At 43.3% G+C, this 144,179-nt stretch overlaps 1 protein-coding gene, 1 non-coding gene and 2 pseudogenes across 2 annotated transcripts; 2 read left to right on the top strand and 2 right to left on the bottom strand.

Annotated features, from left to right (window-relative positions):
- Positions 1–46,069: 46,069 nt before the first annotated feature.
- On the bottom strand, positions 46,070–46,603 carry LOC125111712 (60S ribosomal protein L12-like; annotated as a pseudogene).
- A 2,583-nt stretch (positions 46,604–49,186) lies between these two features.
- LOC125138028 (uncharacterized) lies at positions 49,187–114,134 on the top strand (annotated as a pseudogene).
- Positions 92,142–92,221, top strand: LOC125114389 (small nucleolar RNA SNORD55/SNORD39). Its single transcript, XR_007131779.1, has one exon. It is a non-coding gene; the product is annotated as a small nucleolar RNA SNORD55/SNORD39 (small nucleolar RNA).
- A 27,675-nt stretch (positions 114,135–141,809) lies between the features above and the next one.
- CARTPT (CART prepropeptide) lies at positions 141,810–143,890 on the bottom strand. The gene is made up of 3 exons (XM_047753778.1): positions 143,719–143,890; positions 143,231–143,314; positions 141,810–142,347 (listed from the first exon to the last, which is right to left on the bottom strand). The coding sequence occupies exons 1-3, from the start codon at positions 143,875–143,877 to the stop codon at positions 142,240–142,242; spliced, it is 351 nt and encodes a 116-aa protein (XP_047609734.1). The 5' UTR covers positions 143,878–143,890; the 3' UTR covers positions 141,810–142,239.
- Between the last annotated feature and the right edge of the window lie 289 nt (positions 143,891–144,179).

The following is a 144,179-nucleotide window of genomic DNA, read 5'->3' on the forward strand; positions in this document are numbered from 1 at the left end:
ATGTGAAATAAGTCAGACAGAGAAAGACAAATACCATATGATACCACTGATATATACAAAACAAAATGAAACAGACTCAAAGATACAGAAAACAAAGGGATGGTTGCCAGAAGGGAGCAAGTGGCAAAACAGGTGAAGGAAGCTAAGAGTACAAACCTCTAGCTGTATATAAATAAGTCACAGAGATGTAACATACAGCATAAGGAATATGGTCAATAATATTGCAATAACTTTGTATGGGGACGGTTGGGTACTAAACTTATTGTGGTGATCATTTCAAAATGGGTACAAATGTGAAATCATTATGTTGTACACCTGAAACTAATATAATATTGTTTGTCAACCTATACTTCAACTTAAAAAGTTTTTTTGTTTTTTTTCTCTTTTTGCTATTTCTTTGGGCTGTTCACGAGTCATATGGAGGTTCCCAGGCTAGGGGTCGATTTGGAGCTGTAGCCCCCGGCCTACGCCAGAGCCACAGCAACGCAGGATCTGAGCCACATCTGCAACCTACACCACAGCTCACGGCAACGCCGGATCGTTAACCCACTGACCAAGGGCAGGGACCAAACCTGCAACCTCATGGTTCCTAGTCGGATTCATTAACCACTGCACCACGATGGGAACTCCAACTTAAAAAGTTTTTAAGTCAAAATTTTGAAGCTAGAAGATTATAATAGAGAAAAAAGATTCCATTTACATTAGCAGGAATTGTAATACCAAGAAAGATAAATCTCTTAGGAATAAATTCCGTAATAAATGTACAAAACACATAATTTCAAAAATTTATTTAAAAATTCCAGAGGACACAGCAGAACATTTAAACAAACAGGAAAGTAAACCATACTTTTGGACAAGGTAACTTAATGCCATTTTCCTTTCTTGTATCAGGATTATGCTGATCTTCCTAATTTGATTTTTAAATTCAGCATAATCTCATTAAACCTGTAAATAGTTTTTGTTTCAGTAGACAAAGGAGTTATACAGTTCCTATGGGAGAATAAGCAAACAAGATTTGCAAAGGAAGCTTTGATAAAGAAATCAAAGAAGGGGGGCTACCAGGTACAAAAATATTCTCCAAAGCTCAGTAATTAAAACAACAAAGTAGTAGCTTGTGAATATGTGAACCAAAAGAATATAAAGAAAAGTCAAAAAAAAAAAAGAAAAAAGAAAAGAGAAAGAAATAAAAGTCCAGAAACGGAGTTCCTGCGTGGTGCAGTGGAAATGACTCCGACTAGGAACCATGAGGATGCGGGTTCCATCCCTGACCTCTCTCAGTGGGTTAAGGATCCGGATTGCTGTGAGCTGTGGTGTAGGTCGCAGACACAGCTCGGATCTGGCGTTGCTGTGGCTGTGGTGTAGGCTGGCAGCTACAGCTCCAATTAGACCCCTAGCCTGGGAACCTCCATATGCCACAGGTGTAGCCCTAAAAAGACAAAAAAAAAAAGTCCAGAAAAGAACACAAATATCAAATCAATGGGGAAAACTGAACTATTGAATAATGGTGGAGCAACTAGGTAGCCATGTGGTAAATATTAATGTCATACTCATATATCTCTCTATGTTCCATGATACAGTCCAAACAGATCAAATCTTTAAAAATAAAAAATAAATCAATAAAGGTAGTAAATGAGTAGCTGGAATAATTTTTCACAATCTCAGAGTGTGGAGGGCTTTTTTAACTATGACCCCAGATCCAAAAACCATGACAATAAAATCAATACATTCAAAGAATATAAAAATAATTTTTTTAAGTCTTGGTCTAACAAAAGTAAACCCCATCATTAAAAAAAAAAGACAAACTGGGAAACATAATTACAACTCATCACAGACATAGAAAAGCTTCTTAGTATATAAAAAGCTTCAGAGATTGATAAGAAAAAAAGGCTAATAACCCATTAGAAAAATGGACAAATATATAAACAGACCATTCAAAGAACATGCAAATTATTCCAAAATATATTTTTAAATACTCAATTTTACTCATGGTAAGAAACATGCAAATTAAAACTTCCCAAGCTATCATTTTTCACCATAAATTGGCCAAAATCCAAAATTTGATAGCAGGTTCTGTTGCCAAGGCTGTGGGAAACAGCCACTGTCATAAGTTGCTGGTGGGAGTATAAATTTGCACGACCCAGATGGAGGGCAATTTAGCAATAGCTATCAAAATTCCAAATGCATGTGCTCTTGGATCCAGTAGCTCCACTCTGGGGAGTTTATCCTACAGATATCTTTGCATTTCTACCAAATGGCATACATATACCTTATTAATTGCAGCCCTACAGTCAACAGGGAAAGACTGGAGAGAATCTGGATATTTATCAGTGCAGAACTAGTTGAACAAATTCAATAACGTACTCAGTAATTTCTTTTTAAAATGAAGAAATTTCGATATATTGATACAGAAAACTCGCTCAGACACAGTAAGTGAAAAAAACAAGGTACTGAATGATATGTATAGCATGCTAACGTTTATATTACAAAGGAGGAAAAGGATATAGCTGTTTTATTTATACTGATTTTCAGAAATCTCCGAAGGGTAAATAAAAGACTAAAAACCATGGTTATGGAGTTTCCATTTTGGCTCTTTGGGTTAAGGACACAACATGAAGTACATGAGGATGCAGGTTTGATTCCTGGCCTCACTCAGTGGGTTAAGGATCCAGTGTTGGGAAAGCCGCCACATTATGTCAGATGTGGCTGAGATCCTGTGTTGCTGTGGCGGTGGCATAGGCCTCAGCTGCAGCTCAGGTTCAACCCCTAGCCTGGGAACTTCCATATTAAAAAGAAAAAATAAAACAAAAAACATGGTTACCTGGTCATGGGGGCATGGAAATTGACCAGTGTGGAATGTAAATGACCAGTGTGGGAAGGAGATTTTGTTAGTTTGTTTGGCCAAGCCCTGTGGCAAAAGGAAATTCCTGGGCCAGGGATCTAACCCACACCACAGCAGTGATCTGAGCCTCTATAGTGATAATGCTGGATCCTTAACCTGCTGTACCACAAGGGAACTCCAAAGAAGGAGGGTTTTCATGGAAGCCTTTTTATATTTTTTGATGTTTTCACCATGTGAGTGTACTACTTTAAAAAAAATTTTTTTTAATAATTTAAGGCAAGGAATAATCCTAACAATACTGTCATATACATTTAACTCCACACACAGCCTAAATGCACTAACTCTGATAAGTTACAGCTGTAATTCTACCAAGGCCCCCTGTGCCATTACTAGATCCATCAGTTAGGAGGTTTTTGAGTATAAGTGTTGGAAAAGGCTTAAACAATAAGACAATTTATTATCTCAAATAGCAAAACAAATAACAAAGACAGATGGTCCCAGGGCTGGAATTGTCTCTGCAATTGCCGGCATCAGCTAGAGACTTGACCATGAGCAGCCAAAATAGAAAATGTCTATGACCTCCTGTGCATTGCCCAGAAGTCCCCAGTAGACTTCCTCTGGTCCGATTGGCCAATAATGTGTAATATGTACATACTCAAGCTGCAAGAGAGACTGGGACATAATAGCAATAATAATAACAAAAATCACTCACATTTCTGGAGTACTCCTTATATGCCAGCTACTCTCATGATCACTTTATATGCATTTACTCTTCAAAGCCACCTGGTAGGGTGGTAGTATTATTATACCTATTTTACAGATGAGGAAACCGAAGCACAGAAACATTAAATCAGGTCACAGTGAGTAGTGAGTGGTGGAGCTGAGATGCACACTTTGGCAATCTGACTCCAAAGTCATTGATCCCAACTACCATGTATGTTATCTGAGAATAAATCTTCACCATCAATAGCAAGAGGTTGATTCCACCAGCAAGCAAGAATGGAGAAGAGTGGCTGCTGGATATACAACCGGCAGTGTTTCTCCCTAAGAACACACTGCCCAAATTGCAGCCCTTGCCAGGCACATGCTAAGCCCTCAGTGACAGACAATGGCCATTTTGTTAACATCTCCCATGTTCTCTGGAGCTGTGTCTCCAGTTTCTGGGCAGGGGAAAAGCCTGGGATCTTCCTGGAAGGAACCGTAGCAGCATCAGCAGCTCCTTGTACAGAAATCTGCAAACCAGGAGGCACCATGCTTCCCAGGGGACATTGACCGGAATGAGTGCCAGGGAGAAGACACACTTCCTCTCAAGGGCAGGATGGCAAAAGGAGCTGGGGACCCTCATGGGAGACTCTGGGGTGATCTTAGGGGCAGCCACACACCCTGAGATCACCTGCAGCCCAAATTGCCACGTTGCTTTCTCCCCAAGAAGAAGTGGTGCTGCTCTGCCAACCCAGCACCTCACCTGCACCAGCAGAGAAGAGCCCTGGGGATCAAATGGTGTTTGGGGTTTGTGAGAAGACCAGCCATGCCTGAGCCTCACGGATAAGTCCCCCAGCCATTCTGCTCTGTTCTGCTCTGATCATCATGGGGCATCTTCCCATCTGCCACTGGGGAGCCCCCACTGCTAAATACGTCCAAAGCATTTAAGGCGAAGAGCTCATTTTTCAAATAAAAGCTTCCATCCTCTAGGACTTTACAGCAACTAACTCTGCCCCCGTGTGCTAAAAATATTGATTTTTTTCCCCCTGTCATTAATCCAGTAGTTTTTTCATATATTTGTCTTTTCACAGAGTCAGAAATGCAAGTGAGTCAGTTTCCTCACCTCCCAGGCATATCGCCCGGGGAAGGGGGTGGATGTATTCTTAGCCTGAGAGCACTTTGCTGTACCTTATGTAAACCCTCCGGGAGCTGGATGTCTCTAGACTCAGATAAAAAGGAGCCTGGGGTGAGCAGAGGAGACAAGAGAATGAAGCCTCTGAGCAAGGAACCCATCTTCCTCCCGAAGCACTTGCCCCCTGCAGATCTGAACAGAGCCGCAGGCCTGTGGGGAGGCCGCCTTCTCTGGGGAGCAGTAAGCAGAGGAGGAATCCTGCTCTGGGTCTCCTCTGTAAGAGGTGTCAGAACAGTCCACAGAGCCAGCCTGTATCTGCCTGTCGGCCCGAGAGCTGGTGGCTATGCCAAGGAGGGACAACGGGGTCTGGCCACCGGGGCACCCAGGACCCCCAAGCAGAAGTTGTCAGAATGATAAGAATAAGATGCAGTGTGTCTCACGGACCATCATGACCAAGTATCCTCAGGCTGCTGCAAGGCCACAGTCATGTTCACATAGGCACCAGCCATCGTGTATTGATTTGCGCTTTCTAGAGCCAACAAAGCCACAGTCAGGTATCTCTTTAAAGCTGTGCTGTCTGTTTGAAATATCGGTCTTTGAAGGTGAAATGCAAAAAGGCCAAAGATCTAAGAGACATGTTCAAATTCTCAAAAGCCTCTGTCAGGCTTATAACAGCTGCTTTCAGAACTCTTTGGCTCTGGTGTAGCTACGACCTTGGCCAAGTCATGTCACCATTCTGTTCCATAGCTCCATCTTTTTTTTTTTTTTGTCTTTTTGCCTTTTCTAGGACCGCTCCGGTGCCATATGGAGGTTCCCAGGCTAGGGGTCGAATTGGAGCTGTAAGCCACCAGCCTATGCCAGAGCCACAGCAAACCAGGATCCGAGCCACGTCTGCGACCCACACCACAGCTCACGGCAATGCTGGATCCTTAACCCACTGAGAAAGGCCAGGGATCAAACCCACCTCATGGTTCCTAGTTGGATTCGTTAACCACTGCGCCATGATGGGAACTCCCAGCTCCATCTTGAGGGAAGAGGTTCATTCTAATCCCCACGAGTCTTTCCAGCCCAAAGGTTCTGAGCTTTACAAAAGGACCTTACTTTCCTTCAGAGGGTAAAAGCACCTGCGTTCCACCTCTGCATTGGCTTCAGGCCCCTTCACGTCTCTATTCAGCCCTGTCTAGTGTCTGGTGGAAAAGCTGGGGAGACCCCCCTGGCAAAGGTTGCAACAGTTTCTTGTCTTGCTCAGCTAAGACAATCAATGAATTATTTATAGAGGGTGGCTGGCCAACTAATGTCCTCTGCCAGATTTTCATGCCCTAATCCCTGGAACCTGTGAATATATTAATTATAAAAAGGACTTTGAAAGTAAAATGAAGGTTATTAATCAATGACCTTAAAAGAGAGGGATTATCCTGGACGATCCAGGTAAATTCAATCGCATTGTACACGCCTTAACTTAAAAGCAGAGACTTTTCTCTGGCTGGATGTTGAACTGATGCCACAAAAGGAAAAAAAATCGAGAGATTCAAAGCATGAGAGGTGAGCCGCATGGAAAACATGAGATGGAAAATGGGCAGGCAGCCTTTGAAAGCAAAAGACCAGCCCTTCCACTGGCCGCCACCAAGGAAATTTCAGCCTAAGAACCACAAGGAACTGAATTCCGCCAACCACTTGAATGAGCATGACGGCAGATTCCTCCCCAGAAAGGAATCCAGCCCTGCCAACACCTGCAAGAATCCAAGCAGAGAACCTGCTAAGCCATTGTGTACCCAGATTTGTGACTAGAGAACTGTGAGAAAATAAATGGGTGTTGTTTTAAGGCACCACGCTTATGGTAACCTGTTATAGCTGCAACAGAAAGCAAATGCATAAGCTGTCCCTGACTGTCGGGAGCCATAAGGCTGCTCCAGTAAAGAAGCCACAGTCAGCACCTGCGTGAGGCTTGTCTGGTTAGCAGAGCTACAGACAGGCTGAAGAAAGAAGAAGGATTGCAGAGCAATTCCTTGAAAAACATCAGTTTCCTGGAAGAGAAAAATGATACCCCCTAAAAAGCATGCTGATTTACTTCTTTGTGTTTGTTCTTCTCTTTCCATCTTTGACTCATAGTTTCCTTATAACTAGGGATTTGCCCTGGGTACGTAAACACCAGGACCAAAACAGAGTGAAGTCACTTAAACAGTATAATGGAATAATCCTTTGTTTTGGAGTAATAATTTATGGCACCTATTTTGTAAAAGTATACAAGGGAAACTTTTATGATTTCAGTCCCTTCACATTGGGAAGAAGTTCGGGGCTGGTATAAGTGTTATATATGGCCTACAAATTGCCATTCCCTACAACAGATATATTTTCTATTAAATAACAGTGTCACCTGTAATTTTTATCATCCCTTGTGGGGGCACTTGGCAATTCTTAGGAATAATACTTCTCCCTATTGGAATTGGTGGTTTAAGCCAGGACAATAGGTTATATGCTTAGCTTGCTGGCACCAAATAAACCGCAGCCCCAACAATATCATGAGCTTAAGGCTCTCATGCATTTCTGTTAACCACGTAGGCCTCTGGCTAAAGAATGGTAGGTACCATAGTCTATCACTTATTAAGCGTTGCTCTTAATATAGAATGGAATAGCTGATTAACTGTTACTGACCTTTTAAGAAAAATATAGTGTGAAAATTTTGAGTTTGTAATCTTAAAGAACAATCTCTCCTTTTTCATCTTGGGTAGAAGGTACAAAAGGGGGCTTTAAATCAAATGTTAATGTCAAATCTTACATAAGACTTGTTTGTAAAATGGTATAAAAACTGATGCTCTTCGCTTAATAAACTGGGTCACCTGCAGCATGTAGCTGAGGAGTTGGCTCCAATTCTTTCTGCGCCGTTTGTAGCCCCTCCTCTCCTTCGTCACTCCCTGGTTGCTGGGGCTGGACCCCGGCATCTGACAACTGCATCATCTTAACCTGGAAAGCTGGTCTCTCAGGACACCTCCTTCTGCATCTGGAGGCAGGATGGCAAAGCCTGACCCAGGCCACCGAGCTCTGTCTTGCTTCTAGGAACGGACATATCTTGAAAGAATGAAAGAAGGGAGAAGGAAGAGATGGAAGAAGGGAAGGAGGCAGAGAAGGAAAGAACTGGTCCTGATATTGTTATTACGATAACTCCTGGAGGCATCAAAGTCCCAACAAACATTCTCTTCATAATTAAGAAATTGAGAAGCTGGCTGCAGGGACCATATGGAAGAGGCGGGGCCCAGGTGCCCTGGGGATGCTTTGGAATCCAGCAACTTAAATATCTGCAGAGAACATCTTGGGAGTAGCTCTTTGGCTGTGAAAATGCAAATGACCCAGGCTGGCTGCCAAGGGTCACCTGGGAGGCCCAGCTGACACAGGAGTCAGGGTTGAGCTCCATTCTCCACTCTCCCTCCCACAGCGCCAATGTGGTGGAACACTCTGAGCAAGTCGTACCAAACCCCCAAGGGATGCTCAACCAGGGAGGCAGGGCGCCCCCCCACCCCCCGCCCCCCGGCAGCTCTGGGGCTGGCCCCCCACCTCTGGGAAGGAGCATGAGGAAGTGAGCTCTGTCTCCGTGGCTCTCTCCTCACTCATCTCACTTTCAGTTTCCAAAGTAACAACTGAAAATTAACCCTGCCCTGTCCAGGTCTCCTTCCTCCCATATCTTCTCAAATTTATCAAATTTATGTAGTGAGATTATACCATTAATTCTTCTTCTTTTTTTTTTTTTTTTGGTCTTTTTAGGGCCACACCAAAGGCATATGGAGGTCCCAGGCTAGGGGTCAAATCGGAGCTGTACCTGCTGGCCTACGCCACAGCCACAGCAATGCCAGATTGGAGCCACATCTGCGACCTACACCACAGCTCAAGGCAACACCAGATCCCTAACCTACTTAATGAGGCCAGGGACTGAACCCCTGCGTCCTCATAGATGCTAGTCAGATTCGTTTTGGCTAAGTCACGACGGGAACTCCATGTACCATTAATATCTATTCCTCATAAACAAGAACAGAATAAAAGAACAAAATTTAAGAGGTCATTCAAGGAGTTCCCATTGTGGCTCAGTGGTAATGAACCTAACTAGTAACCATGAGGACACAGATTCGATCCCTGGCCTCACTCAGTGAGTTAAGGATCCGGCACTGCCATGAGCTGTGGTATAGGTCACAGATGCAACTTGGATCCTGTGTTGCCACGGCTGTGGCGTAGGCTGGCAGCTGCAACTCCAATTTGACCCTAGCCTGGGAACTTCCATATACTGCAGGTGCAGCTCTAAAAAGCAAAAAAAAAAAAAAAAAGAGGTCATTCAAAGTCATCTTTCTCTAGCTCTGGAAAGTCACCCCATGCCTACACAAACCATCCACCTCCACTCACACTCAGCCTGTACCTCAGCCCGTACCTCTGACTCCCCCGCTAGCAAATCCAGGCTAGGGAAGCAGGCTTTAGGAAGCAGACAGCTGGTGGGGCAGAGGAAGGGTGCCCACAGATTATCTACCTTGGGGAAAAAACATTTTGAGATCATTAATAGCATTTAGTCCCTGGGAGAGTTCAAGGGTTCTCCCTATGTGGTAAAATAGTTATAATGACTAAATTCATTCTTCAAACAACCTTAACATCCAGTGGCGATGCATGCTCCATTTTAAAGGGCAAAAGGATTGGGAATAAAAATCCATGACCTAGGTCAACATTGCCGGGACTTCCAGTGGCTGATTCGTTCATGAGCTTCACTCAGAGAAAAGAGAAATGTGCTAAGGACTGGGGAGCAGGAGGAGAAGCCCTTCCCTGGACGTTCCCCTGGGCAGATAAATAGTATTTCATCCAAAAAAAATAAAAATAGTATTCCATCCATTTATCTTTCCAACCACGCTCATCACCCCATATGTGTGTTCGTGCACTTGCTGGTATGCATACACACACACAGACACACACACACACACACACACACACACACACACACACTCATATTGGCCCCTAGCTTTATTCCTCCATGCCCAAAGCTCATCTCAGCACCAACTCCAGCCTACTTGGGAATCACATATAAAATGCAACCTAGTCTGAAGGGTGCTACTTCCCACACAGGAGTCCGCTCAGAAAAGGAGAATGTTTCCAATGTCAGAGACAGGAGCACTGGACTGGAAGCAGAGGTAGGAACACAGGCAGACAGCAGGAAACCAAAATGGGTCCTGCCAGCTAGTTGCATCTCCAGGAAGGAAATCCTCAGCTCCCATGTACCTTGAAGACCCACAAAGCCCTCCCTGACCCCACAAAGCTGCTGCCACCCAGCCCCACTGAAGCCAGGGACCCAAACTTCTAATGTGATTTTACTCATGAGACTCGAGGGGAAAATTTGTCTCAGCATTTGGAAAAGGAAGTCCCCTGATTTGATCGTTGTTCTTTCTCCAATACCATCTGTGGATGGCTATTATTCCACTGAAATTCAAGCTGTGACAGTACCCCTTTCTTTTTTTCTCCTGTTTCCAATCCTCAGGATACATACCAATAATTCTTCAAAAAAAGGCTTTCAGCATTTGAGTCCCTGCCCTCATTAAAACAACACAGAGCCATTATCAAGTGCGAGGCACTATTCAAAGCACTTTACATAAATTCATTTAATCCTCACAACAGGCCTAAGACACCTATTATCGCCGTCTTTCAGTCGAGGACACCCAGGCAAGGGAAATGAAGCGGATTGCCCACAGTCACAGTGTTAGTAATAGCAAGTCCAGGATTCAAATCCAGAGAGCAAGCTCCAGAGTCCACAGCCTTACATCTTAATTAACTACTGTGCTTTCAAGATACCCAAACACCGCATCTAAGGGCCCGCCCAGACCCCGGGAAGAAGGTGAAGAAACAGCACAGACCAAGAGCACATCGTCTGTAAGAGGAAAGCAATGTTTTCTGGCAAACATGTTCCCACATTCATTCATTCCTTCTCTCACTCTCTCTCACGTGTACGCACACACGCACATGCACGCATGCATTCCTGCCATTCCTGGATCCAGTACCACCATGCAAGGACATTTAACCTTGACTCAGAGTTATTGAGGCTGCCTGGACACAGACACAGGCACAGATTCCTTTCTTTACCTAATTACCTTCTGCTCCTGTGATGGTTAATTTTACATGTCAACTTAGCTGTGCTACGGTGCCCGGACATCTGGTCAAATGTTACCGCTGTGTGTATCATTAACAGAGGCCCTGAGAGCACTGCGAGGCCATACTTTCCTTTCAAATCAGAACTTGCTTCAAATGCAGAAAGAAGACAATGGCATGCTAAGAAGATGTAGTGCAAAAATGATAGCAAATAAGGGGGAGAAAAGATAAGCTAATCAGGAGTTCCTGTCTTGGCACAGCGGAAACGAATCCAAGTAGGAACCATGAGGTTGAGGGTTCAATTCCTGGCCTTGAGCAGTGCGTTAATGATCCTGTATTGCGGTAAGCTGTGGTCTAGGTGCAGAGCCAGCACGGATCTGGCGTCGCTGTGGCTACAGCTCCTGATTGGACCCCTAGCCTAGGAACCACCATATGCTGTGGGTGTGGCCCTAAAAAGACACACACACACACACACACACACACACACAAAGATAAGCTAATCAATCCATCTTTCCTTTTCCTTTTGGATTGTCCTTACTCACCAGGAAGCCAAAGATAGAGAGTGTTGGTAGAATGCACACATATCAGGAAGTCAAATGAACATAGTTCATAGTTTTGTGTAGCATTTCCTTTATTCTGGTAAGACTACAATGCATATGCATATATGAGCTATGAAATGCAATTTGTGTGATTTCAGTGACTCTGCATCTGAGTTAAATTCTCTTATATTTGCATTTAAAACTAGGATTGCACCATATAAAGATGAACTGTGAAATTCACACTAACAATTTAAATTTTTAATTTTTCTTCACTTAGAATGACATTAACTAGCAAAAAAAAAAAAAAACCACTGTGACAAGACCTGGGAGAAACCGTAAAGGAAAAAAGTTTTATATTTCAGTATTCACCTTTAACCACACTTTTTTCCTGTTTCTTCAACAAAGGACCCCTGTTTTTATTTTGTACTAGGACCCTCAAATTGTGTAGCTGGCCTTGAGAAATGAAGTCTATTCTGCTATGATGTAATAACTGTAATAATCATAATTTTCTAAAAAATCACACATAGGGAGTTCCTGTCATGGCACAGCAGAAACGAATCTGACTAGGATCCATGAGGTTGTGGGTTCGATCTCTGGCCTCGCTCAATGGGTTAAGGATCCAGCATTGCCGTGAACTATGGTGTAGGTCACAGACACGGCTTGGATCTGGCATTGTTGTGGCTGTGGTGTAGGCGGCAGCTATAGCTCTGATTAGACCCCTAGCCAGGGAACTTCCATATGCCACAGGTGCGGCCTTCAAAAAGACAAAAATAAATAAATAAATACATAAAAATCACACATAATCAAAAATGCATTATCAAAATATTGTTTCAGAGCCCTTTCCATTATGTGAGGACACAGCTGGAGGGCACTATCTATGAGGGGAAGCGAGGTCTCACAAGAGGGCAGCCCTGCTGGCACCTTGACCTTGGACTTCCCAGCCTCCTGATATGTAAGCATTAAATTTCTGTTGTTTACTTAAAAAAAAAAATTAGTTGCTTCATTGAAAATAAGAGGTTATAGAAGAGAGAATTTCAAACTCATCAAAGACATTTTCCTGTGAAATTTTTACTAACAGAGGAAGGTTTTTATAACCACAAGTATATGGCTACAATATCTAAACAAAACCTAGCGAATCCAGCACTGGATATGTCTACCTTTTGCTTAAAAACAAGGGCTTTTTTTTTCTATTGCCACGAGCATTTAACAGCAGTAAGAGCGTCTTTCCTCTTCTCATCAGCATTTTCATCTATTGTCATGTTAGGAAAAAAGCAAGTTCAAACAAAGCAAGTATGTCTCCTCCACGGCTTGTTTCCTTTCTCTGTGGATGCTTCTTTCTTGTTGCTATTCATTCCTTCTCATGAGAACTTTCTCATCTGTCTCTGTAATGCAAACCACACTCCCAAAATAGCATACAACTTATATCCAATTCTTAACATGGCATACTCAGAAAAAAATGCCTGTAATTATGATGCTTCAAAATCTTGACAGATTGGAAAGTAAGAAGACATCAAAAACTGAGAACCTAGAAATCAAGGTGCTATCTGGAAAACTCCAGTCCAAAAACTCAAAGAAAACTGGTTCCTTCATGTTACATCTGGAACGTGGTCTAGCAAATCAAGTCAATCCCTTTCATATTACAGCTGTGGCACTTGAAGCCTGGGCATTAAACGACTCCTGTAAGATCTTGAACTTGGTGGCTGAGCTATGATACATATACAAATATCTCGATTCCTGATTGAGTTCCCCATTATCCTCCCCCAATAAAACAGTTTGCAGAAAGAATCCTTGCATTAACCTCACCAGAAGAAGCGCCCAAAGCACTGAGAGGAAAACTCTGGAATCTCTTTCTAAGTTGATTTACTTTGAAGTGAAGCAGACCTTTCTATTGGAAGAGATTAAAAGTTTTAAAACTGCCCTAAACAAAGCACTCAGTCTTCAGTCAGCACTTTGACAAGGTAAGATAAACTTCATTTGGAGTTTCTTAAAATGAATAAATTGTATCAGGATGAGCAGGTGCCTTTCTTTTACGTCTTCCTGGTGCCTCAAGTTCAGTTGATAAGGCAGCCATGAACCCCAACACAGAGACATATATTCAACCCTTTGAATGGAAGATTGCCATTTTCTGTGAGTCAAATCAATAATGATCATTGGCAGTCTGGCTGGCATGGGTCAAACACCATCCAAGCTCCTGACAGATGAAGGAGAAGACCTCTGTCTTGGTGTTCATGACCAAGAGGAGAAAACAGGAACACAAACAGCTACACAGGATATAATGGGGTGAGCACCACACCTTCTCCATAAGCTAGGTGCTCTAAGACCACAGATGAAGAAGGCTTGATTCTGGGGCCTTTCTTTTGAGGGCTCCAGGAAGATTTGAAGGATATTTGTACTTTACAGGTATGCAATGATGAGGGGGAAAATAGTTTATAAGTTATCTTTTTAACATAAATATTCCTTATGGTCCTTGGAGGTATGACAATACATAGAAACTTCATTTAAAATGGAATTGGGGAGTTCCCGTTGTGGCGCAGTGGTTAACGAATCCAACTAGGAACCATGAGGTTGCGGGTTGGGTCCCTGCCCTTGCTCAGTGGGTTAACAATCCAGCGTTGCCGTGAGCTGTGGTGTAGGTTGCAGACGCGGCTCGGATCCCGCGTTGCTGTGGCTCTGGCGTAGGCCGGTGGCTACAGCTCCGATTCAACCCCTAGCCTGGGAACCTCCATGTGCCGCGGGAGCAGCCCAAGAAATAGCAACAACAACAACAACAACAACAAAAATGGAATTGGGAGACCAGAAGGGGCAGCTCTCATACCCTACCACTTGACATCAATTGCAGACCCAACGGGAAGAGTTTTAGCTTTATCTCCAACAAAAAGAAGGTTATTATTTTACTACCCAGCATGCAGAAGGAAGAATTTCTCCTTGCTCAGCAACAGCCCAACCAATGGAAGACTGTCACAACTCAGACAATGAAATGCTGCTACACTTCAAACTTCTAGATTACCGCAATAGACTCTGTTTGTTTGTTTGTTTATTTATTTATTTATCTTTATTTTTGCCTTTTTCTAGGGCCACTTCCCACGGCATATGGAGGTTCCCAGGCTAGGGGTCTAACCGGAGCTATAGCCGCTGGCCTATGCCAGAGCCACAGCAATTTGGGATCCGAGCCATATTTGCAACCTACACCACAGCTCACGGCAATGCCAGATCCCTAACCCACTGAGTAAGGCTGGGGATTGAACCTGAAACCTCATGGCTCCTAGTCGGATTCATTACCCACTGCACCACGACAGGGAACTCTGACTCTTTGTTTATAACAGTCCCTCCCAAATCCCCAATCGCCTCTGTGAAAGAATGTTCCCCTCCTTTGTTCTCTGGTCTTGCCTGTGGTTTGGCCAAGAGTTGCATGTCCCAAATAAATCTATTTTGCTGGTAAATCACTGGCTGTTTCATTGTTTTATATCAACAAAGGAATAATAGTTTGTTATTTATTTAGTTTATTTACTTAGTCTCCAGACAACTCAGCATCAATGAATATGTCAGAGACGAGATGTAGGACCTGAGGAAAAAGAAGGAAAGAATAGCAGAAAAGGGGAAAGGGAAGTTTATCCAGTTCTGATAAAGTACACTGATACTGTTTCTCTCACCAAGCCTCTCTCTTGACCAAATTTTAGTCAAGATCCCCTGAGTCCTCTTCTCAGCTAAGCTATGATCTTGGCCCCCATCTTTGCTAGTCTTGCACAGCCTCACCCTAGCAAGGACTCTGTTAAGTCAGTTTAACAGGAATCTCCTTACTCTTTTTTTTTTTTTTTTTCCTTTTTACAGCTACACCTATAGCATGTGGAAGTTCCTGGGCTAGGGCTGAATTAGAACTGCAGCTGGAGCCTACACCACAGCCATGGCAACACCAGATCCAAGCTGCATCTGCGAACTATGCCATAGCTTGCAGCAACACCTTAACCCTCTGATCCAAGCCAGGGATCAAACCTGCATCCTCATAGACACAACACTGGGTCCTTAACTCACTGAGCCACAACAGGAACTCCAGAATCCCCTTACTCTTGATGTTTCCTATTAGTAATTATTTATCCACTGCCCCCCACTCTGATTTTTGGCAATAAATTTCTAGCAGTCTTTATTATATTTGGAGGTGAGACCAATCTCTTTCATTTGTTGCAATAATCTTGAAACCTACTACAATAGTCCTGAATAAAGCCTTCCTTAGCCTTTGGATTAGTGTTAGAATAACTTTTTCTTTTCTTTCTTTCTTTCTTTCTTTTTTTTTTTTTTTTTTTGGCTGCAGCATGCAGAAGTTCCCAGGCCAGGAATCATATCAGAGCCACACCTATAAACAGGGCCACAGCAGTGACAATGCCAGATCCTTAACCTGCTGAGCCACCAGAAAACTCCCAGAATCATTTTTTCTTTAATGTTACTTTCACAACCAGCAACTCCTGGGTATTTTTATCTTTTACCAAAATTTAGAGCAGGAATTTTTTTCAACCGGAGTAACAAAACACACTATCTTGATCAGTCATGAAGTGAGAATCAAATAAAAAAAAAAAATAGACTCCCAAGAAAATATTAGCTCCTAATGTGATTTCCTAAATAGCCCTTGTCATCAACTGTGTGCCCTGCCTCCAATGCAAGACCTGTATGTCTTACATAAGACCCCTTTAGGGCTTCAGAAGTACTCTTTGGGTATGAACTGACCAACCTGGCTCTAGTTTGGGAACCTAAGGGCACTTCACTCATGGACCCTAGGACAGGATGTCCCTCTGGTTCCATCTCTCTCTCTGTCTGTACTCTGCCTTGACCTTCCCATGTGGCCCCTTGAGGCATGCCATGTACTTCCTCCGGACTTGTGAGTAATAAACTCAGTTTCTCCATGATCTGTTGTTGAATTGCAGCTCACCATCTGGCACTCTGTGCTCCACTTAACAAATGTTAATTTAACCAAGTCATAACAGCTACATATGACAAGCCTACAGATAACACCATAACTCAACAGTGAAAAGCTGAAATCTTTTCCTCTAGGATCAGAAACAAGACAAGAATGTTCTTCTCACTATTTCTATTCAACATAGTCTGGAGCACCTAGCCAGAGCAATTAGGCAATAAAAATAAATGAATAAATAGAAGGCATCCAAATCCAAAAGGAAGAAGTAAAATTGGCTGTTTGCAGATGCCATCATATTATATGTAGAAAACCTTAAAGAATATACCAAAAAAAACCCATTAGAACTAATAAATGAATTCAGCAAAATTTCAGGATACAAAATCAACATATGAAAATCGGTTGTATTTCTCTATGCTAAGAGTCAATTGTCAGAAAGAGAAACTAAGAAAACAATCACATTTACAATAGGATCAAAAAGAATAAAATACTTAGGGATAAATTAAATCAAGTAGGGTAGAGATCTGTACACTGAAAAATATAAAACACTGATGAGAGCTATTGAAAAGACAGAAATAAATGGAAAGAAATTTAATGTTCAGGAATTGAAAGAACCAATATTGCTAAAATGTCTATACAACCCAGAGTGATCTACAGAGTCAATGCAATCCCTATCTAAATTCCAATGTCATTTTTCAAGGAAATAGAAAAAGATCCTAAAATATGTGTGGCACTACAAAAGACCCTCAAGAGCCAAGCAATACTGAGAAAGAACAAAGCTAGGGGTATCACACTTCCAACTTACAACTACATTACAAAGCTATAGTATTCAAAACAGTTTGGTATTGACATAAAAATAAACACATAGGTCAATGGAACAGAATAGAGAGCCCAGAAATAACCCTACACATATGTCAGTCAGTTTTTGATAGAAGAGTCAAGAATATACAATGGAGTAAAGGATAGTTTCTTCAATAAATGGAAGTTTCTTCAATATTCAGGAAGCGGAATATCCACATGCAAAATAATGAAACTGGGCCTCTGTCTTATACCATACACAAAAATCAACTCATATGGATTAAAGATTTGGAGTAAGACCTGAACTCATAAAACTTCCAGAAGAACACATAGGGGTAAGTTTATTGACATCAGACTTGACAGTGACTTTTTGGACTGGACACCAAAACAAACGCAACAAATTCAAAAAAAAGTGAAAAAAAAAAAGTTTGACTGCATCAACTTAAAAACCTTCTGCAGAGCAAAGGAAACCATCAGCAAGATGAAAAGGCAACCTTTAGAATGGGAGAAAATATTTGCAAACCACATATCTGATAAGAAGTTAATGTCCAAAAACCTGGCATACCTCATTTTACTGTGCTTCATTTTATTACACTTCAATTTATTATTAGTCACAGATTATTCCTTTTTTTTACGAATTGAAGTTGTGTGGCAACCTTGTTATCAGATGACAGCATTTTTTAGCAATGAATTATGTTCTAATTAAGGTATGAACATTATCATTTTAGACACAATGCTACTGTACAGTTAATAGACTATAGCCTAGTGTAATAACTTTTACATGCACTGAGAAACCAAAAATTTCTTGTGACTCTCTTTATTGTAACACATGCTTTATCACAGTGGTCTGGAACTGAATCTGAAATATCTCCAAAGCATGCCTGTATACAAAGAACTCATACAACTTAATAGCAAAAAAACAAATAATCCAATTTTTAAATGGTCAAAGAACCTGAATAAACATTTTTCCAAACAAGACAGATGAAAGGCCAACAGGTACATAAAATGGTGACAGATATCACTAAGCATCTCGGAAGTGCACATCAAAAACACCCTGAGATATCACCTCATACCTGTTAGGACATCTATTATCAGAAAGACAAGAGATAACCAATGTTGATGAGGATATGGAGAAAAGGGAACACTTGAGCACTCTTGGTGGGAATACAGAAAGCTGTAGAGTCTTAATGGAAAGCTGTAGAGTCTTAATTTCCTCAGGAAATTAAAAATAGAATTACCACACAATCCAGCACTTCTGGGTACATAGCCAAAGAAAATGAAACTATTACCTCAAAGAGATATCTGCATTGCCATGTTCATTGCAGCATTATTCACAATAGCCAAAGTATGAAGACAATCCATGTATTCATAGGCAGGGGAACAGATATGGAGAACGTAATGTATAAATACACAATGGAATATTACTCAGCCTCAAAAAAGAAAGAGATCATGCCATTTGCGATAACATGGATGAAACTGGAGGACAGTACGCCAAGTGAAATAAGCTAGACAGAGAAACACAAATACTGCATGGTATCACTTATATGTAGAATCTAAAGGGAAAAAGTTGAACTCATAGAAACAGAGAGTAGAATGGTGGTCAACAGGGGCTGGGGCAGTAGGGGGGTGGGGGTGGGGGGACGTGTAATAGAAGAAGGCTGGTAAAAGAGTACAGATTTTCAGTTATCAGATGAATAAGGTCTGAGGATCTAATGGATAACATGGTGACTATAGTTGAAAATACTGGATTGTATAATTGAAACTTGTTAAGAGAGTAGAACTCAAGTGTTCTCACCCAAGGGAAAAAGAAGATAAATATCTAAGGTGATTATTATGTTAACTCAATGGTGGGAATCCTTTCTCAATGTATTCATATGTCGAATCATCACAGGGTACAACTGTATCTGTTCATTATACCTCAATAAAGTTGGGAGGAAAAAGAGAAAATAAAAGTATTGACTGGAAGGAAATAACAGATTCAAAAATTCTAAGTAACATATCCAAAGTCCTGAAGTTGACAGATGGAGACAGAGCTGGGATGAGAACACAAGTGTGTCTCAATCCGAACCCAAAACACTGGGTAGCCCCTACCACAAGGCAGAGGCCTTAAGCCCTAGAGTATAAGAAATAGGACATGTGAAAAGAACAGAGAGACACAGATAATAAGACCTCGCAAAATTGCTGGGAGAACTAGATGAGGAATTGGTAAAAGGCACTGGAGGGATGCTGCAGGTATATGTCAACAACCCTCCCTCCCAGTTCTCCCCAGCAAGAGTCCAGCCTGACAACTTTATGGGAATTTGCTTAAACTGCTGCCCTTCTGTATCTTCAGATACAGAAAGTATCTGTAAACACTTAAGACACAGAATTTCAGGCACCCGGTCAGTTGAAGATACCTTGGGACTCAGGGCTTGGTTCATAGCAAGAAGCCATATTTGACTCTTCCTACTCAAAAATGCAGCCAAACTCAGCATTATCATCCTCCTTGACTCTCTCCTCCAGGTTTCGCTGAGGGAAGGAATTCTTTGCCCTTGCATCCAGGAAACCATGGGAGACTAGCACTGGTTTCAGGGTTAACTAATGCCTCTTAATAAGTCCCTCCCTGGGGGAGGTCTGGGCCTACATCTGCTCTGAGATCTGCTTCGGCAAGCCTGCTCTGGGAGTGTCATTTAAAATCTGTCCATCTCTGAAGACAGCATCTAGTCCCATGACAGCCAAGCCTGGGGAAGCAGGATGTCACAGATAGAAGTGTCCTTTTTAACGACACATGCAGAGCAGGAGGAGCTTGCCAGGGAAGAGGCCGTGGAAGGGAGCAGTGAATACCGCAGCAGCCTGGAGAGCTCAGGCTGGGAGACCAGCTTGGGCGGAGGAACACCCTCTGAGCGATGTTTGAAGGGAGCTACAGATAACAGCCTAATTGTGTTGACGCAGACCTTGTTGCCCAGTGGTTTATTCTAGAATTTGTTCAAACTTTTGTTATAAAAGGAATGTCATTTTGCATTCAGGAAGCGCTATCGATTCTGGCTAATCTGGTCCATAAGGGGCCATTTACACAGACAGTCATGTTGCTATGGTAACGTTCCTGTTCTATTTATAGTAACAAGTTCAAGGTATGGGATGTGAGAGGCAGAGCACCGCAATGCTGTGATTTTTGAGCTGTGTTCTGCCAAGGGGTGGTTTAGGCAAAGACGCCGAAAGCTGTGACATCGGGTGGGAGTTCCGGCTCCCACCTCCCTTACACCCAGAGCAGCCTCGCTTTGATCTCTCTCACATGTTAGGATGGTACAGCCTGAAAAATGGGGAAAGAACACCAGAGAACTGTTGGAGAGAGCACTGGATCAGGACTTAGAAGACTAGGACCTTGTCCCCCTGTACCCCAAACAGGCAGAGCCTGACACCCAGGAGCTTCCTGGCCTAATCGCCCTCCCTGTTGCCATCATGCTTTTAGCCACAACATCCACCCATCTCTGAGGACCCTTCCCCTTCGGGGTTGATCACAAAGGTGTTCCCAGGCCTCACTCTTGCCTTCCCCTCCCTCCTGTACCCACCCCGACTCCCCAGAGGCAGCAGGACCTCTTTCATGCCATATTCTCCTCCTTCTTGCGGTGGCCTTCACCTCTTCCTTCCCCGGGGGATGAAATGGCCAAGAGGATGCAGAGAGAGAAACCACAAAGGGAAAAACCCAAACTATTATCCCTGCTACACATTCAGGCCCGAGGGTAGCAGGTGCAGGTCAGGGTCTAGGCACAAAGGGCTATGGGCACCACCACAGCTCTCCTCTCAGCCTCAGCTGCTGAGGATGTCATCCTCCAGCCCCACGCCTCCTCCTCCTCCTGCTCTTCACTGTCAAGGACACCCTAGTCACCTGCATAAACAGTCAAAAGGAAGCAAGTTCTGTAATAGCTCACGATTCTGCAGTGTCAAGAGTCTCCTTCACAAACACAGGTGGCAGGGTCTGTTCAAAAACAAGACCGTGCAAGGTGTTGGGCTGTGCACATGCGTCCTCCCATGGAGGGGAGGATAAAGGATGGGTCTGGGCACAAACCAGACCCAGAGGCAAGCCAAGCATGGCAGCTCCCGAGTGCCCAGAAGAGAGGTTAAGGATGGTGCATAGGGGGAGTTCCCATTGTGGTTCAGCAGTAATGAGCTCAACTAGTATCCATAAGGATGCAGGTTCAATCCCTGGACTCACTCAGTGGGTTAAGGATTCGGTGTCAGCATGAGTTGTGGTGTAGGTCGCAGACTCGGCTCAGATCCTGATTGCTGTGGCTGTGGCATAAGCCAGCAGCTGCAGCTCTGATTTGACCCTTAGGCTGGGAAATTCCATATGCCATGAATTTAGCCCTAAAAAGCCAAAAAAAAAAAAAAAAGGAATGGTGCGTAGGCCTCTGCCTAGGCCTGCATGAGAGCAACATGGTAAGGGACCCTGACTTGGGTTCACCAATTTCTATGGTGTAAATATGGTCAATTTCAAGCTACCACAGAACCCCTCTTATGACTACTAGGTTATGCTCCACAAATATCATGGAAGGAGATTCAGCCAAAAGCTAAACATGATCATTTCTTTGGTACAAGAGTCTATCTCCACCTCAGCAGAGCTAACACAATTGTCCTTGAAGAATAGATGATGACAAATCTTACCAATGCTAATGACAAGCTGTCGTAACCAGCTCTGCATTTTCCATGAACCTGAAACAGCTTCCCTAAAGGCCCCAGGTCCTCTGGCAGAGTGAGAAATCTAAAAGTCTATTCACTGCAAACAGCATTTGCTGAGTACCTATTATGAGCAAGGCACTTTTGTGGCTGCTTTATGCCAAATCATGTGAGAAAGACGTTAGGCTCTGCTGCCAGGGGATGTATCATGTAATATATTGGAGGAGGTAGGGGCTGATGACACCTGCATGTAAAAAAACTTTAATGGCAGGTGAAATATTTTCATTATGATAAAAGTTTGGAAAGTACATGAGAAATTGCCAAAACCCAAGAGACAAACAAGATGTCCTCATGTGGATAAACAAACCATATGTCTGTAAAGTGAAATATTAATCAGCAAAAAGAATTGAACTATCAAACCATCAAAAATACATGGGAGAAACGTGCATTGCTAAGTACACTAAAACAATCTAAAAAGGTCTCAAACTGTATGATTCCACCTATATGACGTTCTGGACAATGCGAAGTTGTAGAGTCAATAAAAAGATCAGTGGTTGCCAAGGAGTTCCCATTGTGGCACAGCGATAACAAACCCAACTAGTATCCATGAGGTTGCAGGTTCAATCCCTGGCCTCGCTCAGTGGGTTAAGGATCCGGCATTGCCATGAGCTATGGTATAGGTCATAGACATGTTGCTGTGGCTGTGGTGTAGGCTGGCAGCTACAGCTTCAACTTGACCTCTAGCCTGGGAACTTCCATGTGCCTTGGGTTCAGCCCTGAAAAAAAAAAAAAAAAAAAGTCAGTGGTTGCCAGGGTTTCAGAGGAAAGGGGATGATGAGGTGAAGCTCAGAGAATTTCTAGAGCTGTTAAATTATCCTGTGTGATACTGTAGCAGTGCAAACATGACATTATACACTTGCCAAAGCCCATCACCAAGAGTGAAACCTTATGTAAGCTATGGACTTTAGTTAGTAATAATGTATCAATATGTATTCATTAATTGAAACAAATGTAGGACAATAAGGCAAGATGCTAGCAACAGGAGAAACAGAAAATAGCAAGTGTTGGTTAGGATGTGGAGAAATTGGAGCACTGTGCAACCCTGAGAGGAGTGCAAAATTGTGCAGTCACTGCGGAAAACAGTACGGAGGTTCCTCAAAATATTCAACATAGAATTACCATGTGATCCAGCAATCTTAATTCTGGGTGTACGCCTTAACTGAAAATAGAGACTTGAACAGATATTTATACATCCATATTCACTGCAGCATTGTTCACAACAGCAAAAAGGTGGAAACAATCTAAAGATCCAAAATATTGTATCTACATATAATAGAATATTATTCAGCCTTTAAAAGGAATGATATTCTGGGGGTTCCCGACATGGCTCAGTGGTAACAAACCTGACTAGTATGAGGATGTGGGTTAAATGCCTGGCCAGTGGGTTAAAGGATCTGGCCTTGTGATGAGCTGTGGTGTAGGTCACAGAGTGGTTCAGATCCTGAATTGTTGTGGCTGTGGTGTAGGCCGGTAGCTGTAGCTCTGTTTTGACCCCTAGCCAGGGAACTTCCATATGCTGCAGGTGCGGCCCTAAAAAGCAAAAAAAAAGGACTGATATTCTGACACATGCTACCAAATGTATGAAACCTGAAGATATAATTCATTATGCTAAGTGAAATAAGCCAGCTACAGAAGAACAAATATTGTTTGATTCCACTTATATGAGTGACCTACAATAGGCAAAGTCAGAGACAAAGTAGAACAGAGGTCACCAGGAAATAAGAGAAGGGAGAATGGGAAGTTACTGTTTAATGGGAACAGAATTTCAGTTTGAGGAGATGAAAAAGCTCTGAAGACGAAAGGTGGTGATGGTTGGGCAACAATGTGAAAGCACTTAAATGCCACAGAAATCTATACTTAATGATAATTAAAATGGTAAATTCTATGTTATATATATTTTATCACAATAAATATTGATAATGGAAACTGTGCATTTGTGGGAGGTTAGTATATGGGAACTCTACACTCTTTACTTAATTTTCCATAAACTGTTCTAAAAAGTAATTAAATTTTAAGTGCATCAGGGCACACTTTAATGTAGTGTTGTATGTCAATTGTGTCTCAATTTTTTTTTAAGTACATGAGAGATCAAAGCAAGGAGAGATCCCATCCAGTCAAGGGTACAGACCAGAAAAAACTTCATGGAGGGGGTAGTTTTTGAGAAAAGTCTTAAAAGATGCTAGGATTTCAACAATGAAAGTTGGTGAGAGGGAAGCCACTACAAAGAGAAAAAACAACATCAGCAAATGTAGAGCAAAAATTAAAAGACAGATGAATGAGATGGATGACCAGTTTAACTGCAATCTATAGGGACTCAAGTGAACAATGATAAAAATATTTAAAATGTTGGAGTTCCCGTCATGGCTCAGTGGTTAATGAATCCGACTAGGAACCATGACGCTGCGGATTCGATTCCTGGCCTTGCTCAGTGGGTTAAGGATCCAGTGTTGCCGTGAGCTGTGGTGTAGGTCACCGATGCGGCTCGGATCCTGAGTTGCTGTGGCTCTGGTGTAGGCCAGTGGCTACCGCTCCAATTGGAGCCCTAGCCTGGGAACCTCCATATGCCACGGGAGCGGCCCAAGAAGTGGCAAAAAGAAAAAAAAAATTAAAATGCAAGTACATTCATTTACAAAGCAGTAATTGTTTAAAAAATGTGCTATGCACCAAGCACAGGTACAGGTGATAAGGATGGAACCCTGAACATCCTTGTCTGTATGGAGTTCCTATTCTACTAGGCTGTACCATAGAGGGTTTTAATGTCAGGTCAGGTGTTTGTACTTAATTCATCCCGTCAGTGGGGGACCATAGACAGTTTTTGAACAGAAAAACTAATACACATTCTTTTCTGTTTAGTTTCCATGGTGATTTAAGAGCAGTGGAGTTAGAGGTTATTATTTCACCATAATATAACCTCATGAAGTGGACTGGCCCCCAAAGATGATGACCTTTTCCAAGAAAAATCTTATTCTGTCTCTTTGTTAAGCATAGCATGAAAGTCCAAAATCTTTATACATGGGATTCTCAGCTGTTGGTGAGGGCCAAGGTATTTCCTCTATCCTCAGAATTCTGAGGGGGAATCTCAGACTGAATTAAAACCATGCATGCCTTTAGAGATTCTGAGGCATCTCTCTAGAAGGGCAAGACACTCATACACACAAACTCTACCAATAAGGTTCAATCAGAAAAACAGGAAACACTAAAAGTACTTCAAGGAAGGGATTTAATTCAGGGAGCTGGAGGCTCACGAAATTGTTGGCAAGCCTAAAGGAGCAAAGTCCGGGAAAGATGTCATTACTTCCAAGAAGTCTGGAATTACAGGAGTTTCAGAAAACTACCACCGATGACCTTAGCTTCCTGCAACACCAAAGGAGACAATTTGCAGAAAGACACCCATGAGTTATTTAAAAAATCTCACATCTGCCCTCTACCAAAGTCTATATTTTACCTGCTGCTACTACAGAAGTGATAAAAATTTTACTGCACAGATTTTATTGCACAGACTATAAACCAAAACTCTGATACCCAGGATTCTGAAGAATATAGTTCTCAGGGTTCCAGACTCTGCAATGTAGGAAAACATATAGATGGAACTAGGATGGACTTTGGGTTTCCAAAAAATACCCCCCTGTTGTGAACTGACCTATATCCTCCAAAAAAAATATGTTCAGGCCCCTGTGAGGGTGATTTTATTTGGAAATGGGGGTTGCAGATATAATCACATTTAAATGAGGTCAGACTGAAATAGGGTGGGTCGTAACCCAATGATTGATGTCTTCGTAAGAAGAAAACTCAGACACAGAGATGGGGAGAAGGAAGATGGAGACTGAGACTGGAGCAATGCATCTGCACACCAAGGAACGTCAAGGACTCCAGCAACCACCAGACGAGTCAAGGAAGGAACCACCCCCAAAGGGAGCATGGCTCCTAGCAGCTTGGTTTCAGACTTCTGGCCTCCAGAACTAGGAGACAATACATTTCTGCTCTTTTAAACCATAGTTCTAGGAAACTAATATACTACCTTCTCCCCCAACACACAAACATACACACATTATATACAGCACAGTGCCTGGTGAGCTGCTGTTACAAACAGGAGTGCATTTAGGAGCAGAGATTGGGAAATGAACAACTACTTTTGTGATGGGCTTCCCCTTCACTGAGAGGACAGGTATCACTGAAGGCAGCAGGAAGATAATAACCATACCCCAAAGCCATAGCCCAAACTGGAGAGAAGCACCTAAAAGATGATTCTGGTTTCACCAGATATGAAAAGCTGGTTACTTCTTTTTCCTTAATCTTTGCTCAAGGGAGCTATATATATCTCTGGCAGAAATCGGCACACATAGTATTTTTCATTGATTTACTTGGTGTGCTGCTATATGGATTGTAAAGCAGCTAGAAAATCCATTTCTAAAATAGAAGGGCTGTCTTCTAAATGGGTATCTAGTTACCAAGTTCATGATGTTCTTGGACCAAAGTGGTTTTAGGAAGGGAAGAAGAGCCTGCCTCTATTTTTCGATCTTTTCCTCAAGCCATAGAATCATGAGTTGTTTTGGCCCACTCCTCGGGCAACTCCTACCCAGGACATTTCAGCATATTATTTGCTTCAAGATTCAACCTTTTCTTAGATAAGTTACCCAGAATTAAATAGCAAAATCCTGGGAGTGGGCAGGTTGGCAGAAGAACGAGAGAAGGCCTATTTGGCTGTATCACGTGGGTGGAGGTAGGAAAGATGATGCCACAAACCTACAAATACTGTGAGGTTTTTTGTTTGTTTCTTTGTTTGTTTTTGTCTTTTTAGGGCCATGCCCACAGCACATGGAAGTTCCCAGGATAGGAGTCAAATCCAAGCAGCAGCTGCCGGCCTACACCATAGCCGCAGCAATGCCACATCTCAGTCCTATCTGTGACCTACACCACAGCTCATGGTAATGCTGGATCCTTAACCCATGGAGCAAGGCCAAGGATCAACCTGTGACCTCCTGGATACTAGTCTAGTTCATTACCACTGAGCCACAGTGGGAACTCCTACAAATACTCTGGTGATATGTTTTTTTTTTTTCCTTTTTAGAGCCATACCTGCAGCATATGGAAGTTCCTGGACTAGGGGTCCAATCGGAGCTACAGCTACTGGCTTACACCACAGCTGAAGCAATGCCAGATCCAAGCCATGTCTGCAACCTACACCACAGGCCACTGTAACGCTGGATCCTAGACTCACTGAGCAAGGCCAGGGATCAAACCTGCACCCCCATGGACCCTAGTCGGATTTGTTAGCCACTGAGCTGCGAGGGGAACTCCAATACTGTGAGATTTTGAAACTGTAGTTCTTTTTTTTTTTTTTTTTTTTTTAGGTTTGCGAAATCTCATTTTATTGGAATGGAGTAAAGTAGGAAGAAAACAGTGATTTTTCTTCCTAAGGAGAGGGAATCTCTCTTTTTTTTTTAATGATTTTAATTTTTCCATTATAGCTGGTTTACAGTGCTCTGTCAATTTTCTACTGTACAGCAAAGCGACCCAGTCACACATACATATATACATTCTTTTTCTCACATTATCCTCCATCATGCTCCATCACAAGTGACTAGACATAGTTCCCAGTGCTATACAGCAGGATCTCATGGTTTATCCATTCCAAAGGTAATAGTTTGCATGTATTAATCCCAGATCCCCAGACCACCCCACTCCCTCCACCTAAACCGTAGTTCTTAAGAATCTCATTTTCCTGAACTAGTATCAAAGAGACTATTTCTCTACCTTTCCCTGGGCAGTATTTCTCCAAAAGCAAAAACCTCAGAAATTACAAAACACAGATAAGTAGTAAATACAGTCCTATGTCTTGGGAAGTCTGGACTAAGCATCCATTTTCATTTGGCTATTAGAGAAGGTAACAAAGAAAGAGAATTGAACTTTGTATGTGTAGCCTAGTCTGAAAGCACACTTGCCTAGTGGCAGGAAACTGAAGCTATGGACCCCTGGGGGAACTTCGCAGCTGACCCTGATACGGGTTGGATAATACTGGTAGCTTCTTCTTTGTCTCTAACAACAGAGAAGTTTCTGCATTTGCTAGGACCACCTCCGAAGCCTCAAGGTTAGTCATGTTCAGAGATGTTTTATGGGCAGAAAATCTTACTGCCTTTTCCAATTACATGAAGCTTCATGTCAAAGCACTGTCAGAGGTGGGGCTTTTAGTGGCAGAATTTTCCACTAAAACCTGGCAAGGCCAAGCACATGCTTGGTTTTGCCATGCTGACCTGTTTCTGGAGGGTTAGCAGGAAAGAGCAGTCCAGCAAGGAGCTCTATGACACTGACGTTTTCCACCCTAGGCCACATGCTCAGATGCTGTAACTCCAGGGCCCATCTTTGCAAGACATTTATCCAGGTTTAAGTCTTGAGTCTCCTCTTTGACTCCCACCCACGAAAATGTAGAGGCAATAACCAGGCGATGACTGCCTATTTGCAGGGTTTGCCCAAAGGTGATTTCTTTTCCTTCATCAGAATTCGTTATCATCAAGATGTAGGTTATCTCATTATGAACCATGACAGTGACCAGCCCTTCTCATTTATCAACTTATGGCTCATCCGAAAATGTCAAGTGAGCTAATGTGATTAGGTAGCTGTGTGCATGTGTCTCCTATCTCAGTCTCCTTCTGGAAAATCTAGGAAACAAACCTTGCTAAATATTAATCAAAACTAAATATTCATCAAAGAGTCTACACAAGACTGTAGAATCATAGTGCTCAAAGAAATCTGAAGATGTTAGTCAATTCATTCTTTCTGTCTTTAGATAGAAGTGCAAGGAAGCCATTTAAAATTATAGCCAGGAGTTCCCCTTGCGACACAATGGTTAATGCATCTGACTAGGAACCATGAGGCTGTGGGGTTCGATCCCTGGCCTTGCTCAGTGGGTTAAGGATCCGGCATTGCCGTGAGCTGTGGTGTAGGTTACAGATGAGGCTCGGATCCCGTGTTGCTGTGGCTCTGGCGTAGGCCGGTGGCTACAGCTCCGATTAGGCCCCTGGCCTGGGAACTCCATATGCCACAGGAAGCAGCCCTAGAAAAAAAGGCAAAAAGACAAAATAAATAAATAAATAAATAAATAAAAATAATAAAATTGTAGCCATATCTAATCCATACTGGAAACTAAGGAGAATGCACTTTATATTTCAAGGAAAGGAGCCTCATACTGTATGAGTACATTATATGCGTTATAACTACTCTAAGAGGTATTATTACTCCCAGTTCATAGAAGTATAACTAAAGGTTGCGAGAGATTAAATAACTCATCCAAGTTAGTGGCAAAGGTGAGAGTTAAACGCAGGCATCATTACTGTCCCAGATGGTCCTTGGCATTTGAAAAATTGTGTTCTGACTGTTGTGGTCATTCTTTTTACACAAATCCATGGGGGAGGGGGGAAAAAAAAGAAAAAAAAAAAACTTTTTTCTCTTCCCCCTTAGGTTTAGTGCCCACTGCCTTGCAAATTCAAAGCAAGGTTAAGGGGATAAAGGTTGATTATGACATGCGCATAGGGAGGGCCTCCTAGAAAAAGTGAAGATCCAAAAAACAGGTAGGCCTGAGAGGTGATATACCTTTTTAATAGAGTGATATATTGTGTGGATACAAGACAAAGGAAAAACAGGTTTGAGCTAGAGTAGCAAACTAGGAAAGGGCCTAGGAAATACATGGGAGAAACGGGAAGAGAAAAGTTATTTCCACGAGGTTTGTTTGCTGACCCATCTCAATGCCGGCTTTCTGTCTTCTCCTGGTTATAAAACTCCTCCGGGAGAAGGGATTTACAGCAGTCCTCATTTCTCAGGAATTTCTACTTTTAGTCCGATAAGGGAAGATCTGAGGTTTCTTTCTGCATCTGTTGATTCTCATTTGCCTCCAGCTCAGAATCATCAGGCCAAAATGGCATATTTGGGGGAGGAATATTCTGATCCCCTTCAAATCCATGCCATCTTTCTTCGAATACAATTTAGCAAATATTTTGAGTAGCCACAAGATGCACATTCTTTTTCACATTTTTTTAAATCAACTGAATTCTACAAACTACTCATGTATCTTTGGTGTTTCTCAAGCCCTCCTACAAAGAAGTTCTTCACAAAGTTTAATTTTCATGCCTCCCATTGCAATGCAAGCCCACTCATCCTTACTTTATCTTGAGAGAAAGCAGAACAGATGCTGCGTTTTTTTTTACATGGTTAAATACTCTCGCGTCTGTGTGTGTGTGTGTGTGTGTGTGTGTGTGTGTGTGTGTGTGTGTGAGACATATTTCTAACTGTACAGAGGAATGATCTTACTACCAGTAACTAAGATAGGACCTGCACTTTGGCAGCTAATCTCCAGCTTCTTTACATCTTCAGATTGTTTCATTTGCGTTATGAACTGCCACGGCCAAAGTGGAAGATTTAATATGACATTTATACCACCACCCTAATAATCCTCTTCTGAGATTCATAAAGTGCCAGCAATTCTCTTGACTTAAGTATAAACAGTTTCTACTCCTCCGAGGTCTGCAACCATGGCCCAAACTGATCAAAGTGAAAAAAATTTAATGCATCGCCCAAGCTTTGAGTAATGAAGACCTGAAGGAACCTTAGAGAAACCACCTGTCTCTGAAAATATATCCCAGGAATCAAGAGAATTAACTTTGTCAGAAGCAGCAGCAAACTTGGCTTTGGGGTCAGATGCGTTATTTTAGAACCGGATGCGTTTCCGAGCTTTCTTATTTCAAAGTTAGAGGCATTTAGAAGGGGGAAACATTGTCTTTAATGACTGACTTTTTTAATTGTTTAAATTGCTTAATTACTTATTTCTGTAGACGCCTCTGGAAGGCTAGTTGAATAAATACTGACTCCTAGAAGCTCTGCACCATTTGTAGTAGCTCCTCCCTAACTCCCATTACCAGTTCCAGTTCTGCTATAAAGTGTTAGCATGTCATGGAATGCTTCCCAGACTAAGGACACATTCATTTCAAACACCCAAATGTAAGTCAGGGTGGGATTTTTTAGGTATCAGGGCACAAAAGTGGACCCTTCAGAACACAAAGAAATAGAACACAGCTATTCTCCAAGCCAAGAGACCAGCACTGTAGGCCAATATTTAACTTCAGGGAACAAGACGAGCTAAACTGTGTTCAGACAGGTTTTAACTTTTTCACTCCCATCGCAGTCAGGACTATGACCATTGTATACTGTGATACTGAAATAGGAGGGAAGAGAACACGGCACAACCTTTTTTAAAAAATGACATAGCCATTGAGAGGCATTCCTGTTATGGCTAAGTGGTTAACGCATCCGACTAGGAACCATGAGGTTGCAGGTTCAATCCCTGGCCTTGCTCAGTGGGTTAAGGATCTGGTGTTGCCATGAGCTGTGGTGTAGGTTACAGATGTGGCTCGGATCCCACGTTGCTGTGGCTCTGGTGTAGGCTGGCAGCTACAGCTCCGATTAGAACCCTAGCCTGGGAACCTCCATACGCCGTGGGAGCAGCCCTAGAAAAGGCAAAAAGACAAAAAATGACATAGCCATTGAGGACACGACAAAGACTGGTTAGAACCAATTAAGGCCAAGATGGCAGAAGCTTCAACTTCCAGTGGACCTTAAGCCTTATTATGCACTCATTGTAGTAATTAGCATGCTAAATGACATTCCCACAGGTGCTGTGACAGTTCCAAGGCTAACCATAAAAGGCCAAAAAGTAGCCAGTGTCCCAATTCCTGGAAATCTCCACCTCTTAGAATAATCCTCCTACTCACTAGCCTATGAAATTACACAGCCCATCAAAACAAACTACCCCATATTTCAGGGCCACTCTCTCACCTTTTGAGATGGACTACATTTTAGCTATGGAATGTGTATCTTCCAGGCCACTCTCACTTTCTGAGATATCCTGCACTATATCTCTATCAATAAATCTACTTCTTACCTATCACTTTGTCTCTTGCTGAATTCCTTCTGCACTGAGATATAAGAACCAGAACGTCAGTTAATTCTTGAGACCAGATATGTGATTTTGACTAAAAGACAGTGGTTTCAAGTCCCAATCTGGATTTTGGCTGAGTTAGAATCCCAGTGCCTGGGTTCAAGCCCCACTCTTTGAGTCTTGGCTTTGTTTGAGCCCCAGCCCATGGGTTCAAGTCCGAATATGAGATGTGTGGTTTCAGTATTATTCTCAAACTGAGTAAACCTCAACATTACCTGAAGAAAGGCTGAGGCATATCAAATTGTTAAACAATGAGTTTGTGTGTGTGTGTGTGTGTGTGTGTCTGTGTCTGTGTGTGTCTGTGTGTGTCTGTGTGTCTGTGTGTTTGGGAATCATTGGTCAGTGGTGCCCTAGATCCAGAAGTTCCTAAACAGAATTGAGACCTGGGCCAAGGGAGGGGCATGAAGGCCAGTAAGTTTGTCTCAAGGAGTCAGAAAGAACTAGGAAAGAAAGAGAATGAGTGATCTGGGTAGATACAGGAAGATGAGGCTGAAAGGGAAAGATACAAAGCCAACCTTACCCTAGGTCTCAGCTCAGCTTAGGAACTGCTCAGCCTAGGAGCAGACTTGGTGATTAGGGGACAAATCCACCCACAAGGATTTATGGCTAGCAGTGCAGTGTGGTGGGGGAGAAAACACACCTTGCAGTCATGCAGCCTGGCTGTGAGCCCAGCTCTGCTACCTGCAAGCTGTAGGACTTCAGACAAGTTACATAACCTCTCTAGGTCTCAATTTTCTCATTTCTAGAATGGAGATAATATAGTAGCTACCTCATACCATGCACAAAAATTAACTCCAAATGGCTTGGAAACTTAAACATGAGACATGACACCATAAAACTCCTAGAAGAGAACATAGACAAAACATTCTCTGACATAAACCATAAAAGTGTTTCTTAGGTCAGTCTCCAACGGCAACAGAAATAAAACAAAAGTAAGTATATGGAACCTAATCAAACTTACAAGCTTTTGCACAGCAAAAGGAATCATTAAAAAAAAAAAAAAAAAAGACAACCTATGGAATGGGAGAAAATAGTTGCAAATAATGCAAATATCAAGGACTTAATCTCCAAAATATACAAACTCAAACAACTCAACAACAAAAAACAAACAACCCAATCAAAAAATGGGCAGACCTAAATAGGCATTTCTACAAAGAAGACATATACATGGCCAATAGGCACATGAAAAAGTGCTCAACATCACCAATTATTAGAGAAATGAAAATCAAAACTCCAGTAGGTAACACCTCACACCAGTCAGAATGGTCATCATTAATAAGTCTACAAATAACAAATGCTGAGAGGGTGTGGAGAAAGGGGAACAATCCCACATTGTTGGTGGGAATGTAAGTTGGTAAAACTATGGTGGAAAACAGTATGGAGGTTCCTTAGAAAACTAAATATGGAACTACCATATGATCCAGCAAGCCTACTCCTGGGCATATATCTGGAAAAAACTATGACTCAAAAAGATATATGCACCTGTATGTTCAGTACAGTAGCCAAGACATGGAAACAACCTAAATGTCCATCAACAGATGAATGAATTAAGAAGATGTGGCATATGATACTATACATAGAAAATCCTAAAAGCGCTACCAGAAAACTGTTAGAGCTCATCAATGGAATTGGCAAAATTGCAGGATACAAAATTAATACACAGAAATCTATTACATGTCTATGTACTAACAAAGATCAGAAAAAGAAATTAGGAAAACAATCCCATTTACCACAGCATCAAGAAGAATAAAATACATAGCAAAAAACCACCTAAAGAGACAAAAGACCTGTGCTCTGAAAACTATAAGATGCTGATAAAAAAAAAAATCAACGATGACACAAATGGATAGAAAGATATACCATGCTCTTGGATTAGAATAATCAATATTGTCAAAATGACTATACTATCCAAGGCAATCTACAAACGCAATCCCTATTAAATTACCAATGGTATTTTTCACAGAACTAGAACAAAAAAAACTTTTTAATTTGTATGGAAACACAAAAGACCCTGAATGGACAAAGCAATCCTGAGAAAGAAAAATGGAGCTGGAGGAATCAGGCCCCCTGACTTCAGGTTATACTACAAAGCTACAGTCATCAAAACAGTATGGTACTGGCACCAAAACAGAAGTATAAATCAACAGAACAGAATAGAAATAACCTCAGAAATAAACCCACACATCTATGGTCAACTAATCTATGACAGGGAGGCAAGAATATACAATGGAGAAAAGACAATCTTCAATCTTCAGTAACTGGTGCTGGTATAACTGGACAGCTACATGCAAAAGCATAAAATTAGAACACTAACACCATGCACAAAAAATAAACTCAAAATGGATTAAAACCTAAATGTAAGACCAGATACTATAAAACTCTTAGAGGAAAACATAGGCAGAACACTCTCTAACATAAATCACAGCAATATCTTCTCAGATCCACCTCCTAAAGTAATGGCAATAAAAACAAAAATAAACAAATGGGACCTAATTAAACTTAAAAATTTTTGCACAGCAAAGGAAACTGTAAACAAAATGAAAAGACAACCCACAGAATGGGAGAAAATATTTGCAAAAGAAGCAACTGACAGAGGATTAATCTCCAAAATATACAAACACCTCCTACAGCTCAATATCAAAAAAACAAACAACACAATTTTAAAAAATGGGCAGAAGACCTAAGTAGACATTTCTCCTAAGAAGACATACAGATGGCCAAAAAAAAAAGACACATGAAAAGATGCTAAATGTCACTATTATTAGAGAAATGCAAATCAAAACTACTAGCAGGTTTGTAGTAGTTTACACCAGCCAGAATGGTCATCATCAAAATGTCCACAAACATTTACACCAACCAGAATGGTCATCATCAAAATGTCTATAAACAATAAATGTTGGAGAGAGTGTGGAGAAAAAGAAACACTTTTACAATGTTGCTGAGGATGTAAATTGGTGCAACCACTATGGAAAACAGTACGGAGTTTCCACAAAAAAAACTAAAAATAGAACTACCCTGTGATCCAGTAATCCCACTCCTGGGCATCTATCAAAGAAACCACAATTCGAGGAGATACACATACCCCAATGCTCATTGCAGCACTATGTACTGCCAAGATGTGGAAGCAACCTAAACACGCACTGACAAATGAATGGATTAAGATGTGGTGCATATATACAATGGAATATTAACCATAAAAAAGAATGAAATAAATCCATTTGCAGCAACATGAATGGACCTAGAGATTATCATGCTAAGTGAATTTAGACAGTGAAAAACAAGCATAATATGATATCACTTACATGTGTAATCTAAAAAAAAAGATACAAATGAACTTTTTTGCAGAACAGAAACAGACTCACAGACTTTGAAAAACATGGTTACCAAAGGTGACAGATGGGGTTTGGGGGATGAACTGTAGGTTTGGGATTGGCATATGCATGCTGAGGTATATGGAATCATTAGCCAGTGGGGACCTGCTCTATAGTACAGAAAAGTCTGCCCAATATTCTGTGATAATCTATGTGATAAAAGAATCTGAAAGAGAATAGATGTGTGTATATGAATAACTAAATCACTTTGTTTTACAGAAGAAATTATCATAACATTGTAAATCTTCAATAAAAGTTTAAAAAATGAAAAAAAAAGATGTGGGACATATATACAATGGAATACTACTCATGCATAAAAAAGAAAATAATACCATTTGCAGCAACATGGATGCAACTAGAGATTCTCATACTAAACGATATAAGTCAGAAAGAGAAAGACAAATACTACATGATATCACTTATATGTGGAATCTAAAATATGACACAAATGAACCTGTCTGCAAAACAGAAACAGACTCACAGACATAGAAAACAGACTTGTGATTGACGAGGGGGTGGGGGGTGTGTGGGATGGACTGGAAGTATGGGGTTAGTAGATGCAAACTATTATATTTAGAATGGGTAAGCAATGAGGTCCTACTGTACAGCAGAGGGAACTATATCCAGTCTCTTGAGATAGACCATGATGGAAAATAATATAAGAAAGGGAATGTATATATATGTGACTGGGTCACTTTGCTGTACAGCAGAAATTGGCACAACATTGTAGATCAACTATAATTAAGAATATATATATATATAAATATATATATATAATATATATGGTACTTAGGAACCCCACAGGATGCTGCTCAGTTTCACTTTCAACATTCCCATGAGGTAGCTTCTTTATATCTATATATCTACAGAAAGATATATATATATATATATATAAAGAATATAAATAATGTATATATATATAAAGATATATATTTTATATACAAATGTATAAAGATATATAAAGAATATATATATATATGTAAAAAGAAGCCACCACAAGGGAATGTTGAAAGTGAAACCAAGCAGGACCCTGTGGGGCTCCTAGGTACAAATTCTGTGTACCCCATTTCTTCTGTGTAGGAAACAGGCTTCATCCAGCCTCCATGACCTTCCCTGAATTTCAAAGAGTAGGTTCAAATGGTTGCTAATCAGGGAAGGGAAGAAATACAGACATAGGGAGGATAAATCAAGAAACAAGAGTAGAGCCTTGGGGCAGGGTCCTGGTTCCTCTTTAAGAAATATATATAATAACATCTTCGAGCTCTTCTGCAGAACCAAGGCCCTGGGTGGGGGATGGAAACTTTAGGCTAAGCACCAGATTCCTGGAGCACCACTCTGCTACTTGACCACCAAGCAATCATAAGAAAGCCACACACCCTTCAGTCCTCACTCCAAGTTTTGCCTATAAAAACATTTTCCCCAAAACCATCAGGGAGTTTGGAGATTTTGAGCACAAGCCATCCATTCTCCTTGCTGGACCCTACAATAAACTTTTCTTTGCTCCCAACTGAGACATTTCAGTTTATTTGGCTTCACTGTGCATCGGACACATGAACTTTGTTCAATAACAAATGGATTAAAAGAGTTTTAAGTGCTTAGCACAGTACACAGAAGCTACTGTTATTTCTCCCTATTGTGACCAAGACACCCAGCTATTGATATTAAGGCTGTATCTGTGTGTATATAAACTACATTTAAAGACTAACAGGGCTGGATGGGATTAAGATGGCAGAATAGAAGGACTGAGCTCAACTTCTCTCCTAAAAACAACAAAATTTACAACCAAATGCTGAGCAAGCTTCAACCAAATGGACTGGAAACTTTCAAAAAGATATCCTACTCCAGAAGACAAAGAGGAGGCCACATCAAGAGGTAGGAAGGACGATTACACAATATAAGCAACCCCATACCTCCCAGGTGGGAAGCCCCACAGACTGGAAAGTAACTGGTTCAGAGAGACTCACCTATAGGAGTGAGAGATCTGAACCCCACATCAAAATCCCATGTGTGGGGATCTGGCACTGGGAGAAGAAGCCCCCAGAGCATCTGGCATTGAAGGCTAGTGGAGCTTGTGCACAGGAGCTCCACAGGACTGGGGGAAACAGAGACCCCATTTTTAAAAGGTGCACACAGACTTTCATGTGCACTGGGTCCCAGGGCAAAGCTAAGTCTCCATAGGAATCTGGGTCAAATCTGACTGCAGTTCTTGGAGAACCTCCTGGGAAAACAGGGGTGAATGTGGCTTGTTGTGGGGGAAGGACATTGGAAGCAAAGCTCTTGGGAATATTCAGCAGAGTGCCTTTCTCTGGAGGTGGCCATTTGGGGAAAATCTGGCCCTGCCCATCAGTGCTGAGAAGCCCCAGGCCAAACAACAATCCAGGCGGGATCACAGCACCACCCCTCAATAAACAGGCTGCCTAAAGACACCCCAGGCACACAGCTGCCTCTAATCTCATCCAGAGACAAAGCCCACCCACCAGAAGGACAGGAATCAGCTCTACCTACCAGTGGATAGGCACCAGTCCCTCCCATCAGGAAGCCTACAGCTAGCCCCTGTACCAACCTCAGCCACAAGGGGGGCACACACCAGAAATAAGAGAGGCTACAACTCTATCATCTGTAAAAAGGTCACCACACCAAAAACGTATAAAAATGAAAAGACAGAGAACTATAACTCAGATGAGGGAGAAAGAAAAAAACACAGAAAGTCAGCTAAGTGATCAGGAGATTCTCAGCCTCCAGGAAAAAGACTTTAGACTGTTGATGCTGAAGATGATGCAAGACATTGGAAACAAACTGGAGGCAAAGATGGATAATGTACAGGAAATATTGAGCAAAGAAAGACAAGATTTCAAACTTAGGCAAGCAGAGATGCAAAATACAATAACTGAAACAAAAAATTTGTTAGAAGAAGCCAACAGCAGAATACAGGAGGCAGAAGAACAAATAAGTGAGATGGAGGACAGATTAGTAGAAATTACAGATGCAGAACAGAAAACAGAAAAAAAATTGAAAACAAATGAAGAGAGTCTCAGAGAACTCTGGGACAAAGTTAAACCCACCAACATCCATATTATAGGGGTGCCAGAAAGAGAAGACAGAGAGAAGGGGACAGAAAAAATATTCCAAGAGATAATAGCCAAAAACTTCCCTAATGTGGGAAAGGAACCACTCACTCAAATCCAGGAAGCACAAGGAGTACCATATAAAATAAACCTAAGGAGGAACACCTCAAGGCACATATTAATCAAACTGACCAAAATTAAAGACAAAGAGAAAATCTTGAAAGCAGCAAGGGAAAAGAAACAAAGAACATACAAGGGAACCCCAATAAGGTTGTTGGCAGATTTTTCAGCAGAAAATCTGCAGCCCAGAAAGGAGTGACATGATATACTTAACGTGATGAAAGGAAAAAACCTCCAACCAAGACTACTTTACCCAGCAAGGCTCTCATTCAAATTTGAAGGAGAAATCAAAAGCTTCACAGATAAGCAAAAGCTAAGAGAATTCAGCAACACTAAACCAGCATTACAACAAATACTAAAGGAAATTCTCTAGGCAGAAAACAAAAGGCAGCAACAGGAAACAAAAATACCACAAATGACAAGGCTCACCAGGAAAGGTATATATAAAGATACGAAATCATCCATGCACAATTATGCCACCAAAATCAGAAAGCATGAGAAGAGGAGGATACAAATGCAGGACCCTGGAGATGCACTTGCAATTAAGAGACCAATAGCTTAAAATAACCTTATATATATATATATAGACTCTTATATCAAAACTTCAGAATAACTGCACACCAAAAATCTGCAATCGATACACACACAAATAAGAAAAATCAATTCAAATACAACATTAAAGATAGTCATCAAACCACAAGAGGAGAGAACAAGAGAAGGGAAGAAAAAAGAGCAACAAAAACAAATCCAATAAATAATAAATGGCAATAAGAACATACATATCAATAATTACCTTAATAAATGGCAATAAGAACATACATATCAATAATTACCTTAAATGTTAATGGACTAAACACCCCAACCAAAAGACACAGACTGGCTGAATGGATACAAAAACAAGACCCATATATATGCTGTCTTCAAGAGACCCACTTCACTTCTAGGGACACATACAAATTGAAGGTGGGAGGATGGACGAAAACATTCCATGTGAACGGGAATCAAAAGAAAGCTGGAGTAGCAATACTCATATCAGACAAAATAGACTTTAAAATCGAGAATATTTTAAGGGACAAGGAAGGACATTACATAATGATCAAAGGATCAATCCAAGAAGAAGATATAACAATGTTAAATATCTACACACCCAACATAGGTTCACCACAATATATAGGGCAACTGCTAACAACCTTAAAAGGACAAATCAACAATAACACAATAATAGTGGGGGACTTTAACACCCCACTTACAGCAACGGACAGATCAACCAGACAGAAAATCAATAAGGACACACAGGCCCTGAATGACACATTAAACCATATGGACCTAATAGATATTTATAGGACATTCCACCCAAAAGCAACAGAATACACAATCTTCTCAAGTGCACATGGAACATTCTCTAAGATGGATCACATCCTGGCCTACAAATCCAACCTCAGTAACTTTAAGAAAATTGAAATCATATCAAGCATCTTTTCCAAACACAATGCTATATGACTGGAAATCAACAACAAGAAAAAATCTGCAAAAAAACACAAACATGTGGAGACTAAGCAACATGCTACTAAACAACCAATGGATCCCTGAATAAATCAAAGAAGAAATTTAAAAATACCTAGAAGCAAATGACAACAAAGATATGACACTCCAAAACCTATGGGATGCAGCAAAAGCCGCTCTAAGAGGAAAGCTTGTAGCAATACAAGCCCACCTCAGGAAACAAGAAAAAGCTCAAATAAACAAGTTAACTTTACATCTAAAGTAGCTCGAGAGAGAAGACCAGATAAGACCTAAAGTTAGTAGAAGGAAAGAAATCATAAAAGTCAGAGCAGAAATCAATGAAATAGAAACAGAGAAAACCATAGAAAAGATCAAGGAAACGAAAAGCTGGTTCTTTGAAAAGATCAACAAAATTGATAAACCCTTAGCCAGACTTATCAAGAAAAAAAGAGAGAGGACTCAAATCAATAAAATTAGAAATGAAAAAGGAGAAGTAACAACGGACATCACAGAAATACAAAGGATCATAAGAGACTACTATATGCAACTATATGCCAATAAAAGAGAAAACCTAGAAGAAATGGACAAATTCTTAGAAATGTACAATCTTCCAAGACTAAACCAAGATGAAATAGAAAAGATGAATGGACCAAAATCACAAGAACTGAAATTGAAACTGACTAAAAAATTTCCAACAAACAAAAGTCCAGGACCAGATGGCCTCACAGGCGAATTCTATCAAACATGTATTGAAAAGATAACACCTATCCTGCTGAAACTATTCCAAAAGATGGCAGAGGAAGGGATACTCCCAAACTCATTCTATGAGGCCACCATCACCCTGATACCAAAACCAGACAAAGATCCACAAAAAAAGAAAACTACAGGCCAATTTCACTGATGAACATTGATGCAAAAATCTTCAACAAAATCCTAGCAAACCACATCCAACAATACATTAAAAGGATTGTACATCATGATCAAGTGGGATTTATCCCAGGGATGCAAGGGTTCTTCAATATCTGCAAAGCCATCAGTGTGATACACCACATTAACAACCTGAAGAATAAAAACCACATGGTCCTCTCAATAGACGCAGAAAAAGCCTTTAACAAAATCCGACACCCATTTCCGATAAAAACCTTTCAGAAAGTGGGCATCCAGGGAACCTACCTCAACATAATAAAGGCCGTATATAACAAACCCACAGCAAACATCATCTCAGTGGTGAAAGGCTGAAAGAATTCCCACTGAGATCAGGAACAAGACAAGGATGTCCGCTCACACCACTACCCTTCTAGCCACAGCAATCAGAGAAGTAAAAGAAATAAAAGGAATCCAAATTGGAAAGGAAGAAGTAAAACCATCACTATTTGCAGATGACATGATACTATACCTAGAGAATCCTAAAGAAACTACCAGAAAACTGTTAGAGCTCATCCGTGAATTTGGCAAAGTCTCAGGATACAAAATTAATACACAGAAATTGACAGCATTTCTATACACTAACAATGAAAGAACAGAAAGAGAAATTAGGGAAGCAATCCCGTTTACCATCTCATCCAAAAGAATAAAATGCCTAGGAGTAAACCTACCTAAAGAGACAAAAGACCTGTACTCTGAAAACTATAAGACACTGATGAAAGAAATCAAAGATGACACAAATAGATGGAAAGATATACCATGCTCGTGGATTGGAAGAGTCAATATTATCAAAATGACTATACTGCCTAAGGCAATCTACAGATTCAATGCAATCCCTATCAAATTACCAAGGATATTTTTCATAGAACTCAAACAAAATATTTCAAAGTTTGTTTGGAAGCACAAAAGACCCAGAATAGTCAAAGACATCCTGAAAAATAAAAATGGAGCTGGAGGAATCAGGCTCCCGGACTTTAGACTATACCACAAAGCAACAATCCTGAAAACCATATGGTACTGGCACAAAGGCAGAAATATAGATCAGTGGAACAGGACAGAAAGTCCAGAATTCAACCCATGTGCCTACAGCCAACTAATCTATGACAAAGGAGGCAAGAATATACAATGGAGAAAGGACAGCTTGTTCAATAAGTGGTGCTGGGAAAACTGGACAGCCACATGGAAAAGAATGAAATTAGAACACTCCCTAACACCATACACAAAAAGAAACTCAAAATGGATTAAAGACCTAGATATAACACCAGACACTATAAAACTCTTAGAGGAAAACGTAGGCCAAACCCTCTCTGACGTAAACGACAGCAACATCTTCTCAGATCCACCTCTTAGAGTAATGACAATAAAAACAAAAATAGGGAGTTCCCGTCGTGGCGCAGTGGTTAACGAATCCGACTAGGAACCATGAGGTTGCGGGTTCGGTCCCTGCCCTTGCTCAGTGGGTTAATGATCCGGCGTTGCCGTGAGCTGTGGTGTAGGTTGCAGACGCAGCTCGGATCCCACATTGCTGTGGCTCTGGCGTAGGCTGGTGGCTACAGCTCCGATTCAACCCCTAGCCTGGGAACCTCCATATGCCTCGGGAGCGGCCCAAGAAATAGCAACAACAACAACAACAACAAAAGACAAAAGACAAAAAAATAAATAAATAATAAATAAATAAATAAATAAATAAAATAAACAAATGAGACCTAATCAAACTTAAAAGTTTCTGCACAGCAAAGGAAACCCTAAACAAAACGAAGAGACAACCCACAGAATGGGAGAAAATCTTTGCAAATGAATTGACTGACAAGGGATTAATCTCCAAAATTTATAAACACCTTCTGCAGCTCCATACCAAAAAAACAAACAAACCCATCAAAAAATGGGCAGAAGATCTAAACAGACAATTCTCCAAAGAAGACATACAGATGGCTGAGAAACACATGAAATGATGTTCAATATCACTCATTATTAGAGAAATGCAAATCAAAACCACTCTGAGGTACCACCTTACACCAGCCAGAATGGCCATCATCCAAAAGTCTACAAACAATAAGTGCTGGAGAGGGTGTGGAGAAAAAGAAACCCTATTACACTGTTGGTGGGATTGTAAATTGGAGCAACCACTGTGGAAAACAGTATGGAGATTTCCTCAGAAAACTAAAAATAGAACTACCATTTGATCCAGCAATCCCATTCCTGGGCATCTAACCAGAGAAAACCATGACTGGAAAAGGCATGTTTACTCCAATGTTCATTGCAGCACTCTTTGTAATAGCCAAGACATGGAAACAACCTAAATGTCCATTGGCAGAGGACTGGATCAAGAAGATGTGGTACATATACACAATGGAATATTACTCAGCCATTAAAAGGAACGAAACACCAGCATTTTTAGCAACATGAATGGACCTAGAAATTATCATGCTACGTGAAGTCAATCAGACAATGAGACACCAACATCAAATGATTTCACTGACATGTGGAATCTGAAAAAAGGACACAATGAACTTCTTTGCAGAACAGATACTGACTCACAAACTTTGAAAACCTTATAGTTTCCAAAGGAGACAGTTCAGGGGTGGGGGGATGCACTGGGGTTGTGGGATGGAAATCCTATGAAATTGGATTGTGATGATCATTATACAACTATAAATGTAATAAATTCATTGAGCAGTAAAAAATAAAAATAAAATAAATTTAAAAGAAAAAGAAAAACAAAAATAAAGACTAACTGATGTGTGTTGATGATCACATCCATGGCCTGGACCTCACAAACACTTCCCACTTACCTACTGGGCCATCCACTCACCAATATGTGAAGCAAGTGGGTCAAAGTTTGAAAACTGCAATGATCTGGAGGATCTTAGTACAATTTCACGGAAAACTTTGGAAAGCATATCACATATAGTGAAGGATATCAATCATATGAGCTGAGGCAGCTCTGAGGCCGCTTGCCACGGACAGGTCGCTGTTCTTATGACCTGGAAGAGACCTTGACTGAGTCACATCACTGAACAGTGCCCTTCTCAGGGCAGCATCTCCCTCACCTGTAACACAGGCATCATCATACCTTCTGCAGAGAGCAGTGAGGGTTAAATTAAACAGGCACAGCAGACAGTAAAATTGTGAGAAATATGAGATAATTCTGACAGTTTCCTCACATTATTTTACCCACAGACATTCAGAGATTTCTGAAACACAAATTCAGATCTACCAATAAATAGGCTATATATATCTTCAATACCTAGTAACCAATCCCCGAATGTAACCAGGAAAGCTTTGTTTTATTAATTTTTGTGTTTGAGGATTTTATTTTGTGGGGTTTTTTGTTTACGTTTGTTTTGTTTGTTTGTTTTTGTTTGTTTTCAGGACAGGAAGGGGGAAAGGGGGAGAGAGGGAAGGAGAGAGAGGAGAGATGAACTATTTATTGAGCTAATAGGCCTTCCCCAAGACAGCTGTAATGACCAGGGAATCAGCAAGACAAATGCCCAGATTCCTTTTCTGCCTCATTCCTCCTGGGTCTTCGTCCCCTGGGAAGAGCTGAGACCTTCAGCCAACTTGAGCTACAAGCCAGGCTCACTTAGGACTATTTATAGTCCTGGGCTGTTGGGCAGATCTCTTCCAAAATGGATAATTCCAGCTCTTTCTAATTCCAAACAGCTCTTGACAGCTCTAGGCCATAACCCTGTGTGTTTAAGTGCTTTTACATATCAATATCTTGGGTCTCACTGGATGCATAGAGGAAAACAAGGTTAAGTCATCCTGGTTTACTCCATCCAGTAAAATAATCAGTGGTAGCCATGCGCTGTTCTCCTCTGCATTGTAAGAGAAAGATCTAGCTCCTGTAATCACCGATTGCATCTTTTCTATCCCTTGGAAAGATAAAATTCAACTGTAACAATGGCTTCACTGTACTTTTAAGCATGTTCTTTTCTCTGCCCCTTGAACAAAGATTCTGAGATCACAGTATGTCTTCTCTCCAGTGTAGACGGCCTTATGAATTATGGATACATCATCCACCGTGAGGCCCATCAGTCACTGATATTGAATAGTTCTGATGAAATACTGCAGCCAACTTTAAGTGTTCTCTGGAGACTCAAACACACTATTGACAAAACAGCTCAAACTGCCAAAGCCAGCCCCTGGTTAGACATTTGTTCTTTTTTTTTTTTTTTTTTTTTTTTCGGCGGGGGGGGGGGGGGGGGGGGGTTAAGAAAGTATGAGTTTTGTATGGTAGGTTGGATTATCACCAAAAATGAAGAAGGAATTGGAGGTAGAAAGCAAATGGGATCCAGAATGGGAGGCCCATAAATCCCATTTCTTGGGGTTCATCTCACACTAGAATGAATTGAAGGGTGGGAGTGGAATTGGCAGTTATCTTCATTTTTTCCCTTCTGGCTACATAAAATAAAAAGATGCATTAATATCCATTTCGGTGGGTAACCAGTCATCCAACTGATAGAAAAATGAATTTCTTTTCTTTTTTTTTTTTTTTTTTTTTTTTGGTCACACCCAAGGCACACAGAAGTTTCCAGGCCAGGGATCAAACCCACACCATAGCAGTGATCCAAACCTCAGCAGTGACATCAGATGCTTAATCTGCTGAGCCACCAGGGAACTCCAAAATGAATTTTTTTTTTTTTTAGGGTTGCATCTGTGGCATATGGAAGTTCTGGGCTAGGAGTCAGATCAGAACTATCAACTGCCAGCCTATGCCACAGCCATAGCAACACAGGATCCAAGCTACATCTGTGACCTACACCACAGCTCACGGCAACGCCAGATCCCAAACTCACTGAGCAAGGCCAGGGATCGAACCCACATCCTCATGGATACTAGTTGGATTCATTTCCACTCTGCCACAATGAGAATTCCCCAAAATGAATTTCTTAGTAGTAAGAAAATGTTATATTGAAGAACCATTCAAAAGAATGGCCTAGAATCTCCTTGGGCTTTAAACTCTTCTTTGTTATAGTATAAGATGTTGCCACAATATTGGGCTCCACTATATACTTGCTTATTGTCTGTTTTTCCAGAACCTCTATGTAAACTTGAGACCCAGAACATGAGAGCAGAGATTGGCTGAGTCATGGAGCCCTTAGATTTCCTTCGTTTTACCCTCATTTTTATTCCAATTACAAAACTGATATATGTTCAACACAGGAAATTTCTAGCTGCTTTTCTTTTTTCTGGCCACACCCATGGCATGTGGAAGTTTCCAGGCCAGGGGTTGAACCTGGGCCATGGCAGTGACAATGCCAGATCCTTAACCTGCTGAGCCACCAGGGAACTCCCATATCTAGCTGCTTTTATTTATTTATTTTTTCCTTAGTTGTCAAACAACCCTTTATTTTCTTTACTTTGTAGTTCCTAACTAGCTGGACAGTTCATCACACCACTGTTGATGTCATGAGGGTGGCAGCCATCAACACAGCAGCCCACAGACTGGGAAGTCCCTGGGATCTCTTTAATGGTTCTGGAGAGTTCTCTAGCCAAAGATCAGTGCCACATCTGTCAGGCAATGTTGACAGTCTCATCAAAAGTGATGTTTCTATTGTGCTTAATGATTTTCCTGCTTCATTCTGTCTCTTGGCGGTTCCTTGAGAGCTTTGATGATGAGGGCAGAGGCAAAAGAACCACCTCAATCAAGGCCTGTCTCTTCTAAGTGGTCAGTTTCACTGTAATCCTCAGACTCTTCCAATCGCCATCCCCTTGACTATGTCATCACCGACATTTTCTTGAAGACAGATCCAGGGGGCCAATCTTGGGGGCCAGGACAGATGTGGCACCGACTTCTCTACAGGTGCACCTCAGGTGTGCGACTTTACTCTTACTGGGGTCTAACTTCTGTGGCATGGTGGAGGTGGCTGGTGTCAGAAGAAACCAAATCTGGGGTGACCGAAGAAAGTTGTCCCTTGACCTCCCCCAAGCCAAAAGCAGAAAAGCTCTAGCTGCTTTTAAAGTTTCACAGTTTCCTTCACATAAGTACTGTGACTTTGTAAGGATGTACCCTCTAATTATTTAATATTTTGGATGGCTACTTTGAATGTTAAAAAAAAAAAAAAAACCTGTTGACTTTACTGTATTCTCTCATTTTTCTGAAGAACTTTTCTTTGGTATTCTTGGATTTTTCCAAGTGGTCAACTTTATAATCTATAAATAATTTTGTCCCTTCTCCAATATTTGACCTCACTTATTGGTCTAACGGCTTTTTATCATTTCCAGACTGATGCTGGACAAAAATGGTTAGCGTTCTGGTGAATGTTTTTTTACTTTAATAAGAATGATAATAGCTAATATTCTGTAAAGGCTTATGACATGTAAGGTGCTGTTTTAAGCAACTACATATTAACCCACTGAAACCAACCAACAGCCCAAAGGTAAGCACTCTTTTATTCCCATTTTACAGGGAGAGAAACTGAGACACAGAGTAACTTGGCCAAGGGCATACTACAAGCAACTAGCAAAACTAAGATTTGAATCCAGGCATTATGACGAGCCGGGTGGTGATGACATAAAATGCCATCAACGAGTAGACACTCTCTTGTCATGAACTGGGGGAAGATATAAGTTGAAGGGGCTGTACTGGCCTCAGCAGTATCTCTAGCATCTCATATTGCCAATGCAAGACTAAAGAGGACAACCGCCATTGGACTTCCTAATGCCAATGGGGATGATGATTTTCCAGAAGAGCAGAGGCCAGGCAGTAGAACTTGGCCATCAGAGGCCAGGCAATCATTATCATTATAGAGACAAGGTCACAATGGCAGCTGGGGTTGCCATGGTGTCCCTGAGGATGAGCTAGATGGCCAGACGACAAGGGTATTTCTTGTCAGCTACCCCAGTGGAAAGTCATGCTCCTTCAATCAGTTTCCAGAGCCTCTTCTCAGAAGATCTAGAGCCAATCAGTTGAAGGAGTGGCTGGGTCCATTTGTGGAGAACTCTGAAATGCTACAGCTAGCGTCCACGGCAGTGATTCCACCAGCCTTTCCCAAGGTGACAGAGCCATTCACCTGAGTAATGGTACATCAGAGAAAGAAAAATATCCACATGACTTTGCAAGGGCTATGAGGTTCAGAATGTGGTTTGACACTAATACTTAGGGGCCCGATACCATTAGGGCCCCCATGTTATAGAGGGGGCACTGAAGGCTAGGTGATCCGTGGGTCTGGGGTCAAGTCTGCCTTAGGGTTCCAGTAGGTTTGTGAACATTCCCTGTGGTCGTTTCCCTAGTTCTTGAGTGCATCATCTGGATAAAAATTTACTGGTAGATTCTCAGACTGGTGGCCTGACCTCTGGAATAAGAACCCTCTGCTAGTTATTAAGCTGCTGTCTCTCAACTTCAGCCTACCCCCTTCCTCTGTTCTGTTCTGTGATCCTGGGACTGGGCCTCTGCAAACCACATTTCTGCTCTGCCAGTTGGCTGCCTTGAGCTCTGCCGAGAGGGAATGCCAGCAGGATAAGGAGACTGTGCTTCTTTTTTGCCTCCTGTTCCTTCAGCATCACCTGAGTCTCATGTCTCACCCTGGCAGTTTGCTGAAGTCACAGCAGTTGATCTAGCATGCAGTTTTTCCAACACCTGCAGGACCAGCCTCACAGTGGCCCTCAGAAACGCCAGCACCAGTCAGCTAGGGTCTCGTCAGGGTTTTGGACCACAGCTCCAGGGGCCATCCTTTGAGTGCAGAGCCATCAGAACAGGCTGAGAAGTGACCCCTTTCACAAGTCTGAGTTTCAGCTCCTATTCCAAGCTTCCAAGTGATGAATTCCAACTTTTCCCTCTGCTCCCCCAGCCAGAACCATGGCAGTTGCTACCTGTAATTTCCGAATACCGTAGTGTTCTCTCTTGGCCTCTCCAGTTTTTCAATAACTACTTAATGATCCTTTACATTAAGTTCTCTTTGTTAAAATAACTTGTGTATTATCTGTCTTCTGACTGGACCCTGACTGATACCCTGTAGGGAAAGCAGGTAAAAACCCTGCAATTGCCCTCATCCCCCACTGACAAGACCGCCAGAAGCAAGGCTCCACTATACGTAGAATGGCACAGATTGGGGCCACCCTCCCAGACCCTCAAAGACTGTACGAGGCTAGGACAGTCGCCATCACATCACTCTTTACTTCACCGATCTGTGCCCTAGAAATAGCCAATTGGATCATGTCATTGGTGGTAGGCTACCATAAACTTAACCAAGCACCAACCCCGATCACAGCCGCTGTTCCAGATGCAGTATCTTTATTTACTCTCACAGATCAACATGGCCTCTAGCACTTGGTGTAAGGCTACTGAATTGGAAAATGTGTTCTTTTCAACCCCCATGAGAAAGGAGGATTGAAAGCAGTTGCTGCCACTTGCAACAGACAGCAACATGCATTCACTGCCAGGCCCTCAGGGCTATGTTAACCTCCCTGCTCTATGTCACAACAGAATTTAACAGGAGTGTGATCATCTGAGTATCCTGCACAAGGTCTGGGTGTTCCACTGTACCGATGACATCGTTTAACCGTGCCCGGGGAGCAGTCCGTGCCAAGCACGTTGGATGCAAAGGTCAGACGCACGTGGATCAGAGAGAAGACAGGCACCTCATACACAACCAAAGGCTGTGCCTTGATCATTAACGTTTTCAGGGGTCCAGTGGTTTGGGACCCCCCCCCCCCGCCAGGTCACTCCAAGCGGAAGCACATTTGTGTACCTGGCACCCCTTACCATGAAGAAAGAGGCACGCTACTTCATATAACTTTCCAAATTTTGAAGATTGCATCCTCCCTCACACTTGAATGCTGCTCCAACCCATCTCGTAGTGACTCAGAAGGCTGTCAGTTTTGAGTAGGTATTATAACCTCTGCTGTGTCCCTCCAAATTCCAGGACTGGCCCCAAATTCTGGTACCTCAGAATGCAACTATATTTGGAGATCGGGCCTTTAAAGACATGATTGGATTAGGGGGAGATGACTAGGGTGGGCCCTAAAGCAATGTGAGTGATGTCTCTGTAAGAAGAGAAAAATCTGGACATACAAAGAGACACGAGGGGTACATACACACACAGAGGAAAAGCTATGTGAGGTCACAGCAAGAAGGCCACCATCAGCAAGCCCAGAAGAGAGACCAGAAGAAAACAGACCTGCCAATACCTTGAAGACATCTTGCCTCCAGAACTGTGAGACAATAAGTTTCTATTATTTAAGCCACCCACTCCGTGGGATTTGGTTGTGGCAGCCCAAGCAGATGGGCCTGGAGCCAGAGAGAACTCTGCTGCTGGCCCAGGTGTAGTACAAGCAACCCTTGTGCTTGGGTTTTGTGGCCAGATGATCCCATGACACTCACGTCTGTAGAATCTTTGACAAGAGTCAACAAGAAAATCACAGTGCAGACCCCAAGTGGTCTGGAAGGAGCCCCTGCCATCTGCAGCCGAGGGCTTCTCACTGCTCAGAAAGCAGCTCCTAAATGCTCCTGGAGCCATGGGATGACTGAGCACCAGAGCATGGGACATCAAGGGACTGTGCAACCAGCAGTGCATTTTGAGTTGGGCATTTTCAGACCCACTAGGTCACGAGCGCGGCACAGAAGAAATCTGTCATAACCTGGGACTTAGACTTCCCCGAGATAAAGAGCTGGGTGACTCCACCAAGCAATCCACCTAAACCTACAGAAATGCTAGCTGAGGAGGCGGGGCCTCTACAAAAGGTGACAGAGAGGGGAAATGATGGATGAACACCTTGAGACAAACCATGGCAGCAGAGAGTGAGACCCCAGCCCACCGATCTCCCTATGGTAGACTCTTTTGCTTTTTTGCTGTGACCTTGAAATATCAGTGACAGGGTAGAGTGACCTAGCACAGGGCACAGGGGTTGTGAGTGGTACAAAGTCTGGACACGGTAGATGCTGTTGGTGGCCGGCCCCACCCCCCCTCATCCCTAGCACTTCAGAGCACATCAACTTTCTCCCTGTCAGCACCTGGATTTATGTGCCTAGGGGTTTTCTCTGGCCTACAGAGCAACTCCACCTCTATGTACCGCACCCAGATGTACCAGGAAAATGACACCAGGCCCCCAGGAGCCAGCTGGAACTAATAACTGATGGGGATGTGTGTATAAATATCCCAGCTCCCTCATCTCTTAAGTGGGCTGACTCTGAGTTCCTTAAAGAGATTAAACTCTGGTCCGCTAAAGTGCTCACTTGCTGGATAAGAACTTGTATTCACTGTCCTCTCTTCCCCGTGTCACTAAGTCTCCACCACACTTTGCTGCGATCATTTCCAAAGTAAGTAATTTGCTTTATTGTCTCAATGTCAGCTTCTGGAGGACCGCAAACTAAAATAAGACCATGCACCTACCAAAATATAAACAACCTCTAATCAATCTCTGATCGATACTCCTAATTCCTTCTCCTTGCTGTCTGGGATGGCTTTTTCTTATACATGTGGAGAAAAATGAGGTAATGGGCTGGGGAAGTAACGGGAAACGAGTGTTTCAGCCACGTATTGGATCAATACCTGCAAGGTCAGACAACTACACTATTTTCTGGTGGGTACAATCCCTGGGTCTCTAAGGCAATAGAGAGTAGAAAGCATATTGTCTTCTTACATTTGTCAGTTGTCACTCCTGCATGACCCAAAACCTAGGTCTGAAGTTCCCATTGTGGCTCAGTAGCAACGAACCTGACTAGGATCCATGAGGGTGCAGGTTCGATCCCTGGCCTCACTCAGTGGGTTAAGGATCCATTGTTGCCATGAGCTGTGGTGTAGGTCACAGACAAGGCTCGGATCTGGCATTGCTGTGGCTATGGTGCAGGCCGGCGGCTACAGCTCCGATTTAGACCCTAGCCTGGGAACTTCCATATGCCACAGGTGCAGCCCCCCAAAAGACAATAAACAAATACATAAATAAATCAATAAATAAAACCTAGGCATGTCATTAGGTATTCCTTAAATCTACTCCATTTGCCTTTTTTTTTTTTTTTTTTTTGGTGGGGGGCTTTTTTCTTTTTTAGGGCTGCGCTTGCGATATATGGAGGCTCCCAGGCTAGGAGTCGAATCAGAGCTGCAGCCACTGGCCTACATCACAGCCATAGCAACACCAGATCCAAGCTGTGTCTGCGACCTAAATCACAGCTCACAGTAATGCCGCATCCCCAACCCACTGAGCAAAGCCAGGGAGCGAACCTGCATCCTCATGGATACTAGTTGGGTTCATCAACCACTGAGCCACAGCAGGAACACCCATTTGCCTTTTTTATGATGAGGGAGGACTCCTCCAAGATTTTGGCATTTGTCGTTCATCAGGGTTCCTTTTAGTCATCATTGTAAATTTCCACATTTTCCCTATTTTTGTTTTCTGTGTCATCATAGGTATTTTAACGGGAGTTGAATGAGACTGCCTGGTGTAGACTGCTGGCCACATGATATTTTGATCTGAACATCTGCAGTAATCTATCTCAAGAAGCAGTGAAGTGATAAAATGGAAAATGCAATTCCAAAGGGCCATGGAGGTGACCCTCCTCAAATGAGGCCATCTTCCCACAGTCTCAGGAGAGATATACTGTCACCAGTAATAATCCACATTAGGTAAAGAACTGGAAATTTAAGTCCTCATTAGCATGGTTCTTCAAACGATTCCTAAGAAAAATTATTCATGAGCTTGCTGGGAGCAGAGGGGGGGGGATGGGGGGGAATGGGGGGGCGTCCTACATTTCAAAGAGGCCTTAAGTCATAGTCATTTCTCCAAAGCACTAAACTGGTCATTCAATAATGCTTGGAATATTTTGGGAAGAGTTAAAAAACTATTTCATTTTGAAGCAAGCATTCTCAATTATTTCATTCTACGAGTAGCATTTTAATGGCAAGCAATCACAGTGTTACAATAAATTCTGCAAGTGAAAAGGTTATTTTCCTTTTGGGCTAGGTCATGATTTGAGTGATTTTTCATTAGTTAAGTTCCATTATTATCTGGGTGACACTTCTTGTAATAATAACCTTGCTTTGTTCCCCAGCTTGTCATATTTGTCTTTCTTGACCAGGTGCCATTCATACTCTGACCCTGTGATAGAAGCTACTCTGCCCTGACCTTTGCAGCTTATTAAACCCAAGGGGGCTAATAAGCAACCAAACCACACCAACTCTAATTAGCTGTTTCCAATAGCTGTAAGAAAGAGGCAGCTCTTAGTGATGCTTCCATCGTAAAAATTTGAGAGAAAATTCACCTAAGCTGGAAAGGAAAAACCAAGCAGAAAGCACTTTAGAAAATCCAAGAAGATTCTCAGCCAGATGGAAATCCCATTTTAGTACTTCTAAAACCTTCCAGTGTGATTCCAAATATGTACTCTGGGGATGGTGATATTGGTTTAAAGATTCATACATACATATTCAGCCTGATGTACCCAGAAGGTGCTATAGAAGCTGAAGAATCATGAGAGCATATAAATGAATTAGGCGATCAAATAAGATGCATTACACATCTCAATATAAAACATATGGGTCACCTAGATATCTTCCTGAATCCTCCACTTAATATTGTCTGGGAATATGCTGTGAAATGTCATAATTATATCTTTTTATTCAGCAATGAAAATCCCATAGAACAGGGTCTATTTATTTAACTTCACTGAACATTAAGTCTACCTGGAAAGGTTGTCTCAAGCCTCAGACAGTCTGGGATGGAACATGAGACTCTATATTTTAAACAAACGTGGACAAAGAAGTTTATTCTAACTTCTCCTTTTAAAAGTTCTGATGAATAAACATCAAAACAGAATTGTGGCAAAATCCAGATTGTCACCAAGATTTAATACCTTCACCAGTGGGGAAGAGATATGCCAAGAGAGCATCAGAGATGTCAAAATGAGTCAGACTGCAGCCCATAAGCCCTACGGCTGTTGGAGTTTTTATCGTATTTTTCAACTGGCCTTTTTACATCCAAACTGTTCTCAAAATAAAAATTATTCTGGGGGGGGCGGGGGGGAAATGCAGGCTTATTCAGTGAGCACTGAATTTGTTGAGAACTGTTCTAGTTATTACATGAAAGTCAGAAATAGAGAAGACATGATCCCTGTGTCCAAGGAAATAAGAGAGATTACATTATTCCAGTACAACCAGAAAAGAGCAATGAAATTCTAATTTGGTCGCTGACCTGAAGAACAAAGATTGTACTAAATGCCGTAAGTTAGAAAGACAAATACCATATGATATCACTTATATGTGGAATCTAAAATATGGCACAGATGAACCTATCTATAGAACAGAAACAGACATGGAAAGCAGACTTATGGTTGCCAAGGATGAGGGGGAAGGAATGGGATGGACTGGGAGTTTGGAGTTAGTAGACTCAAACAATTACCTTTAAAATGGATAAGCAATGAGGTCCTGTGGTATAGCCCAGGGAACTGTATCCAGGCATTGGAGCTAGACCATGATGGAGGATAATGTAAGAAAAAGAAGGTATTTCTATGTATGCCTGGGTCACTTTGCTATATGGCAGAAATTGACAGAACCTTGTAAATCAACCATAATTTTTAAAAATTTGTTTAAAAAGAGAGATCCATGAGGGTTGTAGTGCCTGGAGGAGGCTTCATGGGGGAGGTGGGAGTTACACAGAAACTGGACTTGGAAAAAAAATTTTGGAAAAAAGAAGAAAGAGTCAAAGAAACTATTTGACATCTAGAATGATCGCGCATGTCAGAAGTCTAAGCCAAAAAAAAGCCTCAGATGCCACCAGGTGATGGGATTTACTTATGGGTCCCAGGTCTCACATAGCTTTGGAAGAGAATTCATAGAAGAGAGTTGAGCCCAAATTACAACCTTCAGAGTAGTTTGGGGACAGAAAAAAAATGAGTAAATGGTTGGGATGAGCACTGCACTGGGCTAGCCCTGGGCCCCTGGCCTGGGTCTTACCTCTCACCCCTCTGTGGCCCGGCCTCCCTCCTCCCTGTTCCTCCAAGGGGGGGACCAGCACCGCTTACCTCATGAGGATCTGCTTGAGTTCTGAACAAATGAGAGGCACCTGGAAAGTGCCGAGAAGTCCCTCGCAGAAAGGAAGATTGAGAATTTACAGAGACAGAAGAAAACAGAGCAACCAGAGGAAAGAGCTCCCTTGGGCAGCTGTAGCTGTAGGAGCCTGGGGCAGCCTAGGCACTGGGATCAGAATAGAAAGCTGGAGTTCCCGTCGTGGCGCAGTGGTTAACGAATCCGACTAGGAACCATGAGGTTGCGGGTTCAGTCCCTGCCCTTGCTCAGTGGGTTAACGATCCGGCGTTGCCGTGAGCTGTGGTGTAGTTTGCAGACGCGGCTCGGATCCCGAGTTGCTGTGGCTCTGGCGTAGGCCGGTGGCTACAGCTCCGATTCAACCCCTGGCCTGGGAACCTCCATATGCCGCGGGAGCAGCCCAAGAAATAGCAACAACAGCAACAACAACAAAAAAGACAAAAGACAAAAAAAAAAAAGAATAGAAAGCCAAGTGCCTGGTTGCCCTGTGATCAGCCACCTGAGGGGAAGGAGGGTCCCTCTAAGAATCTGGGGCACAAACCTCAGATGTGAGGAGAGTACAAAAGCAATACTTTGTAAACATCTTAAGAACCAGCCACATGACAACCTTACAGTCCAACGGAGAAAAGATGGGACACAGTTGATAGCTAGTGGTTCAAGGGGACTTCACAGGTTTGCTGCCAGCTTCCAGCAAACCTCTTCTCCCTTGGAGAGACCTTTTTTCCTCTCCTTATGCATGTATCATTTCCATCAGTGCCAAATCAGACTTAATCCCACCCCCATTCCACCTCTACATGGGAAAACAGATCCAGAGGTATTTAAGTAACTAGGACAAAACAGATCAGACAAATGTCTTTAAAAGAGAAAAGCTTTGTCTCCCAATGTAAATCCCACAGAGGATGTTTCAGGACAGAAGCTCTCAGATGTTTCTTTTCATCTTAAACCCATAATATTTTTAATGCTCTTTTTCAGAAACAAAGCTCAAGAAGAAAGTTACAGGTAGCAACACGGTGACATCTGCCATCATTTTACAAGTTGTTTACTTCCTTTGAATTGCTATGCTTGCAATCGGGTGTTCTAACCAGGTAAGTGATGGTGCCTGGGTTAATTATAACTTACAGGCAGAGGGTTCAGTATGTGTAGGCATTAAGTACTGCACTCCTCCTTGGAAATCTCATCCATGATGAGCCCATCAGCAGAGGCTTGACAGCTTCTTGCAGTGAGTGGACCCCACCCGAATGGAGCCAAAGACGTCCTGCTTCTATTAGATCCACCCACAAACTGTCAGCTGACAAGCCAGTGAGCCCAGGCTCAGACCACCTGCAAACCTCAGCGCCAAGAGGGGAAGCCCCATACTGAAAACTGGTGTTGGCTCAGTCATCTATTGGCTCTTGAGTGTTTGTGGGTATGTGCTATGTGTCTTGCGTTACACCAGGTACTAGCGGGGGACAGGCTATATTAAAGACTTTGGGTTTTATCCTGATGCCAGTGGGAAATCATTGGAGGATTTCAGGCTGGGGAGTACATTTCTTAGGTCTGTATTTCAGTATTTCATCTGACCACAGTGTGAGCAATGAATGGTGAGAGAGGGCTGTCATCTCCCTCCATACTTGCAAAGCACATGGGCAATCACGGAAGATTTTCAAAGGCGGGGGGCCGGGGGGGAAGCCCTTTCACACAGGTGACACCCACATTCCTGATGTCGTTTCCAGAAACTGCTATACCTTCCTGTCCTCCTCCGTGTCCCCACATTGCACACAGCATCTGTTAATGAAAAATATTGCCTGCCATATCAGTAAACAAAGGAAGTTACAGCCATCAAGCCATCACAGCTGCACCGACAGTGAGCCCTAAGAGAACTCAGGATGAGAAAACACAGGTTACTGGCCCCAAATAGCAGACATACAAATCAAAGGAAGGCTTTCAGTCAGTCCAGACTCTTGTATTTCCCCATACATAGAAAAACACTAAATTCTTTAACTTGAGCTAGCTGGTGTTCTTTAATTAACAGTAATCTTTTGCTGTTCTGACTACCCAGCCTTTGTGGCAAAAACTCCTATATATCCTGGCTCCCCTTCCTTGCCTCTTCAGAGCAATCTCTTAGGGTTATCTGAGATACTGCGTCCTGGGTTTAAGTCTTCAGTTTTGTCCACCCAATAACACCTAACTCTCAACTTTTAGGTTGCACATCTTTTTTTTCCCAGTCAACACATCTAAATTCGCTAAAGTGGCAGAAAAGCAACCTAATTACTGAAGGTTGGTTACTCAAATCAGTTCTGTTATAGACGGACCTTTTTTTTTTTTTTTTTTTTGCTTTTTAGGGCCACACCTGCGGCATATGGAGATTCCCAGGCGAGGGGTCTAATTGGAGCCATAGCCACCAGCCTACACCACAGCCACAGCAACACCAGATCAGAGCCGCGTCTGCCACTTACACCACAGCTCATGGCAATGCTGGATCCTTAACCCACTGAGCAAGGCCAGAAATTGAACCAGCAACCTCACGGTTCCCGGTTGGATTCCTTTCCGCTGCGCCGCAAAGGGAACTCCCGGTTATAGACGGACTTTTGTCCTTTCAAAATTCATCGGTTGAGGCCCTAACCCCAATATGACTATTTGGAAATTGTGAAACCGAGTCTCCCTAAAACTACATTCCATTTTCAAGTTTAGGATTAAATTTGTCCAAAATTTGATTTTCTTTCTTGTCCCCTCTGACCTCAATCCTGTGCTAACTGAACACTAACCAACCAGAGTCAGATGACTCAAACTGCTGTAGATTTCATCATTAAGTGACAAGCTGGGAGTTCCCGTTGTGGTGCAGTGGAAACAAATCCAACTGGTATCCATAAGGACACAGGTTCAATCCCTGGCCTCGCTCAGTGGGTTAAGGATCTGGCGTTGCCATGAGCTGTGGTATAGGTCACAGAAGTGGCTTGGATCTGGCATGGCTGTGGCTGTGACTCAGGCCAGCAGCTGCAGCTCCCATTTGATCCCTAGCTTGGGAACTTCCATATGCCACAGGTGTGGCCCTAAAAAAAAAAAAAAGGTGCAAACTTATTTCTTCAGGAAACATGAGCTATTAGGGCCCCTGGAGCCATGGACTACTTGGCCAGAGAATCATAAACCAGAGACATCCTGACTCCCGAAGCCACAACTAAGAAATGTCACATGACAATGATTAATTCCAGCTTCTTTGTTCTTCCCCTTTAAAAACACCCCTAACTTAAAAACCATGCTGGAGTGGCTCTGAGGCTCGCCTCCCACTCCCTTGCCTGACACCTTCAATGAGCCCTTACTTTGCTGTAAACACCCACTTCCAGAGCTTGGCTTTCTGTGCCGCTGGCCCAGGAGCCCCTGCTCGGTTGTGGGACCTATCAGGAAGTTAGAAAGATGTAATGTGGTCCTGAGGGTGGAGCCTCAGCTGGTAGGGCTGGTGTCCTTAGAAGCAGAGACATCAGAGATCTCTGTCCACACGTGCGTGGAGGAAAGGCCATGCGAGGACACAGCAAGAAGGTGCGTCTAAAGCCTCACCTGACACCAGACACCAACCCTGAGAGCACCTTGATCTGAGATGCATGGCCTCCAGAACTGGGAGAAAAGAAATTTCTATTGTTTAAGCCACGCAGTCTGTGGCATTTTGATATGATAATCCTAACAGACTAATAAAATTTTAAGCTGAGAAAATTACAAAAGCTTTCTATTTCCACACATCTGTGATTATAAATACTTTCCCCCAAGTTTCCCTATGATGAAAGGGAGTGGAAGAGCTGGAGGATGAATTTTTGTTTTTTGTTTTTTGTTTTTTTCAAGAGCAGCAGGGCTTCTTCTCAACTAGTGAGGAAAGAAGGCAGGCCGGATTTCTAGCTATTACACCACTGGAAGCAGGGGTTTCAATCATTAAAATCTCTTTAATGAGATTACCCATGACTCCACAGAAGCTAAATCCTCTGATAGGAGGGCTTCAGGTATTTGTCACATTCAAAGTTAGGAAAAGTCAGCCCTACACAGAATTATGCAGATATCTCTGAAATATATCCTCTTCTCTTCTTCTTTTTTGTTTTTGTTTGTTTGTTTTTGTCTTTTTGCTATTTCTTGGGCCTCTCCCGCAGCATATGGAGGTTTCCAGGCAGGGGTTGAATCGGAGCTGTAGCCACCGGCCTACGCCAGAGCCACAGCAACGCGGGATCCGAGCTGCGTCTGCAACCTACACCACAGCTCAGGGCAACGCCAAATCGTTAACCCACTGAACAAGCGCAGGGACAGAACCCGCAACCTCATGGTTCCTAGTCGGATTCGTTAACCACTGCTCCACAACGGGAACTCCATTCTTTTTTGTTATGTTTTGTTTTGTTTTAAAGCAAGGCCTAACAGAATATTTACTACCCTGCACTTAGTTCCTGAAAATCCAGGGTTAAATGGAATTGGCGGCAAGCAGTCAGAAACTGGTTATGAGGTATCCTGACTTTCAGCTGAAGTCCTTGTTTTGCAAAGGAGTGGTTACCATAGGGCCAGGAAAGCAGTGGAAGAAATACTAGCAGGTAAGCAGATTGCTGTGTCAGTCAGAATAAGCTAGATTCTGCTGCAGTAAGAAAAATCTCAACGACTTAACCTCACCAAGGTTGATTTCTCACTCAAAATCCTTTGTGCGTGTCTGTCAGCTCTCAAGGGCAGCTCCCTTCCAAGGCATGACCTGGGGCTCCAGGCTGATAGAATCCCCACTCTTCTGTAGCTGCATCATCTTGAACATGAGCTTTCCACAGTTACTGTGGTACAGGAGGAGAAGCTAGACTGTCATTAAGGAGTCTTTCCCTGCCTCAGCCAGGAAGGGACACGTCACAATTCACAGGCCTGAACTAGACACGAGGCCCCTCCCAACCTCAAGGGATTGGGAAGTACAGTTTCCCACATGCCTAGAGGAGGCACATGAAAATGGATTTGATGGAGACTAAGCTTTCTCTCTGCCACAGCTGCCAAACAGGCAGACTACCAGATGGAAAGAAGCATTCCTGATTATCACTGAGTTTGGAGCAGAAGAGTTCTTACATGTGTGGTTATAGAGCTGGAACCCAGGGGTCCACTTACCCTCCTCCCCTCTGGGGATCTGGCAGAGGGTCTGCTCACATCAACACCACTAGACAAATAAAAACGGAGTGCCCAGCTATCAATGACTGGGCAATACCCCAACATAACATTTTGGTCATAGCTGCAGAGAGAACACATCTTAAGCTAGAGGCTGAAACGAGCCTCCCTTTTTTCTGATCCTTCTTCACTGAACTTAAATCTTAGGAAAAAGAGAGAGAGAATGATGTAAACCTAACCAGCAGCCTGGACCAATGGCAGCAGCCCTGGCTCATCCAGCCAGGCACAAGAAAAAGTACATTTAGGAGTTCCCGTCATGGTTCAGCGGAAACTCATCTGACTGGTATCCAGGAGGACGTAGGTTCAATCCCTAGCCTCACACAGTGGTTAAGGGATCTGGCATTGCCATGAGCTGTGGTGTAGGTGGCAGACAAGGCTCGGATCCCGCGTTGCTGGGGGTGGCGCAGCTCCATTTCAACCCCTAGCCTGGGAACCTCCGTGTGCTGGGGGTGCAGCCCCAAAAAGACCAAAAAAAAAAAGTTCATTTATTATATTACTGAATTCTCAAAACAAGGTCATTGTCACTATTCCCATTTTGCAGATGAGGAGACAGAGTTAAAGCAGTAACTTGTCTATGTCCATACAGCCAGTCAGGGTGAAGCTAAGGTTTGAACCCCCATCTGTTTGACTCCAGAGCTCACCCTCCAAGCCACTCTGCAAATAGAAGGGAAATAGATGAAAGGAAAGATCTCCCCCTGGAGATATTCTTACATGGTTGTACTTTAAATACAAGGTAGGAATATATTCTCCCGATTCCATAAGTCAGTGTGAGATGCCCACAAATTTGTGAAGGTCACATCATGCTGAGTGGTGAATACTGATATAGCCTGTGGCCTTAATTGAGCAGAAACCTAATCCAGCACCCAGACCACACCAAATCAACCTGAGGAGTTCCCCCTTGTGGCTCAGGGGTAACGAACCCAACTACTATCCATGAGGACTTGGATTCCATCCATGGTCCTACTCGGTGGATTAAGGATCCAGCATTGCCACAAGCTGTGGTGTATGCACGTCGTAGGCTCGGCTCGGATCCCACGCTGCTGTGGCTGTGGCTGTGGAGTGCAGGCTGGCAGCTGTAGCTCAGATTCGACCCCTAGCCTAGGAACTTCCCTACGCCACGAGTGCCCCTAAAAAGAAAGAAAATCAGCCTGAACCACAGCAACCCATGGAAGGGTGCCTTCTCATTTTCCAATCTAGTCATCAAGGAAAATTATTTTCAAAGTCCCAGATCTTTAGAGTCAACTGAACTATTTATTATCTGATAGACGGAGGCCAAATACTGTTAGGAAAAATAAACAGAAACATATACCTTGTGCTATTATCCTGGGTCGGTCAGTGACTGCTGCTGAGTTCAAAAGTGCAGTGGTTTTATCGCCCTTTCCACATCTATGATTAGCCTGTTTCCTGCCCTTTGATTCCCTTGGCCAACAGCCCCCACTCCCATTGGCTGGGGGCTGAGATGCCAGAGACCGGAGGGGCTGTGGCTTACATCTCCCTGGGCAGGCGCGAGCACATGCTCATGCGAAAGGGATCGTCCTTCCCAGGGGGCAGGGAGGGCGTTTCAAGAGGATAATTCAACCCGGGTGGGGAGTAACTGTTTCCAGCTGAGGAGCTGCTGCCCTGCCTGATCACTCTCATGGCAGAAGCAGGGGTGAGATTGACATCCCCCAGGGCCACCTCCGTGGGCCCTGCTGGCCCCCATCACTGACAGGAAGGCCAGATTCAGGCTTTTTGCCACTCTACAAGGTGAGGATCTGCCGACCGAATTCAGCCTTTTTTCCACTCGAAAGCATCCTTCTTGGTGAAACGCACACCTGTTTCTACACAAGGACTATGTGCATCGGGGCTCATTACTGAGACTGAACTCAGCTGGCCCCCAATCAAGCAGGTCCTAAACTGTGGGTGACAATCTGCAGTTTGCAGGAGGAGAGCCCCGAGTCGCCCCCCCTGCCCGGGTTCGTTCACACAGGCTGGCCTCTGACCCGCCTGCCAAACGGTTTCCTGGCAAAATCCAGTTCACTCCATGCACATCACGCGGCTGGCTAGAAACGTCTATTCAGATGAGTCTCAACCTAAAAAACAAAGCTGCTTCTTGTTAAACAAGTAATGGGGTGAATTGTTTTGGTTTCCTGAGCAATTATCTTTGAAAGAGGAACATCTCCGTCCATCGGCTAAAATATAATGGACTCAACCAGGGTGGGCCTGGTGACGACTCAGGCCGTCTGGTCTGAGATGGGAGACCAGCAGAGGAAGCTCACAATCTGACTTTAGAGGAACTGAGTTCTGAACTGCAGAAAAATTCAACTGTGAGTCCATCGCGAAGCGCCACATAATTAGAGGGCGTCCATTACCAACGCGCATGCCTAAAGCCGAGGAGCATGCCAAGTTATTCATTTCCACCCCACTTTGGATGTAGCTTTTGGCACGGTTTATACCATTACAGCACCTTTCAGGACAGAACTCAAACGGCTGCTCGATCTTTCATTAATTATGGGACAGTTGCTATTTATCATGATAAAGAGCCAGTATCCGAACCTTCATTTTTCAAATGAAGAAAAAAACGAAAAGAATCAAATTCCGTGGCACAGCCAAAGTCATGCACAAAGACACGCTCTCTGGAAACTGGTCTTCGTGTTTCCCCCATTCCTTGGTCTGGGGTGTTCTTTGCACCCTCCCTCCCTCCTACCCCCAGTAAGTTTCACCTGGTTAATCCCTATCCACTCTTCAGATCTCAGTTTAAACATCACTTTCCTTATTGTATGGTTTTATACAACTATGCACCTCTTTTTCAAAGCGCTTACTATAATTTGAAACCATACTTTTTTTTTTCAAAAGCCATGCATTTATTTTTGTGTTTATTTGACTCACATCTGCCTCCCCCACTGCCTATAAGCCTGTCGAAGGCGGGGACTGGGTCTGTGCTTGCCCATCACCGCATCCCAAACACCCAGTGTGGTTCTCAGCGTAATCCACTCACGGCGGAGGTGCTGAACGGATGAATGGAGAGAGGCACAGACAGACAGGTTTGCTCTCTGTGTAGCATACAATTTTGCACGGCAGAACTACATATTTAAATACTGTTCTGATCCTAATCAAAAGTTATGTACTATTTTCTAACCTTGATGTTCAGATGAAAATAATAATTTTCATGAATAATAAGTGCAGAAGAAAAGCCAAGGTTGCTTCCCTCAAACAACACCTACTGATGGCTTGCCACGTGATTAGCGCCATCAAAGAACCCTTTGTTGGAGGGGAAAGATTATTCTTTCTCCAAACATGAACACATGGTGTTTATACACATGGACTAGCACTATAATATCAAATCATAGAAAATAATTGGCTACATTTTCTGGACCTCAGTGATATCCTTACAACCATAATCCTTACAGAGCAGCTGAGCTGCACAAAGATGTGACAGGATTACCCACGTGGATTCTCAAATAAATCAGCATCTCTAAGATTGCATTGCGCCTACAAGAATATTGTGTGTCATATGATGGAGATCATGTGAGAAAAAGAATGTATATTATATATATAATAATTATATATTATATATGACTGAGTCACTTTGCTATACAGCAGAAATTGACAGAACATTGCAAATAAACTATAGTAAAAAAATATTCTGTCCTTACATGCAGTTTTTAATTACTTCAATATCCATTGGCTCTCTAAGAACAAAACAAGTCAGCCAAGTAAATAAGGTCTCTGTAGGAAATCTCAATGAAAAATCAGCAAGAGAGCAACAATGTGAAAGCATGGATTAAGCTTTCGCCTTCCCCTTTTGATGCAGACTTCCTGTGCCACCGAGCAGGCTGAGTTCCTGACAGTACTAGGAAGCAGGTGAATTTTGCCCTAGATCTTGTCCTGCCTCTTTCCAGCAACCCTCCCCCCTCACCTTTGCATGTTTTCTGTCCACTCTGTTCCTCTCCCAGCTCAATGCTCATCCCCCTACCCCATGGTTCAGAACCCCTCCCCAGCCTATTTCCCACGGCCCGGCCACTAACTGGGGCTTGCTTTCTCTATCACTGTCCCCGTGCTAAGTCTCATCCTCTTCCATATTCTACCACTCAACTGGGTTCTAGGAAATGAAGCCTTGACCAGATGTTGATAATTGACAACAGGCTTATGTGGTACCCATGACTATTTTAATTAGAAGCAGTATCACCCCCAAAGGCTGCTGATTTTGCTAATAGCGGGATATTGGCATCAGTTTCAAGATAGTCATGTATCCCAAAATACACTGAGACCTAATTTTTCTATATGTAAGGCAATGTCTTCAATCCCAGAGGAAATTCTCTCTGGTGTAGCAAAGGACCCAAGAAGATGGAATTACATCATTTCTTTACTTCTGAAATTTCCAACTCTTTTTGTAGCTGTAAGATACCCTGAAAAGACCTAACCTCCAAAAGACAAAACCAAAAAAAACTTGCCTGTGTCCCCAGCAACTCCTTCCATTCCCCTTGACCCTGGTATTTATCATCTCAAAACTATTTAACAGCAAAGTGAGGGCTTTTAATTTTTATCTCCTTAACATGCCTCTGAGCTGAAAGGGGGCAACACGACAAAACCAATGTCGTCAGTAAGTCACTTTGCAATGAGAATTTGCACTCAGCATTATGCCCACTAGAAAAAGAGAAGTTTCTCCTGCCTGAGTGTGGTTCTTTATCGGTTTCTGATACCTCTGAAGGTGAAGTTCATTTCAGACAAGGGAGGACAGAGATGATGCAAGGTCAGATGAACAGTTCCTCTCTGAGCTGCCAGTGGCAAGACAGGCTGACCCTCCCGTCTCAGTGAGAGGCATTCAGAGAGCCCTCCCCTCCTCCCCGTCTCTGTCAGCTCCCAGTGCAGATCTCAGCTGCAGCATCCTCTTAGCCCACTGCCCTGCCACCAAACTGGGGACTCTCCCATCAATCCTCTTCACTCATGAGCCATGTGATCTACCTCAACACAGCAAATAGGCTGACTCAGTAGACGGTCGACTTGTTGGTTGAGTGAATAAGTGTGAGTGGATAAAATCTTGCCCCAAATTCTCAAAGCTTCTTTATTAATCTAGGGAGGAATTTAGTTTCTTTCTTTTTTTCTTTCTTTCTTTCTTTCTTCTTTCTTTCTTTCTTTCTTTCTTTCTTTCTTCTTTCTTCTTTCCTTTTTACAGCTGCACCTGCGGCATTTGGGAAGTCCCAAGGCTAGGGGTCAAATCGAAACTGCAGCTGTCAGTCTACACGACAGCCACAGCAATGCAGGATCCCCGACCCACTGAGCGGGGCCAGGGATTGAACCCACATCTTCATGGAAACTAGTCAGATTCGCTTCCACTGCACCATAATGGGAACTCCCATAATTTCATTTTTCACATCTCTGTTGAGACAGTGGGAGAAAGAGTGAGTATTTTGAACTAAATAGTCCTCATAGCTGCACCATGTTTTTAATCACCAGAACAGTATGCAAAACAGACTTCCCCCAGTAAAAGGTAAGGTGCAGAAAAGCTCTTCGGGCTGGAGTAGCATTAGGCATGAGGTAGGGGTCTGAGGTGGGGTAAAGGTATCTGTTGTGTATATTACGTGGACATTTCTTTAAGCAGGCAATGCGTTCGTATGGTTCAACTATTTTTTAAAAAAATTTTAGTTCCCATCATGGCGCAGCAGAAATGAATCTGACTAGGATCCATGAGGACACAGTTTTGATCCCTGGCCTCGCTCAGTGGGTTAAAGATCCAGCATGGCTGTGAGCTGTGGTGTAGGTCGCAGACTTGGCTTGGATCCTGCATTGCTGTGGCTCTGGTGTAGGCCAGTGGCTACAGCTCTGATTGAACCATAGCCTGGGAACCTCCATATGCCGTGGGTACGGTCCTAAAAAGAAGAAAAAAAAAATTTTTTTTTTAAGTCTACAGTGAAAAGTCCTCTCACTATTCCTGACTTCTTTTCTCCTGTTTTCTATCATCCAGGAAACTACTACTGTTTTCTTGCAAATTCCAAGAGCTTCTTTATGCATAAGCCATGAGTAGATATTAGACCCCCTCAATCTTTTTTAAATAAAAAATAGCATACTATGTATAATGTTCTGCTCATTTTTTAACTAGTTGTGTGATATACTATGATGAACGTTTTGTTATTACAAATGGTGCTGCTCTGAATACGCTTGAATACAATTCATCTGGCATCCGCGCAAGTGTATCTGCAGAATGAACTCACAGAAGTGGAACTGCTGTGTCCTTTTTCCATCTGCTGTTAGTGGGCATCCAAACAGCCCTGGGACAAGATGTCTGCGACAAAACAACCACGTCAGTGTTGACACGAGACAGGAAACCATTTTCATAGCACTGGCCAGTGTTGGCAAAGAAGGCGGTCAACTTCCAGCTTCTACCAAGGCCTTTCTTAAAAGCTGTGGGCATGGGGGTTTTGTGTTGTTTTTTGGCCACTCAGCATCAAAATCCTTAAAATGGCCTGGTACCAAACTTTAAATAGTGCATCTCCTGTTTACAATTCCCAGAAATAGAGATGACCTTGGGCAGAAACCTGCAATGAATCACAGCTAGTGCTTAAGGGTTCCCTTTAGATAGTCAGAAACTTGGCAGGAGCAAGAACAGAGAAGTGGTGGAGAAGAAGGAAATTTGGAGGAACACTATACAGATGAATCCTTCAGACTTAGGTCCAGAGGATGAGCCTATTTGGGCCTTGTGTGCACGCAGGCTCACCCAACCCGCATCAGGGTGGAAGCAGGCTTTTAGAACCAGGCTGTTCTATATATATGACAGAAATCAAAGCAAGCATGTAAAAGAAATCTTCAACACAGGGAGAAACAAACATTGTTAGATAAAAAGATTCAATATGGTACCCAGTAACCCAGCCCAGCCTCGCTCTTGAACTCAGATCCATATCCCCGACTGCCCATGACTCAGCCTCACCTGTGTGTTTCACAAAACTAGATGACCGCCAGGCCCCGGACACTCTGCTCTACGTGGTCATCCCCATCACAGGGGAAGGCAGATCCGTTCTGATTGCTCAAGCCCAAATGCCCAGAGTCATCTCTGACTCTCTCCTTTTTCCCGTATATCCCCCCATCCGGTCCATCGGCAATCAGCTTGGCTCTAACTCCGAGAATATTCAGAATCTTTGCAAGTCTCACCATCTCTGTTGCTACCAGCTTGGTTCAAACCCCCATCCTCTCTCACCTGGGTTACCATACGAGCCTCCGCTTTGGTCTCCCTGCTTTTACCTGTGCCCCTCACCATCTATCCCTTACACAGCTGCTCGAGTAAACCTGTTAGAATACAGACCAAGTCAGGTTATCTCACGCTTCTGATCAGAACCATCCAGTGGCCCCTCGTTTCACCCATGACCTGGTCCCCCTGACTGCTCTAACCTCAGCGCTATCTATGTTCTCCCTTATGCACTCTCTCCTAGGCATGGGGGACGTTGGCACTGGCCGCTGCCTCTGCCTGAACCATCCTACTCATCCAGGTCCGAAGCTCACTCCCTCACCTCCTTTGACTCTCGGCCCAGGGCAGCCTGTTCCAACCATCCTTTCTCACGAGAACTTTGCCCCTTGCGCTGCCCCAACTCCCTTTCCTCCTTTCCCTGTTCTGATTGCTTCCCATAGCACTTAATCAACTTCTAACACAACAGTTGTGTCCTTTACTGAATTGCAACATCTACTCTCTGCCTCCCCTGCTGACATGGAAGCTCCTCAAGGGCAGCTGATTTTGTCTGTTTTACTCCCTGTAAATCCCAAGTGCCTAAACAATCCCTGGCATATAGCAGATAATTTTTAAATAACTATTTGTAAAATAAATGAAGGAATTTCATTTTTATAAAGGTTTTAAGCATGTACCACTTTAATAGTTAAAACATTTGGGCAGATGTATACTTAAGTATTTTTCTCCCCAATCATCTCTTTTCAATGACTGATGAATCCAAAGGGGATTCTCCCCTTGAACTTGAATAGAATGAAATGCATGAATCTCCAAACTTGACGTTACCCTCTTAAAGCTTATCTGTAGTTCCAGGTCCTCTACTTATACTGATAACAAAAGCTGTTTAGCTGATTACTTTTTCAGCCATCGGTGATGGCTCTCCAGCACTAGCCATAAATATTCTCTCCACGCTGGTAAATTATTCAAGGAATGACAGGAGCAAGCTTCACTGGCCTTTCCATTGCTCCTGAACAAGGTATCTGCGTGGTCACCTCAAAATACTTTATCCGTCTTCCTTTGTGACAAAGACACAGAAAACGAGTTATTTACGTAATAGGAGATAACACCACCACCACCACCATATAAACCCATTCTCACGCTTTCCTCTACCATCAGGTTCCCTGCCAGCCAGCTTCCATCTCTTTGGTGGACAGTGTCTGTGCTCTTAGCTCATTTCTAGGCAATGGAATTTAGTTACTGAGTTCTCCCTGTCTTCATCACCAATAGCTCCAGCAGTTTCTCAGTTTACCTGCAGAGCTGCTTGGGATTCATCCTGTTTTCAGCTATAAAACTCTCCAGAGAGGAATTCCCGCCGTGGCTCAGTGGTTCACGAATCCAACTAGGAACCATGAGGTGGCAGGTTCAATCCCCAGGCTTGTTCAGTGGGTTAAGGATCCGGCGTTGCCGTGAGCTGTGGTGGAGGTTGCAGATGCGGCTCATATCCCGAGTTGCTGTGGCTCTGGTGTAGGCCGGTGGCTACAGCTTCGATTAGACCCCTAGCCTGGAAACCTCCATATGCTGCAGGAGCGGTCCTAGAAAAGGCAAAAAGACAAAAAAAAAAAAAACCAAAAAAAACCTCTCCAGAGTAAATAGCCTCCATACAAGTAGCTTGAGTGGGAGAACTTTCTCGTGCCCATAATCTCCATCAGCCTCCCTAAACAAATATATCATCTGAGTGATGGATATGCTTGCGACTGAAAGGCAGATGGTATAGTGGTCAGGTGCATAGGTTCTGGAGCAAGGCTACATTAATTGGCATCCTTTCTTCACCACTTATCTGTGACCTTGGACAAGTTTCAGTGTCTCAAATGGAAATAAGAACAGCGAGATTAATAACAGAATATTTGCCAGAGGATTGTTTTGAGGATCAAATGAATCATGCCCATGACATGTAAGTAAGTTTCCAATAAGTGAGTTTCCAATAAGTGAGAGTTTGAATTATTATGCAAACTCTGCTGCAAAACAGCTCCCCAGCTGCCTGCTTAGAACCAGATCAGGACACCGAGGCCCCCTTTATTTAGAACATTTAGGGGAACCCCTGACCTAGGAAGGATTTGCCAAGCATTTCCCAGTTTTCCATGGTCACCACTCCACCAGCTATCTGGTGTCTATTTGCCCATGTTGTAAGGTTGCCTGCACAGAAACACCCTCTACTCAATAGCTGAACTCAGTAAGCATTTAGTAGAGACCCAGATTACCAGAAGAACACAGGGCACTGAAGGAATACCTATTCTTTGGCCTGGGAGCAACAGTAAGGTTAGCATTTTCAGAGATAATCTGGTACTGAGAGAAATCATCCATCCTAGAGTCCAGATTTCCATGACTGCCTCAGTCACACATTTCTGCAGACCCAAATACTGTTCTTCACTGCTGCTACTTGATAAGACTGGGCAATCAAAGTGTACCCATGCAATCAAGACGTGAGGCATCTCCCACTTTCCATTTTAGGCAGTGACATCCATGCCAAGCAAATTCTTGAAAAAGTGAGAGTTTCTAGAACTCTCTACCCAAATTTCAGACCAAGATCTGGGAACTGATGGAAACTCCACGTAATCCTAACCCCACACAACCCACTCAGGTTTCTAACCCAAGTGATCTTATGTGGATAGAAAAGAAAATTTTATTTATTGCAGGATTATATTATGTTCTAAGTGGATTAAGAGAATGTGCTTCATTTGCCATTCTGTCTAGGCCAGGAGAGACCTCCTTGCCCTCTAAGAAGGCATCTCAGGAGGAGAGCAGGTTGTGAGCCAATTCCAAGAGGTAGGAAGGGGACCTGTGGGCACAAAGAAGCAATTCTACTTAGAACTGTCACACAGCAGGTTGCCAATTAAAAACCTTTGTTGAGATGCAGTCGGGCGCGGAAGATGCCATGTGTTGTGAGAAGAGTTGGAGGCACCTGTGCCACTGGTGGGTGGACTATTCCATCAGCCTGAGCAGTGGGGGAGGGGGGGGGAGATATCCTGTGGTGGGGAGCACACTCCTGCCAATAACTCTGGGCCTCACAGAAAGAGTGGCCCGGGAATGCAGCACACCAGTCTGAAACTCAGAGTGTTGCCCTACTCCTAACCATATTATGAAACAACCCATTCTCTGGGCCTCAGTGTCTCTTCTGGAGAGTGAGGGTTCTGAAATGGAGTCTCCAAGGTCTCCACCTCCAGCTACGGGAAAAGCAAGACTGCTTCCTTTCACAAAGGCTCTTCGTTGTGGAATTCGTTGCTGCTGACCCCCTAGACCCCAGGCAAGCGCAATGTTTAGAAATTAGCATTTTATTGACTTGGACATGTGCTGTCCTTGCCGCTTCTGTTTTATGTGTTTTAATTAAATGTTATTATTGGCCACTATGTCCCGAGGCCATGTGTTGGGAAAGGGCGAGATTTCATAAATCAGACCTGGATTTCGGTGGCGGGGGTTCATTGATTCGGCTTGTGATGTCATTGTAATCATTTCCCTTCGATCAATAGAGGAGCCTTGATGTGCTCTTTATAGCTGAGAGGGGGCTTCTTTCCATTCATCTCCCACCTTGTGGAAAAGGCACAAGGCTTTTCTCCAAAACGCACCCTCCTCTGATACAAAAATGAGCATCTTGTTTTGTGTTCAGTGTGGTTGCTATTATTATATGCTTTTCTCTCCCCCTCTCTCTGTCTCTCTCTCTGTCTCTCTCTCTCTCATTCTCTTTCTCTGAGCCATGGCCACTTGGGGCCTGGGAGCTCACTTTATTCTGCGCCATGAAGTCCAGACCTGTGACTATGGCTTCTGTCTTTTCCTCTCTCTGCTCTCACTTTGGTGCCCCCTTTGTTCCCTATACACCCCAGTGCAGGCTCTGGACCACTTTTTTTTTTCTTTTCATTTTTAAAGTCGTATTAAAATATAGTTGATTTACAATGTCATGATAATTTCTGCTGTCCAACAAAGCGATTCGGCTATGCATACACACATCCATTCACTTTCAGATTTTTTATTCTCACACAGATTATCAAAGAATATTGGGTGGAGTTCCCTGTGTGGATCACTTTAACGGGAAACTTCTTCTGGATGCTCATATTTTCAGGGAGGCCCTTTTTCTTACCTTCTCGTCCTGACACTCTGCATGCCGGCCTCGCACAAAGTTCGTGCTCAGTGCACATTGGTTGACTTTAATTGAGAGGAGAGTGAGGAAGCTACATTTCTCCCAGGTAGAATTTACCCCAGAGCCTGTACCTCAACCAGGAAAAGAAAGGCCTTGGCTAGAGGGGGGAAGAGACCGTACAGTGTTTTTTTTTTAGAGCATTGTTGCCTGTGTTAAATCCACACAATAATAATGTTCTCCCCCCAAGAGGCTGCTCTACATACTGAACTCCTCGGGTGTTTGCAGAGTGATGGAGGGGTGGGAGAGATGGTTTATCAACCATTTTTTGCTCATACTCAACAAATATCTCTCAAGGAATCACCTACATAGGAATCAGTGACCAGAGCAAACGCAAGCATCCCCGCAGGCCCCACTATCACCCTCAACCCCAGACCAGCCTCTTCCAGCAGCAGGGCCTTTGCCGACACGTGCATATGCATGTTGCCAAATTTCTAAAGCCACAGATTTTTATTTGATTATGCTTTTATTTTTTTAACAAACATCTGTAGAGCACTGCGTGCCAGGCACTATTCTAAGCACACCACGTATATTCACTCATTTAACCCTCATTATAACTCCTTGAGGTATTGTTATTATTATGATTATTCATCTTCAACTTACTAATGAGGAAAATAAAGCACAAAAGAGTGAAATCACTTGGCCAAGGTCGCACGGCTAGTTAGGACAAGTCAGGCTTTAAATCCAAGCAGTTGGAGTTCCCGTCGTGGCGCAGTGGTTAATGAATCCAACTAGGAACCATGAGGTTGTGGTTTCGATCCCTGGCCTTGCTCAGTGGGTTAAGGATCCAGCGTTGCTGTGAGCTGTTGTATAGGTTCAGACTCGGCTCGGATCCCGCGATGCTGTGGCTCTGGTGTAGGCCGGCAGCTGCAGCTTCGATTAGACCCCTAACCTGGGAACTCCATATGCTTCGGGAGCGGCCCTAGAAAAGGCAAAAATAAAATAAAATAAAATAAATCCAGGCAGTCTGGCACTGGCATAAAAATAGAAATGTAGATCAATGGAACAGGATAGAAAGTCCAGAAATAAACCCACACACCTATGGTCAACTAATCTATGACAAAAGAGGCAAGAATATACATTGGAGAAAGGACAGCCTCTTCAATAAGTGGTGCAGGGAAAACTGCACAGCCACATGTGCAGAATGAAATTGGAACACTCTAACACCACACAGAAAAATAAACTCAAAATGGTTTAAAGATCTAAATGTAAGACCAGATACAAGAAAACTCTTAGAGGAAAACACAGGCAGAACACTCTCTGACATAAACCGCAGCAGTATCTTCTCAGATCTACCTACTAGAGCAATGACAATAAAGACAAAAATAAGCAAATGGGACCTAATTAAACTTAAAAATTTTTGCACAGCAAAGGAAACTATATAAACAAAACAAAAAGGCAACCCACAGAATGGGAGAAAATATTTGCAAATGAAGCAATTGACAGGGGATTAATCTCCAAAATACACAAACACCTCCTTCAGCTCAATATCAAAAAAAACAAACAACCTGGAGTCCCCGTCGTGGTGCAGGGGTTAATGAATCCGACTGAGAACCATGAGGTTTCGGGTTCGATCCCTGGCCTTGCCCAGTGGGTTAAGGATCCAGCATTGCCATGAGCTGTGGTGTAGGTCAAAGACGTTGCTGTGGCTCTGGTGTAGTCTGGCAGCTACAGATCCAATTGGACTCTTAGCCTGGGAACCTCCATATGCCACCAGAACAGGCCCTAGAAAAGACAAAAAGACAAAAAAAAAAGCCAATTTAAAAAAAAAAAAGGGCAGAAGACCTAAGTAGACATTTCTCCAAAAAAGACATATAGATGGCCAAAAAACACTTGAAAAGATGCTCAACATCACTAATTACCAGAGAAATGCAAATCAAAACTTCTATGAGGTACCATCTTACACCAGCCAGAATGGCCATCATCAAAATGTCTACAAACAATAAATGTTGGAGCAGGTACGGAGAAAAGGGAACCCTCTTACAGTGTTGGTGGAAATGTAAAATTGATGCAACCACTCTGGAAAACAGTATAGAGGTTCCTCAAAAAACTAACAATAGAACTACCACATGATCCAGCAATCCCACTCCAGGGCGTCTATCCCAAGAAAACCATAATTTGAAAAGATCCATGCACACCAATGTTCACTGCAGCACTATTTACAATAACCAAGATATGGAAGTAACCTGAATGTCCACAGAGGACTGGATCAAGAAGATGTGGTACATATACACACTGGAATATTACTCAGCCATTAAAAATAATGAAATAAAGCCACTTTCAGCAACCTGGATGGACCTAGAGATTATCATACTAAGTGACGTTAGACACAGTGAAAGACAAACATCATATGATATCACTTATACATGGAATCTAAAAAAAGGATACAAATTTATTTGCCGAACAGAAACGGACTCACAGACTTTGAAAGACTTTGGTTACCAAAGGGGACAGGTGGGTGCGGGGGAAGGGATGCACTGGGCATTTGACATATGCACACTGAGGTATATGGAATGATTGGCTAATGGGGACCTGCTGTATTGCATAACAAACTCTATCTACCCAATAGTCTATGACGGTCTATGTGGGAAAAGAATCCAGAAGAGAATGGATGTGTGCATATGTATAACTGAATCACTTTGTTGTACAGCAGAAATTATCACAACATTGGAAATCAACCATACATCAAAAAGCTATTTAAAAACTCTTGTGAAAATTTTAAAATAAAGTAAAATTAACCCCAAGCCCCAGCATCTTTTTTTTGATTGTTTTTTTTAGAGCCACACCTGCAGCACATGGAAGTTCCTAAGCCAGGGGTCAAACTGACTACACCACAGCCACAGCAATGCCAGATCTGAGCCGCATCTGCGACCTACACCACACCTTGCTGCAATGCCGGATCCTTCACTCACTGAGCAAAGCCAGGGACTGAACTTGCATCCTCACAGAGACTATGTCAGGTTCTTAACATGCTGAGCCACAATGGGAATTCCCCCAGAGTCATTTTTTTAACCTCCATTCCAGGCTGCCTCCAGCTTTGCCATGGATTGATCACTGGTTGTTTCGTGTCAGCCTGGACTCTCCAGTTGTACTGCCAGCTTCCTGACAGGTGAGACCATAACTCCTACCACTTTTATCACATCCTCCTACTATGTTCATTCAATAACTATTTACTAAGCACCTCCTCTGTATCTGGAACATTCTAGGTTCTAGGATTACAGAAGGATCCTTGCCTCATAGAGCTTATGTTCTGATAAGGGGACACACACTATACCAGGTCCCCAACCAGCCAACCAATTAAGAAGATAATTAGAGATCATCACAAGTGCAACAAATGGAATGAAACAAAGTCATGGACAAGGAGGACCTGAGGCAGAGGGACAGCAGGTGTAAAGGCCCTGAGGTAGAAACAGGGTTGGCAAATTCCAGAAAGAGAAAGGTGCCTAGAGAGTAACAATCAAGAGGAAGAAGGGGGGAAGCAGAGCTCAGATGGTGAATCTCAAGATACGGATTCTGGAGTTCCCATTGTGGCTCAGTGGGTTAAGAACCCGACTCGTATCCATGCGGATTTGGGTTCTGTTCTGTCTCAGTGGGTTAAGGATCCCGCGTTGCCATGAGCTGTGGCATGGGATGGCAGCTGCAGCTCTGATTCAACCCCTAGCCTGGGAACCTCCGTATGCCACAGGTGAGGCCCTAAAAAGATACACACACACACACACACACACACACATATTCTTTGTGAGAAGCCGCAGGATGAGGAACAGTGCTGAATCCCCAGAAACTTTAGTGACTCCCGCCTCTCCAAACCTGGGTGCCCTCAGCACAGGGAGCCACCTGGGACCACTGAGCACTGTCTGCAGGGCACCCAGTTGTTCCCCACAGTCACCATTTCAGTGGGCACAGTGGGCAACCACTCGGACCTGGGGGCTGATTTCCTGGGTCTCAGACGCTGCTCTCCTCTTCACTAGTCAAATGACCTTTGGCAAATTATTGAACCTAAGCTTCAGTTTTCTGGCCTGAAGAGGGGGCTCCTAAAGCACATATCCCAGAAGATTACTGAGAAAATCAAATGAGATGATGAGTGTCACATGCTTAGCATAGCCCTGCGATGCAAGAAGCCAGCACAGAAGGCAGTTTATATGTTGTGGTGGTTATTTTTATATTAATCTTGGTAGCAAATCAGTCCTGAAGTGTAAATACTTCCTGGTAGAAAGTGCTGGAATCTCTGGCATTAACTCTCTTGGTTTCTGAACTGATAGGGAAGAGGGTCTGAAAAGAAAAAAAAAAATAGCATAATCCAAAACATCTACTATTTCCCCCCCAAAATGTAATCTGTACTATTTTTTCCATCCATCATGCTAGAAAGTTCCAATCTTATTCATTCAAAATCCCTCTCCAAGACAATACCAGAAGCATGTGATCCTCTAAGAGAATGGCTAAGTGATAACATAGGGCACCATATAAGAAACTCAATTCTTAGATGAAAAAAGGAGAGAATTTAATCCGAGGAATGCCAAGCCCAGGATTTCTGTTCCGATTTCCTGAGAAATAGTTTCACCCAAAAGCAAAGACTGGTGCTACACAGCGTTTCCTTTTCCTTCGTGCACCAAGGGTCCCTTAAGAACCAAGCCCTGGCGCCATCTCCTGGCAGCCTCAAGAACTGAAAAAACAGCCGCGTCACATGAGGAACCTCCTCCACCTCCTTCTTAGAAATGAAATTGGAGGGGGGCCGGGTGGGGGGACCTGGTAATTGCACAGTAACTTCTGTGTTTTCAATCTCCTGTTAAATATTTGCATTAAGAAGAGCAGATGGGACCAGTCTCAGCCACTTGCAGTCCCCGTCAGGGAGAGTGCCTGCTTTGCCACCACTTCCTTTGTTTCCATAAGAGCTTGTCACCCAACAGAGGTACCCAGAGATGAGAGGCAGCATATTTATTTTCAGCGGGCCAGTGCTTGGCTCCACTCCTGTCAACACACCCGGTCTTCCAAGAGGATAGACCTCTCTGCCCAAATGCATATCCTTGAATACATCCACTTAAAGAAGATACTTTACACAAAGAAATCAGGCATGGACTCTGCCTTCAGAGAGGTGGACTCCCAGCTCACTACAAAACCACAAGCCTGAATTCACCTCCATTCCCAGGATCTAATGCTAAGGCTCGGTTTGTGGTCTGCCCTCCCTACAGAAAGAAAAGATGGCCACGCTTGTCATTGTGGCCACTTTCATTTTCAAGGCTTTGGTGAGAGCAGGTGGCTTCCTGGCCTGGGTAGGTAGCTTCAGCAGTTTGTATCTAGCTCCATATGCACCATAAAGCCAAATAACTCAGCCTTCAACCAGCATACAGCCTGAAATGACTAAGAAAAAGAAATCTTCAGGTTTGCTGACCAAAGAATTCTGGCTCATTCCTCTGGAGGGCATAAGCAGGGCAGTTCTGAAGACAGGAATGTCATTGGTTGGGCTGGGGCCTCCCTTCTTTGCTCAAAGGTATATATTTATTTATTTATTTAAAATGCATTGAGGAGTTGCCATTGTGGCTCAGTGGAAACGAATCTGACCAGCATCCATGAGGACACAGGTTCAATCCCTGGCCTCGCTCAATGGGTGAAGGATCGGGCGTTGCAGTGAGCTGTGGTGTACTTCGCAAACGCAGCTTGGATCTGGCGTGGCTGTGGCATAGGTTAGCAGCTACAGCTCCAATTCAGCCCCTAACCTGGAAACCTCCATCTGCTGTGGATGCAGCCCTAAAAGACAAAAAAGTAAATAAGTAAAAAATAGAATGCATTGAGCCTTTTCTCCTTGCCAGATAAGCACTTCACCTATAGCTCCTTACTTAATCTCAACAACCACCTGATCAATTGGTACCATTTTTGTTTCCACTTAATAGATATGAAAACAGGCTTAGGGAAGTTCCCATGTGGTGCAGCGGGTTAAGGATCTGGCATTGCTGCAGCTGTGGCGCAGGTTCAATCCTGGCCCAGGAACTTCCATGTGCTTCAGATGCACCCAAAACAAGCAAACAGGCTTAGAGAGAGCTTAAATAACTTGCCCAGGATCTTAGGGCAAGTAAATAGTAGATGCAGGATTCAAACTCCTACATTTTCATTTCTCTTAATCGCTCACTTAAAGTGTCTCTCAGAGACCTAGGACTTGGGATTTTCACAGGCATTGCTGAAAACATAGCCATTCCTTACATTTGCAGAATGAGTAAGTCTCCGTAAATAAAGAAGCTGCTCCCCAAAGCCTTGTGTGTGTGGTGGGGAGAGGAGGAGGTGCCTTAGCACTGAGCACCCAATCCTACTTCTTCTTGAACAGCATGTGCTCAGTATCATTCCTTCCGCTTCATCTTCACACACTCGATGCACTTACTGAATTGGAGTCCTCCTCCCCGGCCAGTTTCCTAGGACCCTGACCGTCATTTTCTCACACCATCCATGCCTGACCATTGATTTCTCATGGTTATTTGCAAAAACACAAATACAAATCCTATTAACTGGTAATAAAACTAGCCAGCCGTTTCTAACATGTAGTGCTGGCAACTGCTCTGTGGTCTTTGGGGACCCTTCGTTTGCCAGATCCTGCTAAAGCAAATATTTCTTTTTGATATGAAAATACAAGGGAGATAATCTTGTCTTTCACTCGTTCCAAAACATATAGAATGATGAGGTCTGGTTGGGTCAGCAGTAGGGAAAGTTTTTTTTTGTTTGCTTGGTTTGTTTTGTTTGTTTTTTGCTTTTTAGGGCCACACCTGCGACATATGGAAGTTCCCAGGCTAGGGGTTGAATCAGAGCTACAGCTGCCAGCCTACCCCACAGCCACAACACCAGATCCTCAACCCACTGAGTGAGGCCAGGGATGAAACCTGCTTCCTCATGGGTACTAGTCGGATTCATTTCTGCTGAGCCACGATGGGAACTCCCAGGGAGACCATCTTTAGAAAGCTTTCAGGACTTCTGACTCTAGAAACCACCCACCAGCTTCAATATACAGATGTCATGCTTTTTTTCCCAGATAGCATTACTTTTATTTAAAGTAGGATTTTTTTTTTGTCTTTTTGTCTTTTTGCCATTTCTTGGGCCACTCCCGAGGCATATGGAGGTTCCCAGGCTAGGGGTCCAATTGGAGCTGTAGCCACCAGCCTACACCAGAGCCACAGCAACGCGGGATCCGAGCCGAATCTGTGACCTACACCACAGCTCACGGCAACGCCGGATCCTCAACCCACTGAGCAAGGCCAGGGACCGAACCCGCAACCTCATGGTTCCTAGCCAGATTCGTCAACCACTGCGCCACGATGGGAACTCCTAAAGTAGGAATGTAATAAGCATTCATTAACCACCTTGTGGGTTCCTGGCACTGGGCTAGGCACTGTAGATACCAAAGAAAGGTTACCAAACCTGCCCTCCAGGCGCTTATAATCTAGTTAAGGGAAACATGACCCACACCCGAAGCAACTCAAGAGTAAGACAAGGCAGGATGTAGCCAGGTGTGAGATGACAAGGTACAGATAACAGGGACTGCCATGCTCAGAGGTGGACATGGTCAGCCTGGTGAGAGCAATCGAGGGGTGAAGCCCCAGCTTCTGCTACTCACTAGCCCCTGACCTCATGCACCTGATCGGACTTCTCTTACTGGGATCTGTAAAATGACAGAGCTCAATCTCTCATGCAACAAACCTATTTTCAGTGCTGACCATAAACCAGGCACTACTGTGGTTCTGGTGATGCCGTGTTGAACAAGACAATCACCCACCCCATTGTCTGGTGCGGGTAAAGGATAAAGCACACAGGAAACAGGTGAACGGATAACTAAATTACGTGGCAGCAGTGACAAGCAAATCAAAGCAAGGGGATAGGGAGTGGCAGGGCCGATATCAGAAAGGGCGATGAGGCAGAATCTCGCCAAAGAACATTAGCGCGTGGATGACGTGACTCGGTGACACGGCGTGATGACACGGCGTGACACAAACTGATGTCCACCAGCCTGGTGTTCCTAGAAGTAACAGCGAGGCAGAGGCCAGGAGGTAGGAATGGCTTGAAAGGTTTGGGGAACAGCACGGATGCTGGTGTAGCTGGATTAGCATGAGTGTCTGGAGACTGCTGGGAAATTAAGAGCAGCCAGGAACCAGGTCATGAAGGGCCCAGAGGGCCAAAATGAGGAACTCAGGTGGGAGGCTTGGAAGGCTTCAGAATATGTACCAGAGTATTTAAATGACCTCTGATCCCAGAGGATGGGACTTGAGCAAGAGAGTCCTAATGAGTAGGATCCAGAATGGAGGAGTCCAGGTGCTGAGTACCCACGTGTAAGATGGTCTGGCTTCTTCTGCAGTTGGGCAGTAATTTAATTAGAGAAGTAATTGAACTAAAGAAAAAAATCTGAAGTAGAAGCCCAGAGGCCAAGGGGCGCCCCAGTCATTTTAAGAGCAAATTGAGAAATATATGATTCATTTGATGCTCACCAGCTGTCAGTGCTCTGATGTCATACCGCTCCTCTCCAGAGACTCCATATGTGGCACCTGATTAGAACCATGTGAGATCCCATCATCGGAGTTCCCGCTGTGGCATGGCACAACGGGATCAGCAGCATCTCTGCAGCACCAGGATGCAGGTCAGTCCCCGTCTGGGGCACCGTGGGTGAAAGGACCTTGCGTTTGTCATAGCTGCAGCATAGGTCACAACTGCAGCTCATATCTGATCCCTGGCCTGGGAACTCCATCCCTGGGAGCCCCCCCCCCCAAAAAAAACAATCTGATCCTGCTAGACAACACCTGCCAACTGAAATTCACTCCTCAATGTTCCATGGCCACTATTATCTCTACAATAGATAACAGGCAGTTGTTAACGTTGACTAAATCCAAGCTAACTGGTTAGTGCTTCTCAAATTTTCTACTCTCTGTGTCTATTTACTATTTATTCCTCAGAGAGAAGACAGAAAAACATGGCCCAGGATATCTGGAAGAGGCACCGTGAAACAGTCCATTGCAAGAAGGAAATATCATTGAAGAGGCATGTTTTATCTTAAGACTTATATGAACAAAAAACTAATGTAGCAAAATTAGAAAAAAATTTTAAATAAAAATGAAAAAAATGACTTAAGTGAATGTTGCATTTTATTCCAGATCTACTTAAGAGCTTAACAGCCATGTTTTATAGTTCTCAAGAAGCAAACATGACCCTTCGAGGAGATGTCCTATGCTTTGCCACACACCTGGCACACTCCACCGTGCCCCTAGGGCTGGACAAACTCTACTGGAAGTTGGTTACTAAATTAAACCCAATTAATACCCTCATCTCTCCAGAAGGACACTAAGCAGTTGCTAATATTTGGGATTGTGATGATTATGAACCACTATATGGGGCAATGTATGAGCAAAGGGCTCCTAAAGCAGATCTGAGGGTTTTTGGTTTTTTTCTTGGTCTTTTTGCCATTTCTTGGGCCACTCCTGCGGCATATGGAGGTTCCCAGGCTAGGGGTCTAATCAGAGCTGTAGCTGCCAGCCTACACCAGAGCCACAGCAATGCTGAATCCGAGCCGCATCTGCAACCCACACCACAGCTCAACACCGGATTCTTAACCCACTGAGCAAGGCCAGGGATCGAACCCACAACCTCATGGTTCCCAGTCGGATTTGTTAACCACTGTGCCATGACGGGAACTCCCTGAGTGTTTTCTCAAAGTCCCTAATGCCAGGCCTGATTCCACAATTATTTATGGAAGCACAAGCCATTTAAAATGTGACTTGAGTTACGAGCACAAGGTGGAAATAGCCTACATCTTAACCGTTTCTGAGCATCAGCAGGCGATAATGTGGATAGCACGTGAATTGGACAGCCCCATAGCCATTCGAGAAATCATAAATTCTTTCAGGATCACATGGTCTCAGGAAGTGATGCTGCTGCCATGAATAAGAAAGCATTCACAAAGAAAATGACACTTCTTCTGCTTCCTAAGTAGTAGTTTACAGCATCTCTGAGGGGCTATGCTGCTCATATTGTGTTTGTTTAATATTTGACAATATCTTGGCTCATACCATAGTGGCTTTGATAGAAAATGATTACTTGTATACGCACAGTTGCCCACACAGATGGGAGAGTGTGTCTATTTGGGAACGAAAAAGAAATTAGGAGGAGAAAACCCCTCGCGATACATGCATCAATACTACTATGATCACACAATACTATATTAGCAATATTTTGAGGGGCTTACTCTAAATAACCATCCTTCCTTCCAACTCAGAATCCACATAATTACAGCTTTCTGGCTCCTAGGAAAGGAAAGGCTGCCATGCTGCAGGCTGCCCATGACAGGGAGTTGAGCAGGCTGCTGCTGCCACACTGTGGGGACTGCTGAGATGGCAGCCACAGGAAGGTTTACCTGCTTCCAGCCAAAGAGAAAATATAATTATTTACTTTCTATGCAATTTTATTTTCAATTCTCCCACATTCGCAGCAATTACAATAAATTGCAAACATAGGATGCTTTATGTAATTCCAACTGCACTGTACAGCACAAAATATACTGAATATATAAACATATTTCTATATTAAATATAATCTACATTAAATATATATTAAATCTACATTAAATATATATTAAACTAATATTACAAATCTACAGTAATTAAGACAGTGTGGTATTGGCACGAAAACCGACATACCAGTCGATGGAACAGAATAGAGAGCCCAGAAATAAACCCAGATACCTATGGTCAATTGATCTTTGACAAAAGAAGCAAGAATATAAAACAGAAAGACGATAGTCTCTTCAGCAAGTGGTGCTGGGAAACCTGGATAGCTGCATGTAAATCAATGAAACTAGAATACACCCTCACACCATGCACAAAAATAAACTCAAAATGGCTTGTAGGAGTTTCCTTCATGGCTCAGCAGAAATGAATCTGACTAGCATCCATGAGGACACAGGTTTGATCCCTGGCCTTGTTACGGATGAGTTAAGGATCCATTATTGCCGTGAGCTGTGGTGCAGGTCACAGACATGGCTTGGATATGGCATTGCTGTGGCTGTGGCATAGGCCAGCAGCTACAGTTCCAATTTGACCCCTAGCCTGGGAGCCTCCATATGCCATGGGTATGGCCCTAAAAAAAAAAAGGCTTTAAGACATAACACCAAGAAACTCCTAGAAGAGAACATAGGCAAAACATTCTCTGATATAAACCATACAAATGTATTCTTAGGTCAGCCTCCAAAAGCAATAGAAATAAAAACAAAAATAAACAAATGGGTCACTCTGCTGCAGAGCAGAAGTTGACAGAATATTGTAAATCAACTATAATCAGAAAAATTTTTAAATAAAAAAATGTAACCTAATCAAACTTACAAGTTTTGCACAGCAATTTAAATCTTAAAAAAAAATAAAGACAACTTATGGAATGGGAGAAAATGGTTTCAAATTATGCAACTGACAAGGACATAATCTCCAAAATATACAACAACTCATACAACTCAACAGCAAAAAAACAAACAACCCAATCAAAAATGGGAAGAAGACCTAAATAGATATTTCTCCAAAGACATATGGATGGCCAGTAGGCACAAGAAAAAATGCTCAACATCACATAATTAGAGAAATGTAAATCAAAACTGCAGTGAAGTACCACCTGACACCTGTCAGAATGGCCATAATAAGTCTACAAATAACAAATGCTGTAGAGGGTATGGAGAAAACGAACCTTGCTACACTGTTGATGGGAATGTAAATTGATACAACCACTATGGAAAACAGTATAGAGGTTCCTCAGAAAACTAAATATAGAACTACCATATGATCTAGCAATCCCACTCTTGGGCATACACCTGGACAAAACTATAATTCAAAAAGATATATGCACCCTTATGTTCATTGCAGCACTGTTCACAATAGCCAAGACATGAAAACAATCTAAATGTCCATCAACAAAGGAATGTATAAAGAAGATGTGGTACATATATACAATGGAATATTACTCAGCCATTAAAAAGAATGAAACAATGCCATTTGCAGCAAGATGGATGCAACTAAAGATTATCATATGAGTGAAATAAACCCAAAAGAGAAAGACAAATACCATATAATATCATTTATAGGTGGAATCTAAAAATATGGCACAAATGAACCTATCTACAAAACACAGACTCACAGACACAGAGAACAGATTTGTGGTTGCTAAGGGGGAGAGGGGAAGGAGGGGGATGGACTGGGATTTGGGGATTAGTAGATGCAAACTATTATATTTAGAATGGATAACCAATGAAGTCTTACTTTATAGCACAGGGAACTATATCCAATATCTTGGGATATACCTTGATGGAAGATAATATAAGGAAATGAATATACATATATGAATATGACTGGGTCACTGTTGTAGAGCAAAAATTGCCACAACACTATAAATCAACTTAAAATTTAAAATTTTTTCAATACATAAACATATATTTAAATATAAAAATATTTCATTGTGTTATTTTACCTTATTCCCTAAATGTCTAACTTATGCTGTAACTACATAAATATTAATTTTTTTTTGGCCTCACCTGTGGCATGCCAAAGTTCTTGGCCAGGGACTGAACCCAAGCCAGAGCAGTGACCCAAGTCACAGCAGTGGCAATGCCAGATCTTTAACCCGCTGAGGCATCACAGGACTCCAAGATGAATTTTTTTTTAATTTAGGTCTGATATATGGTTTTATGCTTAATAAAAATGAATATCTGATCAAGTTCCTGTTGTGGCTCAGTGGGTTATGAATCTGACTAGTATGCATGAGGACGCAGATTTGATCTCTGGCCTCATTCAGTGGGTTAAGGACCCAACGTTGCCGTAAGCTGTGGTGTAGTTCGAAGATGTGATTCGGATCCAGTGTTGCTGTGGCTGTGGTGTAGGCCGGCAGCTGCAGCTCTAATTCAACCCCTACCCTGGGAACTTCCCTATGCTACATGTGCAGCCAAAGAAAGAAAGGAAGAAAGGAAGAAAGGGAGAAAGAAACAAAGAAAGAAAATGAATATCTGAAATTTTTTTAAAATAGCATTTTTTCTCTAGGATGCAAAGCTATTTCAGTCCATGAAAATAATTTTCTTTCTTTTTTTTTTTTTTCTTGCCTTTTGCTTTTTAGGTCCACACTCACAGCATATAGAGGTTTCCAGGCTAGGGGTCAAATCAGAACTACAGCTGCCAGCCTACACCAGAGCCACAGCAACACCAGATCCGAGCCGCATCTGCGACCTACACCACAGCTCAGGGCAACGCCGGATCCTTAACTCACTGAGCAAGGCCAGGGATCGAACTGGAAACCTTATGGTTCCTAGTCGGATTTGTTTCCACTGTGCCACAATGAGAACTCCTCTTCTTTTTTGATTAAGCTAAGTATTGACTTTATGTAGAATCCTCTTACCTAAATGTTCTAAGAATTTTTATAAATTAAATGAAAGCTTTTCCCTAATACAGAAATTAGTCTTTTAGCTGGATATGGAAACAATATGCTAATGATGGGCTTCAGAGACTGGCAGAGGAAGATTCAAGGGTGGGTTAGCTGGGTAGCTCTCCAGGAAACCAGTGAACAAGCACTTAAACATTACGGAAACTGCAATGAAATGGGAAAAACTGAATTTATGAAATCTTTATTTTAGATAGAGAACAGTGTCTAATCTGAAGGGATGATTTTGATAAGCTTTTGGATTTGGGAGAAGGACCCTGAAGTAGGATGATAAAATTACCTGAAAGAAGACAATTTAAGGAGTTCCAATTGTGGCTCAGCAAGTTAAGAACCTGGCATAGTGTCTGTGAGGATGGGTTTCATCCCTGGCCTCACTCAGTGGATCAAGGATCTGGTGTTGCTGCAAGCTGTGGTGTAGGTTGCAGACACAGCTCAGAACCCACGTTGCTGTGGCTGTGGTGTATGGCTGACAGCTACAGCTCCAATTAGACCCCTAGCCTGGGAACTTCCATATGCCACAGGTGCAGCCCTAGAAAAGCCAAAAAAAAAATATATATATATGTATATGTATATATATGGACTAGATTCACAACAAAATTTATGACAACAGTGCCTCTGGGGAGACAAGAATATACAGGCCTTCACCTCTATGTGTAATATTTTGTTCCATTTCTTTAAAAAAGAGAGAAAAGGAGAAGACGGAAGAAGATATGACCAAACATGAAAATTTTTTTACTCGGTATGGTGATTACATAAGTGTTTTCATATTCTCTATTCCTTATTCCACTAAAGAACAAAAGAGGCTAATCTAGTTCATCACAAGATCTTTGTTATAATGAGTGTAAGGTGCAAGTCCAGGGCCAGAGCTAAATACACAAGTGGATCCAAGGGTCCTCCTTCCCCCACGGAGTGCTCAGCCTTGCTCTAAAGCCCTGCTCTAAAGAACTTCAAATCGAATATTTCGAGAACACTCATTTGAATACACACTACTATATATAAAATAGATAACTACCAAGGACCTACTGTATAGCACAGGGAGGTGTACTCAAGGATCTGTAATAACCTATATGGGAAAAAAATGGGTATGTGTACATGTATAACTGTAAACCTGGGAGTGCCCGTCATGGCTCAGTGGTTAACGAATCCGACTAGGAATTATGAGGTTGAGGGCCCTGCTCAGTGGGTTAGGGATCCGGCATTGCCGTGAGCTGTGGTGTAGGTTGCAGACGCGGCTCGGATCCCGTGTTGCTGTGGCTCTGGCGTAGGCCGGTGGCTACAGCTCCGATTAGACCTCTAGCCTGGGAAACTGCATATGCCGCAGGAGCGGCCCAAGAAATGGTAAAAAGACAAAAAAAAAAAAAAAACCTATGAACCTGAAGCTAATACAACACTGTACATCAACTACACCCCAATAAGATTTTTTTTAAATCAAATTACACAGGGATTGCACATTGTGACTCAGCGGCAATGAACCCAACTAGCATCCATGAGGATTTGGGTTCCATTCCTGGCCTTTGCTCAGTGGGTTAAAGATCCGGTGCTGCTGTGAGCTGTGGTGTAGGCTGGCAGCTGCAGCTCCAATTCAACTTCTAGCCTAGGAACTTCCCTATGCCTCAAATTTGGCCCTAAAAAGCAAAAAAAAAAATCAAATTACACAAAATTTTCTCTAAGGGAAAAAACAGAATACTGGTTTAAAGGTACATCAGATGATTATTCTGCCCTCATGTCTCCTCCAGCCCTTGTATTTAAACATTTGACCTTAAAATTTCAAGGAGACACCTATCAGTTCTTTTGTTCCACAGCAGCCCTGAGGATATTCTGAAACTCCCGGATTAACAACTGAAAAAATAGAAATTCCAATGCTTGGAGTTCCCCTGGTGGCTCAGTGGGTTAAGGATCTGGTGTTGTCACTGCTGTGGCTTGGGTCCTGCTGTGGAGCGGTTTCTATGCCTGGCCTGGGAACTTTGGCATGCACAGGTGCAGCAAAAAAATAAATAAAATAAAATTCCAACGATAAATTTTCAGAGATAAAATAAAGAATAAAACAGAGGAATTCCCATCATGACTCAGCAGTTAACAAACCCAACTAGTGTCCATGAGGATGTGGGTTCTATCCCCGGCCTTGCTCAGTGGGTTAAGGATCTGCCGTTGCTGTGAGCTGTGGTGTAGGTCACAGAAGCGGCTTGGATCTTGCGTTTCAGTGGCTGTGGCATAGGCCAGCAGCTACAGCTCCAATTCAACCCCTGCCCTGGGAACCTCCATATGCCACTCATGGGGCCATAAAAAAAAAAAAAAAGACAAGAAAAAGAATAAAACAGAAGGGTAAATGTTTTCAATTAACATACATACTATACACACACACACTTTTATTCATGCATAATCATCCTACATAAATAAAAAAAGATACCATGAGAATTGGGAGGGGAAAAAATTGTTACTTTATCTTCCATAAGCATATAACCATTGTCTGAAATTCATTAAATTCCTAAACTCTCACTTGACCCTCAGTGTCTGGTCATAGGAAAAAACTAGGGAAAATTACTGAAAACCTTAAAAGCAGCAAGAGAATAAAACAAGATGGAATCCCATCAATTTTTATGTATACTTGAATTATCATCTTAGCAAATAGGAAAATTCCTAATTTGTGCTCTTGTCCTAACTCAATAGAGATGCAACAAAAACAGTTTTATAGGCTCCTATCATTCCCAAACACAGGAGATTTATTCAGAACAGGAATTTGGCAGACACAGAGAGAGAAAATTTTAATTGAATTCCCTACCATAAATTGCAGGAATGTGTTCATGCATTAGAAGCTCCCTGGAGGGAATATTTCTTCAGAAATAGAAAGAAAATGTGATTTGGAAGAAATGTATTTTAGGTTATTATTTCTCTGTGTAAGAAAGCTGAAGCTTGCCCCAAAATAAACTTTGTTGTCTAGACTGCAATCTAGAGGGAAATGACACTGTAATCTACTCATTCCTTTTGCTTTCACAATAGAACCAGCCACAGTTGTGATGAGAATCATCCCAAATTATAAGGCATAAAAACTGGCATTGCCTCACATGTTATTAGTCTATTTGCAGATGGCACCGCAATTTACAAGCCCATCCTATTATAAGAAATGCTGATTCCACACAAATACCCTGCTTGGGAGCAAGAATAAAATGCTTAGAAATCACTGCAGTGCCATACTCTAAGCATTCCAAAATTTATATTAAAGTAGTTCTTGAAAGTTATAGGAAATAACTCTATACTCTTCAAGCCACTGCAAATATTTTTTAACATTTTAGTTATCTATTTATAGGTTTGCATTGTGCTAGGTACTGTGAATGATGAAAACAAAACAAAAAACAACTTTCAGAAACAATTCTAGATGCCACTGCAAACACTTTTGGATCAAATGTGGATGTACTCGGAGTTCCCGTCATGGCGCAGTGGTTAACGAATCTGACTAGGAACCATGAGGTTGCAGGTTCAGTCCCTGGCCTTGCTCAGTGGGTTAAGGATCCAGCGTTGCCATCAGCTGTGGTGTAGATCGCAGACGCAGCTAGGATCCTGCGTTGCTGTGACTGTGGCGTAGGCCGGGGGCTCCAGCTCCGATTAGACCCCTAGCCTGGGAACCTCCATATGCCGCGGGTGTGGCCCAAGAAATGGCAAAAAGACAAAAAAAAATGTGGATGTACACAAATATCTTTGTTGCTCTCTAATTTAATCACAGTTACACATAATTATTTCATAGACCGGGAATTTAAAAGGACTTAATATGTTGAACGAGTAGCAAACATAGCCAACAAAACTTTAGTTAATTAAGATTCTTTTAGAAGTTCCCATTGTGGTTCAGTGTGTTAAGGACCCAATGTTGCCCCCATAAGGATCAGAGTTCAATCCCTGGCTTCTCTCAGTGGGTTAAGGATCCAGTGTTGCTGTAGCTGTGGTGTGGGTCACAGATGCAGCTCAGATCCAGCGTTGCTGTGGCTGTGGCTGTGGCACAGGCCTCAGCTCCAGCTCTGATTCTACCCCTCACCTGGGAACTTCCATATGCCTCTGGTGCAGCCATTTAAAAAAAATAATAATTTAAAAAAAAAAGCTTTTTCTAGGATAAAATAAAAAATATTAAGTATAGAGCTGCCAAATCCAAACACAGGCAATCTTACTGACAATAGCAAAAAAGCTATTGACAGATACTAGGAGATTCATCTCAAATAAAGAAAGAAGGAGGATTTCAATTCTGAAGTCTTTTTTCTGAGAACTTACATTTATGAGCTGCCCTAAGTCCACAGGTTTAATGTGGCAAAGCCAAGGCAACCAGTCAATGGCTTATATTTATACTTAATATTTGGACAGATGGAAATTCAAATCACCGTGACAAAGCTGTCATTTCCGATCCAACAAACAGCTACAGAAGAACTGATTGTGTGTACAATGATCTGTGGTAAGAAACACATGTAAATAAATCTTACCAAAACTTCATCACCTCCTCCAGGAAACCTTTGCAGTTGTATTCTTCCACTTCAATTTTTTAAACTTTAGGTGTTCAGTGGTAGCAAACCCGACTCACATCCATGAGGATGTGGGTTCGATTCCTGGCCCCATTCAGTGGGTTGAGGCTCTGGCATTGCCTTGAGCTGCAGTATAGTTTGCAGACATGACTCGGATCCTGTGTTGCCGTGGCTGTGGTGTAGGCCAGCAGCTGCAGCTCCAATCTGATCCCTAGACTGGGATCTTCCATGCGCCACAGGTGTGGCCCTCAAAAGCAAAAATAAATAAATAAAGTTTAACTTTACGTTATCATTATTAAATAGTATGTGCTTATCACAAGAAACTTGGAAAATACATAAAAATAGAATAAGGGCAAAAGCTATCCTTACTCCCATCAAGTAGAAATAATTAAAGTCTTTATGGCTTCCCTCACAGTATTTTGTTGAGAGTTTGTATCTAATTTTAATTATGTAATAAATACAAGATTATACAAGTTAACTTTACAAAGTAATACACAACAACATAAAACAACCAGACCTAACATAACACTTTACCCAACAACAGCAAATACATAATCTCCTACAGTATACATGGAACCATCTCTAGAATAGACCATATACTAAGCCATAAAATGAGCCTCAATAATTTTACAAGATTGAAAATAGACATAAAATGTTCTCCAATCACAATGGAATAAAATTAGAAGTCAACGACACAGGGAAATTTGGGGAATTCACAAGTGTGGAAATTAAACAATACATCCTTAAAGAATCAGTAAGTCAAAAAAGAAATTACCACAAAGGAAATTAGAAAATATTTTAATATGACTGAAAATAAAAACACAGCATATTAAAACTTCCGAAATGGAGCTAAAGCAGTGCTTAGAGAGAAATTTATAGCAGTATGTGGCTATATTAAACATTTTTTGAATGTTGAATAACTTAACCTTCCACCTTAAGAAACTAAAAAAGAATGGCAAACCAAACCTAAAGCAAGAATTAGGAAGGAAATATGAATATTGAGGCAGAAATTAATTAAATAGAAAGACAATAAAGAAACCAAACAAAACCAAAAGTTGTTTCTTTGAAAAGGTCAACAAAACTGATAAACATTTAGCTAAACCAAAAAAAAAAAAAAAAAACCAATAAGAAGCTCAAATTACTAAAATCAGGACTGTAACAGGGAGCATAAATACTGACCTTACAAAAATGAAATGATTAAAAACAAACACAATGAACACCTGCATGGAAAAAATTTGCGTAACCTAGATAAAATGGACAAACTTCTATAAAAATACAAACTACTGAAACTGATTCAGGAAGCAATAGACCTGGAGTTCCCTGGGGGCTCAGCAAGTTAAGGATCTGGCATTGTCACTGCTGTGACTCAGGTCTCGGCTGTGGTGTTGGTTCAGTCCTTGGCCCTGGAACTTCCAAATGCCATGAGTGCAGCCAAAAAACAAAAAACAAACAACAACAAAAAACAACTAAGAGATGGATTAGGAAGATGTGGTATATATACACCATGAAATACTACTCAGCCATCAAAAAGAATGACATAATGCCATTTGCAGCAACATGGATGGAACTAGAGACTCTCACACTGAGTGAAATAAAGTCAGAAAGAGAAAGACAAATACCATATGATATCACTTATATCTGGAATCTAATATAAGGCACAAATGAACCTTTCCTCAGAAAAGAAAATCATGGATTTGTAGAATAGACTTGTGGTTGCCAAGGGGGAAGGGGAGGGAGTGGGGTGGTTGGGGAGCTTGGGGTTAATAGATACAAACTATTCCCTTTGGAATGGATTAGCAAGGAGATCCTTCTGTGTAGCACTGGGAACTATGTCTAGTCACTTATGATGGAGTATGATAATGGCCCAAAATAAAATGTGTACATGTATGTGTAACTGGGTCACCGTGCTGTACAGTAGAAAAAAAATTCTATTGGAGAAATAACTATTAAAAATAATAATAATAATAAAACAACTAAGAGGAATAGACATATAACAGAAAAGAGATTGAATTCATAATCCAAAAAAACCCACACAGTAAAGTGAAGGAGCAGACGGCTTAAATTCTACCAACTGTTTAAAAAATCAGCATCAATTTTCACAAATTCTTCCAAAAGTTTGCAAAGGAAGGAATGCTCCCCAATTCATTTTATGGGGCCAGTCTTACCCTGATACTAAAACTAGACAAAGACATCACAAGAGAAACCAAAAACCAATATCTTTTATGAATTTAAATGCAAAAATCTTCAGCAAAATACTAAGAACCTGAATCCAACAACATATAAAAAGGATTATACACCTTGACCACAGGGGTTTTAATCTAAGAGTGAAAGGTTAGTTTAACATCTAATAAGCAATCAAGGTAACACATCTTATTAAAAGAATAATGGATTAAAACTACATGCTTATCTCAACAAATGCAGAAAAAGCCATGTGACAATGGAAACAAGGAATATGTTTGCGGCATAGATTGTGGTAATGGTTTCACTGGGTATGTTCATCTCCAAGCTCATGAAGTTACGTTCATTAAAATGTACAGCTTTTAGGAGTTCCCATTGTGGTGTAGCAGAAACAAATCCAACTAGGAACCATGAAGTTGCGGGTTCGATACCTGGCCTTGCTCAGTGGGTTAAGGATCCGGCGTTGCCCTGAACTGTGGTGTAGGTTGCAGACTGGGCTCGGATTTGGCGTTCCTGTGCCCGTGGCATAGGCTAGCAGCTGTAGCTCTGATTGGACCCCTAGCCTGGGAACCTCCATATGCCATAAGTGCAGCCCTAAAAAGCAAAAACAAGAAAAATTAAAAATATACAGCTTTCTGGAGTTCCCGTTGTAGCTCAGTGGTTAACGAATCCGACTGGGAACCATGAGGTTGCAGGTTCGATCCCTGGCCTTGCTCAGTGGGTTAAGGATCCAGCATTGCCGTGAACTGTGGTGTAGGTTGCAGACACGGCTTGGATCCCGAGTGGCTGTGGCTGTGGCTGTGGCATAGGCCAGCGGCTACAGCTCCGATTCAACCCCTAGCCTGGGAGCCTCCATATGCCCCGGGAGCAGTCCAAGAAATGGCAAAAAAAAAAAAAAAACCATGTACAGCTTTCTGGATGACACCTCAGAAATGCTGTGACCTCTCCACTACACAGTGGGGGATCCAACCATAGAGAGCTGAGCATGTGGCCGCCCATGTGGGCCCCTGGGCCCCTCTGCTCTCACACATAGGCATCTCTTGGGACAAGTGGCACAAGTGCCACAAGACCAGGGGCAAGAGAAAGCCCTACCATAAGAATTGGATATATGAGCTGGGACGCCTTGCTGCCAACACCAAGATTGGCCCCAGCCGCATATACACAGTCCGTGTGCGGAGAGGCAACAAGAGACGAGGATTATTGAGGTTGTGCACAATGCCTCCAACAACGAACTGGTCTGTACCAAGACCCTGGTGAAGAACTGCATCGTGCTCACTGACAGCACCCCTTACCAACAGGGGTCAGTGGTACGAGCCCCACTAGGCACTGCTCATGGGCTGCAAGAAGGGCCTAGCTGACTCCTGAGGAGGACGAGCTTTTAAAAAAAGCATAATCAAAGAAAATTCAAAAGAAATATGATGAAAGGAAAAAGAATGCCAGGAGTTCCCGTCGTGGCTCAGTGGTTAACAAATCCGACTAGGAACCATGAGGTTGCGGGTTCGGTCCCTGCCCTTGCTCAGTGGGTTAAGGATCCGGCGTTGCCATGACCTGTGGTGTAGGCTGCAGACGTGGCTCGGATTCCACTTTGCTGTGGCTCTGTTGTAGGCCGGTGGCTACAGTTCTGATTGGATCCCTGGCCTGGGAACCTCCATATGCCATGGGAGTGGCTCAAGAAATGGCAAAAAGACCAAAAAAAAAAAAAAAAAGAAAGAAAGAAAGAAAGAAAAGAAAAGAAAAAGAATGCCAAAATCAGCAGTCTCCTAGAGAAGCAGTTCCAGCAGGGCAAGCCTCCTGCATGCATCACTTCAAGACTCGACCAGTGTGGCTGAGCAGATGGCTACCTGCTAGAGGACAAGGGACTGGAGTTCTATCTGAGGAAATCTAGGCCGGGAAAAGCAAATGAATCCTCCCTCCTGTCTTAGCTCATGTAATAAAGGTGTTTATTGTTCTAAAAAAAAAATGTACAGCTTTTTGTAGTCCCATCACACCTCAATAGAGTGGGTTTATTTATGGTTAACTAACAAAATCTAATACCCTTTCAAGATTTAAAAAAAAAAAACAAAAAACACTCAGCAAACTAGAAATAGAAGGGGACTGCCTCAATAAAGAGCAGAAAATAAAGACCATCTTTAAAAGAGTCTCGCTAGCATCATACTTAATCCTGAAAGAGTGAATGCTTTCTCCCTACAATTAAGAATAAGACAGATGTCCACTCTCATCACTTCTATTCAATGACGTACTAGATGCAAACACGACCGGGCAAAAGAAATAAATGGCATCACGATCAGAAAGGAAGAAGTAAACCGTCTCTATTCAGAGATGATATCACATATAGAAAATGCTAAGGAAAGTCAAAAAATAAAAGCTGATGGAATTAAAGCATGCAGCAAGTTTCAGAACCCAAAATCAATATACAAAAAACAGTTGTATTTCTATACACTAGCAATGAACAATCTGAAAATGAAACCAAGAAAACAATTCTATGTACAAAAGCATCAAAATAATAAAATACTCTAGAAGTAATTTATCAGAAAAATGCAAGTCTTATACACCAAAAACTACAAAAAAAAATCATTGAAAAAAATTTAATAAGACCTAAATAAGTCAAAAGACATTCCATGTTCATGGACGGAAGATTCAGTAGTTTTAAGGCGGCCATACTCCCCAAACTGAGCTACAGATTCAATGCAATCCCTATTAAAATCCACCAGATTTCTTTATAGAAAATGACAAGCTGATTCTAAAATTCATATGGAGAGGCAAGGGACCCAGAATAGCCAAATAATATTGAAAAAGAAAGTTGGAAGATGAATACTTCCCAATTGCAAAACTTACTCCTAAACTACATTAATCAAGCAACTGTGATACTAGCATAAGGGCAGGCATAGAGATGAATGGGATCTAACTGAGCGTTCAGAAATAAGCACACACGTCTATGGTAAACAGAGTTTTGACAAGGGTGTCATGATAATCAAATGGGAAAAAAACAGTGCTTGTCAACAACAGTGCTGGGACAACAATATACACATTAAAAAAATAAAGACAAAAACCAAACCCAAGTCTGACCCCAAATTCACACTGTATATAAAAATTAACTCAAGGAGTTCCTGTCATGGCACAGTGGTTAACAAATCCGACTAGGAACTATGAGGTTTCGGGTTCGATCCCTGGCCTTGCTCAGTGGGTTAAAGATCCGGCGTTGCCGTGAGCTGTGGGCTAGGTCGCAGATGCGGCTCAGATCCCGCGATGCTGTGGCTCTGGTGTAGGCTGGTGGCTACAGCTCTGATTAGACCCGCAGCCTGGGAACCTCCATATGCTGAGGGAGTGGCCCTAGAAAAGGCAAAAAGGCAACAACAACAACAACAAAATTAACTCAAAATGAGTCATAGAGCCTAAATGCATGAGCTTAAAGTATAAACCTTACAAAAGAAATATAGAAATAAATCTTTACAACCTTGGATTAGGTAATGGTTTCTTAAAAACAATTCAAAAGCACAATCAGGAGTTCCTGTTGTGTCTTAGCAGGTTAAGGGCCTGACATTGTCTCTATGAGAATCCAGATTTGATCTCCGGCCTCACTTGGTGGGTTAAGGATCCAGTGTTGCTGCAAGCAAGGTCTGTAAGATCCCAGATCAGGCTACAATCTGGGGTTTCTGTGGCTGTGGCATAGGCTTCAACTGCAGCTCTGATTTAACCCCTAGCTCAGGAACTTCCATATGCTGCAAGTGTGACCATTAAAAAAAAGAAGAAGAAGAAGAAAGAAAAGAAAAAGCACAAACACAAGAAAAAATATGATAAGTTAGAGTGCATCAAAATTAAAAATTCTCAAGAGATACTATCAAGAAACAGAATGAAAGAAGTTATTTGCGAATCACATATCTGCGAAGGGACATCTATCTAGAATGTACAAAGAGCTCTTACAACCCAAGAATAGAAAGACAAGTTACCTAGATTTTTTTTAATGGGCAAAGGATTTGAAAAGACATTTATTCAAAAAAGAAATACACTTTACCAAAAGACCACTGAAAAGACTCACCACCGTAAGTCATTAGGGAAAAGCAAATCAGCCATTTCATACAAAAAAGGATGACTAAAATAAACAGAAAATCACGAGCCGTGACAAGGGTGTGGAGAAATTAGAATCCTAATGCATCCCTTATGCATTAGGTAAGGTAAAACTATACAGCTGCTTTGGCAGATTCCAAAAATGTTAAACATTGAGTTATCATATGACTTAGCAATTCTTCCCTAAGTATATACCAAAAAGAATTGAAAACTATGTTCACACAAAAGCTTGTCCACAAATGTTCGAAGCAACATTATTCAAAATAGAAAGTGGAAACAATTCAAATGTCAACCAACTCAGGAATGGATAAGCAGTAGTGACATGACAATTTAATGAAATATTATCTGTCTATAAAAGGAATTAAATACTGACATGCTACGACATGAATAAAACTTGAAACCACTGTACTAATTGAAAGAAGCCAGACACAAAGGTCACATTTGTATGATCATTTATATGAAGTTCCATAATAAACAAATCCACACACAGAAGTAGATCAAAGATTGCCAGGGGCTGGGAGAGAGGAGAATGCAGAACGACTACCAACGGGTATGGGGTTTCTTTATGCAGTAAAGAAAATATAGTCTCTAATTGGATAATAGCAATGCTTGCACAGTTCCAAATATTTTGAAAAACCACCAAATTGCAGGCTTTTAAAGGGTGAATGTTGTGGTGTGTGAATTATTAAGTTGATAACTTACAACATATAATAGTTTTTAAGCAGAGTTACCAGTGGAAGAGTCATAGATCATACAAAAAAAAAAAATCTATCTGTCCCTAGATCCAGTATTCATCCTTCCCAATTAAAAAGAAAACACTGAAGCCACTCTGGATGAGTTATCGCTAATATTTACTTCAATGGATTTTTTTCTTTCAAATTAAAAGCAATAATATTTTTATTACCCTTTATTACAAGGGCCTCCAAATCCTAAAAGTTATCAGAGAAAAACCCAACATCCCTCACTCTCACCATCACCTTTCCCTGAAGAGTACAAATGTTAAAAGCCAAATGTCTGCACTCTTCTCTATGCTCATAGCAATGGATACGAAAAGAAAATCTTCACACCAATAAAGGTTTTTCTCTGATTTTACAAAAACTGGGTCATGCCATGCACATTTCTAACTTGTTTTCTTGCAGCTTGTCCTATAGGTTAATACATATAAATCAAACTCCTCCTTTTTAATGGTTATATAATATTCCAGAAATATGGACATGCCACAGCCTATTCAACCATGCTCTATTGATGGCATTCAAGTTGCTTCTTTCTTCGCACTTAATGTATACATTTATGTACATACAAACCAATTATTTTATTTCTGTAGGATAAACTTGTTCAAAGATTTAAAGATGCAGAAAATCATTACTTTGGACAACAATAATAAAGGTCTTTATTCCTTTAGACCATGGGATAGAGCACCATAGAAAAAAATATAAAAAAGAATGTGTAACTGAGTCATTCTGCTGTACAACAGAAACTGGCACAACACTGTAAAGTAAACTGTACCTTAATAAAACATTATTTTTTTTATTTTTTTATTTTTTTATTTTTTGGTCTTTTTGTTGTTGTTGTTGCTATTTCTTGGGCCGCTCCCGCGGCATATGGAGGTTCCCAGGCTAGGGGTTGAGTCAGAGCTGTAGCCACCGGCCTACACCAGAGCCACAACGACGCAGGATCCGAGCCACGTCTGCAACCTACACCACAGCTCACGGCAACGCCGGATCGTTAACCCACTGAGCAAGGGCAGGGACCGAACCCGCAACCTCATGGTTCCTAGTCGGATTCGTTAACCACTGCGCCACGACGGGAACTCCAAAACATAATTTTTAAATTAAAGGTCTTTATGTTGCATTAAACATCCTGCTTGGTGGAAATGGGAAAATGTATATATTTCTCAGCTCTGAGTCACAACCTTTGGATAGATTAAGCTTTGTGGGCAAACACATAAATAAAATACAAATCACAAGTGCTCACCAAACAAGGTATTAGATCCTCTGTGTATGAGGGGGCAAAAGATGTGTCAGGACAGACACATTTCCTGCCCCAGGAAAACAAGCAGCCAAGGAAGGAAGCAGCTTAGGGAAGCAGGCTGAACCCAAGCTTCCCGCTTGGACTGCCAAATTCCTCAAATCAACAACAAAGAATCCGATGAGGTTCCCAGGTTCAGAGATGGGGTTAGGTTTGGGATTTGGCTCAGGTTAGACCTATGATTTCTTTCAGACCATGGGTGTCCTGATTTGGCTATCTACTTTGCGTCTTCTCCTAGTTGGCTGGAGCCATTTTTTCAGGAAGGGAATACAGATGTTACAATCCCCGGACCGTGACTTATCTGAGGATGGCTTTCTTCCTTTTCTTTTTTTTTTTTTTTCCGTCTTTTTAGGGCTACGCCCGCAGCATATGGAGGTTCCCAGGCTAGAGGTCGAATCAGAGCTGTAGCAGCTGGCCTACACCAGAGCCACAGCAACCCTGAGCCACGTCTGCAACCTACACCACAGCTCACGGCAACGCCAGATCCTTAACCCACAGAGCGAGGTCAGGGATCGAACCCACATCCTCTTGGATGCTAGTCAGATATGTTGCCACAGAGCCACTGTAGGAGCTCCTGAGGATGGTTTTCTTTTGTGGTCATGCACAAAAGCCAATGTGACTTAGTTTAAACGCTTGGGCCACAGCGTTTTGTTCCTCCAAAACCCATAGATACGGCAGTTTTAGAAGTCTTCTCACTTGTGGTAATTCTAAAGACAGCTTGAGTTTGGTTTCCTTGCTGGTGCCTTGCATGTGTGCACGGGTATAGAATATAAATAGAGTAAACTCTAAATGCACTCTCTGTCATTAAAATGGCTGAGAGCTAAACTGTCTGCTCTGATACATCCTTAGCTTATCCAAAATGATCAGACAGGGAAGGAACTCCACATGAACTCTGCCTATGGCAATGTGGCCATTACGTCACTAACTTTGAGTCTTAAAGACCCCAAATAGTAAGGCCACAGCAAACTAGCCCGAGGCAATAATGTAGAGATCTGATTTTATGCCTCTCTTGCTTTATGTTACCCAATGCTATCAGAAGGAGCCATCCCACCCTGTTGTTTCAGAATGCCTCATGCCACTTACTGGGAGGCAGCAGCTATTCCGTATGTCATAGCGCCACCCTCTGGTGGACCAAGGGAGTCCAGAATACATAGTTTTGCCATCTATGCTGTGGGCTGTGGGCTGTGGGCTGTTGAGACCTGACATATGAAGGGGAATATGATGGTTTTCTTCCTCTTTCTGGCTACTTCCCCCCAAAATCTGCCTTAGAGTCTCTTGCCAACTGGAGCAAAAGTGGAATTTATGGAAAGGATGTAGGGGAATATCCTCAAAATCTAAAAGAAGGACCAACAGGCTTGAAACAGAGCCCCTCCTGGAATTTCAGCTGCAAGCTGACAGTGGACATCGTGACATTGCAACTAGTCACTGGAATAGAAGTGACTATTTTCGTTCTTCCTGTTAACTCTGTTGAAGTTCCTGTTCCAGAGAGAGACTGTTCTATGGGGCTCGGATCACCGTCCCTCTTCTTGGCAGGAAAGGATAAAGGGTCTGACAGTCCCATTGTACCGACTCAAGTGAGAAAGAGGCCATTCTCCAAAATAGTATTGTAGTGCTTTTAGAGGAAAAAAGCTCAATGTGTCCCTCCAGTTTATAGATAAACTGCCTTTCCAAGTGCATATTTGCAGGATTTTTTAACTTACGTAATTCAAAACATTTTCTTCACGTATATCTAGACGTGGGTCTTTTCTGTTTTTGTCTGGAATGCACCGAGACCCTTGAGCATGTGTGCTTGGGTTTTGTTTCATCCTTTATTATTGCTTCTATTTCATAGGTTATGCTATCTTTCCTAGGAACACAAACTATTCATATGTTGGATATTTGCTATGGCTTTCAATTTGTTTCCTTCTGCATGTGACTTCTTTTCTGCATCCTAGAAAAGCCTTCCAAATCTGTTCTCCACATGACTGATGCTGATTGACATGCAAACTGTCGTGCACTGATTATGCTATTACTTGAAAGTGATCTCTATCTTACTTGAATGGCTTCCATAGCCCAACCTGTTGTCTTTTCTTTTCAGCCTGTGTTCTCTTCCTGGCATCATGTTCATGTTTCACGACACTCAGTATCTCACTGAATTCTATTATTGTAGATACTAAACAATATCTGACAATTTTCATCTGGCTCCTTTAGGTTCTTCAGAGATAGGAAACTTCTATGAGCTTCCAGGATACTGTTCCCTGCCCTTTGTTCTGCCACATTTTCAACTGGACCCATTCCCATATTTTGTTTCATCTATGCTCACTCATTCTCAAACAAGGCAGGATCTATCCAGATTCACCGATAGCTAAGAGGTAGGCATTTGCCCTTAACCCCACTCTCTGTCTATTTAGGTATGTGTCAAATAATCTACCTAAGTCTACAACTAAAGAATAGATCAGGAGTTCCCATCGTGGCGCAGTGGTTAACTAATCTGACTGGGAACCATGAGGTTGCAGGTTCGATCCCTGGCCTTGCTCAGTGGGTTGAGGATCCAGCATTGCTGTGAGCTCTGGCGTAGGCCGGAGGCTACAGCTCTGATTAGACCCCTAGCCTGGGAACCTCCATATGCCTCGGGAGCGGCCCTAGAAAAAGACAAATAAATAAATAAATAAATAAATAAATCAGAGTTCCCATTGTGGCGCAGCAGAAATTAATCCAACTAGAATCCATGAGGATGCATTTTCAACCCATGGCCTTGCTCAATGGGTCAAGGATCCGGCATTGCCGTGGGCTGTGGTGTAGGTTGAAGATGCAGCTCGGATCTTGCGTTGCTGTGGCTGTGGTGTAGGCCGGCAGCTGTAGCTCCAATTGGACCCCTCACCTGGGAATTTCCGTATGATGAAGGTGCAGCGCTAAAAAGCAAAAAAAAAAAAAAGAAAAGAAAAGAAAAAGAATTGATCAATGTGCCCAGTTCACAGCTTATTTCCCAGATAGTCCTCCTGAGTAGGAACCAGCGGTGAGGCAGCCCTCTTTCCCTCTGCCCGCAGTCCAGGTCTCTGATAAGCCTCGCTGGGATGTAAAGTCACACTTCTCAGCAATACCACCTACTGCTTGGGCCCCATGTTTCAGAGAACCCACTCTGGCCATTTTTTGGCTATATGCTCCTCACCAAGAGAAGAATCTGCCAGACCAAGAGGATGTGCCCACCTAGAGCCTTTCTAGACCACGTTATAGTCAGGACCTTGAAATTCTCTGCCCAAATAGCTCGAGCCTATTTGCAGAGTCTGCACAGACCGTGCCCAGAGGTTCGCCCTCCGAAGGGTCACCCGTGCCACAGGTATGTGCGCTCCTAGGCCCAACGAATGGCCAAGGGCAGCTACTTGCAGAGGTTCTGGACACTCCAGCTGGGGTGCCACCCACGTGTGCTCGAGGCTGCTTGTAACACAGCAGAGAGTGTAGGGGAGAGAGGGGAACCAAGCTGACGGCTAATGGACTTGGGGCTGGCATTCTCCAAATCACCACTATTTCAGCATGGAACCCCAAGGAATTAGAAATTCTCAGTTTGAACCTAGATTTCCAGATTATTTTAAAGGCATATTTGTTGAGGTAAAATGACAGAATTTATTTTCTTTTGTCTTGGCTTATAATTTTTAATAATTTGGACATAGGGTCCATGGGCCTGCACTTCTACTCCTTACCCTGGGCCCCACAAATATTAGGGGGGACCTAACAAACAGCTTCCAAGGCTCTTCCTGCCTGCCTGCCTGCCGGCCTGCCTTCCTGCCACCTACACAGAAGCAGCTCAATTTGGAAACAGGTTAGTTCCAGAGGCTCTGCAGAAGTTTGAAGGAAAGCAAAAAGTAACGGAGAAGGATACAGATTGCCGTCCCTGCATGGAACACCCTTAAATCCCTGTGTGCGTTGGCCCTTGGAAGCTTTATACTCCTCTTCCCTCCCCCACATCCTATCAGGCATCTTTCTAAAACTGAGCTGTTGCTTCAGGAGTTTCCGTCATGGCTCAGTGGTAACAAACCCGACTAGGATCCATGAGGAGGCGGGTTCGATCCCCAGCCTCGCTCAGCGGGTTAAGGATCCGGCGTTGTTGTGAGCTGTGGTCACAGACACGGCTCGGATCCTCCATTGCTGTGGCTGTGGCATAGGCTGGCAGCTGTAGCTCCAAGGTGACCCCTAGTCTAGGAAAAGAAAAGACAAATAAAATAAAACGGAACTGTTGTTTCAAAAATCTCTTTAGGCCAATGTCGTCCCCTTCGTCCCGACTCCCTCCCTCTCTTGAGGGTCTCCAACAGTCCTGGAAGGAATCTTTCGCACATGTGGTGTAGGCTACACTTTGGTGCTTCAAGCAGACCTCCTTGGATCTCATTTACTATTTCTGTCCACTCCCCCAACTTCTGTGTGCTTTTGCCTCTGGCAGCCCACATCTGTGACAATTTCAGGGGACTGCCATCAGGCTGCAAAAGCCACTTTGCCCCAGTAGGCAGGCAGCTGGAAATACTTGGGAATGTACATCGCTCCAAAGTAACACTTAGCCAATGGCCAATTTGTGTCAGAATATGTAACCCAGCTCCCTGGCTTGAATCTGGAACAATTCTAAAGGTCGCTTCCACTCCACAGTTCCCCTGATAAATCAAGCTGAAGCTGCCCTCCATGAGACCTGACCTGAAACCACATGCTCGCCCTCATATTTACATGCAAAACTTATTTATTTATTTATTTATTTATTTATTTTTTAGGGCCCCACCTGAAGCACATGGAGGGTCCCAGGCTAGGGGTCGAATCGGAGCTACAGCTGCCAGCCTACGCCAGAGTCACAGCAATGCAGGATCTGAGCCGCATCTGTGACCAACACCACAGCTCATGGCAACGCCGGATCTTTAACCCACTGAGCAAGGCCAGGGATCGAACCTGCATCCTCATGGTTCCTAGTCAGATTCGTTAACCACTGAGCCACGACGGGAACACTATGCAGAACTTATTTTTTTCCCCCATTTTGAATTTGTAAAATTACCTTGATTTTCATTTTCATTATAATCACATGTCTCTTCTTAGAGCAAATTTAATACTGTCTTTGCTTTTGCACTTTCAGACACGATTGTATTAAACATTTTACAAAACAAATCCACAATCAGCAAACATGGCCCATATCACACATAGTTACATGTAATATGTTACAGAAGGGTGGCAGCCAAAATGCCTGCACATGGCTTTTTTCCTCTGTTGGGACTCACAAAATTGACAAGGTTTTCTTTGTGTCTATAAAAATTTGTAACATAGCAGAGTAGCAGTTAATTCACAGTGCAATTGGATTTAACACAAAAAAAAACCTAATTTCTTTTTTTGGTCTCTAATTAATCTACCTTAATCTCCCACCACTAATTAGTAAAGGGTTATTACCTAAATGTCCAATACAATGTAAAATTTAGTTCAGGGAGTACCCTGGTGGCTCAGCTGGTTAAGGATCCAGTGTTGTCACTGCTGTGATCCCTGGCCTGGGAATTTCTGCATGTCATAGGAACAGCCAAAAAGTAAGTAAAGAAAGGAGTATTGTGAAAAAATAAATAAATAAAGTTTAGTTCAATCCAGTAACTTAAGTTTTCCCTTTAGATAGTGTCAGCCTCTTAAATACAATAAACACATGTCCTCTCAGATGGCTGTCCTGTCCTTGGTTCTCCCTAAGGGGTCACCCAGATACGCAAGGAAAGGGATGAGTGGCTTATGAGACAAGCCAACTTGGGACAAGTAGGGCTGTCACTTGTGCTGGTCCTTGAATGTGCCTGTCCCATGTTGGCTGGTCTCAGGGGGTGTGCCTGCCCATCTGAAAGCTGCCACCCTCCCACTCTTAGATGCTGCCATCAGCAGCTGTCTGGGCCGTTCTTTTGATTCATTCTTCAACAACACCACCAAAAAAACAAAAACAAAACAAAGGCCTGGATCCCTCGCCCATCCTCAGAAACATCTGCATTGGATGCCTCTTCTCTTTGCTCCCTTAATTCTCATTACAGTTCACAGTAGTTACAGGTACCAGGTATGACTAGAGATATAGCTACAGGTGTACACTGTACAGCCAGTTATTTAGTTTTCAGTCTCCTCAGAAAAACTGTAGGCTCCTTTAAAAGAATAGCCATGCCTTACTTTATTTTGAATCTCTAGCAACTGACCCTGTGCCTGACATATAGTGAGTATGAAGATGATACTCTGATAATCTAGGGGTTTTCAATCTAGGGGCTTTCACATTCCTCATATAGAAATGCTTCCAGCCAGGCACAAGCCCATCTTTCAGAATCTTCAGAATGAATTAATTTAGCCTCACAAAAAAGAAATGATGTACTACTGAAGCAACGACAGGGGAAAGGAGAAGGAATATTTACGAATAAGAATTTGCTTGCTCAGAATTTAGATACTTATTTTTAATTAGTCAAATTTTTCATTAAGCCCCCCCCCCCAAAAAAAATCCCTTTTGGAATTTGAAGTTTTGTGTTTGAGGAGTTCCTGCCGTGGCTCAGTAGTTAAACAAACCCAACTATCTTGAGGATGCCGTTCCATCCCTGGCCTCACTCAGTGGGTTAAGGATCCAGCATTGCGGGGATCTGTGGTATGGGTTGCAGATGCGGCTCGGATCCCGCGTTGCTGTGACTGTGGCATGGGCCTGCAGCCTTAGCACCGATTAGACCCCTAGCCTGGGAACCTCCATGTCCCTTGGGTTGGGCCCTAAAAAGGCAAAAGACAAAAAAATTAAAAAATAAAGGAAATTTGTGTTTGAACACCTAATAGACCTTATGCCAGAGCTGTAATAAAAATCAAAGAAGACATTTAACCGAGGCACATCTATGTATGAATGGAATTTACATCCCAATAATGTAAAATTTGCCTTTGAATGTTTCCTGCCACCTTCCTTACCTCCCAGCTGTGGTTTTGGTGCTGCAAATTTTGGTCTTTAGATTGTAAATACATGCACTGTTATAGTAACAAAAACCCATGAAAATATACAAGGTATCATGGTATCAGACCAGCAGGGCTTGTTACCTCTTTCCCATTTCCCATAAAATATCTAACAAAAAGAAACAGACTATGCTGGTAATTATATAATATTAATGATATAAAAGACCCACAAAAGTCCAGCTGCATCACCAATAGGAATGGCTTGAGGAATAAAATGAGGGGCTTCAGCAGACTGACCCAGTCTCTCCCAGAAATCAGAAACAGGGTCTGGCTCATTCTTACTGTCCCTCCTAGAAAGACTCCATTGACTGTGAAATAAAACAGCCATTCCACTACTGCACACAAACCGTCTTTTGAAATGACGGCTGCCAGGTCCTACCACTCCTGCTTCAGCCATTCATACATTAACCTATTGACCAATTGTAGCCACTACCAAGATATAAGGGAAGCAGCGCTTGTGCTTCCTGTGCTCAGCCAAGCCAGTGACCAGCACCAGCAGTTCAGATCCTCAGAACACATCATTTACCCCACATGCACTCAGATGGTCCTGAAAGACCTCCCCGTGTGCACAGGCAGGGATGAAGAAGATGCAACACAACAACAGAAAGCCAGTTGTCATGGGCATGGTACTTCCCTTTGAAGAGTCTTTAATGAAGTGACTGTCTTAGCTCAGTCGGCTACAACAAATGACCACAGACTGGATGGCTTATAAATAGTGAAATTTATTTCTCACGCTTCCGGAGGCTGGAAATACGAGGTTAGGGTACCAGTCCAATTCCAAGTTGCAGGCAGCCAACTTCTGGTTGTATCTTCAACTAGAAAGGGCCAAAGGAGCTTGCTGGGGTCTCTTTTCTAAAGGCTCTAATCCCATTCAGGAGGGCTCTGCTCTTCTGACCTTATTTCCTCCCAAAGGCCCCCCACCTGCTAACACCATCACATTGAGATTAGAGTTTCAACATAGGAGTTTGGAGGGACACATCCAGTCCATTGCAGCAACTATGCATTATGTACAAAAGAAATTAGAATACTAGAATTAGAGAAAGTAAAGAAATTTCCAATAGCAAAAATCACAAGCTACCTGAGAGTTCCTGATGGCCTCGCGGTTAAGGACTCGGCATTGTCACTGCTGTGGCTTGGGTTCAATCTCTGGCCCAGGAACTTCCACATGCCACAGGTGCAACCCCCCACCCCTAAAAAAAATCACCAGCTGAAACCCCTGTATGAAAATATTTTTTTAATTTAAATATAGTTGATTTACAATGTTTTATCAATTTTTGCCGTACAGCAAAGTGACCCAGTCCTACACATACATACATTACTTTCTTATATTATCTTCTCTCATGTTCTAGCACAAGAGATTAGATATATTTTCCTGTGCTACACGGTAGCACTCTTTGGCCGCCCTGCAGATCCTGCTCAGAATCAGATCCTGAGCTGCAGTGGTGACCTCCGCCGCAGCTGTGGCAACGCCGAGGAGGGAACCTGTGTCCCAGTGCTCCAGAGATGCTGCTGATTCCGTTGCACCACAGCAGTAACTCCAAAAATTTCAAAGCCGCCAAAGCTACTTGACTTTGGTAGATTCTGTACGGCAGAACACAAGCTGTTGCCTCTGGCGAGACAACGTGCAGTGTCCTCTTTCTGCAGCAGAGGGCAGCAGAGGACCGGTCGCTTCAGTGCCCGCTGCAGGCTTTTAGGCGAACTCAAACAATGCCACTAAGTCAAGGCCACTGTCCAAAGTGATAAGCAGGTTCATGGTGAGGTTAAAGATTCCTATGACCCCAAAGAGTGGGCCTGTTTCCCTGTCCTTCCTATATGAGTCAGACTTTACAGAGCCAGAGCTGGTGAAATAAAGATAATCAAGCCCCGCTAAACTCTGTAATACTGGAAGTGGTGAGTATGAAGGCTCCTGGGGATATAGGGGTTGTGGGGAGAAATCTGAGAGGAAGTCTTCTTGCTTCCTGTCTGTGGCACAACCTTCTTCACACGTGAGAGTCATGCCTTTCTTTCTTTCTTTCTCCACATTCAAGATTTTAACTGTAGTCTCTTACCTTAGAGTATCTCTGAGGGGGTGCCAAGTATGCCACCCCAAAATATGTCACCAGTATGAGGATTACTTGGAGCTGGAGGCAATTGAGAAGCAGACGCAGAACAAACCCCTGCCCTCTCCATCTCCACCAGCAAGAGCAGAATGATTCTTAATCACTTGAGATGATTCCAGACTTTTTTGGGGGAGAGGGGGGTCTTTTTGTCTTTTAGGGCCACAGCCAAGGCATATGGAGGTTCCCAGGCTAGGGGTCCAATCCGAACTGTAGCTGCCAGCCTACACCACAACCACAGCAACAGTGGATCCACGCTGTGTCTGCGACCTAAACCACAGCTCACGGCAACGCCAGATCCTTAACCCACTGAGCAAGGCCAGGGATCGAAGCCGCGTCCTCATGGATGCTAGTTGGGTTCGCCAACCACTGAGCCATGATGGGAACTCCCAAGACAATTCCAGACCCTTAGCAATCCAGAGACGACACCAGAGGCAGCTACATAACAAACCTCCTTAAAACAGCCTTTATCTTCCACTAGTTTCCCCTATATATTCACCTGCCCACGATTTGATGCACCAAGAAACTTAAAGTCCCTTTCCTTTATGCATCACTTCTCTTCAAACGTAGGGTTCTTTGGCTAAGATGCTGTATAAGCCCAAGTTCAAGCCCAGGTTGAGTGAGTTTTCCCATGTACATACTCAGATGCACGTTTTAATAAACTTCTGATTGTTTTTCGCCTGTTAATCTGTGTTTTGAGAGTCTAATTTGCAGAGTCCCAGCCAATAAATCTAAGATGGGTCGAGGAAAAGTTTCTTTCCTTCCCTGTCCCGCCCTCCCATCCTTCCTGTCCCTCATGCTAAACAACCGTGGGTTATTATCATCATCTCTCTTAACTTTCTAGCCAAGAACTAGCAGCCCTGCCTCCAGGGCAGGCACGTGACTCCGGAATACAGTTATACTTGCCAAAATATGTAGTTTCATTTTGTTGTCATTGCTAATTGTTACTTTACAGAAATGACGTCAAATTATACCCACTGATCTGTGACTTTCCTTTCGTTCATTCAACAACAGACTTCTGATACTGTTCATGCAACTTTATAGACCTATAGATCTACCTCCTACTCAGCACCTGCCGTGTGATATTCCCCATATGTTCACACTGTCATTTTATCACTCTCATAATGATGGATGCTTAGATTATTTCTACTTCACCATAAATAATGACACAGTACATATCTATGTATTTGTAAATGTTTCATGATAATATATGCTCGGAAGTAAAGTGGTGGGCAAAAGATATATACAGTTATACAGGTAAAGATATATACAGTTAAAAAGCCTTGCCATGGTTTTATTTATTTATTTTTTTTGTCTTTTTTTGTATTTCTAGGGCTGCACTCGTGGCATATGGAGGTTCCCAGACTAGGGGTCTCATCAGAGCTGCAGCCGCCGGCCCTACACCAGAGCCACAGCACCTCGGGATCCGAGCCCGCATCTGTGACCTACACCACAGCTCACAGCAACACCAGATCCTTAACCCACTGAGCAAAGCCAGGGATCAAACCCACAACCTCATGGTTCCTAGTCGGATTCATTAACCACTGAGCCAAAACAGGAACTCCAAAAACCTTACCATGGTTTAAACCTCTCTCAGCCTGACCTGGAGAATGACGAGCAGAGGCAGAAGAAGTGGGGAAAAGTCCAAGGAGCCCAGATGTGATATGGCTAAGACCCCTCAGACTTCCATGGTAGGCAGTTTCTGTCCCCTTGAGGCATCTGAAGTGGGCTATGCAATGGGTTCTTGAAAACCCTCAGTGGACAAAGATGACTCACGCTGATTTGTGAGAACTAGGTATGGCCATGCAGCACACTAAGGAAAGCAGCTGCCAGTCAATGGCAACAAAAAAGTTACCACCTCCTTTCTGGGATCCATTCTTGGTCCCACACACAGCTCCTTCACTGAATGCTAAAAGCAACCCTAAGGAGTAGAATGGGGACACCACCCAAGTCCTACAGAGAAGGGTAAGTCGCTGACTGATGGACAACATGCAATAATCCAAGCTCAGTGAGTAAAGCTGCTGAACACCTTGACCTCATGTCAAGCTTGGTACAAGCCCACCCAACCAATGTGCAGTGCTTGGCTGAATTACTGCACGTGATGAAACATGCCATGATAAAACTAACTAAATCATCAAGACAATGCATAAGAGATCAGTTGCACAGACAAGGGAATGGCAGTTGATCCCTGATTATAACTCGGATGTGGACATTTTGAGCCAGATGGAAAGGGCTCTTACCTATAACTATTTCTTCCAAACACACAGCCTCCACAACAACTGCTATGTTCCACCCATGGAGTTATGACAACAGGCAAGCATAAACCAGTAACTGGAGTTCCCGTCGTGGCTCAGTGGTTAACGAATCCAACTAGGAACCATGAGGTTGAGGGTTCGATCCCTGGCCTTGCTCAGTGGGTTAAGGATCCGGCGTTGCCGTGAGCTGTGGTGTAGGTCCCAAATGCGGCTTGGATCCTGTGTTGCTGTGGCTCTGGTCTAGCCCGGTGGCTACAGCTCCAACTAGACCCCTAGCCTGGGAACCTCCATATGCTGAGGGAGCGGCCCCAAATAATGGCAAATTGACAAAAAAAAAATAAAATAAATATATAAATAAAATAAACCAGTAACTGAAAAAATTGTGGAAGGGCATCTTATTCACACAAAGGTACATGATTTGGACAAAAGGCAAGATTTCATGTAAGCCCAGCCACAGCCTCTGTCAGACATTAATAAGACGGTGGACGTGGAAGTTTAACCATGACCAAAGTCCATAGTTGAGGTAGAGAGCAGTCTGGGCATGTCTGCCTTTTCGTGGTCGCTGGTCACATGGTAAGAACGATTATACACTGACTCAGGGGTGTCCTCCAAGTCACCAGCAAGAGGGACATAACACACAGAAGCCTCTTGGCTCCTCTCTACCTACTTGACATACCATCATACTGTTTTTGAACTTGTTGCTGATGCGATGGAGAGGACTCCAGTTTCACAGATGGATCACACATAAAGTCAGAAACCTCACACTGGTGCCATGAAGACCTTCCTCCCATTCCTTCCTGTTTAATTACACCACGTGAAAGATGGCTCCAAGTTCAGAAGTAGCTCGGAAGAAGACTTTGGATTCCTTGGGTAAAACCCTAAAGCTTGCATCCCACTGCTTTTCACACTATTACTATTCAGACTATTACTAAAGGAGAGAGAGAGAGAGCATCTTCAGTACCCTGGTTATGGCCTGCAGAGTTTCTTGTACAGGTAAAGCCTCAGCATATATATATTCATTAGACCCTGAGGCCCTCCACTAGCCAGAAGCATCAGCTTGCTTTCATGGTTGCCACAAGACAAAAAAAAATGTAAAGGAAGCCCACTGTAGCAGGTTGAGCGAGACAATCCCTCTAAACTTGCTTAGGACAAGGAAGCTGCCCAAGTCATTGATATTGATGGAGTTATAACCCTTTTGACAGAATCCCCTTCACTCTAGAAATAAGAATGTGGCAGTCAAATTCCCATTGTGGAGCAGTGGAAACAAAGGCAGCTAGTATCCAAGAATGTGGCAGCATGAAACTGTGGTTTTCTTTCCAAATGTGTGAGAATAAGCCACCTTCGGTTGAGTGGACTGGCTCTCTCTTCAGAACTGAGCCACTGGCTATTTTTAGAATGATCCTGGCTGTGGACAAAATGACTCGGAAATGGGCCCATATTGAAACATAAGACCCTGACCGCTATCCAGATGCCAACCAGCTGGATGCCAGCTGGCTGCCAGATCTGGGACATGCCTAGGACATTATGGATGGGCTGCCCCAAGGGACCACCAGTAATAATACTGAACAGAGGTTGGCAAACCAAGGGCTACAGGCCAAATCCAGCCCACTGCCTATTTTTGGACAGTCCCTGAGAGGAAAATGATTTTTACTTTTAATGTTTGTGGGGGGGAATCAAAAGAGTGAGCTGTAATGATACATGAAAATTACGTGAAATTCAATTTTTAGTTTTACTGGAACACCACTTCTTTCATTAGCCAGCAGTTGTTCTAACCTGCTCTGATCAGATGCTTCAGGGGCAAATGAAACTGTACAGTTCTGATGCAAAATGAATTTTTAAATTGATAAAAAATTTGTACACGTACTGACAAAATTTTTTTTAAGACACGTGTGGCATATGGAAGTTCCCAGGCTAGGGGCTGAGTCGGAGCTGCAGCTGCTGGCCTGTGCCACAGCCACAGCCATACCAGATCTGAGCCACATCTGTGACCTACAACACAGCTCATGGTAATACCAGATCCTTAACCTACTGAGCGGGGCTGGGAATCAAACCTGCATCCTCATGTTTACCAGTCAGGTTTGTTTCCACTGAGCCACAAAGAGAACTTCCCAAAACTTTTTAATATGCACTGATAAATTGCCCTCCAGAATATTGTACAGTTCACAATGCCACTTGCAATATATACTGTGTCCTCATATATCTATTTCTTCATAGCTTTGCCAACATAGTAATTTTACCAATCTGATTGGTGAGGAACAATGTCTTTACATTTGTAGTTTCCTGCTTACAAGGAGCATATGTTTGATATTTCTTTTTTTTTGCTATTTCTTGGGCTGCTCCCCCGGCATAGGGAGGTTCCCAGGCTAGGGGTCCGAACGGAGCTGTAGCCCCCGGCCTACGCCAGAGCCACAGCAATGCAGGGATCCGAGCTGCGTCTTCAACCTACACCACAGCTCACAGCAACACCAGATCCTTAACCCACTGAGCAAGGCCAGGGACCAAACCTGAAACCCCATGGTTCCTAGTCGGATTTGTCAACCACTGCGCCATGACAGGAACTCCTGTTTGATATTTCATTTGTAGTTTCCTGCTTACAAGGAGCATCTGTTTGATATTTCTTAGCTAGTATACATTTCTTTTTCCATTAATTGTCTATTAATATCTTTGGCTTATATTTCCCTGATTACTAGAGTGGTTAAATTGTTCTTTACTATTTAGTGGTCACTTTTTATTCTGAGAATTGCCTGTTTATATCTTTGCCAGTCTTTCTACTGTGTTGCTTGCCATGTCCTTGTTAATATTGGATTAAATTTCTGATTGTTTAGGGGGTCTCAAGGTGCAGTCAGTTTTTCAAAAGCAAATAATGTGAAGCAACAATCTAAATTCAACTCTTGTCCAAGGCAGCCCTGGGGTTAGCTTATGGCCCCTGTCTGTGTTGTACACCTACAATAAAGCACAGAAAACTGCCAGATGATAAATTAGTTATCTTCTCCCACAAATGCCACATGCCTCTTCTTTCCTCTTCTAATAAGCTATTCAAAGAAAGAAGGAAATTGATCATTAAAAATGGCTGCTGGTTTCATCAGCACAACTCAGTAATCATCAAAAGCAGTTTGGGGGCTCAGACAGCAACAGCAGGTATTGGGCAGTAAGGTCAGCGGTTCCTTAAGAAGATGGCAAAGGACTTTCAAGACCCTGGAGGTGGTGGCGGCATCGGGGGAGGTGGAGCTGAGTGAGGCCAGACCAGCCCACCAGGGGAAACAGTGCTGAAAGGGGTCCGAGTTGAAGCCCATAGCGACTGCCACGGTCAATCCAGCAAACAGGGATGAGCTGACAGGTCCAGAGACAGGGACAGGGCCAAAGGCAGGCAACAAGCTAGGGTTTAGGGCACAGACGGACCTGGAAAGAAAGGCGAGGAGGGAGCAAAGCCAGGCAAGCTCTGGAAGCTTTCTCTTCAGGGTCCCCATCCTGCTGCTGTCACAGCCACGACACATTTTTCCTGAGTCCTCAGGCAGAGTGGCCTAAAGCAAGTTCTCCACTCTTACTGGGCAACCTGAAGAGTCCTTGGCCCCCTCCCCAGAAAGATGGATTCACTGGCTTGAGGTAGGGCCCAGGTGCCTGTATTTTTTAAAACATGAAGCTAGGGTTGAGAATCACAGGCTTAAAGAGCCAATCAGCTGAAGCAGAAGGAAGAAACAAGGCCATGGTCTTGTGTATGTTAGAGTTGTCCCAGGACCCCCACAGGGACCAAAACCCGACGATGCTCGAGTCCCTGGTATCAAACGGCCTAATGTCTGCATGTAACCTGTCCATATCCTCCCAAACACTGTAAATCATCTCCAGATTACTTAGGATACCTGATGCTACAAAAATAATTGTAAATACTATGTAAAGTAAAGTTGTCTTGCCCAGCAAATTCAAGGTTTGCTCTTTGGAACTTTCTGGAATTTTTTTTTTTTGTCTGACTAGCTTTTATCTGTGGTTGGTTGAGTTCACAGATGTTGAACCTCTGGATGTGAGGGGAGCCAACTGTATTAACTTCTGTGTTCAGAAGCCCCCCTCTGGGTAGACAGCTGCTCCGGACCAGCCAAAGGCAGGCCTGAGAGGGAACTCAAACCCAAGTGCCACAGGCAGGAATCTATGCCTAGAACTATGATGCTATTAGTTAATCTAAGAAAATGGCAGGAGGAGCTGGTTTGAGCAGAAGATAATGTGTTCTGGAAAAAAAAAAAAAATGTGTTCTGTGAGTCCGTGATTTAACTACATCAATTTGTTCCCATTAGAAAGACAGACGGATTGTTCTGTTTAGCTGGAGAGAACCTGGGGCTAACAACGTGCATTAGGAAATCACCAAGAACTGGTGTGGACTGGATCGCATCCCCTAAATTCATATGTTGAAGCCTTAGCCCTCATTGTGATGACATCTGGAGAGGAGGCTTTAGGGAGATGACTAGGTTTAGATGAGTTAACAAGGCTGGGACCCTTGTGATGGGATTAGTGCCCTTCTAAGAAGGGACACCAGAGAGCTTGCTCTCTTCCTCTCCCTCCTCCTGAGGACACAGCAAGAAGGCAGCTGTCTACAAGCCAGGAAGAGAGTCCTCACAGGAAATGACCATGCTGGCACCGTGATCTTGGACTTCCAGAACCGAGAACATAAAAGTTCTACTGTTTAAACCAAATATTTTGTTATGGCAGCTGGAGCTGATGAATACAGAGTCATGGGAATGGACCAGATTACACACAGAGAGGTCAGAGAGTAAGATGAGAAATACTTCAAGAACAGAACCTTGGGGAGTCTGACATTGAAGGCAGGGCAGAATAAAGAGATGCAGAGAAGGGCAAACAAGCCACCAGAGAAACAGAAAGAGAGAAATGTGCCCAGAGAGAGGAGATTTGAAGAAGGCAGGGGTGCTGTGCAGAGCCACTGGAGAGCAGGGCAGAGGGTGGGGATCGGGGAGAGGCCTTTCGAAGCTTCTGCAGTGAAGTCATTGCCAACCTCAGAGACACCACCACAGGCAAAGGAGACAGGCATCTCCCTTCTTCCCCTGGCAGGGCTGGCTGCCTGGCCCTGCCCCACACAGCTATGGACCCCAAGGCTTGAGGATGAGAAAGTCCTAGAAGCTCTTTCTACACCAGGTGGCCCCTCAGCTTGCCGTGCTGCCTTGTCTGGAGGCTTCTGGTGGATGAGGCACAGCTTTCTCCGAGATCCCTGACCATTCATCACAGATCAGGCCACAGGCAGCGTGGGCTCAGCCTGGTCCGGAAACTTGCTTCAAGCCTGATTGTTTATTCATTGGCAGGATCATTGGGGTCGGGGAATGGGACCTGCTTCCTCAGAAGAAGCACGGGGCTCACTTCATCCCCCACTCGGCAGGCCTCGTGCTCATGTTCCAAGTCATTCGATGGAACCCCAAGAGGCTGGAGGCCGGGCCCCGGCCTCGACCTAATCAAGTGGGGCCTCGACGCCCTCCTCCATCTCCCACCGTGCCCTTCCCGGGGCTGGTTCCTGCTTCTCTGTATTAAGTAAACCTCTGATTTATACATTGGATGCTTAGATGCAGCCCAGAGCCACAGCTCTCTCCCAAGGCCCTGATTTCATGCTGCCTTCAGCATGGCTGAGGGCCAGATGTGGCAGCATGCCCCCTCGCACTGGGCATTTGGTTCCACCATCCCACTGGTCCTCACTGGTCCCCTTCCTCATCACAACGCTGCCTCCTGCCAGTGTCATCTTGTCACTGCCCCCGTTTCCTCTGCCCTGTGCCATGGGGTAGGGGCCACAGCAATGATAAGCATGCACCCACACTTTGCCCCGAGGCCCAGTCCTAATGGCCCTAAGTGCCTCAACGCCTCTGCTAATGTGGCAGTTCTTTCGTTCTTTCCTAACTTTTTTTTTTTAATGATGTGAACAGACATATCAACACATGTGTCTCAATCACGAGTCAACAGAGGAAATTCAAACACTTAACAGAGTACATCTGAGAGCTGTCTCCAGGCTTCCATAATCTCCTTGCTGGAACGCAGGCAGGCATAACAAACCACCTCTCATCTCCCTCCCACTGCCTCCTTCACACCAAGCCCTTCTCCTGTCATTCCCGGACCCCGATGATCCCACCGATGAATAAACAATCAGGCTTGAAGCAAGTTTCCGGACCAGGCTGAGCCCACGCTGCCTGTGGCCTGATCTGTGATGAATGGTCAGGGATCTCGGAGAAAGCTGTGCGTCATCCATCACCCAGGGAATAATTTCTTGGCATTAACTCTTTGAAAAAGTGATTTCAAGAGGGCTTAGAAAAAAAAGCCTACGAGACCACACCACATTCCTTCAATTTTGTAGAATCCTTTGATATGCTCAGATGAAAGAGATGGTCCTGTGTAATTAATCTGAGCCCGTGCACAATCCCCCAAGGTCTGATGGGTACTGGACCAAGCCCGATACATGCAGGGGAGGCAGCGCGAAGTATCCCAGCCCTGTTTGCAGCCAGCCCCAAGGATAGCTAGACAAGCCCTGTGTCTCTCCCATAAACAGGGCAGAAATGAAATCCACACCAGGGCCCCTGCTGATACCCTGAATACACACAAAGGATATGAATTATCTCTGGCCCTGATAAAACTGCTAAACTGCCTCTGTTCCTCCACCAGGATTAAGGGGGGATGAAGCTTGGAACAGATGCAGTGTTTGTCTCCACAGACACTATGCTATGCAGATGGGCTGCTGCTCCCCCACCTCCCTCCTGCCCTCAGCCCCTCCAACCTGCGAGAATAGCCAGAATGGTCAGCCCATCAATCCAAATATCGATATCTCTTAAGAAATAATGTTGGACCTTCTTCCTCAAAACCTGGATATTGCTAAGTACCTCCAGTGCTCAGACTCTATCTGGTGCTCAGGTTCCAGATATTGATCTTTTATTGCCATGTCTATTTTTCTTGGCCTATCCCATAATCCTCGAGTGGGTGAAGGATACGCTATGATACAGAATTATAGATAACCTGGCCCGGGGAGGCTGCCTTGCTCACCATACAAAACTACACACACAAACATCTATTCTGATCACCTCAGTGAGTCCAGCATCAGGACCAAAGACATGCCAATTGCTTCCTGCATTGCCTGGGCCACTCATGAGTGGGGAAAGTGATTGAGTGATGGCAGAGAACACGCTGCCCACGGCTCACAGGTAACAGCTGCCAAGTGTCAGAACGGGCCAGTAGGAGGCAGTGGGAACATCACGCCCCGATTGTCCCAAGGTCACTCGAGGGCTCTGTTCTCTCTCTGCCTCACCTCCCTCCTCTGCAGGATGAGAACACTGGCTGCCGCCCAGAAAGGGCCAGGTTGAGAAGTCCCTAATGAGGGACTTGGCAGCCGTTGATAGCTGTCCTGCATGGAACAGCACGTCCTTGTTAGCCCACATCCCCGCCTCCCTTCAGGGCTATCAGCCGCTCACAGCAGGCAGCTCAGAGAAGACAGACACCCACAGACCTGTCAGCTCCTGGGGAAAGTGGCAGGGGTCTGGGAGCCACATGTATGGTCACTGCTCATAATAATGTAATGCCTGTGCTCCGATGATAACTCATTTGCTTAGGATACTTAATCAAAACCAAGCACCGTCACCTCATTGCCAACTCACCACAATGGTGATCCTTCATTTCATATGGCTGAGGCCTGGTGCAGAGTTTGGTTTGGAACTAGGGGCTACAGAGAAGCTCATGGCCAAAGGAAATGAGGAAAGTGACTGGTCAGCTGGTCAGTGAAGACTTGCCTGCCCAAGTGGTGGGAAAAGTTCAGCTTTAGTCTAATTTTTTTTTTTCTTTTTAGGGCCACACCCATGGCATATATCAGTTCCCAGGCTAGGGATCTAATCAGAGTTGCAGCTGCCAAGTTATGCCACAGCCACAGCAACGCTGGATCTGAGCTGCATCTGCAAACTACACTGCAGCTTGCAGCAACACCAGAAACTTAACCCGCTGAGTGAGGCCAGGGATAGAACCTGCATCCTCGAGGACACTCTGTTGGGTTCTTAAACCACTGAGCCACAACAGGAGCTCCCAGAGGGCAATCTCTTAACATGCTTCTCTCTCCACTTGTCTTCTAGTTTTGTATCACTTAAAATAAATTGTCCCTCTCTTGGGTGAAATTGGACCTCAGGTCAGAGAGAAATACTCCTTAGGTAACAGACGGAAGCTGCCTCAAGCATTCAGTAATGGACTGTATTCGAATCACAAGAGCCTCGCCTCTGGCAGCTCAGCATCTCCCTCCTCCTTCTTCCTTCAGCAGCAGCTGTGGCAACTACTCAGTGCTGGAGGCCATAACTGCATGGTGAGTTCTTCCCTCAGAAGGATTATGAGAAGGAAGTGTGAGGCTGTTTTCACTTTATTTGTGGTCATATGTCCTTTTGACCCAGAAAGGACAAATTCTGCCCTGCAATCACATCTCCTCCCTACAGTGAGATGCTGGAAAGGTATCTGCAAGTTTCAGTGGCAGAACATTTTAAAACAACGTGTTAATAGCTTTCTTTTTTAGTTTTATCTTTTGGTCGTTTTAGAGCTGCACCTGCAGCATATGGAAGTTCTCTGGCTAGGGGTCGAATCAGAGCTGCAGCTGCCAGCCACGGCCAGAGCCACAGCAATGCCAGATCTGAGCTGCGTCTGTGACCTACATCACAGCTCACGGCAATGCCAAATCCTTAACCCACTGAGCAAGGCCAGGGATCAAACCTGCATCCTCCTGGATTCTAGTCGCTTCATTACTGCTGTACCACCCTGGGAACTGCCTGTATTAGTAGCTTTCAAATGCCTGACATTCTGAAAAGAACTCTGTTAAAAGTGCTGTGTAAATTCTGCTTGAGAGTTTCAATTCACTGGACTTACTCCTTCCCCCTAAACTTGAATCTGGGAACTAAGGAGCTCAGCTGTGCTTCTGGAGAGGAATAAAGAAATGGTGGACCCTCAGGGCCCCCCAGGGTTCAACCCTCCATCCCCGTGGATTCAACATGAAAGAGGAAGATGTGACAGTTCACCAATTCTACAGAGTAAGGTGAATGACAAAGAACAAGAGAGAGGCAGGTGGACCCAAAGATGGCAGCTTTCAAGGCACAGGGCCCCCACCCACCAGAAATTTTCTGGGAATCCATTCCATCATCAGATTAGCAAGTCTTCGGCCTTTGAGGAGATGGGTAGAGATCAGTGCTCTTGAATGGGATACAGAGGGAGCAGTGCTCCCTCCCTTACAACCAATATTACCATCGTCGTCATTACCCTCAGGCCTAGACAAACACCCCCATGTCTATGCAACCATCCTGGAGAACTAGTGTTTATTTACTTGCTTCTCCTATGGACGGGGCAGGATGCAAGGCACCCTACAGCTTGCATAGAGCTCTCCTCAGGGAGCATAGCGAAGGCAACCCTATTAACTTAGATGTTGCAGGAGTTCCTGTCGTGGCTCAGCGGGTTAGGAAACTGACTAGGATCCATGAGGATGTGGGTTTGTTCCCTGGCCTCATTCAGTGAGTTAAGGATCTAGTGTTGCCACAAGCTGTGGTGTAGGTCAAAGATGCGGCTGGGATCCCGTATTGCTGTGCCTGGGCTGTAGGCCGGCAGCTGTAGGTCTGATTTGATCCCTCGCCTGGGGACATGCATATGCTGTGGGTGTGGCCCTAAAAAGCAAAAGCAACAAAACAAAACCTTAGATAAATCAGGATGCAACTGGGGTTGGAAGGGTACATTGAAACCAGCTAGAGAAGCCCCAGAGACAGACCCAGGGGTTAGAAATACAGCTTCTCACATGGTAGAGCAGGCACTCAGCTTCAGGTTGGGGGGAAACTTTACCTAAGAAATTAATTCTGGAGTTCCCATTGTGGCACAGTGGTTAACGAATCCAACTAGGAACCATGAGGTTGAGGGTTCGATCCTTGGCCTTGCTCAGTGGGTTAAGGATCCGGCGTTGCCATAAGCTGTGGTGTAGATTGCAGATGCAGCTCAGATCCCTGGTTGCTGTGGCTGTGGCGTAGGCCAGCGGCTACAGCTCCAATTGGACCCCTAGCCTGGGAACCTCCATATGCCACGGGAACAGCCCAAGAAATGGCAAAAAAAGACAAAAAACAAAAAGAAATTAATTCTGGGGAATCTCCTCATGGCTCAGTGGGTTAAGGATCCACCATTGTCCCTGCTGTGGCTCAGGTCACTGCTGTGGCACGTGTTCAGTCCCTGACCCGAGAACTTCCACATGCTACAAACACGGCCAAAAAAATAAATAAATAAATAAAATAATTCTGCTAGTTATAGAGTGAGTAGCCTAAAGTCTAGCCAAAAGTAGCAAGGGTGCCCTGCCAAGCAGAAAGTCAGGGGTTGAAAGGAGGTGATGAAAAGGGAAGGAAGCAGGCAGAAAGGGAGAGAAAACCTTTAGGATAAAATCTGAGGGTGACTAGCAGTCATGTTTTTCCAAGTTGACCATGGTTGGGGAGTTGACCAAGGAAAGAAATTGCCTCAGGCAGATGGAACAGTGTGTGTGGAAGATGAGAGCTAGCCAGTTGCACGTACCAGTTAAATACTGCAAATGAGGGAAAGCAACAGACAACTGGGGGAGGGGGGGAGAGAAATGTATTTCTCTCTTAAGGAAGAGTCCAAAAGTGGGTACTTCTGGCTGATACATCAACCCCACGGAGTCTTCACTGACCTGATCTTCAATCTTGCTATTCTACATATTACCAGTGAATTATTGCCTCACAATCCAAGACGGCTCCTGGAGGGCCAGTCTTGGCATCTGCATTAAGGAGAATGGCATGATCAGATTTGCCTTTTTGGCACTCATGATGGGAAGAATGATTTGGAGGAGATAATGTAATGTAAGCAGGCCACCGAAGTAATTCAGGCAAATGCTCCTGGTGACCTGAGCTTGCCAAGCCACCATTAGTATAGCTCAGGCTGGAATTATCTTTGGCTGGAATTACTTCAGTAGAGGGCGATACGGATAACATATTAAGTGACAGCACAGAATATGAAACTAAATGAAGTACCCAGGGCAGGGAGTTCCCGTCGTGGCGCAGTGGTTAACGACTCTGACTAGGAACCATGAGCTTGCGGGTTCAGTCCCTGCCCTTGCTCAGTGGGTTGACGATCCGGCGTTGCCGTGAGCTGTGGTGTAGGTTGCAGACGCAGCTCGGATCCCGCGTTGCTGTGGCTCTGGCGTAGGCCGGTGGCTACAGCTCCGATTCAACCCCTAGCCTGGGAACCTCCATATGCCGAGGGAGCGGCCCAAGAAATAGCAACAACAACAACAAAAAAAAAAAAAAAAAAAGAAGTACCCAGGGCAGAGTCCAGGAAAAGTTCCAAGTGTAGAGCCTGATGGTCCTCTCCTCATGGAGCCGTGGACATATGGATGTATGATTGTGCACATGGAGTGCTGCCGTCCCGGGAAGTGCACCTGAGCCTTTGGTGTCTAGAGTTTTTATCTGTGCTCACATTGTGAAAATTAATCAAGGGAAACCGACCAAAACGGAGTCCCGAGGACAGAAGGAGCTCTTACAGGCACCCCTCAGCACCTACAGGTCCCAACGGGAATAGATACTACTTTTCTACCATTAGTAGGAAGAAGAAAGATTTTCTCTTTGCCTGGCAACAGCTCAGCCAATGAGAGACTGTCCAAATCCAGTCAATGAAAAGGCACCATACTTCAAACTCCCCACTTCCTCCAATGGAGTTCTTGTTTATAACAGCCCCTCCTAATTTCCTCTTCTCCACTATTAAAAAAAAAAGAAAAGAAAAGAAAAAAAGAAAAAAACAAAGGAGTTCCCGTTGTGGCTCAGTGGTTAACGAATCCGACTAGGAACCATGAGGTGGCAGGTTCAATCCCTGCCCTTGCTCAGTGGGTTAACGATCCGGCGTTGCCGTGAGCTGTGGTGTAGGTCGCAGATGCGGCTCGGATCCTGCATTGCTGTGGCTCTGGCGTAGGCCAGCGGCTACAGCTCTGATGGGACCCCTAGCCTGGGAACCTCCATATGCCGCAGGAGCAGCCCAAGAAATGGCAAAAAGACGAAAAAAAAAATTCCTCTCCTTTGCTTTACAGAGCTTGCATGTGGTTTGCCGTAGTTGCATGTCCCCAACTGCAATTCCTCACTGCTCCCAAATAAACCTGCTTTCCTGGTAAAATAACTAATAGTCTTACTGGTTTTGGTTAACAACATATAGCCCATGTGGCTGTACTTTTAACTCCATTCCCTTTGAGAGGCGAAACTGATATTAGTGATAACAGGCCCAAAACCCCCCACTATAAATCACGTTGTCGACTGCATAGCGGCAAGGTCCCTAGGCAAACACACACACACACCCATCAGACGTAGTGTCCAAAGGCCTGGAGATGACCCTCCAGTAAGGGTCATCTCTCTTTAGATAAGGTTAACTCATCACTACCCAAGAAGGTAAAGTCGTCCCCTGTCAATGGCACCTCATACCCTCCAAGCATCTTCAGTTCAGGCCAGCAGAATGCAGGTTAGGCAATCGACTCACAAAGTTAACCAAGAACTTGAGAAATGAAGCCATCATGTGTGACAGCCAGTTGAAATAAACAATAGATTTAGACCTCTAGAGGCTGTAAGTATTGAAACTGTCAGACTCAAAATATAAAAAAAGCCTATACGGGAAATATTTAAATAAATAAGTAATGGAATTTGAAATACGAACAGATAACAAGATACTGTGAGGAATAGTAGGTACATGTGAAAAAGAACCAATGGAACTTGTAAGAATAGGAAGAAAATCAGTGACATGGAAACCAGAGGTGAAGAAGTTCTCTTGCGATGCAGCAGGTTAAGGATTCAGCATTGTCACTGCAGCAGCTCAGCTTGCTGCTGTGGCACAGGTTTGATTCCTGGTCTGGGAGCGTCTATATGCTATGGGAGTGGCCAAAAAAAAGGAAAAAAAAAAAAAAACAGAGGTGAAGAGATTATCCCAACTGCAGAGAGAGGCGAGTATATGGAAAATATAAAAGAGAAGAAAAGAAACATGCAGGATAGATTGAGAAGGACAAAATGTTGGAGAATGTATCTGGGATTTGTCTTAATCAGTACGGTAAGAAATGCAGACATGGAAATGACTGTCATGAAGGAAGAAGTTGTTGTAGCCACAGATCCCTAGAAACAGAAGGCAGAGCATGCCCCACAGACCACACAGGAAAGCTCTGGGTGGCTCGGAAGGCAGAAGTGAAGGGGAAAACATGGGCAAGAGCTTCACTGTGGTCTCCAAGGAAGGAAGGAGCAAGGCAGGGCAAGCAGGCTTAGGACTGGCTACTCTGAATGATTTCAGTGGGCTTGGGGATGTAGGAACTGTCTCTAAGTAGTAGAGACTAGTATCTGCCCTTGGGGTATTTAGGGCAGGGGGATACGGGCCCCAAGCATGCAAGCTCAATAAAGAAGGGGGTGGGGTGTGTGGGCTTCAGATTGGTTCGTTTGCACAGGAAAGGTATGTTCCCAGGTAAGTTATTTACTATGCCTAGCAACTGGCTATTCCTGGCAGGGGCAGTCTTTCCAGGGTCAGCAAGTCCCCAAGTCATCACAGCACTGGGGAATATAAAAAGTAGATAACCTAATTAATACACTAACACATATCTAAGTCTGAGAAAAAAATAAAAGAATGCCAAAGATGGAAAGAGAGTTTTTTTATTTTGTTTTCTTTTTAGGGCAGCACCCACAGCATATGGAAGTTCCCAGGCTAGGGGTCAAATCGGAGCTACAGCTTCTGGCCTACGCCACAGCCACAGCAACACAGGATCCAAGCTGTGTCTGCAACCTACACCACAGCTCATAGCAACACCAGACCCTTAACCTACTGAGCAAGGCCAGGGATTGAACCCATATCCTCATGGTTCCTAGTTGGTTTCATTTCCACTGCACCATGACGGGAACGCTGTAAAAAAACTCTCTTTTACAGAGTTGAAAATATGATGACTAGAAATTTTCCAGAACTGAGTGACAATCATGAATCCACAAATCTAGACAATGCAACATACCCCAAAAGGGAAACTAAAATGGAAATCCACACCTAGATACACTGTAGTGAAACAGAACCAGAAAGGCAAGATATTGAAAAGTAGCCAAAGAGAACTGACAGATTACAGTCAAAGTAATGGCAATTTAATTGAGAGCAGTCTCTCAACAGCAACGGTGAGTAGTCAGAAGAGAAATAAAAATAACTACCAACTTAGAGCTATATTTCCGTCAAAACTATCATTCAAGAATGAGAATGGGGTCCTGGTTCTAGGCAAGATGGAGTAAACACATTTGAATCACTGAATGCGACTGTAAACCATGACCAGAATGCATGGGACAGGTATCTGAAGAATCTCATAAGAAAATGATAGACTACAGGAAGATTGGGGAAAGAGACCAAACTTTTAAGGACTAAACTGATTTTTTTTTTTCCTTTCCAGTATTATCCGGCCTAGACTCAAAAGCAGCCCAAGGAGTTCCCGTCACGGCACAAAGGAAACGAATATGACTAGGAATCATGAGGTTGCAGGTTCGATCCCTAGCCTCACTCAGTGGGGTTAAGGACCTGGTGTTGCCATGAGCTCTGCTGTAGGTCGCAGATGTGGCTTGCATCTGTCATTGCTGTGGTTCTGGTGTAGGCTGGCGGCTACAGCTCTGATTAGACCCCTGGCCTGGGAACCTCTATATACCATGGGGGCAGCCCTGAAAAGACAAAAAACAAAAAACAAAAAACAAAAAAAGCAAGCAGCCCAACTTTTGGGAGGGGAATCGGGGAAGGAAAATAATGCCAAGAGAAGCTCTCTCCTTCTGGTCTGAAGGGGAATTCTAAAGGACAGAGAGAGTAGGGGGAAACTCACGGTTTCTTCCCCTTATTTTCTCTCAGCCCAGCCCCCAAGGACTGCACAGCAACAGCCACATAATGGCATCAGTGGCCCAGGGAGAGGAATTCTTCTGACAAGAGGAAGAGGATGGAACAAATACCTGTTGGTCTCCTCTCTCTCTCTCTCTCTCTCTCTCTTCCCAACTCCTTCCCTACCTCCTTCTTCTCCCATTCTTTGGCCTTGAACGGAGGTGCAGTAAAGGGAAAGACACAGAAAAGAAGAAAACTAGGGGAGTTTCCATCGTGGCTCATTGGTTGACGACTCCGACTAGCAACCATGAGGTTTCGGGTTCGATCCCTGGCCTTGCTCAGTGGGTTAAGGATCCAGCATTGCCTGCCGTGAGCTGTGGTGTAGGTTGCAGATGCGGCTCAGATCCTGCCTGGCTGTGGCTGTGGTGTAGGCTGGCGGCTGCAGCTCCAATAGACCCCTAGCCTGGGAACCTCCATATGCCACAGGGGCGGCCCTAGAAAAGGCAAAAAGACCAAAAAAAAAAAGAAAGAAAGAAAAATCAACCTTCCCCTTAGGATTGAAGTAAGACCTAAAGTTGATGAGAAATTTTACCACAAATAAATGTTTACTTTAAAGAAAATCTAAAGAATAAACCTCAGAAAAAAATGAAAATTTTCCATGAAAACAGACTAGGATGCAAGAATGAAAGATGAAAAAGTAAAACGACAAAATACTGGTAAATCTTTTTTTTTTTTTAATTGTTTCATGTAGTGAAATGGATGGAAACATAGCTATGAAGTCTCCGCGACTAGGTTGTGTTTCCGAAAGGTCTGGGTGCTCTAAGACACAGCTAATGCTTGTCTAAGTGAGACATTCCAGGATAATAAAGCTTAGAGACATCTCTCTCCCCAGAGACAATGCAGGATACTAAAGATAAAGCCCTCTTCTTCCCTGCCTGCAAGAGATTTGCTTATATTCCAGGATACAGGTAATCTCTCTCTAAAAGGGGTGGGCAGATCCCAGCAGCCCTTTATAGGGTCACAGTTTCCAAACTCAAGGTCCTCCCGAAATGCTCTCCTTTGCACATACACACACCATCACATTCTTAGCACTGCATCCCACGGGGATTTGGACTTAAGAAACCAGAGCTATGAAGTTACCCTGGCTGCTGCTTTTGGCCTGAACCATAAATACAGTTGTCTTTAACCCAGAAGTCTTAAGTTTCCTGTTGAGGTGTGTGTGTGTGTGTGTGTGACATTGTGATTTGTAATAAGAAATACATATTTATACATATTTGGTCTTCGGACCGCTTAATAAACCCTGGGAATTTCCTAAGCAGTAAGAGCAATGGGAGCCTATTTTTTTACCATATTTGGTCTTCTGTCCTTGGTTTCTGAAATCACTTCAGAGCCATAAAGGTTAAATTAGTGTCTAGCTAGTCATAGCAAGCCCCTTTCAACTACAACCGAGTTTATGTTAATGAGACGATTTACCAATCCCCTAAACATGGGGTGGGCTGGGGGCTGGTTGCAGGGGAACCAACCATGAGTAGGGGGTTGGAAATTTCAGCCCCGCCCCTTGACCTTCAGGGAGAGGGTTTAATCATCAGGGGCCAAAGGTAGAATCGAGCTCACCTACGTAATGAAGGCTCCATAAACCCCCCAAAAAAACAGGATTCAGAGAGCTTCCAGAGTGGGCAATCACAGTGCTACCCTGTGGCACCGTGCTGGGCCCCCAACTCCACGGGACAGAAACTCTTTTTTGGGATCCCCCCCCCCACCCCCGCCGTGTATCTCTTTATCTGCTGTTGATTCATATCCTTTAATATCCTTCGTGATAAACTGGTAGTAATCTACGAGGAAACTGGTTTTCCAGGTTCTGTGAGCCACTCTAGCAAATTAATCAGACACAAGGCAGGGATCATGTGAACCTCTATTTTGTAGCCAGAAAGTCAGAAGCCCAGGTAACAACGTGGACGTGCAACGGGCATCCGCAGTGGGAGCAGTCTTGTGAGATGGAGCTCGTCTTTTTTTTTTTTTTTTTTTTTTGTCTTTTCTAGGGCAGCACTTGCAGCACGTGGAGGTTCCCAGGCTAGGGGTCTGATCGGCGCTAAGCCACCGGCCTACACCAGAGCCACAGCAACACGGGATCCTAGCAGCTTCTGCGACCTACACCACAGCTCACGGAAACGCCGGATCCTTAACCTACTGAGCAAGGCCAGGGATTGAACCTGCCACCTCATGGTTCCTAGTCAGATTCGTTAACCACTGCTCCACGACAGGAACTCTGAGATGGAGCTCTTAACCTGTGGAATCAGATGCTATCTCCAGGAAAATGATGTTGGAGTTAAGTTGAACTGTAGGGAGAACTGCTTGGTGGTGTGAGAAAACCCAGTCACAATCGAATTAAGAGCAGAGTCACAGGGGATCACACTATGTTAGAAAATAAAAAGGCTAAAAACTTAGGAGCTAGCATTCAACATAAGGAATGAGAAGAGTGAAATGAATCCAAGTGGAAGGAAGAAGATAATGCATTTCACTTAATTCAAGATTCTCTTGATTGTATGCATTGTTATTTTATATTCTTAGACTTAACGTTTTTTCCACATACCATTCAATTATTTTTCAAGTCCAAGTTATCAATGTCTGAAATTTTCCTACAGAATATTTTTTTCTGTGCCATCAGGAGCATGAATGAATGTGCCACTACGGTCTTGGGGATTTTACTCCCTTTTACAAGTTTTGGTGCATATGCAGAAGAATGCCAAGTGTGTTTCAACAGCTACCTGGCCAACAACAAACAAAAGCCACATCCACATTTCAAGTATGTTATGATAAGAAAAATGATATGTCTTAGAATCAATAAAATATGGAAATAAAGATCAGAAATTAAGGGTTCCCATAGTGGCTCAGTGGTTAACAAACCTGACTAGGAATCATGAGGTTTCGGGTTCGATCCCTGGCCTTACTTAGTGGGTTAAGGATCCGGCATTGCCGTGAGCTGTGGTATAGGTTCCAGAGGCTGGAGGCTACAGCTCCTATTAGACCCTTAGCTCGGGGACCTCCATATGCCACGGGCACGACCCTAGAAAAATGACAAAAAGACAAAAAAAAGATCAGAAATTAGTGAAATAAAAACAGAAAAATAGAAAGCATAAGCAAAGCCAAAATGAGCGCTTTAATAATAAACTCCTGGAGAAATTAATCTAAAATAATATTAATTTTCAATATTAGTGATGCAAAGGTAAATATAACTGCATATATAGCAGAGCTTAAAAAGATAACACTATGAATAACTTTTTGAAAATATATTTGAAATTTTAGGTAAAATAACAACTCATAAAAAATAAAACTAACATTCAATCAACAGAAAACTGAGTATTCCCATACATACTAAAGCTTTTAAATTAGCAATATAAATTATTTCCACAAAGAAATCACCAAATCCAGATAATTTACAGAAAAATTCTGTCAAACTCCCAACAAACAGGTCATTGTAATATTTTAAAAACCTTCCAGATAGTAAAAAAAGAGAGAATATTCCTCAATTCAAGCTGTCTGGTATAATCATGATATTAAAACCAGACAAGAACAGTACAAGATAGTAAAATAATAAGCCAATTACATTCATGAACATAAGTACAAAATACGAATAAAAATGTTAGCAAATGGAATCTAGAATTTCAAGAGATAAATACATCAAACTTAAGTTGGTGTTATGCCAGTAATGCAAGAATGTATTAATCACATTGACAGACTAAATTAGAAAGAAACCATCTCAGCCAGTTCAAGAAAAACATTTGTCAAAATTCAACATCTACTCAGCTATAAAAAAGAATAAAATAATGCCATTTGCAGCAACATGGACAGAACGAGAGACTCTCATACTAAGTCAGAAAGAGAAAGACAAATACCATATGAGATCACTTATATCTGGAATCTAATATACGGCACAAATAAACCTTTCCACAGAAAAGAAAATCATGGACATGGAGAAGAGACTTGGGGTTGCCGGGGGGTGGGGGGGAGGAAGTGGGATGGATTGGGAATTTGGGGTTAACAGAGGCATGGAATGGATAAGCAATGAGATCCTGCTGTATAGCACTGGAACTCTATCTAGTGACTTATGATGGAGCATGATAATGGGAAAAAAAAGTATGTATACATGTATGTGTAACTGCATCACCTTGCTATACAGTAGAAAATTGACAGAAGACTGTAAACCAGCTATAATGGAAAAAATAAAAATCATTATCTAAAAAAAAATTCAACATGTACTTATAGTCATTAAAAAACTCTCAACAAACTAGGAATAAAAGAGAACTGTTTAACCTGCTGAAGATATCTTCATAAAATCCATTGCAAGCATCATTAATATAAGAAACGTTACCTTTATGAAAAGGAACAAGACAAGAAAGCCCATTATTATCATTTTAATTCAGCATTGCACAGGAGTTTCTAACCAGCACAGTTAGATAATAATAACCAATCAAAGGCAAAATACTGAAAAGAAAAAAATGAAAACCATTATTACTTGTGGTATTATAATTATCTCTACATAGAAAACTCAAAGACTTTTCAGAAAAAAAAATTATTAGGTATGATAAAATAATTTAGCAAGGAGACTAGCTAAAAAGATCAACATATAAAAATTACATTTGCATGCACCAGAAATCAGAAACTGGAAAACATAACATTTAAAAAGATTCTATCTACAAGGATTAGAAAAATAAAGACATTCAGAAATACATCTGAAAGTGATATACGAGACCTCTATGAGGAAAAAATTTTAAATTCATTGGAAGGCATGAAAAAAAAAGCCTGAAAATCAACGACAGATGTTAATAAGACAACTTAATGTCATAAAGCTATCAGTATACTCCAAACTGATTTATAGATTCAATATAATCAAAATCCCAGCAGATTTTTTTCCAGAGAACTTAAAAAGCCAGTTGTAAGATGTATAAGGAAGAAAAAAAAGTCAGGAAAAACCAAGACACTCCTGAAGACAATCAGGTTGGGGACACCTGACCTAGCAAATGCCAAGCTTTACTATAAACTTTAGTTATTACAACAGAAATAGAGAAGTTAACCAATGAAACAAAACAGAGACCTCAAAACCAGGTCCAGGCCCATGTGGAATCTTGAATATCTTACAAAGGTGGCATTGTAAATCATGAGAAATAGCCTCCCTTTGTCTAAAAGGAAGTGAAACAGTTGGTTAGCCATGGAGGAAAAGTGGAGTAGGATTCCTCTCTCTGGAATCTAGCAATTCCGCATAGACTAAGGACTCGAATCTGAATGGCCAAACTTCAAAACTGTTAGTAGAAAATGCAGGCATGCATCGTTTTTTTTTTTTTTTTTTTGGTCTCTTTGCCATCTCTTGGGCCACTCTCGAGGCATACGGAGGTTCCCAGGCTAGGAGTCTAATCGCAGCTGCAGCCGCCAGCTCATGGCAACACCAGATCCTTAACCCATTGAGCAAGGCCAGGGATCGAACCCGCAACCTCATGGTTCCTAGTCGGATTCGTTAACCACTGAGCCACGACAGGAACTCCGGCATACATCTTTTTTGTATGGAAAAAGATGGTATGGAAAATGTTCCCAAGCAAGATAGAAAAAGCAGTAAAAAGAAAAGAGTAACAAATTTGGCCGCATTTAAATTAAGAGCTCATTGTGGGATGGAAATCCTATAAAATTGGATTGTGATGATCATTGTACAACTATAAATGTAATAAGTTCATTGAGTAATAAAAAAATAATAAATTAATTAATTAATTAGTTAAGAGCTCACTAGGGAGTTGCCGTCGTGGCGCAGTGGTTAACGAATCCAACTGGGAACTATGAGGTTGCGGGTTCGATCCCTGGCCTTGCTCAGTGGGCTCAGGATCCAGTGTTGCTGTGGGCTGTGGTGTAGGTCAAAGACGCGGCTCGGATCCCTCAGTGCTGTGGCTGTGGCATAGGCTGGCACAGGTTCCTGGCCTGGGAACCTCCATATGCCATGGGAGCAGCCCTAGAAAAGGCAAAAAGACAAAAAGACAAAAAAAAAAAAAAAGAGCTCGCCAGCTACCTATGACTATACTAGTGAACAACCAGAGTTTTATACAGTTGAACATTCACATACCCTTTGAGCCAGTAAGTCCACACTGAAACGTATTCCCTAAAGCAGTTGTTCTCAAAGTTCAAGCATCAGATACCTGAAGGGCTGGTTAGAACACAGACTGCTGGACCTGTGCTAGAGTTTTTGATTCAGTGGGTCTGGATGAAGTTCAAAAATTTGGCTTTCTGACTACCTTTCAGTCAATAACAGTGACACTGCCCTGTATGAAATAGACCAAAAGTTCACCGCAGTTCTGTAACAGCAAAAAACTAGAAACCACCTACATATCCATCATTAGAAGAATGGATTTTTGTAATGTATGGTATAAACACACAACAGAACGCTATATAAAACTGAAAGTGGGGGAGTTCCTGTCGTGGCTCAGTGGTTAACGACTCTGACTAGGAACCATGAGGTTGCGGGTTCGATCCCTGGCCTTGCTCAGTGGGTTAAGGATCTGGCATTGCCATGAGCTGTGGTGTAGGTTGCAGACTTGGCTCCGATCCCCTGTTGCTGTGGCTCTGGCGTAAGCTGGCAGCTGCAGCTCTGATTGGACCCCTAGCCTGTGAATCTCCATATGCCATAGGAGCAGCCCTAGAAAAGGCAAAAAGACAAAAAAATAAAAAATAAAACTGAAAGTGATGTGTTGCTGTCAAATGAAGCAAGATGGATGAAACTGTATCCATTTATGGTAACAGAATGTTGATTTTTTAATAACTCAATTTCAAGAAGATTACAGATAGTATGATGCTTTTTAATAAAACTTAAAAACAAACAATATGTTACTTGGACATGAAAATACAAAATTTGGGATAGTCATTACCTCAGGGAATGGTGAGAAAGAATAAAGATTAGAGTACATTCTAATTCTGTATAAGTTACATATGTGTCATATTATTTTGATATATTACATGTATGACATAACAAGGAAAATAAAATATAAAAATTAAAATAATACCTCATACCACACAATCCTAAATATGTTAAAAATACATGTATTTATAGACCTAAAGAAGAAAATCTGGAAGACAAAAAATATCAGAATGTTAACAGTGGTTATTTCTGGATTGTGGAGTTGGGATATGTCTTTTTCTTTTTGTACAATTTTATGTTTTCTGCAATAAATATGCAATGCTTTATAATTAGACAAGTTTGTTTCTTTTTATCTTCAACGCATATGGGATTCAACTTGCTGTACTCAGTTAATCCCCAAACCCTCTGTTCATTTCTGCACTGCCTCAGTACAGTCCTTAAAAGGACCTACAATATATGTCTCAGGTGCCTGTTCATGTGTGTATCAGTGATACTAGCAACAATGATAGCTGGCATTTATTAAGCACCTCCTATGTGTTCTTGTGTTCTAAGTATTCAATGAATAAATTTGGTTAATCTTTATAAAAACTCAAGAGCTGGGTGCAATAAATTTCCTCACTGTACAAATGTAGAAAAAGAGACCCAGAGCCTACTTAAGTACCCTGGTTAAAATGCTTGCCCAGGAGTTCCCTTCGTGGCTCAGAGCTTAAAGAACCTGACTAGTATCCAGAGGATGCAGGTTCAATCCCTCGCCTCACTCAGTGGGTTAAGGATCCAGCATTGCCGTGAGCTGTGGTGTAGGTCACAGACGTGGCTTGGATCCCACATTGCTGTGGCTGTGGTGTAGGCCAGCAGCTACGGCTCCGATTCAGCCCCTAGCCTGTGAACCTCCATATGCCACAGGTGTGACCCTAAAAAGACCAAAAAAAAAAAATTGCTTGCCCAAAGCCACACAGCTAAGAATATGGTTGCCCATTAATATCAACAAAGAGGAAAGCAACAGTTTGCATTTCATATCGTCCTGTTTTAGCACCCATTCTCTCAGAAATAACTTGGTGAGATTATTCCACATACCAACAAAAAATGGAGCGAGGCGAGGACTCATGGAAAATTTATTAGATTTCCTGATCTAATAAATTAAGAAAGCAATTGTAATTACTGCCGATGACAGAACTTCCTGGCCAAAATCAATATCTGTCTCAGTGAGCAGTGTTTGGCTATTCTCAGTCTAATCAAGACAAGCAGAAACCTGGATGACATCAGCAGTGGTCAGAGTCAAAGAGCCTGCAGTTTCATCAGGCCCTGGGGATTCCTGCAGTTTGGCTCACTTTCTGTGCTACTGACTCTCGAGAAACTTTCAGCAATTATTTCCCTCGCTGTCCATGTGCATATATATTTTATCTTTTTTTTGTCTTTTGTTTTTTTTAGGGCCACACCTAAAGATTATGGAGGTTCCCAGGCTAGGGTCTAATTGGAGCTATTGCTACCGGCCTACACCAGAGCCTCAGCAACGCCAGATCTGAGCCACGTCTGCGACCTACACCACAGCTCACGGCAACACCAGATCCTTAACCCACCGAGCAAGGCCGGGGATCAAACCCACAACCTCACGGTTCCTAGTCGGACTGTTTCCGCTGCGCCACAACAGGAACTCCTACAGTTTATCTTTTGTGCCATGATCATCAACCAGTTTCCCTTGCCAAGTACAGTGGAAAATAGACGTTATTGAGGTTTTTTGTCAACATCATACTGGGATACCGAGGCCGTATCTGTCCACAGATGCTGCTTTTTCGTCAAAAGTGCCCTGAGTCATTGATCACCAAGAAGCTTGTTTAATTTTATTCTAATAAAGTCCCCAAATACATCACTTACTCTATTCAAGCCTAGTATCAAGGCCTCTTGGGAGCTTTGTATTTCTGTCTTCTTTTCTGTTTCCACGTTCCTCATACCTTAGTGATAACTTAGAATCACGGGACGCCCCTATTTCCTTCTATTTAAAAAAACCTATTTAGTTTTAAGAAAGTAAGCACATTGATGGAAAACCCAAGATCTCAAAGCTATGACGGTAGCAAAATATGGGGGATAGGCTGAGCACCCCAAGTTCGGGTCTGACTGGGCCGGGAGTGACCACGGAGGCCAGTGGCTGGGATCAGCTGCCGGGAAGGGCAAGGCAATACCCCAGCTCAGCACCTCAGAGCAGAGGATGGTCTAGGTAGAGAAAACAACACCCGCTGGGCCCGAAGTATTCACAGGGGTCCTTAAAAGCAGACTGAGGGAAGCAGGGAGATGATGGCATGAGCTAGACTCTGCCTGATGTTGTTGGCATCAAAGATGGAGAAAGGGGGCCCTGAGCCAAGGGAAGTGGGCAGCCTCTATACAAGCTGGAAAAGGTGAGGACACATACTTCCTGAGTTGATAGCTTGACGTACAAATACAATCCACATCCTCTAGCAATGCCCGCAGCTCCTCACCCCAACCATTCCCCACAAGTCCATTTCCTGTAATTGTCTTAGGTTCTCTATTTCTCCAAATAGAGCAGAACTCAAAGGCTCTAGTGCAGAGTGGGCAGAGGCCACGTCTATTCCCCAGGGACCGGGAAACACAATATAACCTTAGCCACATGCTTAATTCCAAAACCCAGTAATCCCTCCACGGTATTCCTCTGATTTTGAAGAGACGTTGAGCCATTTAAAAACATTCTCTGGAGTTCCCGTTGTGACACAGCGGAAACGAATCTAACTAGGAACCATGAGGTTACAGGTTCGATCCCTGGCCTCGATCAGTGGGTTAAGGGTCTGGTGTTGCCATGAGCTGTGGTGTAGGTCACAGACACGGCTTGGATCTGTCGTTGCTGTGGCTGTGGCGTAGGCTGGCAGCTATAGCTCCGATTAGACCCCTAGCCTGGGAACCTCCATATGCCATGGGCGCGGCCCTAGAAAAGACAAAAAGATAAAAATAAAAATAAAAAATTCTCTCATACAATAAGTATTTATTGCATTCCTATCACATTCTACACATCGTGCTGACCTCTGGGGATCCAGTGGTGAGCAAGATAGACATTGTCATTGACCTTGGGAAGATAGTGAGGGAAAGAAGTTGTAAACTATTAATCACATTTTGTTAAAAATGCAAATATTTATATAGGCACTAGTTTAAGTACCTAACACACATTAGCATTTTATTTTTCCAACAAACATAAAGGTTGCTATTATTTATATCCCCGTTTTACAGATGAGAAAAACGAAGTTCAGAGGGTTTAAGTAACTTGGCCAAGGTTATTTATCTAAGTAGCCATGGAGCTAGGATTCAAAACCAGGACCATCAAGACCCAGATTCTTTTTTTTTTTTTTAGGGTCACACCCATGTCATATGGACGTTTCCAGGCTAGGGGTCGAATCAGAGCTGCAGCTGCTGGCCCATGCCCCAGCCACAGCAATGCCAGATCCGAGCTGCACCTGCAACATTCACCACAGCTCACGGCAATGCCAGATCCTTAACCCACTGAGCGAGGCCAGGGATCAAACCCACATCCTCATGGATGCTAGTTAGGTTCTTAATCCCCTAAGCCACAACAGGAACTACGGGACCCAGATTCTATGTTCTTGGTCTTTTCAGTACATTATTCCTTCGTGAATCTGTGGATACAAATATTCCCTACACTATACATTTTTCTTCTGCAACAAGATTACTTTATCCAGGGTGACAGGCCAGAAATAAGATTGCTGAAAAGCAAGGCAAAGAAAAATATGATTAGGGTCAAATGCCGGACATCAAGCTCAGAAGCCCAGTCTAGCTTTGGGAGAATCTGTTGTGGTCCAAGAAATGAACACCAGTGTTGGATCCCACTAAGCAGAAAGCAGAACTCGGTACCATTCGCAATGGCCTTGACCCAAGAAGTGTGATTGCTTTGCAGATTATAGTTCTAGATATGCCTACTGTGGTCCCAAAATAGATCCCTGATTTTACCAAAACCAGATTCCACCTATCACATTCTCCCCTAGTGCAAGAGGCTGGATCTCTGCCCAAGATTTCACCCACAAGGAAATGCAGCTGCATGACCTGTTGTGAGATCATTAAGAAACTTGCCCTCAGCCAAAAGCCACCTCCTCTCCTCAAAAAACTCAAATATGACCAGTTCTGTGTCCAGAAGCATCCAGCTGAAAGTGAGGCTTGAAGCATTTGAAGCGTTCCCTTTGTGTAGGACTCTTCCCCTGAGGATATGCCCCGCTCAGTCTGCAGAATACACTAATGTGTGTCTACAAAGGAAAGAAAGAGAGAAAAGGGAATGAGACCCCTAACCTTTCCAGCACCTGTCTCCTAAGCCCAAAAAGACCCCAACTAGATCCCCATAAAAGAAGTGAACGTAGAGGATAAAGCCAAACAGCACTACCACATAGAGCTTTGCCTATGCCCTTCTCTGAGGGACCCTGGATGAGTCGCTTGGACCATATTTCAGAGAGTCTCCTTTAGCTGGTCCAGATTGACCTGAGCAGCCTGGCTCAAAAACCATTGGAGGAGTTCTTGGCGCGGCTCAGCGAAAACAAATCCGACTAGGAACCATGAGGTTGCAGGTTCGATCCCTGGCCTCGCTCAGTGGGTTAAGGATCCAGCATTGCCCTGAGCTGTGGTGTAGGTCTCAGACTCGGCTCGGATCTGGTGCTGCTGTGGCTTGTGGTCTAGGCCAGCAGCTGTAGCTTCAATTGGACCCCTAGCCTGGGAAATTCCATAGGCAGCAGGAACAGCCCTAAAAGAAAAAAAGAAAAAAGAAAAAACATTGGAGTGGCTTCCTTGTTCCACTGTTTCTAGACTCATACCATCTCTTAGTTCTCACCAGAGTTAGAAGAGACAAGGAGAAGATAAGCCTGTGGGAAAACACACCCTCAAAAGGGGAATCTTTCCCGTAAGCTCCCCAGTATTGGCCCAAAGCTACCTACCCAGGGCAGAGGAAGAAAAAGGCCAGAAGTCTCCAGCCTCGCTCACTGCATTAACAGAGGGAGCATTCAAAGGAGACAGCTCCAGCTAGAAAACACGTGGGGAGGACCAGGAGTCAGCCTCATGAGCAAGATTCAGGAAGAAGCCCCTTCCCCAGAAGTCTTGAACAATAAATAGGAGGGATGACTTTCTTCTTATTTTCTATTTTACTGAATTGTTACAAAAAATAGTAATAAAGTTCAAAATGAGAACCAAAAAAAAAAAAAAAAGAATTTTAGAACCTAGGAGCAGGCTTATTATTTAGATATGTGTGGGATGAATGGCATACTTCCTTCTCCCCACCCAGAAAAACTGCCAACTTCCAAAAGAGGTTCAGGATCCTGTAGCTGCACACTGGATCCAAATAGCTAGCAAAATGTTGGCACAATTAGTGTCAAGCTTCCCTGCCTGTTTTGATATGGGACACCCCACTTGGGAGTCTATCTCCAGATGCCCCCAGATGCCTCCTTCTTGCCAGGAGGGCAGAAATGACATGAAGTTGCTCAGATGCAATAGGGAAGCTCATGCAGTACAGCAGAAATTGGCACAATGTAAATCATTTCACTTGAATTTAAAAAAAAAAAATAGTGAAGCTCCTCTTTGTGGACAAAAAGGAGAGCAACATCCCACAACGTCTGAAACAAATCCTATAGAAGCCAGCCAAAAATTCAGAGCAGAAAGAATGATGTAGACTTTCCTTTTATTCTGTGTTCAGGTGCTGTTCATACATATTAACTCATCTAGTTCTTCTTGGATCAACAAGGTAGGATCAAATGAAGGAAAAACTGCCTTTTTAGAAAGCAGGAGTCAGGGCATCCATGGGTTTATCAGACTCTCTCATTTTAGAGGGCCATGTCTAGTTCCTGGTGTCACATTTTAAGAAAGTCTCCAAGGGAGTTCTCACTGTGACTCAGTGGTAATGAACCCAATATCCATGAGGACACATGTTCGATCCCTGGCCTCACTCAGTGGGTTAAGGATCCAGCATTGCCATGAGCTATGGGTAGGTCGAGATGTGGCTTGGATCCTGCATTGCTGTGGCTGTGGTGCCGGCCGGCAGCTGTAGCTCTGATTCGACCCCTAGCCTGGGAACCTCCATATGCCTCAGGTGCAAAGGAAGTCTCTGGGGTACCGAGAAGATATCTCAGTAAAAGTGATCCCAACTCCCAGCTGAGAGACTAGACAGGCTAACTGACAGCCAAGCTGGGAGCAGCCTAACATGGATAATCAAACGGAAACTTACCTGCTTCATTTTATCCTATTACGCCTACATCTACCTCCTCTATCTCTGCAAAGGAAGAGTTCAAAGGAACTCAAGGCAAAACACCCACCTCTGATTTATTTATGAAATATGGTCTGTCTTCACTAAGCCTTCCTTGGTGGGGAAATTATTTTTCCCTTTTCCTGAGGGACATCATTAGCATAGTGATAATTAATGAAAGCCAGTAGCCAGGGTTTGGTAAATTATTAATCGTTTCAATCATCCAGAGAGCAGACAGCCCCTGTGTGCAGCTGTCCTTGGCGACAATGTGGCAGTGCTCTAGGGGACCAGGGATGGTGAACTGTGTGTGTAGCTCTGCCTTTCAGAGTCTGCACCTGCAGAATCAGCCCTTCTCATCCAAACAGACTGGGTTTCCATGCAGAAGTGTTAAAGGGTTGAGCCTGCGAGTAGGTTCGCTGGCAGATGGTGGACACGATCAGATTCTCCCTACAGAACAGCTAAGTGGGAACTGGGCCTGGTCCCAGGGACCTGTTGGAACACTGAGAGGAGGAAGTCGTGGGTGTTTTACAGCAGCCACAGGGATTGGGGGCCAGAGGGCAAAACTGAGAACTGCATTAGGTAATCAATGCCAAAGTGGAGCTGGAGACTGTTTTGAAATGGGTTATCAGAGCCAATGGGTTGGAAACAAATGTCAGGAGCTGAGATACACAGACAAAAGGCATTACAGGCAACCTGGGAAAATAAGAGTGAAGAGCACCATGTAGGAACAGATGAAAGAAGAAATGACCCGGAAAAATTCCCAGAGCAGAGGGATTCAAAGCCATACCAGGTATCTTTCTTCCTCCACAGGTCTACCTGCATGGGTCCCACTTACATAAATCCTTCTTTTTTTTTTTTTTTTTTCTCTTTTGTCTTTTTAGGACTGCACCCGCAGCAAATGGAGGTTCCCAGGCTAGGGGTCAAATTGGAGCTGCAGTTGCCACCTACACCACAGCCTCAGCCACAGCCACAGCAACACCAGATCTGAGCTGCACCTTCGACCTACACCACAGCTCATGGCAACACCAGATCTTTAACCCACTGAGCAAGGCCAGGGATCACACCTGCAATCTCATGCTTCCTAGTCGGATTTGTTTGCACTGGGCCATGATGGGAACTCCCAGAGCCTTCTTGTCACATAAAATCATAAGATCCTTGAGGGTGACAACCTGTTTTCTTCTCTGTTCTACCCTGGAGCCTAGCATAGTGCCTGACATAGGACAGGTGCTCTGAAATATTTGTTGACATAGACTCACAGATACAGAGAACAAACAAGTGGTTATCAGTAGAGAGAGAGAAGTGGGGAGAGGCAAGTTAGAGGTAGGAGTTTCCGTCGTGGCACAGTGGTTAACGAATCTGACTAGGAACCATGAGGTTGCAGGTTCAATCCCTGGCCTTGCTCAGTGGGTTAAGGATTCGGCGTTGCCGTGAGCTGTAGTGTAGGTCGCAGACTCAGCTCAGAGCCCCTGTTGCTGTGGCTCTGGCATAGGCCGGCAGCTACAGCTCTGATTCGACCCCTAGCCTGAGAACCTCCATATGCTACAGGAGCGGCCCAAGAAATGGCAAATAGACAAAAAAAAAAAAAAGATAAAAACTAGTATGTATAAAATAAATAAACAACAAGAATATATTGTGTAGCACAGAAAAATATAGCCAATAATTTGTATTAACTTTAAATGAAGTATAATCTATAAAATACTGAATCACTATATTGTATACCTGAAATGAATATAATATTGTAAATCAACTATACTTTGTTGAAACTTAAAATAGATTTACCGTATGATCTAACAATCCCACTCCTGGGCATATATCCAGAGAAAGCTTTCGATGAAAAGACACATGCACCCCGATGTTCATAGCAGCACTGTTTACAGTAGCCAAGACATGGATGCAATCTAAATGTCCAGCAACAGATGAACGGACAAAGAAGATGTAATATATATACATATATATTATGAAATACTACTCAGCCATGAAAAAGAATGAAATAATGCCATTTGCAACAACATGGGTGGACCTAGAGGTTACCAAACTAAGGAAAGTAAATAAGACAGAGAAAGATAAACATCATATGATATTGCTTATATGTGGAATCTAAAATATGATACAAATGAATTTTTTACAAAATAGAAATAGATTCATAGATATAGAAAACAAACTGATGGTTATCAAAGGGAGGAGAGATAAATAGGACTTTGGCATTAACAGATACAAACTGTTATATATAAAATAGATTAGCAACAAAGCCCTACTATAAAGCATAGGCAACTATATTCAATATCTTATTATAAACTCTAATAAACTATAATGAAAAAATATATATATGTACCTGAGTCAATTTTCTGTACACCAGAAACTAATACAACATTGCAAGTCAACTACACTCCAAAAAAAATTGTTTAAATATTTGTTGAATAGTGAATAAAAGGATGGATGAATAGATACAGCTATCTTACCAAGCTGGATATTGGCTAAAGTAAAGAAATACTGATAAGCATTTTTTCAACGATACCACATCAATTGTTACTCTGAGTGACCAAGAATTTGCTGAAGAATTCACTGGAGAACAGGAAGAGAGGTTTCCAGTATACATCACCATACAGCAAATAACTGGATAAATGCTCATGAGATAAGTATGTTCTTCCCCTAATTCCTTTTCCAAACATCGTCTTCTTCAACCATTCCCCAACACAGCACACAAAGGCTGCCTTCCTCATGCCCCCTTCCCTTCCTAAGTGCAAATCAATAGCAAAAAGTTTTTTCCATATTGCATGTAATAATAATAATAATAAAAAAAAAACCTGGAGTTCCCATCGTTGTCCAGCAGGTGTTTTTGTTTGGTTGGTTTTGGTTTTGGTTTTGATTTTCAGGGCCATACCCGCGGCATATGGCGGTTCCCAGGCTAGGAGTCAAATCGGAGCTCTAGCCTCCGGTCTATGCCACAGCCACAGCAATGTGGGATCTGAGCCTCGTCTGCAACTTACACCACAGCTCACGGCAATGCGGATCCTTAACCCACTGAGCGAGGCGAGGGATCAAACCCACATCCTCATGGTTCCTAGTCGGATTCGTTTTCACCGCGCCATGACGGGAACTCCCGCTGGCATAGGAACAGACGGTCTCTAGGACTCTTACGTGGGAGACTCTATATAGATGATTTCTTTTCTCATTTAAATTTTCCTAATGTTTAACATTCTTAGCCTCTACCACAGAGATTTTCAATCATTAAACATACTAAGACATTCTATTTGAAGAGGAGTTCTAATACAGATAGATGAGAAGGCAAAGTTACTTTTAACAAACCACCTAAGAGTAAAGGTTGCCATCATTCATGTGGAAGGTTATCAGCACTCTGAACTTAAAATCCAGGCTCTCCCACAAAATTTTCAGAAAAAAGCCTTATCTTACCCAGCCCACAGAGTCTCTGTGACGAATCCCCCATAAGTCTATTCTCCTGAGTTGCAGTAAACAAGAAAGGAGGGATGAGATAGTAGGGGTGGGAGTGAGGAGGACGAACAAAGGGGTTTAGAGCAATATTCTTATTATTTCCTTTGAACTACAAACTCCTTCAATGCTTCTTTCAGGGAAAACATTCCAGGGGAAATTATGGGGAATCTGGAGTCCACACAACCTATTCAATGGCGCAGAGTGACATGAAGAGAAAAGGCGAATATATGGAATCAGAGAGATTAGAGCTGAAATCATGATCTAGGACTGAGTGACTTGAGCTAGTTATGTCTCCTCCTCTGAAAAAAAAAGATAATGATGTCTCAGAAGATTATTGAGAAGACTGTCCATGCTAACAGTAACATTAAGAAACCTACAAAGGGAAATTTTGTGGGGGAATATTTTCTAACAGCATACTTTCGCCCTATGAATCAGAGGAGGAAATTTATCTTTTTTAAAATTATTTATTTATTTGCTTTCTAGGGGTGCACCCACAGCATATGGAGGTTCCCAGGCTAGGGGTCTAATTGGAGCTACAGCCGCCAGCCTACACCACAGCCACAGCAATGCTAGATCGGAGCCGCGACTGTGACCTACACCACAGCTCATGGCAACGCCAGATCCTTAACCCACTGAGCAAGGCCAGGGATCAAACCCCAAAGCTCATGGGTCCTAGTCAGATTTGTTTCCAATGCACCACAACAGGAACTCCAAAGGAATTTTATCTTTAACTTCTGCTTCTATGCAGGTGCCTGTAGAGTTCACATTAAGAAAAAGCATCTGTTTCCTCAGATGATGCTGCCTCATAAATATTGCTTAGCTTGGCTTAAACTCCCAGAAATGTGACTTCAGATAGGTACTCAGAAACATTTAAAAGTTCCTAAACTTTACATTTACAATTTTTGTATTTCTTTTTCTTTTTTGTCTTTTTAAGGCCACACAGAAGGCATAAGAGGAAGTTCCCAGACCAGAGGTCGAATCAGAGCTGTAGCTGCCAGCCTGCACCACAGCCACAGCAATGCAGGATCCAAGCCTCATATGCAACCTACACCACAGCTCAGGGTGACACCACACCCTTAAACCACTAATTGAGGCCAGGGATCAAACCCATGTTCTCATGGATTCTGGTTGGGTTTGTTAACACTGGGCCACAACGGGAACTCTGGAGATTTTTGTATTTCTTGAATTGAATCTGTCCCCATTTACTTTCACTTGCTCCTCTTAAAACTATTTACTGAAGTGACTATACTTCCTTGAAACTGAGAACACATCCAAGATTGTGTATTAAATAGGGGGATGATTGGGTCTCATACCCTTGGAGCACCTGAAGTAGATTTTTCCTTCCTTTGGACAAAGAACAACCCCAAAAGAGCCCACTTTTTTTTAAATCAGTGTATATCTTCTAATAGAGAAGTTGTGAAAACAAAGTCCTAATTTTTCAAACTGCTTTTACTATGGCTAAAGTCTGAAACAATTTATCTTGCATTAGTCTCCCTGCTAAAATTAAGGGCTCTAGCTAAAAAGTTTAATAAAAGATATCAACTCAACTCCAACCATTTTCATTTCATCACACACACACACACAAACACACACACACACACACACATCATTGCAATCAAAGAAAAATACGAACGCTTGTGTGGCAAACTCCTAATTAATGATGAAAACTTCTTGGAGCCACAGCGGAACAGTTCTCCCAACAGACTCTATTTTTAAAATATTTGTCATTGCAAACAACAGTATGATTAATCCCACCCTTCCTACTTAAAGTACTTATGCAGAAACAACAATGCACTATGAGCAATTATGAAAAACACTTTATTATGTATAGTTTGTACATGCTTCAATTTGTGATGCTTGGGGTAATTTAGTTTCCAGGTTGTGATGTCATCTACCAAGATTCACTAGATCTAGTTTCATCCTGCCATGCCACCTACAAAATACAAATTTCGAGGTGAAGTTCCCCTTCTTTACTCAAATATACGCTAAAGTTTGTCAGGCAGATAAAATAAGAATTCTTTGCACACATATCAACACCATACAAGGCATTACTGTTCACACAGAAACGTCTAATGTGTTCTTTTATTTGGAAACAGCCAGGAAAAGAGCCCCTTTTCCTCAAAGGAAAATACAAAATTTGTTGCTAAAGCCAGGGATGAAAGTAAGGTCGTCTGGGGAAAGTGGGGTGTGTGTGTGTGGGGGGGGGGTACTTAAGGAGAAGGGTGGACGTCTCATAAGCACTTCAGGAGGAAGGAATTGCAGGAGGTTCCTCGGGGACAGTCACACAGCTTCCCGATTCTAGCTCCTTTTCGCACGGCGCACTGCTCTCCTGCGTCACACTGCAAGCAACACAATGTGTAACCATCCCACTTGAGCAAACCCATGCTCCCAGCAGGCACATCTCTCCATCAACAGTTTTTGCCTCGTGGAAGAGCTGGATGGACCCTGTCACCATCACAATGGGTCTAAGTATAGTCAGGCCTGAAATGCCGAGAGCCTTGTGTTTATAATCCCAGTGAGAGACCATAAAAAGACAGATATTTAAATTATTGAGCCCCTCCTACTTTCTTCTACATTTTGTGGGAAAGTGACATTTTCTAGCTCATTTAGTTTCTCATCCAAAAGATAAAAAAATCAAGTAGACATGTTAACTAAGAAATGAACAACAGACTATATATTTTCATCACCCCTGCTCCCTGTGTCCCCCCTCCTTATCCCAAGAAGAAAGATTTCAGTGTGGGGTGTGTGTGTGTGTGTGTGTGTGTGTGTGTGTGTGCGCGTGCGTGTGTTTGTATGCATTGGGATTTTTTATCCTAGAACTTAGATTTTTAAAAACTGGCAGTGCTCCGGAAGTCAGGAAGAAAATTGGAGGGAAAGAAACTTACTAGACTTAATTCTCTGGTCCTTCCAACTCAGAGAATTCTTCATGAAGTTAAAAAAATTAAAAGCACATTTTCAGGAAATACTCCTTTTCACACAGACCCAAGAGCTGATTCCTGGCACAACCTGTCCCATCCTCCAAAACAGCCCAACCTGGTCTTTAACCTTAGAGACCAAGGGGCAAGGGCCGGCAGTGGAAATAAATAAAGGGGAGCCCACAGAATTCTGCAAACCCATTGTATGAATTATTAGCCACATCCTGGGGAGAAGGCTGTGTGTAAAACTCAAGTTGGTGTATTTCATCTTGGAAAAACATGAAGAGGGGTGACCTCAAAGCCTTACCATAGGGACTTGGCCATACTTCTTCTCATAAATCGGGATACGTTTACTCTTGAGCTTCTTCAGGACTTCCTGCAGCGCTTCAATCTGCAACACACCGCCCACGGAGCCCCAAGTTGCCACCTTGGCTGTGAGCCCAGACCAGGTGCTCACCTCCAGCCCTTGTTATAAGGAGCCCGGGAATCACACACATTCCTTCAGGGGACTCCACAAAGAGGGCCGCTTAAGAGATAGAAACTTAGCGCTGTCCCACGTACTGACCGCAGGTCCGGGAACCGCGGAGACTCCTGTTGCTCCGAGGAGCTGGGATAAGGGATCCGCTCTACAGACTATCGGGAGCCTGAGGGCTGGAGACATTCTTCAGGTGACAGCGGGAGTCGGGACTCTGCGCCCATCTCCCCGCGCCCTGCCTCTGGGGAAAGGGGTAGGGAGGCGGGGAGCAAGGGACCTCGCGGCAGCCCAGGGAAGTCTGAGGCAAGGGGGATACCGACCAGCTCCTTCTCATGGGAGGCATCCTCCACGGCAGAGTAGATGTCCAGGGCTCGCGGCTGGAGCTCGGCATCCTCCTGGGCAAGGGCGCCCAGCAGAGGTAGCAGCAGCAGCAGGGCGGCACCTAGCAGGGGCAGCAGCCGCAGGCGGGGGCTCTCCATGGTGCTGAAACTCGGCGCTGCTGGGGCGCCCGATGCTCCTGCCTTTTATAGTGAGCAAGAGCCGGGGCGCAGGGAAGAGGGGGGTGGCGAGGAAGGAAGGGGCTGTGGAGGAGGGTCCAGGTCAACCGTCTGTAGGCAGCGCTTCACCGCCGCTTGACGTCAATGCCCGCCGGGCTCCAGGCGCGCCGGAACGAGGCTCGGCGCACAGATGGGCAAGAGTGCGGAGAACAGGGACCCCGCGCCCCCAAGGGCTGTCAGCCCCGAGGCAAGGGACGCTCTCCAAGGGGCCAGAGCTGAAGTTG

This window comes from Phacochoerus africanus, chromosome 1, assembly GCF_016906955.1.
Source record: "Phacochoerus africanus isolate WHEZ1 chromosome 1, ROS_Pafr_v1, whole genome shotgun sequence".
In the NCBI taxonomy this organism is placed as follows: Eukaryota; Metazoa; Chordata; class Mammalia; order Artiodactyla; family Suidae; genus Phacochoerus; species Phacochoerus africanus.

Excerpts from the sequence above, each read along its gene's own strand:
- CARTPT (XM_047753778.1), bottom strand. The coding sequence starts at position 143,877 with ATGGAGAGCCCCCGCCTGCGGCTGCTGCCCCTGCTAGGTGCCGCCCTG. Across the intron at positions 143,315-143,718 it reads CCTCCCATGAGAAGGAGCTG|ATTGAAGCGCTGCAGGAAGT; the intron begins GTCGGTATCCCC and ends GGTGTGTTGCAG. Across the intron at positions 142,348-143,230 it reads AGTATGGCCAAGTCCCTATG|TGTGACGCAGGAGAGCAGTG; the intron begins GTAAGGCTTTGA and ends TGTTGCTTGCAG.